The following is a 144,179-nucleotide window of genomic DNA, read 5'->3' as shown; positions in this document are numbered from 1 at the left end:
GTTCCAGGTACGCACTCCTCAAGTCGCCCAACCATGCGGAAGCCATGTTCTTGCTCGCCTCGTTGGTTTCCTCAGATGCTCCGCATTCACCTCCTCAACCATTCGCTTCGACTCAAGCCATCATGCTGGCATTTTCGACTCGTCTCGCTTTTCAGACGACATCATGGTGCTCCACTTACAGCTAACCAAAACCAATCAATTCGGTCCACCCACGCCCGTCTTCTTCTTCAAGGTCCAATCACCACTGAATCCCTTCGAAAACCTTGCGAACTTTCGCAATTCCGCAAATCTCAGTGCACAACATGACAGATCCCTTCTTCATTTCTGAGTCCGGCCAAGTGGCTACACGATTCTAGTCCCAAGTGGCTACACGATTCTAGTCCCACCATCACTTTTGCGTCATGCTCCCATTGTCTGGTATTTGGCCCGACAACTACTCCGGGCACTCCTTCAGAATCGGAGCGGCCACTTCGGCCTCCCGTAGTGGCATCCCAGAACACTTCATACGTCCCGTGGGCCGCCGGTCCTCCCAAACGTACAACCGCTACATCCGTTCAGATCTCAAAGATCTCAAATCCGTTCAATCTCTTCTTAAGTAATTGGAGGTTTTTGGGGGTCCGTCGCTGCCCGGGAGCGGCGGCGGATTCTCTACAAGAATCCCCACAACGCACTCGAACACTCAAGAACCAAGATCTTCGACACTTCATTCTCTTTGTCAATAATAATAAATCCTTAAACGCATCTCGTTGACGGTGTGGTCCTTGCTAGTGAATTGAAGCCTAATTGGCGGAGTTTCAGGAGCAGGTCCACACCTCAACAGCACCAACTTCTGCATTTCTATAAATAGCCACCTGACCCTCTCCTCCGCTTCGCTCTCGTATTCTGCGCCCCTCCCCCCACCCCATTTCTCTTCCCATTTCTTCTTTCTATCCTCTCCTTTGTAGGTCCACGAGGGGGTCCGTCGCTGCCCGGAGCGGCGGCGGATTCTCTACAAGAATCCCCACAACGCACTCAAACGCTCAAGAACCAACATCTTCGACACTTCATTCTCTTTGTCAATAATAATAAATCCTTAAACGCATCTCGTTGACGGTGTGGTCCTTGCTAGTGAAATCCCCATTTATTTGCCCAGTCCTCCACATTAACTAAAGCCTTTTGAATTTGTCTTAAAATAAACTCTGTATTTCTACCTCGTTTCCAAATAGCCCCATCATCTGCAAATAAAGACTGCCCCATCCCTCTTCCAATATTACTAAATTTTTAATTTATCATTATATTAAATAAGACTGGACTTATGACACTTCCTTGAGTGGTACTATTTTCTATTCTAACACATTTTGATCTACATCCACTCACTTGCACTTGATTTGTTCTATTCATTAAAAAATCTTTAATCCACAAACATTCTACCTCTAATTCCTAAATCATACATTTTTATCATTAGTCCTTCCTTCCATCATCAGCATAAGCTTTCTCAATATCTAAAAATAAACTTACCACTATTTCTTTAAATGCCTTCTTAATATCTTGGTCTAAAACCGCTACTGACTCCATTGTTGATCTTCCCTTTCTAAAACCATTTTGAAATTTATTAAATAATCCTTTACTTTCGAAAAAGTAAACTAATCTATTTGTTATCATTCTCTCCATAATTTTGCAAAGCACTGATGTTAATGTTATAGGCTGATATGAGCTTGGATCACTAGCATTTTTGCCTGGTTTCAAGATAGGAATTATAACTGCATGTTTCCATTCTAGTGGCAAACAACCCTCTTCCCACACAGTATTAATCAGAGCAAGAACTTCCTCAAGTACTAACTCATCCAGATGTTTAAATAATTCATATGATAAGCCATCTCTCCCAGGGGAAGTGTCTGCACCGGAATCAATGGCATCTCTCAATTCTTTCTTGGAAAAAAACAAACTAGTTGGATTTTCATTATCAAAATTCCTGTTCAGTTTCCACTGCTTACCTGACAACAGATTAGTCCTTTTCACACTGCTCTCAATTCCTAAATTACCAGAGCTATGCACCGCTTGAAAAACTTCAACAAGCATGTCTGCTTTGTTGCTGTTGGTTATTGCTTCCACCCCACCTTTCTATAAAACTGGTATTGATTTCTTCTTATTGTAGCAGTAGGTCACGAGGAAGCAGCAGAGAGCAGAGACCAATCAGAGGAGATAGGAACTGAGGAGAGGCTGATTAGTAGCAGGTGTGACTCCAGGAGTCACTAGGCGAATTCGACTTGATGACGCTGCCTGCAGCGCGCTACCTAACGTGATGTATTGTGGGTTTTAATGATTTTAATTGTGGGTCTATCATTTGTTTGTAGGACTGAAACCTTGACTGTTTTAAAATACAGAGGTATGCAAAAATATAATCATTTAAACCTCATACTATATGTCCTACAAACTAAATTAACAGTGCTTTCTTTTGCTTTTAGGCGCAGCACTGACTGCCGTTTATTTTATTTTGGTGTAGTATTTTATATTTTAGCCATATTGATTTTATTGTCTTTTATTATTTTAAATTTGAGTTTGCTTAGTTTTAGGATTTTAACATTCTGGGCCCTAGTTTCCTGGCGCAGCGCAGGGCTGCGCAGGGTGGCGGAGCCGGCGTAATGCAAGTTTCGACCTGCGCAACCTTGCACATGGTCAGTTTGGCAGTTTGGTGGATCGCCTGCGCCAAGATGGGTGTGGCGGCGCAGCAGGGGGAGGCGTCACAGATTCAGCTTGGCGTAGCGGAAGTTTCGTGGCAAAAAGCCTCGCCGAGCCTTCGCCGAAAGCCTGCCAGCTCCAACCTGGTCTACTCTCGGCGCAAGGCGCAAATAAAGTCCATTCATTCAAGGCGAATTACAGCTGGCGGAGTGGAAGTTTGGCTGATGGCGCGCAATGTGCACACGTCACCGAGACCTCACAGGCAGGTTTCCACAGTTCCAGGCACATTTAAATGCAATAAATAATCACAACAAACACTATTTAATGCAACTAATTGAATCAACACGTGAATTTATATCTATATAGATTGTCCTGTCACATCTGACGTCAGATCAAAGGCGGATGGCACGCGTAACGGAAACTCAGCCTATTGGACCAAAACATCTCCCTCTCTCTCTCCTGTTTTTTATAATATCGGCATTGTTATTATTATGATACGCACGCACAGCGGGTGATGCGCGTGGTGGGAGCTGCGGCGCTGCTTCTGTCATCGGATTAAAGGTGAGGAGAGGAGCTCATTTGATTTGTGAAGATCTGAATCGGCTGTATTAATCCCAGTCCACGCCTCGTCTCCTCCTCGTCTCCCACTCACGCCTTCTTCTCCTTCCTCTTTCCCACTTGCGCGGGTGGGCGAGACGGGAGGTGTGCCTGCGCGAGCCTGCGCGGTGCACAAAACTTGCAAAGTCCAGGCGGACACACCCCGTCGGCGTGGCGCAGGTGCGCTGAGTGCTGACTGTGCCTGGTCTACGAAACTAGAGCCCATCGTCTTCTTCTGTTTCTAGTGTTGCGGCTGGTGGGGTCATCCATTCACCGGTGTGGTTGAGATGCTGGGAGTTCACTTTAGATGGTGATATGGTTTGTGGTTGCACATTCAATTAGTGTGGTGTTTTTATTTGAAATGTGTTGGGTTTATATTTCTTTTGATATTTAGTTTACTCCCAGTGTCCTAGGCAGTGGGTGGTTGGTCCCCCAGCCGTGATATGACTGTCTGTCTTCTTGTCCTTCATTGACTGAAGAATAAATGGCATATGATTGACCCACACTGACCGTTGTGGCCTCCTTAATTGAAGCCCCTGTGTGCTAGATCAATCCTCAAGGTTACATTATAAACCCCTGACATTCTATGTACTGCTGAACATAAGTGTTTTACAGGAGTTTCAGGGCCCAGTGTTTCACAAAATCTTCAACTTTTTCTCTTTGCATTTTTAATTACTCTTCTTGCTACTGCCCTTAGTCTCTTATATTCTACTGCAAAACCCACCATAGGATATTTTCTTAATTTTCTATATGCTCGATTTCTATCCCTTACAGCTACATCGCACTCTTTACTCCACCAAGGAACCAACATATACGAGTTCTTGGTGTCTGCTTCTTAGGAATAGTACAAAAAGCTGCCTTATGAATTAATGAACTGAGGGATGCATTCCATACATCTACAGAGTCTTCACTGTCCACCATACCAACGAAATGTTTAGCTCTCTCCTGAAACTCATCCCATTTAGCATGAGCAAACCTATATTTTGGAACTATATCTCTTCCTCTTCTATAATCAAATTTCTCCCAAACCTACACAAGATTGGATAATGGTCACTGCCCATAGTATATCTATCCAAGACATCCCATTCTCTAATTCTGGCTAAGGTTGAGGAAGCAATTGATAAATCGATACAACTGTTACAGTTCCTAACAATGTGGAACCTTGTTGGTCTTCCATCATTTATCACAACCAGATCATACTTGTCCAGAAAGTCTTCTACGATCTCTCCATTATAATTCTTACTATCACTTCCCCATAACGAGGTTATGGGCATTAAAATCCCTCACCCATATAACAGGACCCCTCATACTCTCCATAATCTCATCAAATTCAGACAGTAGCAATTTTTTACAAGGATTATATAAATTAATAACAGTTATTGGAGTAGAATTACTCCAAACTTCCACTGCCAAAACCTCCAGACTGGAACTCATATCAAGCCTTCTATACTGAAGACCTGATTTAATAAAAGTTGCGCAACCTCCCCCTGGACCTATCCTTCCTCAAACAATCATACCCCTGAACAACGAAATCAAGACTAGACTTTAACCATGTCTCTTGAATGCATATCAGTTCAGGTTTCTATTTAAATGCATCTACAAAGCTCTTTAGTTCCTGTCCATTTGCAATAAGACTCCGGGCATTCCACTGAAGAACATAAAACATCAAACTATTAATCACCAACATCACTGTCCACAAACACTTCCTCCATACTTTCAAGTCCTGGTAACTGTGAAGTCCTCATGTTTTGTTTTCCTTTCATGTACTCATGTAATTGCTCAGCCTTTCTGTTCCCTGCTCCTTGTTCTCTGTTAACCCTGTTAACTGCCTCTGCATATGAGATCTTGTGCTGTTCTCTTACTGTCTGGACCCGTTGGGCCTGAACAAAATGTTCACACCCACGAAATTATGCTGTATGATCTCCTCCACAATTACAACACTTAGGAACCTCTGCTTTACACGCTTGATATTCATGATCCTCGCCACATTTCCCACATTTACTTTTAGCCCGACAAGTGAGACTGAGGCTTCCACCTGCCCTGAAGGTGCACCCCTCTTATCATTTGTTTTGGGAAGCCTTCTGTAAATAAACTTTGCTCTGCTCCTCTAAAGCGCCTATGCGTCTCTGCTTCCGGGTCCTCCCAGTCTCAAGCCGTAACAGATAGATTTGTGTTCAGGACATCTCAGACTACATACATACTGGATATGAAGCATTTTTACTATACCAATTAAGATAAATTACAAAGTAAATGTCCTACATTTTTACCAAATAGGTTGATTTATGAATGTTTGGGGTGCTATAAAAATACTTTTCTCAATAATTCCAGAATGACACTGATAGATTTGTGTTCAGGACCTCTCCGACTACTCACATACTGAAAATCAAGCATTTTTTCTGTACCAATTACAGTTTTTTACCGTTGCTACCAAGCGTTTGTCCAACCAGTTATAACATTTTCAAAACTCTAAACACAATTAGCACAGCATCGGTCTTTTGTGGCCGTACCATTCATGTCGTTTTCACACAATATGCAGTCAGTGAACACATTTCCACAATGCTTACATTTTCTTAACAGACAAGCTTTACCTCGCAATAAAATTATGGATTGTTTTTGTATTATTTATAAATGTTAACACACAACATCCCACAATAGCAAAAACGACATTCCAAACCTTAGAAACAGTATAAAAACCTCTGCTTCTGCAATGATATCAGTTCAAAAACAATATATCTCAGCTGATAATAAACTAAGAATTGAATAATTGACACACAGCTGATTTGAGTTGGGTAAATTGGGCCAACCACAGCTGATTCCAGTCTGGCTTAGACTCAGTGGCAGGAAACAGGCTCTTTGGAGGTTTCAATCAAGAGCTAAGCTTACATAGCTGTGAGACGCAGGAGAGAAGCTTTTTCAATGTTTCAAGCAGGAAACAGACGTTTTGGAGGATTCATGCAGGGAATAGGCTTTCTTAGCTGTTATACGCAGGAGAGTAACGTTTTCAATGTTTCAAGCAGGAAACAGGCTTTTTGGAGGTGTCAAGCAGGGAAAAGGCTTTCTTAGCTGTTATACGCAGTAAAGAAGCTTTACAATGTTTCAAGCAGGAAACAGGCTTTTTGGAGGTGTCAAGCAGGGAAAATGCTTTCTTAGCTGTTATACGCAGTAAATAACCTTTTTCAATGTTTCAAGCAGGAAACCGGCTTTTTGGAGGTTTCAAGCAAGAGATAAGCTTATATTACTGTTATACGCAGGAAAGAAGCTTTTTCAATGTTTCAAGCAGGAAACCAGCTTTTTTGGAGGTTTCAAGAAAGATATCATCTTATTTAGTTGTTATACGCAGGAGAGAAGCTTTTTCAATGATTTATGCAGGAAACAGGCTTTTTTGAGGTGTCAAGCATAGAATATCCTTTCTTAGCTGTTATACACAGAAAAGAAACTTTTTCAATGTTTCAAGCAGAAAACAGGCTTTTTGGAGGTGTCAAGCATGGAATATCCTTTCTTAGCTGTTATATGCAGGAAATAAGCTTTTTCAATGTTTCAAGCAGGAAACCAGCTTTTCGGAGGTTTCAATTTCAATTATGAGATTAGCTGAGTATAATAGCATAGCTGTTATGCTCAGGAGAGAAGCTTTTATACTCAGGGAGACGCTTTTTCAATGTTTCAAGCAAGAAACAGGCTTTTTGAAGGTTTCAAGCAAGAGATAAGCCTACATATTTGTTATACGCAGAAGAGAAGCTTTTTCAATGATTCAAGCATTAAACAGGTTTTTTGGAGGTATCAAGCAGGGAATAGGCTTTCTTAGCTAATTTACGCAGGAAAGAAGCTTTTTCAATGTTTCAAGCCGGAAACCGGCTTTTTGGAGGTTTCAAGCAAGAAACAATCTTACTTAGCTGTTTCATGCAGGAGAGAAGCTTTTTCAATGATTCAAGCATTAAACAGGTTTTTTGGAGGTTTCAAGCAAGAAACAATCTTACTTAGCTGTTTCATGCAAGAGAGAAGCTATGTCAATGATTCAAACAGGAAACAGGCGTCTTGGAGGTTTCATGCAGGGAATAGGCTTTCTTCGCTGTTATATGCAGGAGAGTAGCTTTTTCAATGTTTCAAGCAGGAAACAGGCTTTTTAGAGGTGTCAAGCAGGGAAAAGGCTTTCTTAGCTGTTATATTATATATTTATAATGAATCCAGATCAGACTTTAAAATCTAGTCCACGCATGTCAAATGAGATAATAATCAATATTTCAGAATAATTCAAACTCAGATATTTGTGGGATATCTAATTTTGTATAATTTTGTTCCAAATCTCACCATATCATACCTCCCAGCGATTATTTCCAAGATAAAATGAGTTACCACCAGGCTGGCTTCTTAAAACTTAATAAATATAAAAAATCAGTCAAATGAGCCAGTTTTTTGAACAGCTATTTGAAAGGAACGGCTCACCAAGATCCGGCTCCCCTCAAAGAGCCATAAATCCCATCTCTATCAACCACCCGCAGACAGATTTATTGAAGGATACGAAGGGTGCCCCCACTAGAGTTCTCAACGGGTGGGTCGGCCCGACAAACCCGACGGGACCTGCGGGTTCGGGCCAGGTTCGGGTCTAAAATATAAGCAAGTGACTCGGGTCGGGTCGGACCTCGGGCTTAATTTTTTCCGCTCAGTGGAAAAAAAAAAAAAAAGTATTAATCATCGCTGCTGTTCACCGTAAAGTCTGGCTGCTGCGTGTAACGTGCATCATGGAGAGCGGCAGGGGCAGACCTGACCCTGACACCGTCGCCGTCTTCTGGTCATGATAATACGTGTATGAGAAAAAAAAAAAAAAAGAAGGGGGGCGGCGGCGGGTTTGGGCAGATAATCCATGTTGATGTGTCGGGTTACATTGGCTTTAAAAGCCACGGGCCGGGTCGGGTCGGGTCGTAATTTTCAGGCCCGTTGAGAGCTCTAGCCCACACTCTAAAGCGAGAGCACCCACACGTTCCAGAGAGCTTACTCCCACAGAGTTCGCCTACGCCTTCTCACTTTACAGAGACGTTCTCTGTTCCAAATTCCCCATGCGACGCAACAAAATGGACGATTACTTGTCCACCATTCTTAATCTGGCCCTCCGCTTTGGCAGCATGGTGTCTATCAATACCACACATATTTCGCCTCCGAAGCTGCAGCCTGCCTCTCACAGTTTAACGAGGCCACCTACTGGGGTGCTCTCGACAATGAGATTTACTGCCGCATCTTCGCCGCCCATGCAGCCCTAACATTTTCCCTTTGCAGCGCCCCATGTCACCCAGCCTCTTCTCGCTAAAGAAGTTAAGGAAGGCTTCATGTCGTCCATCCTCCATTTCCTAACTTCCACGTCAGCCCCCTCAGTATCGCAACCTGGAAATACTCCAGCAAGAAATGCATCATTATCGATCTTTCAGCACCCGACGGCAGTACCATTCCCAGCACCAATAGCTTGATCCCGAGCGAATCCATCTGTACACTGACGCTTCTCCTTCAGTCGTTTTTGGGGGTTTCTACAACGGAAGATGGTACGCAGCAGTATGGACCCAAGAGCTTACAAACGAATGCCAGGTCGCTTTCCCTGTGCTCTTCGAGATCTACCCTATAATATAATACGCCGACACCTCCCCAAAGCCATTCCTCCATATCACCCTCAACCCTCTCTTCCTACTTGATAGCTTAGAAAAGCTTCCACCACGACCAATACAACCTTTACGTCGTTCGACACCTCAACAGCGCCAACTTCCGCATTTCTATAAATAACCACCTGACCCTCTCCTCTGCTTCGCTCTCGTATTCTGCGCCCCTCCCCCCACCCCATTTCTCTCTCCCCGTTTCTTCTTTCTATCCCCTCCTTTGTAGGTCCATGAGGGGGTCCGTCGCTGCCCGGGAGCGGTGGCGGATTCTCTACAAGAAACCCCACAAAGCACTCAAGAACCAAGATCTTTGACACTTCATTTTCTTCTGTCAATAATAATAAATCCTTAAATGCATCTCATTGACGGTGTGGAAATAGCTGTTATATGCAGGGGAGAAGCTTTTTCAATGATTCATGCATTAAACAGTTTTTTTTGGAGGTTTCAAGCAAGAAACAATCTTACCTTTTTCATGCAGGAGAGTAGCTTTTTCAATATTTCAAGCAGGAAACAGGCTTTTTGGAGGTGTCAAGCAGGGAAACGGCTTTCTTAGCTGTTATACACATGAAAGAAATGTTTTCAATGTTTCAAGTGGGAAACCGGCTTTTTGGAGGTTTCAAACAATAAATAAGCTTACATAGCTGTTATACGCAGGAGAGAAGCTATTTCAATGATTCAAACAGGAAACAGGCGTCTTGGAGGTTTCATGCAGGGAATAGGCTTTCTTAGCTGTTATACACATGAAAGAAATGTTTTCAATGTTTCAAGTGGGAAACCGGCTTTTTGGAGGTTTCAAGCAAGAGATCAGCTTACAGAGCTGTCATACGCAGGGGAGAAGCTTTTTCAATGATTCATGCATTATACAGGTTTTTTGGAGGTTTCAGCCAAGAAACAATCTTACTTAGCTGTTTCATGCAGGAGAGAAGCTACTTCAATGATTCAAACAGGAAACAGGCGTCTTGGAGGTTTCATGCAGGGAATACGCTTTCTTAGCTGTTATATGCAGGAGAGTAGCTTTTTGAACGTTTCAAGCAGGAAACAGGCTTTTTGGAGGTGTCAAGCAAGAAACAATCTTAATTAGCTGTTTTAAGCAGGAGAGAAGCTATTTCAATGATTGAAACAGGAAACAGGCTTCTTGGAGGTTTCATGCAGGGAATAGGCTTTCTTAGCTGTTATACGCAGGAGAGTAGCTTTTTCAGTGTTTCAAGCAGGAAACAGGCTTTTTGGAGGTGTCAAGCAGGGAAAAGGCTTTCTTAGCTGTTATAGACAGTTGTTTTCCAACAACCATAGCAACTTGTTTCAGCCGGGGCTCCTGGCACTGGGACGCCAGCGCCGCCCCGCCGCTTTCCAACAACAACAGCAGCCCATTCCCCCGGGGCTCCTGGCACCGGGATGCCAGCGCCCCCCCGCCATTTCTCCGACAACCACAGCAACTCGTTTCAGCCGGGGCTCCTGGCATCGGGATGCCAGTGCCAGGAGCCCCGGCGCGTCTTCCAACAACCACAGCAACTCGCTTCAGTCGGGGCTCCTGGCACCGGGCCGCCAGCGCCCCCCGCCGCTTTTCAATAACCACCGCAGCTCGCTTCAGCCCGGGCTCCTGGCACCGAGATGCTAGTGCCGGGATGCAGGGATCTACACGGTGGCGCCTCCTTTTGTTTGGTCACTTGATATCACCTTTCTCCCCTAGTCAACTTCCTTGACTTCAGTAATGTGGACGCTGGTGAAGGCTACAGGTCACAAACTACTTCTTCCTCCATTTATTGTTAAGCTGAGGGTAATAGTTTATGCCGTGAGACCTGGCTTGTATGGTCTGTATCTGTGAATAAATGTACAGTGCGGAAATCCCTCCACTTCGTCTCCGGCCTCACAACTTTATTTCGTGCTGGAGCTGAGCTATTCCAGAGTTCCAGAGAGCTTACTCCTACAGAGTTCGCTTGCGCCTTCTCCCTTTACAGAGACGCTCTCTGTTCCAAACTCCCCACGCAACGCAATGAACTGGACGATTACTTGTCCACCATTCTTAATCTGGCCCTCCACTTTGGCAGCATGGTTTCTACCAATACCACACACACTACGCCTCCAAAGCTGCAGCCCGCCTCTCACAGTTTAACGAGGCCACCTACTGGGGCGCTCTCGACAACGAGATTTACTGCCGCATCTTCGCCGCCCGTGCAGCCCTCACATGCTCCCATCGCAGTGCCCCATCTCACCCAGCCTCTTCTCGCTAAAGAAGTTAAGGAAGGCTCCATGTCTTCCATCCTCCATTTCCTAACTCCGCATCAGCCCCCTCAGTATCGCAACCAGGAAATACTCCGGCAAGAAACGTACCATTATCGATTACTTTCAGCACCCCATCGCAGTACCATTCCCAGCACCAATAGCTTGATCCCGAGCGAATCATTTTCTCTCCACTACGCCACCATCAACCTTGCCATCGCCCTTAATAAACCCGCTGGTAAAGGGTCGCGGTTCTCATAAACCAACATCACTACGCCACCATCAACCATGCCATCGCCCCTATTAAACTCGCCGGTAAAGGGTCGCTGCTCTCTCTCTCAAAAAAACAACAACAACATCACCAGCACCTTCAAAGTCCCCCTATCTACCCCGACTTCTAGCATTCTTCGGTGTCCGCTGACGTGGTGCATATTACTTTGCCGTCAGGCTCACCTTCGTCAGGTGCCGTCAGGCTCACCAAACTCTTCAACCACTTGTCTAAAGCCCTCTGTTCCTGTCCAACAACCGGGATTCCATACGTCGTCCATCCTACGGATGATCTTCCATCATCCCCCCCCGTCATCACCACCTGCCTCTGGCCTGGCCACTCCGACTTCAGTCTTCTCCGACCTCGGAGTTACATCATCCGCAGAGAAAACAGAGGGCCCCTCCTCGCCAAACACCGTATGTGGCTCAACCTTCTCACTAATCGTAATGGAATCACTTTCTTCTACGACGACCAACGGACTCACCCACATGACATCCATCTGTACATTGACGCTTCTCCTTCAGTTGTTGTTGGGGGCTTCTACAACGGAAGATGGTTCGAGGCAGTACGGCCCCGAGAGCTTGCAAACAAACGCCAGGTCGCTTCCCTGTGCTCTTGAGATCTACCCTATACTAGTCGCCGCCATCTTGCGGGGACACAAATGGTCCCGCAAGTCCATCCACATATACTCAGATAACCTTGTCGTAGACATAATTAACAAAGGACGCTCCAACTCCCCATCCATCATGCCATTCACACGGAGCCTCATCCGGTTACACATCAATATGTTCTCCGTGCAGCTCACGTTCCCGGTCAAGCGAACACCATCGCTGACTCTCTTTCCTGCTTCCCATTGCAGAAGTTCCGAAGCTTGGCACCTCACGCCGATACCTTCCCAAAGCCATTCCTCCATATCACCCTCAACCCCCTCGTCCTACTTGACAACTCGGAAAAGCTTCCACCTCTTCCACGACCAATACAACGCAACCTTTACGTCGTTTGATCTTATCACCTTGACTCTTTCATCACTTACGCCCATTCCATCAGGGCAATCCAAACACACACCATCAAAGCGTACCTTAGCGGTACCAGCTTCTTCTCCAAGCTTATAACCGGCAGTTCGGGCCTGGCCACCAGCCATCACCAGATCACTCCCCTCATTAAAGGACTCCCATGCCAAGAGCCAGCCACAAACCCTCGTCGTCTTCCTCTTACTGTCGACTTGCCGTCCACCTGCCTCAGCACGATCCATTCCAGGTACGGCACTCCTCAAGTCGCCCAACCTCGGAAGCCATGTTCTTGCTCGCCTTGTTGGTTTCCTCAGATGCTCCGCATTCACCTCCTCAACCATTCGCTTCGACTCAAGCCGTCATGCTGGCATTTTCGACTCTTCTCGCTTTTCAGACGACATCATGGTGCTCCACTTACAGCTAACCAAAACCAATCAATTCAGTCCTCCCACGCCTGTCTTCTTCTTCAAGGTCCAATCACCACTGATTCCCTTCGAAAACCTCGCAAACTCTCGCAATTTTGCAAATCTCAGAGCACATCATGACAGATCCCTTCTTCATTTCCGAGTCCGGCCAAGTGGCTACACGATTCTAGTCCCACCATCACTTTTCGCTTGTGCTCTGATTGTCTGGTATTTGGCCTGACAACTACTCCAGGCACTCCTTCAGAATCGGAGTGGCCACTTCGGCCTCCCGTAGTGGCATCCCAAAACACTTCATATGTCCCATGGGCTGCCGGTCCTCCCAAACGTACGACCGCTACATCCGTTCAGATCTCAAATCCACTCAATCTCTTCTTAAGTAATTGGAGGTTTTTGGGGGTCCGTTGCTGCCCGGGAGCGGTGGCAGATTCTCTACAAGAATCCCTACAACGCACTCGAACACTCAAGAACCAAGATCTTCGACACTTAATTTTCTTTTGTCAATAATAATAAATCCTTAAACACATCTCGTTGACGGTGTGGTCCTTGCTAGTGAAACAATATGGTGGACTGAACATTTAAATGTTGGAGGTCTCCAGCTAGAACTTTGTTGCAGAAGTGCACAAACCCTTGTGGTAACCTGTGATAGGTGTACTGTTGATTCTGATAGGTGAATGCAAACAAGTATTGTGACTCTGGATGAACTGAGGGGTATTCCATCAAACTCGCTAAGCGCAAAGCCGGGCTAATTTCGATAAGCCTCGCTACCTTTAGCGAGAGTTTTGTTCCATCAACGTGACTTGAGGCACTCTCCGCTAAGTAACCATGGGAATTTATCCGACCAAACTAGCCTGCCCCGGGGCAGGCTAACCATCAGGCTTACTTTAGCGGGGGTTTCAGAGAAGTCCGTCTGTCGGAAACAACTGTACCAGCAGAAGGTTCCGCCAAGCCTAGTCCTCGTGATTTCGTCACGTGAAAGACCAAAAATGACCAAAATTACATATATGAAGTACAAACAGACTATATTTTCATCAAGCGTCTAAAAATACATGCTTGCAATTAAAAAAATATGAATAAATCGTTTATTTTGTTTAAGACCGACTGGCCATATGATTATTTAAAGCCCCCAGTTGGGTGAGTGGTGATGCACCTGTCCTCGAATTTGGGCATCGCAGGTTCACATCCCGGCGAGGACATTTCATGTGTGTGTGTTTTTTTTTTTTTTGCCTGTCTTTAGATCAGAGAATTAGACCAACATTTTACCTTAACTATAAACCTTACCTATAAATATGTCATACAATTTCCCGAGAACCCAAATATAACTTGCAAAAACATGATAGGCATAAAGATGTTATTATTAATAGCATGTTATAGATCCCAATGACAAAGGCATTGCTGCATGCGATTTTCAGCCACATAAATTCCTTTCAGGTGAGTTCATTAATAGATTCATTGAATATGTGTTCATTGAATTGTTGAGATAAATGAGTTGGTCAATGTAGATGCATTTACTAGGCCTATCTAAAAAAAGACAGAAAGAGAGAGAGAGAGAGAGAGAGAGAGAGAGAGAGTTCTAGCCAAAGAAATAAGTTTCGTAAAGTTCTGTAGTCGGGAATTGAACCGTGGCTTGCCGCGTGCAAAGCCGGCATGTTACCTCTACACTATCCTCACGTTCAATAACTCTTTGTCAGTGTTATATTAGAGCATGTTACTCTTAACGGTACTTCCGTTTTTAATCGCTCTGCAATTCTTGCCCAAGCAGCCTCACGATTTTTATTTATCACTACAGTATTCCCTTTATTGGTTATGATGGGTTTGTACTCCTCGTACAGTTCCATCAATAATTTTTGCTCTGGTCTTTTCTGCCATTTTCTCGATGATTCGACATTCACGATTCTGGTCTGGCTTCATATCCCGTGAACGTGCGTAACACAAGACAACGTTAACCTGGCTTGAATTAGCCTCAACAAGGCGCGGCTGAAATGCGTTAATGGAATGGGTTTAGCCGCAAGTGGAAGTTGGCGTTAGTTCTAACCAGGCTTAACCAGGTAAGCGCCGCTTTAATTAGCAAGTTTGGTGGAATACCCCTCTGGTACACTAAAAATGCTGAACATAGATCTATCACCGTATACCATTTTGTTTCTGGAGGGATGTTGGACAATAAAGTATGTGGATCAGGCACAACTGGTGTTTCTTCTGTCACTATGGCATTTATAGCTCTTAGATCATGCACTAGCCTGTAGTCTTTGGAATTTATTTTCCTAATTGGAAAAATAGGTGTATTACATGGGCTATTAGTTTTCACTAGAACTCCTGTGTTACGGCTGAGACGGGTTGGACCCGGAAGCAGAGCGGTTTAGAGGAACAGAACAAAGTTTATTTACAGACGGTTTCTCAAAACAACTGATAAGAGGCCGGTACGGCCGTGGGGTAACTCCAGAGTGAATGTGCAAAAGTAACAGGCGCTGAGGCGAACAGCTCGAGGATCCCGGGTGACGAGGCAGCAGGAAAAGCGAACTGAAAAACACGAGAGAAGGTACGTATCAAAAACATGATCAAACAGTACGGAAACTGGACTGTGTGGGAACGTAAGTCAGCACTACCGACGAGACGGAATTATCTGGCACCGGAGCAGTGTGCGGACCAGAGGCTTTATGGAAGATGATGATGATGAGATGAGTGGACGTATGTCTGTTATCACCTGGAATCGCCTCATTGGTATTACTTGAGTTTTACTAGAGAAACCGACTGTCCGAATTTTTGATGAGAGGGGAAGTCCGAATCCTTCTTTTCCAATGCAGGAGTATGTTGCTGACGGTTCTGTATCGTTACTTCTATGGTGGGTTCAGTGCGTGGTTAGGATAGGTGTTATTACTTCCTTTCTCTAGGCATCCCTATTGCCATCGTGCTGCTGGTCCCATCCATGGACCAGCGTTTTGGCCTTCTGCCCTTCTGTTGCATTGGTGGGCCATAAGGAGATGGCTGAAGTTGATATGGCATTTGTCTCCATCTTCCCCTTTGAAATGGTCCTCCAAATTGATTCATTCTTCCTCTACCTTGTGGTGGGTAGCTGATATTTCCTCCTTGGTCGAGATACACATGTATTGGTGGGCCTTGTTGCATCGGTGTTGGGGCTGGTGCATATCCATGTTGTTGGATAGCTTGTGGCTGTTAAGGGGCCTGTGGCATAGCCATTGTTGTTGTAAACACTGGTGCTTGTGTTATTGTTGGTTCGATCTGTGCCTCAGATGTAGGCTCCGGCTTGCTCTCTGGAGCTGTTGTCATCACTGAAGCCTGGTGCTTGACCTTTTCTTGATCGTTCTTCATGTTTTTAATCAGCTCTCCAATCTGAAGCTGTGTCAGTTTTCCTGTCAGCATTTTGCATTGTTCTTCTTGGGTTGATTTCTCAGATCTGTAAGCATTCACATAATAACGTATGATGTGTTCTGAGAATACTGGCTAGTCCATTTTCATCAAACTAACCGCATTGTTTAGTTTATCTCGTACTTCTTTTGGTATGGCGTTCTTCACATACAGTTTGAAGAGGGCTTTGGACGCCTTGTTTGTGTTCCATTCACTTCCTGTTTCTTCTTTCCACTTTCTCTGGAACTCATGGAGAAATTGTGCTGGATTTTCTCCATCCTTTAGTGTTTCTCTCTCCAGTCTGGATGGGTCCATTTTAGATGGATATTTGGCCCGTAGTGCATCCCACACATTCGTACGACAAGGCCCAAATGCAGTGGCGTCATATTGATGATTGTTGTTTACTGCTTCACGCCTTGAGGATTTCAGCTGTTATGTATTGGCCAACTATCTTCATAAGTACTGCCTTGATGTCTTCAAAGTCTCTGATCCATTTATCTGCCCCTTCTTTTAGTGCAGGCAGGTGGTTTATTCACCCTATCATGTCCATAAAACTCCAAGGCACATATCTTTCTGCCTGATTCAGCCCTTTGGCCAGCAGGGGTCCCATCATTTCTCCTTCCTCTTCGCTCTCCTCTTTCGCCTCATCACATGACACTCTGTAGTCCTGTGTCTTCCTACTGGGCATTCTGTGATATCTCAGGAGGGTCCTCCCCTGCAGTTCCAAGTCCTCCTCCCCTTGCTCTTCGTCTATTCCTCCATTGATAGTTAGATCCGTGCTGTACGTCCGCCTCTGTGGTGACGTGGTTGCGTTTTTTTGTAGTTTCCTTGTTTCCTGTAGTTTCCATTTGGGTCATTCCGTGTCATTTCATCAAATTTCTGAAAATCTTCCCACCTGACCATCACAGAATTTCTTGAAAAAATTCTAGTACAAAGACACACTTGTTAATAGGAAAAATCCAAAATACTAGGTCTCTACTGTCAATAGTTTTCTCATGAAACATCATTGAATAAAGGGTCGTTTAGACAGTTTTTGGCATCATGCTCTGAAAAGCCATTTTTAAACAGCAATATCTGGAAAACTATCTAACCTGTGGAGTGTTACTAATAGCCTCCAGTGTAATGAGCTACACCCCTGATATTCCAGGGGTATATCAGGGGTGTAGCTCAATGATACCCTAGTATGGTAGGTACTTAAAATGAGGCCTGTCGAAATTAAGTAGCAAATTTGAAGAGTGGCTGAGCCCCCATTTTTGCAGAGAGAAGACTTCTATCACTTCTGCCTCTATCTCTGGTGTTAGCTTAAACATTCTACAAAATATTGTTTCTCTCAGATGATTAGTTTCACTGATATTAAGGCTCAAAAATGGAAGTTAACACATCTTTGCCCAACTTCAGAGTCATATTCCAAAAAACTGACAAGTATCGGGTCCAAACTTACTCTTTTTGAAAGATCAAATTCTTGTTAAAATCATATTAAAAAATCAGGAGGGTGTTTTGCCTCATTTTGTCGCAGTGATTTTTTAAAATCCTGATATTGGTGGGGGTTTTGTGGCCGTTTTTTGGTACTACATGTCCTAATAGCCTACTAGTAAACATCACAGCAGGGCAATTCAATAGTTTTTTTCCATTTACCAAAGACTTATTGTACATGTGACTAAATGCTACTGATACATTTAGCCTTACGAAAACATTAAAATGTAGCACAGTTGTAGTTACAGAGGCAATAAGTCCTTGAATGTGAGTTGAACATGCTGAAAGCAGCTTTTAATGTCTTAAACCATGAACAAACATAGCATATGGGGGGTTTAGCTCAGGAGGTAGAGCGGGTTGGCTGGCAACCACAAGATTGCTGGTTCGATCCCCGGCTCCTCCTAGCTGAGTGCCTGGTGTCCCTGAGCAAGACACCTCACCCCCATTGCTCCTGACGAGCTGGCTGTCGCCCTGCATGGTTGACCCCGCCGTCGGTGTGTGAATGTGTGCGTGAATGGGTGAATGTCAGTCATTCCTGTAAAGCGCTTTGGATAAAAGCGCTATATAAATGAGGACCATTTACCATTTTAATATTGAAGACTGTACATTTTGTCATACTTTAATACACAACCAAATCAAATAATAATCTTAATTTGAGCCTAAAGATTTTACATTACAGTGCAAAAGTCTCCAAAGTTTGATATTGAATAACAGTTTGTCTCTATGCTCACTGATGATGATGTTTCATGCGAAAACTATTGACAGTAGAGACCTAATATTTTGGATTTGTCCTATTACCAAGTGTGTCTTTGTACACTCATCTTGTTGCTTTAGCCTTGTCATCTCTTTTTCTATTATATCAAGGCTGCACAGGTGAGCTTCACTCCGTTTTTGAGAATGTTTTTTCCTTCTCGTCACTTTTGTTTTTTCTGTATTTGGGTAGGAATGTGCTATTTTGGGTGTCTAGTTTTCGGTTTCTGATTTGCCAGTCGTCATCTTGGGAGGAGTGGCTCTGCCCCTCCTTTCTTGCTCTCACTTCTTCATACCAGGTGTGTGTGTGTGTGTGTCCTCGACTGCTTCTCCCAGGCCTTCCTCTTCTGACCCCGACAACTCTTTGAGTTCTGCTTCATTCCATCTTTCTTGGATATTTTGTATCCCATTTCTCGATCTAGTGGTGCGTAGTGGTGTAGTGTATTGTATTTCTGTTGTTGTTCTCCGCTGTCTCTTATCTCCGGGAATTCCTCTTGGTCTAAGTCTGGTATATAATCGTTAGCCTCATTTGTGGGAATTGTCCAGCTCCCTCCACAGGCACATACGGTGGTGGTGTCTGCGTTTCCAGACTTGGAGCAGTAGGCTTTATCTCATTTCGCTCCATTTTTTGTTGCATTGCCATGTGTTTATGTGTTCCTTCTATTTTAAAATATTGCAGCACATCTCTCTGCTCCCCATAACTTATTCTCTTTTGTAGGTGTCGGTTATCATTCTTTTTGTCTTTTTCTTATAATTCCGATTCCACTCGGTCACAATGATTTAGATAAAATGTTCCCGTCATTGGCCATCTTGTGCCTCCTGATGTTATTCTATGCCACTTTGTCATTAATTTTTTAATTTGTCTTTTTTGGCTTGGGTGTTTCAACATTACCTATTCAACTGCTGTCAGTCCTTCCATCTGTGTAGTGTAATTTGTACCCATTTTTCTTTTACAGACTGGCTGGGTGTATGCAGCAGCCCGACTGTGTTATCTTTCTCCTGTGATAACACTTATTATTCTGCTCGCCTTCTCCTAATCTGGCCCTCCGGTTGTTGATTTATTCTTTAAATTACTTACTTTTATCTCTTACTTATTTTATTTCTCGACTTTTACTTTTTTACCTTTAACTAATTTTCTTTTGAATGCTACTTATTTTATTTTATTTGCATTGCACTGACTTTTCACCTTTAAATAACTACAGCTGGGATCGGCTCCAGCTCCCCCGCGACCAAGCGTACAGGATAGATACAGCCGATAGACGGACATTTAAATAACTTTCTTTTAATTCTTACTTCTTTTATTTCTCTATTTTTACCTTTTTCACCTTTAACAAATTTTATCTTAATTCTTTTATTTAAAACATTTATTATTATTATTTACTACTCTTGCTTTTACTCTCACTTTTACTCCTTTTTTATTTACACTGCACTCCTGCTCTCCTCTATTTCCCTTAGCATATCACATATTTTGTCACTTCGCGCCCTTTTATGTACATATTTTTACAAGGCCTTATGTTTTTTTTGTTTTTTTTTTACAGCTGTTTTCCCTACCTTTTTATGTAGCTACTCTTACAGGCTACAGCCCACTTTTAGGCACTGTCCCTGGTGTCCATAGGCTACAGTCCACTTTTTAGGAGCTGTCCCTTGTACACTAAATCCTCTATTTTCCCTCAGAACTCATAAGTCTAGATCACCCCAGAAAAGGTTCCAGCAATCTTCCAATTCAGACTTTTGAGTTCTCTTTACAACATAAATGACAGACATTAACATGTATGTATCCTCAGCTTTGCTTTATATTTCTCTACTCCCCCTTCCCAGTTCCATTTACTTGATTGAACAGTGAGTTAATATTATTTTCTTGTGATATATTATGCATTATTCTCATTATTACCATATATCTTGCAACACACCATATCATTCCACTAATTATACTAAAACACATGCAAATCCTTTAAAAAAAAATTGGTATGGTTTACACATAGATATTTCTTTCTTCAATCATTTTACACATTTTTATATTTCTTATATCATGATCGTAACGTTCATATGCATTCATAAATCACACAATCATAAATTATTTGGCTTGAAGACTGCTGTTATGCTTCCTTAAAATACCTTATTTCAGGTTAGATCATTTTTATTTTATTTTATTTCTAGGTTATTTTGGAAAGGTTTTTTAGACAATACCTGAGACTTGTAGGCTGGGAGGAGTGGACAGCATTACTCATGTAATAATAATAATTTTATCTGACCTTGACAGTGGATGTGGGGGCGCCTGAGCTCCACCGTCCCGTCCTTCCGTCCTTTGCCGCAGGCTGTGTGCAGGACCACTCCTCCTGGCTGGGCTTTCTTCAAATTATGATCTAATTTCCCCCCCAAAAAACATGACTGTCACACTTTCCCCGCCCACAATCTGATGCTTTTCCTTGCTAAGTAGGAGCTGCCACACCTGGCAGATCTTTTTTCAGGCTTCTGTGTCAGGCTGAGTTCTCTTCCCTCTCAGTAGTAATGGTGTATTCAGTTTTGTTTTGAACTTATGCACCCAGGCAGGGCTGCACGATATATCATTTGAGCATCGTCATCACAATGTACGTGTGAGCGATAGTCACATTGCAGAGCCTGCAATGTAGGAGGCGAATTAACTTATCTAATTTCAAGGGGAGCTGACTGACATACACTGCATGTAGACTCTGCGTGTGCTACGCGTTCTTTACTCAGTTGCCAAGCAGACTACCTTGCCAGTCGCCAATCAAAATTAGAGGAGGAAACCACGCCCCTGCACATGGAGTGAGTAACAACAACAATGTTTGCAAAACACCCGTCACCCCTACTGCTGCCAGTGTAGGGGTGACGGCTGCAGGTATGATGGCGGTGTGCGAATCCTGCCTTCCCACCCTCTCAAAACTGAGGGAGAGCGTCTCTGGCTTGAAGGCCGACATCAAGGAGAGGGACAAAATCCTCCTGGATCTCTCCACCGTCGCTACGACCCAGGCAAGGCTCGTCGCACAACTGAGGGCATCCGACCTTGGTGACCGGAGCATGACGGCCGCGGACAACACCACCCTGCCGTGGACCGGCTGCACCCAAACCAGGAGGGGTCAAGGCTTTTATCTGTCAACATTGCCCTGACTGTCCGGTCCTGCACCACAACCACCTCCTGACTCACTACACCCACACACAGGCCCCCAGCACCTCACTCACACTCACCTTCACCCGCCCCTCCCTCAGTGGCCCCAGTGGCACAGGACAATGTTCACACGATCAAAACAATGATTTCACACAGACATATGAAACCCAGGATGGTTTTTAGATCGAATTGTGTTTTTAACATCCCACTTATGAAACGTGATGAGCGCACATTCGGAGCAGACATTGAAATGGCTGTTCTGAATGTGCGCTCTCTTTTAAATAAATCTTTTATCATAAATTATATCATTTTAGACAATAACCTGGACAGTATTCTCCTTACAGAGACATGGCTTGGCACTGATGCATCTGTTATTCTCACTGAGGCCTCCCCACCAAATTTTAACTTTTTATTTTCAACTAGGGGATGCAGAAGAGGAAGCGGCACTGCTTCAATTACGAAGAACACTATGAACATTAGAAAAGTCTCTTTTAACAGTTACTCAGCATTTGAGTACCATGCCTTCGTTTTTAGCAGCCCACCTATTCTTGGTCTACAGACCACCCCAGTATTCCACTTCTTTTATTAATGAATTTTCTGAACTTTTATCAATCATTCATACCACTTTTAACAGAATTTTAATAACCGGTGATTTTAATCTACATGTGGACAGCTCCTCAGACTCAATGTCTAGAGACTTTTTAAACCTTTTACACTGCCTTGATTTTAAGCAACATGTCATGCAGCCGACCCACAGTAGAGGGCGAACTTTGGACCTGGTTATTTCCTATGGCCTGTCCATTAGTGCAACCTCTGTTGTGGACCTGGCTGTATCTGACCACTTTTGTGTGTTTTTTACAATCACCAGTTTTAATCAGCGGGAGGCCCCGGTGAGAACGGTGAAGAAACGCTACCTAACTTCTGAAGTGGTTGCAAATTTTATCCAGATTTTACAGAGCACTCCTGCCGAAATTTTACCAGCCCCCTGCGATTTTATCACTGACAACCTGAATAATAAAATAAAAACAACACTGGACTCAGTGGCTCCACTTTTTATTAAAACACGACCTACACCACCATGGAGAACCGAGGACATTGAAAAACTCAAAAGGGAATGCAGGAGTGCTGAAAGGAGATGGAGGAAATCTAAGTTAACCGTTCACTATGAAATTTTACGTCAAAACCTCAAAACTTACAATAACACAGTCAAACAAGCAAGAATCTTATGGAGGTAGATTTGTGTCTTTATTATTCAATCAAAATATATATTTTCAATCAAAAAAACCCTTTTCAATCAAAGAAAAAAAGTGTTTGAATGCAAACATATGGTTGAGACTCAAAAAAATGCATTTGAACACTGTTTTTTTTTTATTGAAAATGTTTTCTTTGATAGAAGTGAAGTTTTTTTTGTTTGAAGCAACTTTTTTGATTGAAGTAATGTTGTTTTGTGTCTGGGCCATATTATGGGTAGGACATTTGTGTCTTTATAATTCAATCAAAAAAGAAGTTGCTTTAAACAAAAAAATATATATTTTCAATAAAAAAGTCACTTCAATCAAAAAGAAACCCTTTTTCAATCATAGAAAAAAGGTTTTTGAATGCAAAAAAAGATTTGAGACTCAAAAAATTGCATTTGAACACTTTTTTTTTGATTGAAAATGTTTTCTTTGATTGAAGTAATCTTTTTTGTGTTTGGGCCATATTATGGTAGGACATTTTGTCTTAATTATTCAATCCCAAAAAAGTTGCTTCAATCAAAAAAAAGATTTTCAATCAAAGGAAAAACTCAAATGCAAAAAATCATTTGAAGTGTTGTTTTTTATTGAAAACATTTTTTTCGATTTGAAGTTATTTGAATGAAGTGAGAAAGTTTTGAAGTCGTTTTTTTTTTTTTGAATGAAGTGAAAAAAGTTTTGAAGTCGTTTTTTTTTTATTGAATCATTTTGACACAAACATCCCGCAGTGGGCGGGTGCTTCCCCATTGGTCAGACATGTTTGAGTGACAAGTGTCTACACCAACGACGTCTTTCTGACAAGTCACGGTCGCCAGCGAGCCAGGGAGCAGTGGTGGAGTTGTTGGTAAGTAGATAAAACAGTATTAAAATGATTGGTGTCATTAGCCTACTGTTTGACATTTCGATTAAACATAAAGCTTGCTAACTTAGTTTACGTTGACTAATTTGTGTGATGGTGCTGGATATCTAACGCCGTCATATTGTCAGGCAGGCTAGCAGGGTGCGCTAGCAGCTAACGGCTAGCTGATAACGTTAGCCGATGGCCCTGCACACTGAATGAATTGTTTATTTCTTAAGTACAGAGGCTTGCTATGTGCTAGTGCTATGGTATGTTATAATAAGTAACGTCATTAGTGGTCAAACAACAGTCCACATGCCAACTGTTGCCCGCAGCGCTGCCTGTTTAGCAGCAACAGGTCATGCAGAGCCTGAGTCTATCTTCTCACACAGCCCACAGGATTACAGCTATTTGACTATCCCTCTCTCTCTCTCGCTCACGGGTAGTGGTCTCCCCACCATCACACATACAGGCAGTCAATTGCTCACAGACACAGAGGCAGATGCTTTTATTTTGAGAGCGATACATACATATGCCGTCCCGTACGTATATTCTGTTGCTCGGTGTGCTAACTAGCTCTGTCAGGCATTATTTATCAGTAGCCTAACGCACACTGTATGTGACTTTACTGCTGCTATGCGCGCGTTCACACACAGAACTACAGCGTACAGTGAGGGACACACAGGTGGGCGTAACGGTGGTAAATAACGCGGTGCACTGTTGTTCGTTAAAGGGACGGATGCAGAGGGAACGATGAGAAGTTCACCGGCAGGAGGAATGCTGCTATGAGAGGCTTCATGTAAGAATGTGGTATTAAATGTTATAATTCTCATATGCAGGGCTCCGTTTAAGTTCTGCTGTTGCATATTTAGCTACTCAATGATATAAGGTTGAAAACCAGCGTATATAGATGGGAGATGTACTGCTCTCCTGAGATGTCTACCTGAAACCTTCTGTTGAACAGTTATTTTAGTCGGGCTGTAACACATTTCTACGTGCTGATCTTCATATAGGATGTTTCTTAAAGAACATGGGATGGAGGGAAGGTGGAGCCGGATGAACTAAGAAGTGGGAGAATATGAAGCAGAAATACAAGGTGAGTTGTAAGCAGTTTAAAGTATTGAACTCTATAATCTTGATGTGAAGCATTAAATAAACAAGATGAAGTTGTCTTTCTTATTAATAATCAGGCAAAGTCAGTGCTGGGTAATATCTATGATGTGTTAAAACATCAGAGTCCATTAAGTTGGTCCCATGTGGAACAGTATTACAGTACATATTATATGACTTGTGGTGAATAGTTGATCTAAACAATGATTATGAGAAGTGTTGTTTGTATGAACTGAAGGTGTGAGCACTGAGAGGAGAGGCCACTGCTGCACACTGGAAGTGTTTGTTGTCATGGATGAGGTGATGGAGCAAAGACCTGCTATTACCCCACTACAACCCATCTCCTCAGCCATGATGCCAAGCACTGCAGCAGGGTCTCTCCCCCAGAGCAGGAGGGAAATAGACCTGCAGGCCTAAAACATGAGTCAACAATGATATATATATTCAGAACCTAATGATCGTAAAACATTTAACAGGAAACATTTGTCTGTAAGAACTTCTACTGTGTGGTATAACTTATAAACTGCACTACTGATAAACAAAAATAAAACCTCAACAATAATCATGTTCCTGCAACACAGGGATCTGGACATTTGGAGTAGACACTGCAGCTACAAGCCTCTGAGAATGTCCCAGGACTGCTGGAGACTCTGAGGATGTACCAGGACTGCTGGAGTGGCTCGTTGGTTTCGTCGCTGTCATCCCCATCACCACCGTGGAACTATGGACATGGAACCCAACTATGTTCTGTTAGTAAGCAGTGGACGAGGTTCTCCATGGAACGCCTTGAAAAATGGAGGTCCTTCCTTAAATCCCGTTACCCAAAGTAGAGGCCCAGCGGGGGAACATGAGGATTGACCTGCAGAACGGCCCTCTGGCACCAACCTGTAACAGAAAACATCAGATATTACATTTATTCTGAACGTTTTCCTATTAATTTGTTGATAAACTACTTATTTCTTCTTATCATACACGTATTGCAAACTGTATACAGTATATAACATGGATTATTTGTCTAATAAATTATTCACTAATATCCCAGGGTGCACGGGCTGCACAGTGGTGTAGTGGGTAGCACTGTCGCCTCACAGCAAGAGGGTCCTGGGTTCAATACCCAGGTAGGCCCCGGGTTCCTTCTGTGTGGAGTTTGCATGTTCTCCCCGTGTAAGCGTGGGTTCTCTCCGGGTTCTCCGGCTTCCTCCCACAGTCCAAAGACATGCAGGATGGGGATAGGTTAATTGATGACTCTAAATTGCCCGTAGGTGAGCGTGAATACATACATGTTAGCCCTGTGATAGACTGGCGTCCTGTCCAGGGTGTACCCTGCCTTCGCCCAATGACAGCTGGGATCGGCTCCAGCCCCCTACGACCCTGAATACAGGATAAGTGGTAGATGTTGGGGTTGTAGCAGGAGCAGATTTGGTTATCAACAGTTAACTATCAATATCAATATGATTATCGGTATTAATAATTATATTTAATATATTATCATGATATAATCATGAATAAACGGGGCACCACCCTGGGATCAGGGAAAAGATAACCTAAAACTGTATTCAGTCTCAATATAAAGGTTTTATACTCACATGCCAATCATCGTGATCATTGGCATAGGAGTACAAAACCAATCGAACAATTAAAAAGGCGTGAAATTCAAGCACTAGCCTTCACAACCTGCTGTTATCCAGTGACATATACACAACAAGCATAAGAGACCGCTAGTTATAATATAATAAGATTTATTAAAATCAGCAATAACGATCACAATCAATAACACTGCAATTAACAAAGCCTTATTACCTAACTACCTAACACAAAGCTAAGCTTAAACAAAGGATGTGTGTGTGTGTGCGCGTGCGTGTGCATGTGCGTGTGTGTGTGTGCGTGCGTGTCGAGAGAGAGGGAGAGAGAGAGAGGGAGAGATGGCTATGGGCGGCCACCAGATGTAGCGAGAGAGAGAGAGAGGTGGAGCTATTCCTCGCAGCGTTCAGGGGCGGAGCCACTGAGGTCTGATGGAGTAGCGAGAGAGAGAGAGAGGTGGAGCTATTCCTCGCAGCGGTCAGGGGCGGAGCCACTGAGGTCTGACGGAGTAGCGAGAGAGAGAGAGAGATAGCCGTATGTAGCCACCAGATGTAGCTATGTCCCTAGCGCCCGCCGGGAACAGCTGGCTTAGGACACGTGTGTGCGGCGTGTATGTGTGTGTGTGTTAGCGGGACACGAACAAAGAGAGAGAGGATGCGCGAGCGATATTCGGAGGGACAGAAAGCGTGCCGTTATCACACGGGCTCGCGTGAATGAACTGGCGTTTATTCCGCGAGACCGGTCTTTTAACTGATAGTAGAGGCTTTCTGAGCTCGCGAATATGGCGGAGGTTAGTCGGAAACACTGTTACAGAAATCAACCCAGCTGCGTGGTACACATCAGTATTCAAATACAGCAGCACATGAACCAACGGACTCGGCGGTCCGCGATCAGAACTTAAAACACATTAACAAGAATTACAAGCATATCCTACACTATCACTTGAGTCTCTGCCCAGACTGATAGCCTCTTACTGGTATCGTTGCGTAAGACGATGACGGCGTTCCGTAACGGCGGTGGTTCGTGAGTCCCCGGCGTCTGCGGGGGACGTGATGAGTCGGCTTCGTCCAGACGAGAGCAGAGCGGGTTTCCTCTCGTTGATCAAACTCAAATAAAGAAAACATTCCGTGTTTCTTTCTTCCACGGACGGCGATATAATCGCGGCTTGGCGATTTAGTCAGCTTACTTCAGACAGCGTCTGGTAGCTGGACGGCAGGAACCGGCTTGGTTCCTCTTGTTGCAGCGGTGCGCTGCGGGAGGGGGTCGCCTCCCGTTGCAACGTGGTGTTGCGCCGGTTGTAGGAAGAGGCCAGAGTAGGAGTCGGAGTAAGAGTGAATAAGAGAGCGTTCTCCGGGCGGCTTCAGTTTATAAAGCTCAGGCCGCTCCAGGGGACCCCCCGGGGTTCCCTGAAGATGTCAGCCAATAGGGACTGGTTGTGAGGTGTCGCATCTCTCACCTGGGTGAGATGTGAAACTAAAATGGCGGTGTAGTTTTTATTCCCCTTTGTCCCTTTGTCCTGGCCACATGTGTAGGCTTCTGTAGGCCGCATTGTGTAGTCCGGTTAGGTCCCAACAGTCCCCCTTTTGGTCTGAAGGTTGAGGTGTGGGACGCAACCTTCGGAGCAACATAAGGGCCGAACCGTCCATGTATTCCTTGAAACATGGGGGAGTCCAAACAGTCTGTATATTCCATGGAAAAAGGTTAAACAGTCATTCAGGTTAAAGTCCATAACTTGATGGAGGCATTGTCTGGGCAGAGATTGAGGCAAGGTCTGGGCAGAGATTTCTACGGTCTGGGCAGAGATTTCTACGGTCTAACCTATATCAAACATCTGCTAAGACACAATTTTCACAAACATCAACATTGTCATTACACTCAGGTAGTTTCAAACAGGACACACCCCAACTATGAAAACGGAACGAAGGAGGAAAAGGAAAGTGAGGAAAAGGAGAAGGGGTTAGTGGTCGTTTGGTTTACTCCTGGAGAAGATTTAAGTTAGCCATATTTACTATGTTGTGGCTCAGGGCTGTAACGCTCCATGTAGCCAGAAACAGAGGAAATGTCAGAGGCGCTGTCATTATCTGAGTTGTCATGTTTGTACACTGCTGGTTCACGTGACTGGGACAGAATTTCGGAGTAGGGCTTCCTACTACTTCTGTGTGAATGCCCATCTCGACGCAGTTGGTGGGCATGTCGGTGATGCTCAGTATCCCCACGCCGTCTCTTACCAGGCTTCTGGGGGGAGTTTAGTGATGGTTGGGTCGAGTCACGCCATAGCGCTATCGTTTTTATCAGCTTCTCGATCGGGTCGCACAGATCCCTATCTTCGTCAGTTTGGGAGTTTGTCTGATTCCAGGGGCGTGCTGGCCGCTCACCCCCTTTCGCGCTGTTATGAGGGCTCTGCTTTAAGGCGGCGGATGTTTGGGAGTTAGTCTCGTTCCTGGGTTTTGTCTGATTCCTGGGGCGTGCTGGCCGCTCACCCCCTTTCGCGCTGTTATGAGGGCTATGCTTTAAGGCGGCAGACGTTTCGGACGCAGATGTGTCGAAGTTAGCGGGCTGGCTTTTAAGTTTGCGCGCTGAGTGGGTTTCCCAAGCCATCTGTGCGTAATTACGAATCTCTTGCATGGAGAGTCGATGTGTCCTGAAGTGTATGGTGGCATCGTAGCGCACACTTTCGTGTAGGTTATGCAGGAAGAGGGCCTTGAAGGCAGGCTCTTCCTCCACTCCTGGGGAGTTACGGCCCTGAGCATAGGCGGCCCTGAAGCGCCAGTAGTACTCCGTGGGTGATTCCTGCTCCTCATGTACGACGGCGAGGGCACTGATCGTAGCGGCGGCGGGATCCCAGTCCCGGCTATACTCCTTCCGGAGTGCTGCACAAAGTCTGGGGTATCGGTCCTGGGTTCTGGGTGCAAGTGTTCCTATGAAACTGCGGACATGTCTGGTTGTGGTCTTCCCGACTAGTCTGAGCTTCTCCCGTGAGGAGGCATGGGGGAGGTCAATCAGGAGTCTGTCTAACTCTCTCAAATATTCGTCAATATTATGGTTCGAGTTGTCGGGATCAAAATGTTGAATATCTTTAGCCATGCTCTCAAGCTCTTCAAAGCGGAAGCGCTGTGGCGTCCTTTCTGGTGAAGGCGAGACTAAGCTAGGTTGAGGAGGCGCGTCGCAAATTACGGGTTTGTTCCAAAGATAGGAAGATTTTGGAGGAGAACTTGTGTAAGTTCCACTGCTGGTTTCTTCGCTGTCTGTGTCGGAGCAATGGGAAGCTGCGTAGCCGTTACCGCTGTCTCTCAGTGGAGTTTGTCTTAAGGACTTTGTGTCCGCTGGTAACTGTTCCCATCTTCTGCATGGCGGGGGAGTCGTATTTTCACTACAAAAAGAGTGGGAGCCGGAGAAGCCTGAATCACACTGACTGGCCGAGTCGGCTGAGGGAGGACATTCTGGTTTAGACTTCGACCACCTGTTCTTGTAGGACAAAAACTGGGACTCTGTGGTGTGCAGGACATCTAAATAACGCATGGCTCTCATGTCTGCTGCTTGAGCGTCGTGGAGGTGACAAGCACTTTGCTCCTCTAGTGCTACCACTTTTTTCTCTAGGGCAGATTTACTCTGAACCAAGAGACAGGTTTGTTTGTAGAAAGTCAGTAGCAAGCATTTTAACAATGGACCCTTGGATGATGTTACTTCATCAGATCTGCTGTTCAGTAACACGTTGATCTCCTCTTGGCACTCACTGAGATTTAGTTTCTGCAAAAACTCAGAGTAGCCTGTCTGAAGGCTCTGTGCCACAGATGAGATGAACTGTTCACAAAAGTTCTCCATTGTGTCTGGAGAGAAAGGAGGGGGGTTATGCAAATCACCTGATAAGGTGACTGGCGATTCTCTTTTAGAGAGGTCAGCTTCACCCTCTAATGATTCTATACAGCAACTCAGACTTACTGTAGGCTGCTTACTTAATTCTTTGCCAAAGGCACGCTATCTGAAATGCACGGCAGGAACAGTTAGGGAATTATTTTGAAATTTTAACTCGAGCTAGAACCCGTGGTGGAAATAGCAAGGTACAATTTCAACGTTCACAGAGTCGGTGCACTCTGTGGCTCTATTCTCTGCTCTACTTCTAGTAAAGGGAGAATACGGTGGCTTTACTTGTTCGGTGCTAATCGCAAGAAAAAAAGAATGTATTTGTTGTTATACTGATGTGGGTGCACAGGTGAGCTGCGTCGACCTGTGACTTACAATGGAAATGTTAGTACTCTTCTACAGCCTGTGGACTGTCAATGAGGTGTCTCTAGCACCTCTGGTGAGTAATAACAGTGTTATAACGCGTCTTAGTATCCCTAACCCTGTGTTTGTTAGTATTGTTGTCAAACAATAAATGGCTAATCACAACATGCATATGCAACCCTCAACTGTATTTGCTTGGCAAATAGTAACAGGGAGCAAACAAATCGATCCTTGAACATCGATTTCTAAACAATGATATCAAAAACAACAATTCCTATTATTATTGTTATTATTACTATAATTCTCAGGTTATTGTGCATAAATCTCTGGATAAAGCTGGTTTAAGAAGCCCTCACATGGGGCACCATTTATGTTGGGGTTGTAGCAGGAGCAGATTTGGTTATCAACAGTTAACTATCAATATCAATATGATTATCGGTATTAATAATTATATTTAATATATTATCATGATATAATCATGAATAAACGGGGCACCACCCTGGGATCAGGGAAAAGATAACCTAAAACTGTATTCAGTCTCAATATAAAGGTTTTATACTCACATGCCAATCATCGTGATCATTGGCATAGGAGTACAAAACCAATCGAACAATTAAAAAGGCGTGAAATTCAAGCACTAGCCTTCACAACCTGCTGTTATCCAGTGACATATACACAACAAGCATAAGAGACCGCTAGTTATAATATAATAAGATTTATTAAAATCAGCAATAACGATCACAATCAATAACACTGCAATTAACAAAGCCTTATTACCTAACTACCTAACACACAAAGCTAAGCTTAAACAAAGGATGTGTGTGTGTGTGCGCGTGCGTGTGCATGTGCGTGTGTGTGTGTGCGTGCGTGTCGAGAGAGAGGGAGAGAGAGAGAGGGAGAGATGGCTATGGGCGGCCACCAGATGTAGCGAGAGAGAGAGAGAGGTGGAGCTATTCCTCGCAGCGTTCAGGGGCGGAGCCACTGAGGTCTGATGGAGTAGCGAGAGAGAGAGAGAGGTGGAGCTATTCCTCGCAGCGGTCAGGGGCGGAGCCACTGAGGTCTGACGGAGTAGCGAGAGAGAGAGAGAGATAGCCGTATGTAGCCACCAGATGTAGCTATGTCCCTAGCGCCCGCCGGGAACAGCTGGCTTAGGACACGTGTGTGCGGCGTGTATGTGTGTGTGTGTTAGCGGGACACGAACAAAGAGAGAGAGGATGCGCGAGCGATATTCGGAGGGACAGAAAGCGTGCCGTTATCACACGGGCTCGCGTGAATGAACTGGCGTTTATTCCGCGAGACCGGTCTTTTAACTGATAGTAGAGGCTTTCTGAGCTCGCGAATATGGCGGAGGTTAGTCGGAAACACTGTTACAGAAATCAACCCAGCTGCGTGGTACACATCAGTATTCAAATACAGCAGCACATGAACCAACGGACTCGGCGGTCCGCGATCAGAACTTAAAACACATTAACAAGAATTACAAGCATATCCTACACTATCACTTGAGTCTCTGCCCAGACTGATAGCCTCTTACTGGTATCGTTGCGTAAGACGATGACGGCGTTCCGTAACGGCGGTGGTTCGTGAGTCCCCGGCGTCTGCGGGGGACGTGATGAGTCGGCTTCGTCCAGACGAGAGCAGAGCGGGTTTCCTCTCGTTGATCAAACTCAAATAAAGAAAACATTCCGTGTTTCTTTCTTCCACGGACGGCGATATAATCGCGGCTTGGCGATTTAGTCAGCTTACTTCAGACAGCGTCTGGTAGCTGGACGGCAGGAACCGGCTTGGTTCCTCTTGTTGCAGCGGTGCGCTGCGGGAGGGGGTCGCCTCCCGTTGCAACGTGGTGTTGCGCCGGTTGTAGGAAGAGGCCAGAGTAGGAGTCGGAGTAAGAGTGAATAAGAGAGCGTTCTCCGGGCGGCTTCGGTTTATAAAGCTCAGGCCGCTCCAGGGGACCCCCCTGGGTTCCCTGAAGATGTCAGCCAATAGGGACTGGTTGTGAGGTGTGGCATCTCTCACCTGGGTGAGATGTGAAACTAAAATGGCGGTGTAGTTTTTATTCCCCTTTGTCCCTTTGTCCTGGCCACATGTGTAGGCTTCTGTAGGCCGCATTGTGTAGTCCTAACGGTTAGGTCCCAACATAGACAATGGATGGATGGACTAATATCCCAGTACTTGTTTAATTTTATCATACCAAACTCATACATGATATTATTAAACGACTTATATTAGCCTACATGTCTGTTGGTTTTGTTTATGCATGCATATGCACATCTATTGATAATCAAATAATAAAGGAACTTAGGGCTATTTAAACCAGATAACTTACTTAAGAGGGAAATCTCGTACATGTGAATAATGTAGCTCCTCCGACGGGCCGATTGCCCTGTCGTCTCTGCGGTGAAGGTGCTGGTGTTCCGTGGTCAGAGGTATAATACGATCTATGAACGATTAATGATCGATAAAAGCTGCTTAATAGTCGCGATCGATGGCAAGGCAAGGCAACTTTATTTGTATAGCACATTTCATACACAAGGCAGACTCAAAGTGCTTCACATCATAAAACAAAGTGAGAAGAAAAAAGAAAAGAAAAATAGAAGAATTAAAAGAAAATAATAAAAATTTTAAAAATGCATTACAGAAAGAAAATAGAATAAAAACATATTTGCAATAATTAAAAACAGTGCAGACATTAAAAGATTTAGCAGAAAACTATGGTGAACATAAAAGTTTTCAGTCTAGTTTTAAAAGTGGTCAGAGTTGGGGCAAGTCTTGCATCTTCAGGAAGTTTATTCCAGCCATTTGTTGCATAGTGACTAAATGATGCTCTCCCGTGATTGTTGTTTAGTGAAAGCAGCTACTCAGGTAAGAGGAAGAAAGAGGGAAAGCGTGGGAGCGCACTTATATAATAACTGTAGAAAACATTTGACAATTGTAATTTGACAAAATATTTATAAATATTTAATTAAGTGTAATAAGAATCATGCTTTATATTTTGATAATTATTTTCCATAAAACAGGATCTAGAACCGCAAACGTTATCGATTCAGTTACGTGAGAAGATGAGGACGAGATGTCAATAAAGTTAAAAAAACAAAAAAAATGTAGTATGAGATGTGTATACTTCCATGTGAACAGTCTGAGGGTAACAGCATACTCAAACGTATATTTAGTAGGCAGTATGCAGTACATACACGTTGAGTATGTAGTAGGCAGTACGTTAGTATGGCATTTCGAACAGCCCCTGGCTCGCTGGCGACTGTGACTTGTCAGAAAGACGTCGTTGGTGTAGACACTTGTCACTCAAACATGTCTGACCAATGGGGAAGCACCCGCCCACTGCGGGATGTTTGTGTCAAAATGATTCAATCAAAAAAAAAACGACTTCAAAACTTTTTTCACTTCATTAAAAAAAAAAAAAAACGACTTCAAAACTTTCTTCACTTCATTCAAATAACTTCAAATCGAAAAAAATATTTTCAATAAAAAACAACAACTTATTTTTTGCATTTGAGTTTTTCCTTTTATTGAAAATCTTTTTTTTGATTGAAGCAACTTTTTTGGGATTGAATAATTAAGACACAAATGTCCTACCATAATATGGCCCAAACACAAAAAAATGTTCAAATGCAATTTTTTGAGTCTCAAATCTTTTTTTGCATTCAAAAACTTTTTTTCTATGATTGAAAAAGGTTTTTTTTTTTATTGAAGTGACTTTTTTATTGAAAATAAAAACACAAAACAACATTACTTCACTCCTCCTTGAACCGACACCTTACCGTGGTGGAGGGGTTTGAGCACCTGAATGATCCTAGGAGCTATGTTATCCGGGGCTTAATGCCCCTGGTAGGGTCTCCCAAGGCAAACAGGTCCTAGGTGACAGGTCAGACTAAGAGCGGTTCCAAAGCCCTTAATGAAAGATACAAGATCGAGGAAGTTTACGTTGCCCGGATTGGCGTCACCGGGGCCACACCCTGGAGCCAGGCCCGGGGTTGGGGCTCGCAGGCGAGCGCCTGGTGGCCGGGTCTGTGCCCACGGGACCCGGCTGGGCACAGGCCGAAAGAGCGACGTGGGCCCGCCCTCCTGTAGGCCCACCACCCGCAGGAGGGTTCAGAAGGGGCCGGTGCGGTGGGATTTGGGTGGCTGTCCTGGGCGGGTGCCCCGGCGACCCAATCCCCGGACGGTGACTCTAGCCATGGGGACATGGAATGTCACCTCACTGGGGGGGAAAGAGCCTGAGCTAGTGCGGGAGGTAGAGCGCTACCGGCTACAGGTAGTCGGGTTCACCTCCACGCACAGTCTGGGCCCTGGAACCCAACTCCTTGAGAGAGGCTGGACTCTGTCCTACTCTGGAGTTGCCCGTGGTGAAAGGCGCCGAGCTGGTGTGGGCTTGCTTATAGCCCCCCAGCTCAGCCGCCATGTGTTGGAGTTTTCCCCGGTGAACGAGAGGGTCGTTTCCCTGTGCCTTCAGGTCGGGGATAGGTCTCTCACTGTTGTTTCGGCCTATGGGCCAAACGGCAGTGCAGAGTACCCGGCCTTCTTGGAGTCCTTGGGAGGGGTACTTGAGAGTGCTCCAACCGGGGACTCCATTGTTTTACTGGGGGACTTCAACGCTCACGTGGGCAACAACAGTGTTACCTGGAGGGGCGTGATTGGGAGGAACGGCCTCCCCGATCAGAACCCGACTGGGGTTCTGTTATTGGACTTCTGTGCTAGTCACGGTTTGTCCATAACGAACACCATGTTCAAGCATAAGGGTGTCCATCAGTGCACATGGCACCAGGACACCCTAGGCCGGAGGTCAATGATCGACTTCGTGGTTGTGTCATCTGACCTCCGGCCGTATGTCTTGGACACTCGGGTGAAGAGAGGGGCTGAGCTGTCAACTGATCACCACCTGGTGGTGAGTTGGATCCGCTGGCAGGGGAGGAAGCTGGACAGACTTGGCAGACCTAAACGTGTTGTGAGGGTCTGCTGGGAACGTCTGGTGGAACCCTCTGTCAGGGAGGTCTTCAACTCCCACTTCCGGGAGAGCTTTGACCAGATCCCGAGGGAGGCTGGGGACATTGAGTCCGAATGGACCTTGTTCTCTGCTTCCATTGTTGACGCGGCTGTTCGAAGCTGTGGCCGTAAGGTCTCCGGTGCCTGTCGTGGTGGCAATCCCCGAACCCGGTGGTGGACACCAGAAGTAAGGGATGCTGTCAAGCTGAAGAAGGAGTCCTACCGAACCTGGTTGGCTCGGGGGACTCCCGGGTACCGGCAGGCCAAGCGTGCTGCAGCGCGGGCGGTCGCTGAAGCAAAGGTTCGGGTCTGGGAAGAGTTCGGGGAGGCCATGGAGGAGGACTATCGGTCGGCCTCGAGGAAATTCTGGCAAACCATCCGGCGCCTTAGGAAGGGGAAGCAGCCCTCCACCAACACCGTTTACGGTTCGAGGTGGGGAGCTGCTGACTTCGACTGGGGATATCGACGGGCGGTGGAAGGAATACTTCGAGGATCTCCTCAATCCCACTGACACGTCTTCCATTGAGGAAGCAGTGGCTGGAGACTCGGAGGTTCATCCACCCATTACCCGGGCTGAAGTCACCGAGGTAGTTAAGAAGCTCCCCGGTGGCAAGGCACCGGGGGTGGATGAGATCCGCCCTGAGTACCTCAAGTCTCTGGATGCTGTGGGGCTGTCTTGGTTGACACGTCTCTGCAACATTGCGTGGCAGTCGGGGACAGTGCCTCTGGACTGGCAGACCGGGGTGGTGGTCCCTCTATTCAAAAAGGGGGACCGGAGGGTGTGTTCCAACTATCGGGGGATCACACTTCTCAGCCTCCCCAGGAAAGTCTATTCCAGGGTACTGGAGAGGAGAATTCGGCCGTTAGTCGAACCTCGGATTCAGGAGGAACAATGCGGTTTTCGTCCTGGCCGTGGAACACTGGAACAGCTCTATACCCTCCGCAGGGTGCTCGAGGGTTCATGGGAGTTTGCCCAACCAGTCCACATGTGTTTTGTGGACTTGGAGAAGGCATTCGACCGTGTCCCTCGTGGCATTCTGTGGGAGGTACTTCGGGAGTACGGGGTCGGGGGCCCTCTGCTAAGGGCTGTTCGGTCCCTGTATGACCGGGGCATGAGCTTGGTTCGCATTGCCGGCAGTAAGTCAGACCTGTTCCAGGTGCATGTTGGACTCCGGCAGGGCTGCCCTTTGTCACCGGTTCTGTTCATTATTTTTATGGACAGGATTTCTAGGCGCAGCCGTGGGCCGGAGGGGATCTGGTTCGGGAGCCACTGGATTTCATCCCTGATTTTTGCGGACGATGTTATCTTGTTGGCTCCTTCGAGCCAGGACCTCCAGCATGCCCTGGGGCGGTTTGCAGCCGAGTGTGAAGCAGCCGGGATGAGGATTAGCACCTCCAAATCTGAGGCCATGGTTCTCGACCGGAAAAAGGTGGCTAGCTCCCTCCAGGTCGGGGGGGAGTTCCTGCCTCAAGTGGAGGAGTTTAAGTATCTTGGGGTCTTGTTCACGAGTGAGGGAAGGATGGAACGTGAGATTGACAGGCGGATCGGTGCAGCGGCTGCAGTAATGCGGTCGTTGTATCAGTCCGTCGTGGTGAAGAGAGAGCTGAGCCGAAAGGCGAAGCTCTCAATTTACCGGTCAATCTACGTTCCTACCCTCACCTATGGTCATGAACTTTGGGTCATGACCGAGAGAATAAGATCCCGGATACAAGCGGCCGAAATGAGCTTCCTCCGCAGGGTGGCGGGGCGCTCCCTTAGAGATAGGGTGAGGAGCTCCGTCACACGGGAGGAGCTCGGAGTAGAGGCGCTGCTCCTCCACATCGAGAGGAGCCAGTTGAGGTGGCTCGGGCATCTGTATCGGATGCCCCCTGGACGCCTCCCTCGGGAGGTGTTCCAGGCATGCCCCACCGGGAGGAGACCCCGGGGAAGACCCAGGACACGCTGGAGTGACTATGTCACCCGGCTGGCCTGGGAACGCCTTGGGGTCCTCCCGGAGGAGCTGGGGGAAGTGTCCGGGGAGAGGGAAGTCTGGGCGTCCCTGCTCAGGCATCTGCCCCCGCGACCCGGTCCTGGATAAGCGGAAGAAAATGGATGGATGGATGGATGGAACATTACTTCAATCAAAAAAGTTGCTTCAAACAAAAAAACCTTCACTTCTATCAAAGAAAACATTTTCAATCAAAGAAAAACAGGGTTCAAATGCATTTTTTTGAGTCTCAACCATATGTTTGCATTTTTTCTTTGATTGAAAAGGGTTTTTTTAATTGAAAATATAAATTTTGATTGAAGCAACCTTTTTTTTGATTGAATAATAAAGACACAAATCTACCTCCATAGGTCTTGAGCCTCTTTTTAAAAACATCAACATTCTCTGCGGCCCTGAGGTTCACCGGCAGGCTGTTCCACAATCGGGGGCCATAGTAACTGAATGCCGCCCCCTCGTGTGTTTTAGTTCTCACCTGTGGTATGGTTAAAAGGCCAGCACTGGAGGACCTCAGGTTCCGTGAGGGTTGATAGGGTAAAAGGGTAGGAGATAAATAAGAAGGCCCATGACCATTAAGACATTTAAAAATTAGTAAAATAACCTTAAAATCGATCCTGAAGCGCACAGGGAGCCAATGCAGCGATTTTAAAACTGCTGTAATGTGCTCCCGCCATCTGGTCCTCGTCAGCATAACGTGCGGCTGAGTTCTGCAGTAGTTGTAAATTGTATATGTTATTTTTGGGAAGACCAGAGAGCAGGGCATTGCAATAATCTAGGCGACAGGAGATAAAAGCATGCATCAGCACCTCCATGCTGGCCTGAGAGAGAAACGGGCGGACTCTGGCTATATTCTTAAGATGGTAAAAACCTATCTTGGTTATGTTTTTGATGTGTGGAATAAAAGTGAGCTCAGAGTCAAAAATCACACCCAGATTTTTTACAGATTTTGAGGGATTAAAATCCTGTAACTTTGGTAAAAGTTTCTCTCTCTGGCCTTCAGGACCAATGACTAAAACCTCTGTTTTGTCCTGATTGAGCTGCAGGAAGTTTGCTGCCATCCATGACTTGATGTCTACAATGCAGTTAAAAAGGGCAGCAATTGGCCCTGTGTCATCAGGAGACACGGCCATGTACAGTTGCGTATCGTCAGCATAACTATGAAAGCTGATGCCGTGCCTCCTGATGACGTCCCCAAGGGAAAGCATGTAAAGATTAAAAAGAGTTGGACCTAAAATTGACCCTTGGGGAACCCCACACTTTATCTTATGGGTTCTTGAGGAACATGTATCCATACTTACAAAGAAACTTCGATCAGTAAGGTAGGACCTGAACCAGTTAAAAACAGTACCAGAGAGGCCGACCAGGTTCCTCAGTCTATTTAATAAAATGTCATGGTCTACTGTATCGAAGGCGGCGGTTAGATCCAGTAGTACCAAGACTGTGAGTTTATGATTATCTAAATTACACCTGATGTCGTTTAAAATCTTTAAAAGTGCGGTTTCTGTACTGTGGTTCCTCCTAAAACCAGACTGGTGGGTTTCTAAAATATGTTTTGAGTATAAGAAACTCATTTACTTGATTAAAAACAGGTTTTTCTAAAAATTTTACTTAAAAATGGTAAGTTGGATACAGGCCGGTAGTTATTTAAGACATTGGGGTCTAAATCACTCTTCTTCAGAAGGGGCTTCACCACCGTCGTTTTAAAGGAGGTGGGGAAGACACCCGTCTGAAGAGAGCAATTCACCAAATACAACAGCTGTTCCTCGAAGAGTCCATAGAGTGTTTTAAAAAACGGTGTGGGCATTGGATCTAAAAGGCAGGTTGTGGGCTTTACCTGGGAGAAGACTTGACCAAGTGTCCTAGCATCAACCAGGGCAAAACTCTCCAGTGTTTCCTCCGGTAAAAGCAATGATCCAGGTCTTTACTCGGTAAGACAGTAAGAATCTATTTTTAATGGATTAATATAGTTTGCAAAGTTATTGTAAATGGTAAAGGGTAGCAAACACTTTATCAGAATTAAAATGGATCCCCTGTAGTAGCTTTAAAATCCCAGCACCAATTCTCCTCCCATAGGCAGACGCATAGCACAGTTGGTCAGTTGCTCTCACTGACCAAAATACTTGGAAAACTTAAAGTGGATACAGAAGTGTAACCTCCTCTCTCTAAAAAGGCCCTTGGAGAACCTTCCTAACACCTTCCTTGGTTCCTTAAGAATCCAATTCTGATTTCAGACTGAACTATTTACAGGTAACCCACTGAGGAGCGAGGACTAGGCATATAAGAAAAATATTACCAGTATTGGGATCCACCTCATCTTTCCTTTTGCAACAGTCAGAGGCTAACATTGTGGATGTCTTTCTTATTTTATTATCTTTTACAGATGCAGTTGTTCAGCAACACCCAGGAGCGAAGATTCCAGACATATGGACGACCATAAACAAAAGGATCTGTGAGTTTAGACACCAGGAGAAGAAAAAGTCCAATGACAACTAAAGGACTGGCCAAGGCTGGCCAAACAGAGCCGGTCTTGACAAGTTAGCACATGAGATCCGTACCACTGCCCTAAAGGATTGTTGTCCTGTTTTTTCCGCTGTTTTTGTTGCACTGAGAACTGTTTTATTTCATTACAATGACAGTTGCCCTATTGGAAATGTTTCATTTATTTTTTAAAGTACTTTGGTTTATTTATTGTTGTGTTGCCATTTATTGCATTACATAAAAATCTAATATGTTTAAAAAATGATGATCATCTTCAGATGGAACCATGGTGACATGCATTTCATTGTGTTTGTTCTCAGGTCACTGTCCCTTCAGTTACTCTTTTTGAAATAAACCTAATTCAGTTACTGTAAACTATATTGATGTATTATTCAATATATTTATATTTTAAAATGTATACAAACATTGTACATAAGATAATTTCATATTTACTATGTATACAATATATGATGATTATATATAATTAAATATATCCAACCATCTATCCATTGTCTACAGCTTATCCTGTATTCAGGGTCGCAGGGGGTCTGGAGCCGATCCCAGCTGTCATTGGGCGAAGGCAGGGTACACCAGACAACCATTCACGCTCACAATCACACCTACGGGCAATTTAGAGTCATTAATTAACCTATCCCCTAATTATTCAATATATTATTTCGTATAAATCAATATATTTTTCAACATGTTTAAAATCTTGTATATGTTCCGATATAAAATTGATTATATTATCTTGCACATTGAGGTATATTATCTCATATCATTTTACATATATTTACAATGCCTCTCACAATATATATTCTCATATATAATGTGGATCAATATCAATATAAATCAATATTTGTTAACATCTTTAAAACCTTGTACATGTTTCCATATACAATTGATTAGATTATCTTGTTCATTGAGGTATATTATCTCATATAATTCTACATACACTTACAGTGCAAATTCCAATATATAATCTCGTATATAATGTGGAACATATTTCGATATATGATACAGTATATTTTCAAAACAATTCAATATCTGAAAACGGCAGTAATTGCAGTATTTTGTCATATACTGCAATATATTTCAATATATGAGTTGCATATATATATATATATATATTAATATGTAAATTTCACAATATATGGATACACAAAATATATTGTAAGTTTATATATTGAGAAATATATTTTCGTTGCGTAAGGGAGCATGTGTTCTTAAACAAAAGTAAAATTCCGCTAATTCTTTAGAACAGAGGCATTTTCATGAGTGTTTACATCTAATATCTCGAACAATAACTGCATATAACACTTACGGACGTTTCTACTCCAAGGATCCGACAGAAAGAAACCGCTTCGATGCACACATCTCTTTGAACACGTTAGAACTGAATGCCTGCATGCGATACCAGAATACACCAGTAGGTGTCCATCTTGGACAAGGATCAGAAGAGAGGAGCAAATACAGTAGATTAAGTCAGAACACTCCCCTGTCTGGTATGATTAATATTATACCTCTGCATTAATATAACATCTGGATCAATTATCTTCCTTGGGCAGTAGCAAAACAACATCATTAATGGGTCTCAGATATTGTTTTACAGTCTTGACCATGACCTTACGAACTCTGTTGTCACTGCTTGGTATGGCCTTTGTGACAAGTCTTACTGGTCACTCGTTGCGTTTCACCTGACAGTCCTGAAGATTCAGCCTGTTCTCTGTCCACTTCCTTCGATGTTGTAGAGTTGTTAAATATTCCTGCCTCCATCTTTTCCAGAAAGAGTTTGCCATGCTCTGGACCCGTCGCCGCTGACTTTTGTGCAGATGATCCATTTTGAAGTCACCTGGAGGAGCAGGGGCGATGCTTGCTTTCTGGGTCAGTAGCACTGCAGGTGAGAGGACTTGGGGGACCTCCGCGTCAGACAATATGGGGGTCAAAGGTCGAGAGTTCATGATGGCCATGACCTCGGCCATAAGTGTGGTCAACACTTTGTGTGTGAGTCTTGTGGTGCTGTTTGTCAACAAAAGTCCATCAAGAATGTGCCGTGCGACGCCAGTCATTCTGTTATTGAGGTCGGGCCCAGTGAGTAGTACATCGTTGAGTGAGATGTTGTGATACTGAGCACTTGAGTTGAACACCACTCTAATTTTTTTGCATGAACTCAAAGAAATGTTCTTTCATACCTGGCTTTTTCTGGAACGTGCGCTGTAACGAAGTCAGCCTCTGCACTGCCTGCTCCTTGTTGTTCGGCAGCCATGTTCTCGGTGAGCAGAATGGCAATGGCGCCACCCAGTCATTGTCTTCGTCGAGTTACACACCCTTGTCCATCACCTCCAGGGAGATGTTGTCTTTAATTGAGAGGGCAAGTTTTTCGTCATTTGCGTTTGTCATGAAAACGTTCTCTCCAAGGCGTCGATAAGGGGAGTGCATGAGAGAGAAGTGTCACGTGGTGAGTCAGGCAGGCACAGAAGAGAAAGAGGGGCCACTCGCTCTCTGACTTGGATGCTTTTAGTGCACGGTGTGAAGAATGAGGTTCTGCCATTAGAGAGTATGTTAATCTTGTAGACATTGACTTCAGCTGGCTGATGGGCCCTGTCAAGGCAGATCTCGAAGTGCTGTGCATACGGTGTGTTGTGAGGTCCATAGTACTGCTCACGTACCTTGTGCACAATCAAGACGTCTCTCCCCAGGAGAAGATTCTGAGCATCCGGATCTAGAGGTGGTATCTTGTCTCGCACCGGAGAGAGGTGAGCAAAGTGTTGTATGATGTCTGCTCTGGTTCACCTTTGGTCTCTTCAGATGACCAGGGGGCGGGGCCAGGATGTAGGGCAGACACATGCTTGTCCCTGCTACATTCTCTGCAATTCACAGTTTGCAGTCCTTTGCAACATGTTGAGTTGAAGCACAGCAACGATAACAAACAGAATTTTCCCTAAGATAAGCCTTGCGATCATCCAGGTGTCCTAAAAGCCCGACACTTGAAGAGGGGGTGGGGCTTGTTATGGATGGCAAAATGTGTGTCTGGCTCATTGTTTTGCTTGTCTGCTTGGCTACTGGGAAAGAAGAATTCCTGCTGACACCTCAGTTTTCTTAACAAAGATGGATGGTGTTAAAATAATTTGTCCGTAAACGAATAAATTCACCCAAGGAGGAGATCAGAGAGAAGTAAAGTCGACGTCTGACTTTAATCTTGTACAAGAGGAGCAGTTACAATGCAACGTGTGAGGATGCTACAGAGGAAGTGCTCAAATCACTGTTGTGACTTGAGGTTTTTAAAGGAACAGGAGACGATGCGTCATTGACAGTAAACCTTCGTGTAGACCAAGACATCATGTGCACAAGGTCCCTGACAACAGTTAGGCATACCTAAGACATGAGGTTATTCATACCTAAGACACAAGGTTATACAAAATTCTTAATAGTAGTCATCGTCACGTAGTCTGTGTAGTCATCACAAAATTCTTATAACAGATGGTTTGCTACTCATGTTGACTGCTCTGTCTGATTTCATTCTGTTTGAGCAGTTGGATGAGGAGAAGACAAAACTTGGGTCATTTAGAGCCTTTGCTTGATTGCAGATAAACCTTACGAAGAAACTGAAAGGTGGAAAGGATACCTTGAACTCTTCTTTGTATCTGGAGCCTTGTGTGACCCATTTTTCTTGAAGGCTGTATGGGAGTTTTTCAACTATGGGGTTCACACCCCTAGCTGTGTCGAGATATGCAAGCCCCGGTGTTAGGCCACTCCACTTTGCAGACTCCAGCTCTTGCAGCAGATCTCCAAGCTCTATCAGTTGGCGAGGGTCTTTGTTTGAGATGCAATGAAAATCTTCAAGCCGTTTCAGTAGAGCATGTTCGATTACCTCTGGGCATCTGTAGCAGTCCTCCGGACACTGCCATATGGTCTGCATGGCTTTATCCAGACTTGTGACATGGACTGACCTGATTCGCTTGGCCTGAGTGGCTGACTCCGGGCCGAGCCATTTGACGAGTAGGTCAAGTTTCTCTCTGTGTGTCAGGTTGAGATCCTGTGTACTGCTTTGAAAAGACGTTTTCCATGCCCATAGTTCTCTGGTCGGTCGTCGAATTGGGTCATTCCTGAGCTCACCATCTTTTTCCTTATCAAGTACGTGGCGAAATCAGGCATCGGAGGTGGCGTGTCAGTGTAGTTGTCCGATGTTGCATGAGAAGGGGGCACTAGGTACCTGCTCGGTGTTGGATTGTGGTGTGGGCTCATGTAGTTGGCTCTGCGAGGCAGTGGGAGGTTGGCTGTGTGAGAGGGGCGCACTGGGGGGTACCCGCTTGGCGTTGGCTCATTGTGTGGGCCCGCATAGTCAGCTCTGCTCGGCTGTGGGTGGCTGGTTGTATGAGGGCACAATCGGGCAGGCTGTTGCGGGTGAGGCGGATGCAGCTGAGCGGTTGCTTGCAGAGAACAACTTTCTTCGTGCACCTTCTGCTGGGATTCAAGAAATGACTGTGGAGCGTGTTGCACTGGAATGTTCTGCACATACGTAAATTCTGGAAGGTGGTAAAAACAAATAACTATACCAGTTCAGGTTAAATTCGATGATAGTTTTATTAGCGCTCAAACTGAGATCTGCTCTGGATTTAATAAACATTTTAATGCTGCTGGATATATTTTTAAAGAGGACACCTTTAGATCTTCTTCTCCTGTGAATAACCAGCTGCCTCTTGAGCAAATTTATGTGTCTACCTCCAATGCCATTCCTTAGTTTTCTTTTAATCCTGTGTCCACAAGTACGGTACTTGATGCTCTCTTAACCATTGACCCCAGCTTTTGTTGTAACTGACTCAGAGTATCGCTCTTCTGTCCCTCTGCTGGTGGGCACTAATGTCTTCCGTGCCTCCAGAAGCCACCTCCAGGCAACCTTTGGCCAGCAGTTTCTCCACCGGGTCAAGGAGAGCCATCCAGAGTGGTACACTTCTCTACTGGAGATTGGGAGCACTGAATCTCGTGATGTGGATGACATAGTGGGCCCAGCTGTCTACGTTGGACGTAAAGTACACATTCCTGGAGGAAAGGAGATGGATTTAATGTGCAGGATCAAGGCTGGTCCACAAAGAAAGACTTACACTGCAATGATTGAATGCCACTCCTCGTCACAGCTCCCCCAAGACCTCTTAGTTGCCAAAGTCCTCGCTGATGTAAAGAGTGGAAGTGCCCCTGTTAGAGTGATAAACCTGTCCCAGCATGCTATCACCATCAAGCCTCACACACATCTGGCTAACGTTTCCCTCGTGGACGGTGTTGTGAACTTTTCAGACAAAAAGCAGGGCAAATGTCGCAATAGTGGGGGCAAAGATACATGCCTGAGTCTGGACCAGGTTGTAGCAAGTTGTGGAGCGGACTTAAGCAGAGCAGCAGTCTAGAATGAGCACCAGCGCTCTCTCCTTAAAGATCTTGTGGAGAGGAATGTAGGTGTGTTCTCCCAGCATCCCATGGACTAAGGCCACACAAAGACAATACAGCACAAAATCCCTCTGGTTGATTCTAATCCCTTCAGGCTCCCTTATCGCAAGATTCCCCCATCACAGTGGCAAGATGTGAGAAAGTTGTTGATCGAGATGGAGGCTGCAGGAGTCATCAGGCCTAGTAAGAGTACATATGCTTCACCTGTAGTGGTTGTGACCAAGAAGGACGGCTCACTAAGGTTATGTATTGACTACCGAAAGCTGAACTCCTACAGTACAAGAGATGCCTTCCCCCTGCCCAGAATAGAGGAGGCCCTGGAAGCTCTGGGGCAGGCAAAGTTCTTCTCTACGCTTGACCTCACGTCAGGTTATTGGCAGGTGGAGGTGTCGGAGCATGACAAACACAAGACAGCATTCAGCACCCCAATGGGGCTGTTTGAGGCCAACCGGATGCCCTTTGGACTGCAGAATGCCCCCTCCACCTTTCAAAGACTCATGACCTGCTGCTTTGGAGATCTGAACTTCACTCACCTCTTGATTTATCTTGATGACCTCATCATGTTCTCTCAAACTTTTGATGAGAATCTGAAGAGACTGCAGCTGGTCTTTGATCGGCTCCAGGAGCACGGCTTGAAGTTGAAACCCTCCAAATGCCAGCTGATGAGACAGGAAGTGCAGTATCTGGGTCACTTGGTGTCTGCTGAGGGAGTCCGGACAGACCCGGAGAAGATCAGCAGGGTTAAGGACTGGGTGAGGCCCACAAACCACAAGGAGGTGCTGCAGTTCCTGGGGTTGGCTGGATATTACAGGCAGTATGTTAGTGGATACTCCGCCCTAGCTGCTCCCTTATACCGTCTCACTACTGGCGACCCCAGGAAGAAAAAGAGGGGCTGAAAGTGCTGTTGTGAAGGAGCTGTGTAAGTGTACTGGCATCACACAACCCCCTATCACCCCCAGGGCAACGGAACCACTGAAAGGTTTAACCGCACCCTCATGAACATGCTTGGGACACTGGAGCCTCATCTGAAGCACCGGTGGCATGAGTATGTGGATGAAATGACACACGCCTACAATTGCACACGCAACGATTCTATGGGATATACGCCATACTTCCTGATGTTTGGCAGGCACCCCACACTGCATGAAAAGTGGGATTTTCGTCAGTTAGCTGCCCTGTAAATTGCCGTGGAAGTTCAGGTTTACGACTGCAAACGGAAATTTGCAGGAAACACCGAAAACTGACGTAAATTGCCGGGAATTGACGTGGGCCTTGCTTGGCAGTTGTCCCCCCATGACCCCCCTCCCCGTTATCCTAGGGGAGGCTTTAACATGTAAATGAAAATGCTGTGAGCTATACAAATGCAAATCAGGGTAGCAGGGGGAGTTTTACCCCAGGTGACATTTTTCTGAAAGGTGTTAACTTCATTTTATCTTCATTCAAAGATATAACTTCATTTCATCTTCATTCAAAGATACACAAAACAATTTGCTTCAACAATTACTTTTAATCAGGCTTTGCCACAAAGGTAAAATGTACATTCATGCAAACAACATCACAGTCTCCTAGAGCTCAACCACTGTGCATAGTGGCATGACTACAGTGACCCTTTCTTTGGTCTTGCTTAAATGCACAGTGGATGTGTTAACCACACATCTCCCAGCAATGCGCTCAACAGGCAGAAATGATGCTGGGTATGACGTGTCTGTTCCCTGCAAGCTCCAAACTTCTATTGGCTTTCCATAAAAATGTCTGTCCGGATGGGGATGGCCAGGAAACTTGCGCAATAACATATTTAAATGCAGTACCTTTTGACACAACATTAACAACTATAAACTGCTTTATAATGGCTGGTCGTAGTTCTGCTATAGGTCAAGGATGGGTTCCTCAAAACTATTAGTGTTTCCACACCACTTAGCATATACATATGCTGACCTTTCTGCTCTAGACCCATCAATTGAGTAAGTTACATTCAGATATGTTACCCGTTTGCATGTCATGGCAAAACAGTCAACGTCAGTGACACAAGGGTACATTTGATGATACATTGTCAACATTGCATGTCTGTCAGGCTCATCCAAGATTGTCTGGTGGAATGGAGACAAAGGCACCACTGTACAGTTTTCTAAGAGAAGTCTTTCTGCTGACACCAACACACTGTGCTTCACATAAAGCATATCAGCTGTCTCATTGCATGACAAAGTCCCAACCATTTGTCTTCCTAAAATACTGGCAAATTCAGCACCATATTCACATGTCCATGGCATATGAAGCTGTTGGCTCTGCTGAAACTGCCTCATAATCTGGACTTCAATTGCCCTATTGTTGTTATTAAACTTTCCCAGTATTCCATTAAAACGCTCAAATGAAAAACACCAAAAAGAATAAACAGGTCCGTAATCCAACATGCACTCTTTCAAATGAAGATGCAGATGCATGTTGGGGGTGCAGTGCAATGGGCCAAACAGTTCGACAAATTTTGAGATAAATGTCTGCAGGTATCCATCTGCTAGTTCCAGTCTATTGATAGATATGACTCTGGAGCAGAGTATGATACAAGCCTGCACAAAGTCAAACCACATGTCATAGTGTCTGTTGTTGATAAGCCCCTTCAGACAAAACAGTGAGTAAATGGTTGTCCAGTTTTTCCACTGATCTGCTGTAAATCCAGATGAAATCCGTAAGGGAATTCTTCCAACCTCATAAGGTACTTTGATTTTTTCCACTCTAGCTTGAAGTTCATCAAGGCTTTTTGTTGTTAAAATTCCTAGTTCTGTCCACAGTCTGAATACATGTCTTGCCGTACCAAGGAGAAGGTTGTGCATTGGATCTATGACGACAAATCTGATGGCTTCATAGTAACTCAAGTGGAAAAGTTCTGACCATCTAGCTCCATATTTGCGTTCTATTCTTTTCTGTTCTGCCTTAGTCCTTGGCCGTTTGGATAGTCCAGCATAGTGTTTGTGATCCTTTGACGTGCGTGGCTCCCATGAAGACCGCTCAAAGCCTGAGTAGTCCATTTTTTCACCAAAGTCTTTCTTGCTGAACGTCTTCAAACACTTGTGGCATCCTGCAAATAAGTAAAATGCAATACGTTACACACACATATTTATATTTGAACATTCAATGAAACAGACCAACTGCTATCCATTAAAAAATGAACAATGTAAACATCTACATATTGGTTTTACTGATTCAATGATCAATTTCAATGTTTATTAATTATAGCAAAGAATGTTTGAATATTTCAATTACCCCTGTATGCTCCATGTCCAACAAAGCCTCCACATTTTCGAGTTGCTGGGATATCTGATGAAAGACAAAGCAGCGCTGCTCTGTAAACCTGATGTCCTAAGAAAGAGCTGTCTTCCAGAATCATGCCATGCCAAAGTTCTTGAAGCTCATCAACTAAGGGGTCTAAGAAAGCATTTATGTTTAGTGATGGCTCTTTTGGTCCAGGTATTAGTCCAACGAGAATCATATTTTCTTCCTTAAAACGGTCTTCACGAGGTAGATTCAAAATTACCAAGTAGATGGCTCCAACTGAATAAGGTGCATTTTTGAAAGTGTCTATCACAGAGCTTCATGGCCACACCGTGCCTGTTTATATCATAGATCTCGGCTGCGTTTCAAAAACAGTTTGAGTCGCCCTCGTTCACTTGCCCTAAGCACTTGCCCTCGGGGGAATCCCCGCCGCCATCATAAGGGCTGTTCCATTTCTCTGAACAGCTGAAGTGAACTCCGTGAGATCGACCCTTGAGGGCTGAGTGATCGAGTGAACAACGATGGTCACTTCAGAGCTGTATATCACCCACAATGCATTGCAGTGGTGCACGAAAAATATGTCCATGAACCTCAAACACCATTGTCTGCTGTCTATTCACCACCAAGGAAGAAGAAGAAAGAAGAAAGAAGAAAATGAATTAAATTGAATTCATTTTCTTAAATTGTGCAATTAGACTGTCTGTTGCAGAGTTATGGCAGAGCCCACCGTTTACAAGTGTAAGTATATGCCATCAAGCGCAGAATACGTCTTCGTCTCAATGAAATGAGTCTCCGCATATTTTGTGTAATTTGGAATAGGCAGTATAGCGCTACTCCAACAACGTGTGGTTGATCCATGATTGTCTGGGCTGTTAGTGAACGAGGGCAGGTGTGTTTCATTTACCTCTTTCACTCCCCCTTCGCCCACTTTCCCTCCGCCCTCCAAGTGGCCTCCGTGTGACGTCATAGCAAGGGCTGAGGGCAAGTGAGCGAGGGCGACTCAAACTGTTTTTGAAACGCAGCCCTCGTCTCGCGAGTTCTTCCGTGTAACAATGACCTCGCATGTGATTGGACGAGCACGCACGAGGTCACGGGGACCTCGTCCAATCACGTGCGAGGTCGGCATCTTGTCCAATCACGTGCGAGGTCATGGGCAAGACGGGCATGTTTTTATACCTGTACTCAGAACTTTCACTCCATTTTCTGTGTTTTAACTGCGTTGGTTTCGTGATCTATAATGGCTGGACGGCGTCTCGCATTCAGCTCCCCTTCAACCCCTCTGCATGGACGCGATCAACCACTTTCAGCCAGTCCGCAGACCGGCGAGAAGAAACTGCTGAATGCTATCAGTGGCCTGTCTCGTCAGCTCGCTGTGCTTGCTGCCGATGTGAATGAGCAGTTCGCCGCACTAAACTCCAGGTTGGCTGCTTTGGAGACGAAACAGTGTGTGGAAGAGACTAACGTTAACTCGAAGAAGAGAAGACAGGTGAACAATCCCAAGACTGCGGTAAGAATGTTCTTACCGCATATGTTCGGTGACTGCTAGCTAAGCTAAAATTAGCAAAGCAAGCCCAAGCTAAAAGTAGCTTAAAAGCTAATAGTCCAAGCCAAAAGTACCATAGTAGCCTTGTAAAAGAACAAGAGAGAGGAACCAGTGTAACGTTAAGTTGCTTTGTTAAGTGTATGTTGTTGGTCTTTTACAGGAAGCAGTACGCCGTCTTCACAACTCGGAGACGAATTGTAGGCGCTACGAACCGGAGCAAGGGTAAGATTTAAAGAATATGCTTTCATTCTGCTGTATAAGGAAATAGATGCGTTAACAGTAGATACCGATCTTAGCGGTTCATTTGGTTTTCACAGACGAACCTCGCCTCATAACGAAGCTGTGACCGCTTACTCGCTCGGAGCTTTGTCCGCAAGTCCGGATTTCTATGACGCTGATAGTGACGCCATTGTGTGTAAGTAACTTTTACTGTTTTCTTCTTCCTTGTTTTAATTTTACTGTGACTTAAGTTTTCTTATTCATACCACTCATTTAATTGTTTTCCAGCTGCCTGTAAGACGTACTATGAAACGGTACGCAGGAGCTTCAGACACACACAGCCTGATCTCGCATCGCAGGCGGAAGCTGTGAAGACGTCAGCTCGGAGTCGTTCCAGGAGAAAGAGGGTAAGACTTATTACATTTATTAGATCCGTTTTTGGTCAATGTGACCAAACCTACCTAAACCTATTTTTCAGGTGCATTAATAGATGTGTTGTGTCCATGCGCAGTGCATCGCGCAGTACTGATTGTCTTTATTGATTGTTTTACAGCTGCTGGAAGCGAGACGGAGTGTGCTTGCTGGCGATGAGGTGGACCGTTGGAAGTGCGCCACCACAGACATGATGTCTGATGAGGAGGACGGCGTCGTTGGCGGGGTGTCTGGATGGATTGTGCGACCTCCATCCTCTCGTAGCCAGGAGCTCACCGAGCTCTGTGCGACTCTACAGTCGCGATTAGAGAAGAATCCCAAGTACAGGGCCACGCACAGCAGGCGGCTGTAAAATTGACCAAATTCGGACAGAATGTCGACAGGTTAATTTGTTTGTTGTGTGGGCAAATTTGTACAGTTGTGTGTTGTGTTGTCAATAAAGCTCTTTCTTTGAATACTTCCTCCTGGCAATTTTTCCTTTCCTCAATAAATTCATTCATATTTATATTTATAAATATATAAATAAATAAAAATAAATATATGTGTGTGTATATATATGTATATATATATATATATATGTATATATATATACAGTGATAGATCTGCTAACCAATCTAGTGGTTTCATCCAATCCAGTGAGGATATTCAAGCCATCTCTGGCCAGGCGCGGTTTCGCTGCTATTCATATGCTAATTAGAGCCTTCGCTGTGGTTCGTTTTCGACAATTTTCGGCACAGACGAACGCGGCGTTCGCAGCCTGTAAATTGTCGTTAACTCCCGAAAATTAGGGAGATTTCCGGGCGTTTACAGGGACTACTTTTCATGCAGTGCCAAGCTCCCTGTTTGGGCTCCAGACCACTAATGAGCCATGTGAATATAGTGAGAATGTCCAGACTCTGCATGACTGTCTGTCACAGGCCTATGCCCAGGCTAATCAGACCTCTCACCAAGCTAAGGAGCAACAGAAAAAATACTACGATCAGGGAGCAAAGAGTCAAGTCTTCAAACCAGGTGACAGAGTTCTCGTTAAAGTGTGTCATGTGGAGGGGTGACAGAACCTGGCAGACAAGTGGGAGCCCCGGCCATATATTGTGGTGAAGAAACAGCCCAGCATACGTGTGTATGTGGTGCGATCAGAAAATGGTGACAAAGAGAGGGTGGTCCACCGAAACCTCCTTACACAGTGTATGTTTCTTCCAGTAGAACAGGGCCCTCATTTATAAAACTGTGCGTAGGATCCTTACTAAAAGTGTACGTACGGCAAAAAGCCAAAGTTTATAAAAAAAAATCTGATTTATAAAACTGTGCGCACGCAAGCTATACGCAATGTTTCCTTTATAAATCACAGGATCACCTACAAGTGTGCGTACCTGAATCCCGCCCTGTACACGCCCACATTTTACTATGTTAATGAGCCGGTGTTGTGCCAGTGTAGGTATCCCCGACAGAAATTGTTTCCCCTGGCTGCGGTAGCGCGCATTCATTCAGGCGGAAGCCTGAAGGCGGAGCAACAGCGTTATGATTTTATTCTTTTGTATGTCGTAACGTCGTACTAGTACTGAACGGCAAAACGAAGGTAATCATTTCCTCATGTGATTTGACATATAACACGCTGTAATTCAAGTCCTGGTATGGAATTTGTCAAACTAAATATACGTCAATATCCAAAATCAAGACCACTGTGATTGTTTTCTGGCTTCAATTACGTCTATTTAAGCTACTTCACTCGAAATGTACTATAGTAGACAGATGAAGTCTGAGCATCAAATGATTTATTTTGTGTGTTCTTTAGATACTACTCTATAACCTCTGTGATTATGAGCAAGTTTCTTCTCTTATACACAAAGTTATGGGGGAAACAGATTATTTCAGACGTTTACCTGTCTGCCAGAATTTGTATCCCCCCCTCAAAATAGACAGAGGAAGTAGCTCCCGCAGCCAGGGGAAACAATTTCTGTCGGGGATACCTACACTGGCACAACACCGGCATGCAATCGTTTCCGTGTGGTGAATCACGGCGACAGGCCAGAAAAAAGCGAAGAAACGTAACTTTTCAGAAACGGAGAACACTGCATGAAAAGTCGGATTTTCGTCCCTGTAAACGCCCGGAAATCTCCCTAATTTTCGGGAGTTAACGACAATTTACAGGCTGCGAACGCCGCGTTCGTCTGTGCCGAAAATTGTCGAAAACGAACCACAGCGAAGGCTCTAATTAGCATATGAATAGCAGCGAAACCGCTGCCAGAGATGGCTTGAATATCCTCACTCAGGATTGGATGAAACCACTAGTTTTAAACAAGTATAATCGCTCGTGATTGGTTGGCAGATCTGGTCATTATAAATGTAAAGCCAACCCACGTTTGCAGATCTGTCACTATTGGTCAACCTGATGAGTCATTATAAAAGTAAACTCCACCCCCGTTGGCAGATGTGTTACTATTGGTCACACTGGGTCTTTTAAACAAGAATAATCACTAGTGATTGGTTAGCAGATCTATCACTATATATATATACATATATATATATATATATATATATATATATATATATATACACACATATATATATATATATACATATATGTTTATATATATATATATATATGTATATTTATACATATATATACACACATATATTTATTTTTATTTATTTATATATTTATAAATATAAATATGAATGAATTCATTGAGGAAAGGAAAAATTGCCAGGAGGAAGTATTCAAAGAAAGAGCTTTATTGACAACACAACACACAACTGTACAAATTTGCCCACACAACAAACAAATGAACTGGCGACATTCTGTCCGAATTTGGTCAATTTTACAGCCGCCTGCGGTGCGTGGCCCTGTACTTGGGAGTCTTCTCTAATCGCGACTGTAGAGTCGCACAGAGCTCGGTGAGCTCCTGGCTATGAGAGGATGGAGGTCGCACAATCCATCCAGACACCCCGCCAACGACGCCGTCCTCCTCATCAGACATCATGTCTGTGGTGGCGGACTTCCAACGGTCCACCTCATCGCCAGCAAGCACACTCCGTCTCGCTTCCAGCAGCTGTAAAACAATCAATAAAGACAATCAGTACTGCGCGATGCACTGCGCATGGACACAACACATCTATTAATGCACCTGAAAAATAGGTTTAGGTAGGTTTGGTCACATTGACCAAAAACGGATCTAATAAATGTAATAAGTCTTACCCTCTTTCTCCTGGAACGACTCCGAGCTAACCTCTTCACAGCTTCCGCCTGCGATGCGAGATCAGGCTGTGTGCGTCTGAAGCTCCTGCGTACCGTTTCATAGTATGTCTTACAGGCAGCTGGAAAACAATTAAATGAGTGGTATGAGAAAGAAAACTTAAGTCACAGTAAAATTAAAACAAGGAAGAAGAAAACAGTAAAAGTTACTTACACACAATGGCGTCACTATCAGCGTCATAGAAATCCGGACTTGCGGACAAAGCTCCGAGCAATTAAGAGGTCACAGCTTCGTTATGAGGCGAGGTTCGTCTGTGAAAACAAAATGAACAGTTAAGATCGGTATCTACTGTTAACGCATCTATTTCCTTATACAGCAGAATGAAAGCATATTCTTTAAATCGTACCCTTGCTCCGGTTCGTAGCGCCTACAATTCGTCTCCGAGTTGTGAAGACGGCGTACTGCTTCCTGTAAAAGACCAACAACATACACTTAACAAAGCAACGTAACGTTACACTGGTTCCTCTCTCTTGTTCTTTTACAAGGCTACTATGCTCCTTTTAGCTTGGACTATTAGCTTTTAAGCTACTTTTAGCTTGGGCTTGCTTTGCTAATTTTAGCTTAGCTAGCAGTCACCGAACATATTCTTACCGCAATCATCCTGAGAGTCTCCAGCAGTCCTGGGACATCCTGAGAGTCTCCAGCAGTCCTGGATATAAGAATTATAACATTTAAACCACATTTTCTTAAGTGAAGCCTCTCAGAGCAGCATCCCTCCTGTCGGTGAACGTGAACGTCTCCGCATCGTTCCCCCCACTGAATGAGGCGCCCGGTGTCTGCATCCGTCCCTTTAACGGACAACGGTGCACGGCGTTATTAATCACCGTTAGTTAATATATAACCACGGTTTAACATAAGCACTATATTATTAGTTAACGTCGGTAAAAACGGCACATTTTCCGCTTCGCTTGCGCTCGCTAACCTCTATAGTAAATAGAGGCTAGCCGGCAGTAGGCTAGCCGGCTAGCAGGACCTTCGATTCGTAACGTTAACGTACAATGCCAACAACAATAAAGTAACGTTCATTATCAATACGATTTAAAAGTCAGCTGGAAACATAACAATCATGTTACAGTATACTTACATGTGTACGCGGTTTGTGTCGGGCTCCTCGCCAGAATCACCGCAGTCGTCCGCCATTATCCAAAACTTGTGAAGTCAGACGAGCCGCAATGCATTTTGGGAAGTTGAGTAGATTTAGCAAGGTCCGCTGTATACTCTGAAATTCTTGCCAATGCAATATACATCCGGGCATTTCTCGCGTACACAAATTCACATACTATTGTATGTGAACGCACTACGTACTCAAATTTACGTCACAATTAAGTACGAGTAGGACGTTAGTATGGCATTTCTAACACAGCCGAGATTTATGATCTATGAACCCATCCTTGACCCTCTAGCAGAACTACGACCAGCCATTATAAAGCAGTTTATAGTTGTAAATGTTGTGTCAAAAGGTACTGCATTTAAACATGTTATTGCGCAACTTTCCTGGCTTCATCCCCATCCGGACAGACATTTTTATGGAAAGCCAATAGAAGTTTGGAGCTTGCAGGGAACAGACACGTCATACCCAGCATCATTTCTGCCTGTTGAGCGCATTGCTGGGAGATGTGTGGTTAACACATCCACTGTGCATTTAAGCACAGAAAGGGTCACTGTAGTCATGCCACTATGCACAGTGGTTGAGCTCTAGGAGACTGTGATGTTGTTTGCATGAATGTACATTTTACCTTTGTGGCAAAGCCTGATTAAAAGTAATTGTTGAAGCAAATTGTTTTGTGTATCTTTGAATGAAGATGAAATGAAGTTATATCTTTGAATGAAGATGAAATGAAGTTAACACCTTTCAGAAAAATGTCGCCTGGGGGAAAACTCCCCCTGCTACCCTGATTTGCATTTGTATAGCTCACAGCATTTTCATTTACATGTTAAAGCCTCCCCTAGGATTACGGGGAGGGGGGTCATGGGGGGACAACTGCCAAGCAAGGCCCACGTCAATTCCCGGCAATTTACGTCAGTTTTCGGTGTTTCCTGCAAATTGCCGTTTGCAGTCGTAAACCTGAACTTCCACGGCAATTTACAGGGCCGCTAACTGACGAAAATCCCACTTTTCATGCAGTGGAAAGAGACACTTGTTTGGGAGGTGGAGGCCCGGAAAATAATTTAATTTAGTGGTCACAGCAGCGGGATCACGAATAAAAAGACGCAGTGCGAGTGGCAACACATTGCTGCTGCAGTCAACGGCGTCAGCTGGACCGAGCGGACGGTGATCTGAAGGTAAATGACATCTTTCCGCTCCTAACATGGATTTAATGTATTGCTAGAGTATTTGAGGAGGTTTGATTTTGATGTGACTTTGACGGGGATTGTGCCTGAAAAGGAGGGAGACACAGACACGACTGAGACCAGAGGTATAAGGGTGAATAGATTTTAAACTTTTATTGTATATAAAACAAAACGTTAAATAGTTTTTGTCCTTCCAGAGTCTGCAGCGTTGGGCGTAGAGGAGGGTGACGGTGAGGAGAGTGACGGTGAGGAGGGTGATGTCAGGAGGGTGACGGGCCCTCGGCACAGCGTCCGGGTCCTGCGCAAAGCAGCAGCGCACCCCGGACGAATGGCACATCAAGCGGTCGGGTGCTCACTGATGCCGTCCTGCAACTTCAGCGAGACACAATCACCGCCATCAACAATGTTGCAGATGAGCTATGGCAAACGCGCACTGTGATTAATAAAATAATACGTTTACAATGAACATTGATTGTTGTCTTCCTTATCTTACAAACGCAGCATGACATCCTCACGGATTCTTGCGCCCTGTTGATACCCCTCCAGTCACTGCGGTCAAGCCAGACGACACATCGTGAACGTCAGTCAAGCCAGCCGACCAAGTTTTTTGCTGTACGTGATTGTAGTATCTTTACGGTAATATCGTCTCAGAACTGGTTTCAAAATAAAAGCATTCGTCGGGTACATAGCGAAAGACTGTCAACGAAAGCAAATACTGACCAACGGAAACGTACGGACGTTGTGATATCTACTTTCAAAATAAAGGCTCAAATAATTGACAATTATAAGCTTAAGCCATTTTTTTATTGAAATTTCTAACAAGGCCATGTTTCCACATGCAAATTTCACTTCAGGGTAATAGTAGACGTACACCGCCTCATATTGCCACCCAGGAAGTTTCAAGTCTTTCCTGTGTCTTTCCTGTGTCTTTCAAACTAAGGTAAACTGAAGTGTTAAATATGAGACATATTACACATGATTTTGGATTCAATTTAAAAGGAAACGCCCTGTTATCACTGACTAATTCCACTTCAGGGTTATAGTATATGACCTGGTAGTGTGAACCAGTAAGAATCAAGACATTCTGATGTATAGTTTCAGAATAAAAGCCCGTCAAAATGTCAAATATGAGACAAATTACATTTGATTTTGGATTCAATTTAAAAGGAATCGCCCTGTTATCAAGGAATAATTCCACTTCAGAGTTATAGTATATGACCTGGTAGTGTGACCCAGTAAGTATCAAAACATTCTGATGTATAGTTTCAAAATAAAAGCCCATCAAAGTGTCAAATATGAGAATTATTACACATGATTTTGGGATCAATTTAAAAGGAAACGCCCTGTTATCACTGACTAATTCCACTTCAGGGTTATAGTATATGACCCTGTAGTGTGACCCAGTAAGTATCAAGACAATCTGATGTATAGTTTCAGAATAAAAGCCTGTCAAAATGTCAAATATGACACATATTACATATGATTTTGGATTCAATTTAAAAGGAATCGCCCTGTTATCAAGGAATAATTCCACTTCAGAGTTATAGTATATGACCTGGTAGTGTGACCCAGTAAGTATCAAAACATTCTGATGTATAGTTTCAAAATAAAAGCCCGTCAAAGTGTCAAATATGAGACAAACTACATTTGATTTTGGATTCAATTTAAAAGGAAACGCCCTGTTATCAAGGAATAATTCCATCCATCCATCCATCCATCCATCCATCCATCCATCCAGCCATCCATCCATCCATCCATTTTCCTCCGCTTATCCGGGACCGGGTCGCGGGGGCAGCTGCCTGAGCAGGGACGCCCAGACTTCCCTCTCCCCAGACACTTCCCCCAGCTCCTCCGGGAGGACCCCAAGGCGTTCCCAGGCCAGCCGGGTGACATAGTCACTCCAGCGTGTCCTGGGTCTTCCTCGGGGTCTTATTCTTTTGGTCATGACCCAAAGTTCATGACCACAGGTGAGGGTAGGAACGTAGATTGACCGGTAAACCGAGAGCTTCGCCTTTCGGCTCAGCTCTCTCTTTACCACGACGGACCGATACAGCGACCGCATTACTTCAGCCGCTGCACCGATCCGCCTGTCAATCTCACGCTCCATCCTTCCCTCACTCGTGAACAAGACCCCAAGATACTTCAACTCCTCCACTTGAGGTAGGAACTCCCCCCCGACCTGGAGGGAGCAAGCCACCTTTTTCCGGTCGAGAACCATGGCCTCAGAAATGGAGGTGCTAATCCTCATCCCGGCTGCTTCACACTCGGCTGCAAACCGCCCCAGGACATGCTGGAGGTCCTGGCTCGAAGGAGCCAACAAGACCACATCGTCCGCAAAAAGCAGGGATGAAATCCAGTGGCTCCCGAACCAGATCCCCTCCGGCCCACGGCTGCGCCTAGAAATCCTGTCCATAAAAATAATGAACAGGACCGGTGACAAAAGGCAGCCCTGCCGGAGTCCAACATGCACCTGGAACAGGTCTGACTTACTGCCGGCAATGCGAACCAAGCTCCAGCTCCAGTCATACAGGGACCGAACAGCCCTTAGCAGAGGGCCCCCGACCCCGTACTCCCGAAGTACCTCCCACAGAATGCCACGACGGACACGGTCGAATGCCTTCTCCAAGTCCACAAAACACATGTGGACTGGTTGGGCAAACTCATGAACCCTTGAGCACCCTGCGGAGGGTATAGAGATGGTCCAGTGTTCCACGGCCAGGACGAAAACCGCATTGTTCCTCCTGAATCCGAGGTTCGACTATCGGCCGAATTCTCCTCTCCAGCACCCTGGAATAGACTTTCCCGGGGAGGCTGAGAAGTGTGATCCCCCGATAGTTGGAACACACCCTCCGGTCCCCCTTTTTGAATAGAGGGACCACCACCCCGGTCTGCCAGTCCAGAGGCACTGTCCCCGACTGCCACGCGATGTTGCAGAGACGTGTCAACCAAGACAGCCCCACAACATCCAGAGACTTGAGGTACTCAGGGCGGATCTCTGGTCAAAGCTCTCCCGGAGGTGGGAGTTGAAGACCTCCCTGACAGAGGGTTCCACCAGACGTTCCCAGCAGACCCTCACAACGCGTTTAGGTCTGCCAAGTCTGTCCAGCTTCCTCCCCTGCCAGCGGATCCAACTCACCACCAGGTGGTGATCAGTTGACAGCTCAGCTCCTCTCTTCACCCGAGTGTCCAAAACATACGGCCGGAGGTCAGATGACACAACCACGAAGTCGATCATTGACCTCCGGCCTAGGGTGTCCTGGTGCCATGTGCACTGATGGACACCCTTATGTTTGAACATGGTGTTCGTTATGGACAAACCGTGACCAGCACAGAAGTCCAATAACAGAACCCCACTCGGGTTCTGATCGGGGAGACCGTTCCTCCCAATCACGCCCCTCCAGGTAACACTGTCGTTGCCCACGTGAACGTTGAAGTCCCCCAGTAAAACAATGGAGTCCCCGGTTGGAGCACTCTCAAGTACCCCTCCCAAGGACTCCAAGAAGGCCGGGTACTCTGCACTGCCATTTGGCCTGTAGGCCGAAACAACAGTGAGAGACCTATCCCTGACCCAAAGACGCAGGGAAACGACCCTCTCGTTCACCGGGGAAAACTCCAACACATGGCGGCCGAGCTGGGGGGCTATAAGCAAGCCCACACCAGCTCGGCGCCTTTCACCGCGGGCAACTCCAGAGTAGAAGAGAGTCCAGCCTCTCTCAAGGAGTTGGGTTCCAGAGCCTAGACTGTGCGTGGAGGTGAGCCCGACTACCTGTAGCCGGTAGCGCTCTACCTCCCGCACTAGCTCAGGCTCTTTCCCCCCCAGTGAGGTGACATTCCATGTCCCCATGGCTAGAGTCACCGTCCGGGGATTGGGTCGCCGGGGCACCCGCCCAGGACAGCCACCCAAATCCCACCGCACCGGCCCCTTCTGAACCCTCCTGCGGGTGGTGGGCCTACAGGAGGGCAGGCCCACGTCGCTCTTTCGGGCTGTGCCCGGCCGGGTCCCGTGGGCACAGACCCGGCCACCAGGCGCTCGCCTGCGAGCCCCAACCCCGGATAACAGGGCGTTTCCTTTTAAATTGAATCCAAAATCAAATCTAGTTTGTCTCATATTTGACACTTTGACAGGCTTTTATTCTGAAACTATACATCAGAATGTTTTGATACTTACTGGGTCACACTACCAGGTTATATACTATAACTCTGAAGTTGAATTATTCCTTGATAACAGGGCGTTTCCCTTTAAATTGAACCCAAAATCATGTGTAATAAGTCTCATATTTGACACTTTGATGGGCTTTTATTTTGAAACTATACATCAGAATGTTTTGATACTTACTGGGTCACACTACCAGGTCATATACTATAACTCTGAAGTGGAATTATTCCTTGATACCAGGGCGTTTCCTTTTAAATTGAATCCAAAATCAAATGTAGTTTGTCTCATATTTGACACTTTGACAGGCTTTTATTCTGAAACTATACATCAGAATGATTTGATACTTACTGGGTCACACTACCAGGTCATATACTATAACCCTGCAGTGGAATTATTCCTTGATAACAGGGCGTTTCCTTTTAAATTGAACCCAAAATCATGTGTAATATGTGTCATATTTGACACTTTGACAGGCTTTTATTCTATAACTATACATCAGAATGTCTTGATTCTTACTGGTTCACACTACCAGGTCATATACTATAACCTCAAAGTGGAATTATTCCTTGATAACAGGGCGATTCCTTTTAAATTGAATCCAAAATCAATTGTAATTTGTCTCATATTTGACAGGCTTTTACTCTGAAACTATACATAAGAATGTCTTGATACTTACTGGGTCACACTACGGGGTCATATACTATAACCCTGAAGTGGAATTAGTCTGTGATAACAAGGCGTTTCCTTTTAAATTGAACCCAAAATCATGTGTAATATGTCTCATATTTGACACTTTGATGGGCTTTTATTTTGAAACTATACATCAGAATGTTTTGATACTTACTGGGTCACACTACCAGGTCATATACTATGACCCTGAAGTGGAATTAGTCTGTGATAACAGGGCGTTTCCTTTTAAATTGAATCCAAAATCACATGTAATTTGTCTCATATTTAACACTTAAGTTTACCTTAGTTTGAAAGACACAGGAAAGACTTGAAACTTCCTGGGTGGCAATATGAGGCAGTGTACGTCTACTATTACCCTGAAGTGAAATTAGAATGTGGAAACATGGCCTTGTTAGAAATTCCAATAAAAAAACTATTGGCTTAAGATTACAATTGTCAATTATTTGAGCCTTTATTTTGAAAGTACATATCACAACGTCCGTCCATTTCCGTTGACAGTATTTGCTTTCGTTGGCAGTCTTTCGCTATGCACTCGACGAGTGCTTTTATTTTGAAACCAGTTCTGAGACATTATTACCGTAAATATACTATTATCACGTACAGCAAAAAAACTGGGTCGGCTGGCTTGACTGTCGTTCACGATGTGTCGGCTGGCTTGACCGCAGTCTCCAGTCGGGCACGGGGCCGTGGCTCGGGCTCATCATGCTGGGGTCTCTACCACCTTTGCCGGGTGGTAGATTCTGCCTCCTGAAGTTCGGTAAAGTTGCGCTCTCCCCGCTCCACGAATGAGCGCGCACGAGCGTGGCACTCATTATAGCGCATTTCCTCTGCGCTCTGGTGGTTTAAAAACGAGGATAAAGTGTAACAATTATACGATGGCTTAATGGCTGTATGTATGTGTGTTGATGATATGTGCACATAAATAAGGAGAATGTTTAGTTATTCCCGCTGTGTTCTACAGTGATCTAATGGAAGGTATTACTGTATTACATGCAATTGGGCCGTCTCCTCCTCCTGCGGTGACAGCGCTGATTCAATATTTCAAAAGGATTTTGATTTAAGAGTCAGATTTTAAAAGAAGGTGTTAATATGAAAAAAACTATCACTCATTAAAAGCGTCAAAAACATTGCTGGAGTTCATCATGATAACGCAGATCTAACGTATGATATGGAGTATAATTAAATGTGTGCGAGTCATCAAAAAAATATAGTTCTTCTCACGTTTACTGCTGATTCCCTTCCAGTCTCCAGAATGTGCGTACCGGTACGCATGCCTCAGCGTTTGCTTATGGGTACGCACACTTTCCCGTCAAGTTTGGTTTTTATAGATCACAACATTTGCGTGGAAAGTGGCGTACGCACGTTTCCAGCCCCGTTTTGTGCGTACGCAAGCTTTATAAATGAGGGCCCAGGTTGGTGAGGTGACAAGCGGGGAGCGTGAGCCAAACACGGAGGAGGACATGGAGGATACAGAGGACATGAGGGAGCAGGCCGGTTAAGTGATAACACAGGGAGATGAGTCAGACACAGTGGAGGGCTTGGAGGTGGACCACATGGAGGAAAATGTGGAGAAGTGTTTACCTGAGACAACAGATGAACAGTTTGAACGCACAGGAATGGAGGAAGTGGATGTGAATGCTGAACGAGTGAGTGAAGGAGGGGAGGAACATGTAACAGCCAGGGACACCATCCTGCCTCCCAGTGTTCCAAGGAGGAACTCACCTAGGAATCACATGATCATGAGTCACAAACCGTGGAATCAGAGGAGGATCGGCAGAAGGTAGAAAGAGGATGGAAGTTGTGGCAGAGGGCCAAAGTAAGCAGAGCAGCAGGACACATTTAGCTTTACATGTCAAGAGCATCCACCTTAATAGGGGGTACATGCAAACATTTTCATCATACATCATTACATGCCACACTGTCATTCATTGTTTTACATGTTTTCTTTGACTGTTCTCTTTGCTTGTGTTTGGTGGGTGGCCCTTGTTTTGTTTTGTTTCACTTGGTTTGATGACTGGGACGCCATCAATTAAAGAAGGGGTGAATGTAAGGCAGTTGCCTATTTTGGCCAATAGATGGAACTGTTGTATTATTTATGCCCTCAGGCGTTACGCGATTGTTGCTGTTTGTCCCTTACCGGACACGTTTTTTTGTTATTTTGCTCTGCGGGCTGCCATGTTGTTTCAGAGTTGGTTGTATGGTTTGCAAGGTGGAGCCGCAGCATCGACCCTCAATAAATGGCGCGGTCTAAGCCACGATCTTGACCATCCGTGTGTCCGACTCGTCCCTCACATTGCACCCAAATCAACCATTAACACAACGCAGAGTCTCCTGGTGTAGAGAGGCGCCATCTCACACGGGCTGGGTTACAGATACAAAATCAAAACTAAGAGGAAAACGTTTTCATTTCTGCGGTGCAGTGGGACGGACGAGCGCGCTCTCGGCACTCTACTACTAATGTCTACGGGGTGATATGAGGTGAGTAACACATTAATGTTGTTTCGCCTCACTATTTGAGCTAAACGAGTGCTGTTGTGTCTCATACGGACCCAACCTGTGTTGAATAGGTCTTGGAATTATTTTCTGAGTCCCAGAAAGGAAGATAAAACTTGCCCCTATGGGTTAGCATTGGAGTAGGTCTGGAAGGCTGCCAGCCAGGTACAGATCTTGGGCTCGGCAACGTCAATTTTTGTCGGGTTTTTTGCTTCTGAAAAGTCGGGATGACCCTGGGGACGACTATGGGGTCAAAAATTACCGGATTTCTCCTTTCAACAAAAGTAAAATTGCACTAATTCTTTAGAATTAGAATTGAGGCATTTTCATGAGTGTTTACTCTTTAATGCATACAACACTTATGGATGTATCTACTCCAAGGATTTGACAGAAAGAAACCGCTTCGATGCACACATCTCTTTGAACACGTTGGAACTGAATGCTCGCGGGCAAGGCAGAATAAAGGCACTTAGAGTGCGATACCAGAATACAACAGTAGGTGTCCTTCTTGGACAAGAAACAGAAGAGAGGAGCAAATACAGTAGATCATGTCAGAACAATGTGAGAGTGAAAATATACAGGTAAAAGCCAGTAAATTAGAATATTTTGAAAAACTTGATTTATTTCAGTAATTGCATTCAAAAGGTGTAACTTGTACATTATATTTATTCATTGCACACAGACTGATGCATTCAAATGTTTATTTCATTTAATTTTGATGATTTGAAGTGGCAACAAATGAAAATCCAAAATTCCGTGTGTCACAAAATTAGAATATTGTGTTAGGGTTAAATTTGGAAGATACCTGGTGCCACAAACTAATCAGCTGATTAACTCAAAACACCTGCAAAGGGCTTTAAATGGTCTCTCAGTCCAGTTCTGAAGCCTACACAAACATGGGGAAGACTTCAGATTTGACAGCTGTCCAAAAGGCGACCATCGACACATTGCACAAGGAGGGAAAGACACAAAAGGTTATTGCTGAAGAGGCTGGCTGTTCTCAGAGCTCTGTGTCCAAACACATTAATGGAGAGGCAAAGGGAAGGGAAAACTGTGGTCAGAAAAAGTGTACAAGCAATAGGGATCACCGCGCCCTGGTCAAGATTGTGAAAAAAAACCCATTCAAAAATGTGGGGGAGATTCACAAGGAGTGGACAGCTGCTGGAGTCAGTGCTTCAAGATCCACCACCAAGAGACGCTTGAAAGACATGGGTTTCAACTGCCGCATACCTCGTGTCAAGCCACTGTTGACCAAGAAACAGCGCGAAAAGCGTCTCACCTGGGCTAAGGAAAAAAAGAGCTGGACTGCTGCTGAGTGGTCCAAAGTCATGTTTTCTGACGAAAGCAAATTTTGCATTTCCTTTGGAAATCGAGGTCCCAGAGTCTGGAGGAGGACAGGAGAGGCACAGGATCCACGTTGCCTGAAGTCTAGTGTAAAGTTTCCACCATCAGTGATGGTTTGGGGTGCCATGTCATCTGCTGGTGTCGGTCCACTCTGTTTCCTGAGATCCAGGGTCAACGCAGCCGTATACCAGCAAGTTTTAGAGCACTTCATGCTTCCTGCTGCTGACCTGTTCTATGGAGATGGAGATTTCAAGTTCCAACAGGACTTGGCGCCTGCACACAGCGCAAAATCTACCCGTGCCTGGTTTACGGACCATGGTATTTCTGTTCTAAATTGGCCAGCCAACTCCCCTGACCTTAGCCCCATAGAAAATCTGTGGGGTATTGTGAAAAGGAAGATGCAGAATGCCAGACCCAAAAACGCAGAAGAGTTGAAGGCCACTATCAGAGCAACCTGGGCTCTCATAACACCTGAGCAGTGCCAGAAACTCATCGACTCCATGCCACGCCGCATTAACGCAGTAATTGAGGCAAAAGGAGCTCCAACCAAGTATTGAGTATTGTACATGCTCATATTTTTCATTTTCATACTTTTCAGTTGGCCAACATTTCTAAAAATCCCTTTTTTGTATTAGCCTTAAGTAATATTCTAATTTTGTGACACACGGAATTTTGGATTTTCATTTGTTGCCACTTCAAATCATCAAAATTAAATGAAATAAACATTTGAATGCATCAGTCTGTGTGCAATGAATAAATATAATGTACAAGTTACACCTTTTGAATGCAATTACTGAAATAAATCAAGTTTTTCAAAATATTCTAATTTACTGGCTTTTACCTGTATGTCTGTGAAAGGAAAATGTATATATGTGAAAGGGAAAATATATATCTGTGAGAGGAGAATGTCAGTATGTGACAGGGAAAATATATATCTGTGAGAGGTAACAGAATTAATAATGTCTTAATGCGGCCCCTCATACCCGACGTTGGTTTTGTTGTCTTTTTTTTTGGGGGGGGGGGGGGTTTAGACAACAGAACCAACATCGGGTTTAAACAAAAAAACGAAGTTGGTTTGGTTGTCTAAACCCGATTTTGGATTTGTTGTCTAGAGCTACCGGTTGGTTTTTTCACCTAACGCGGTGTTGCTTTTGATGTCTAAATAGTGTACCCGTGACATGAAAAAAAAAAGAGGAAAAATTCAATAGATTTAAATTTCATCCGTATTTCAATTGCCGTGAGACTGTGTTTAACCTAAAGTAAGTATTTGATGTCCAGTTCAGGACACATTTAGCTTAGCTTAGCAGCAGCAGTAAGAGGCTCTTTGGATCCAGTCCAGGCCTAGCTTTCCTCGGTCTTCAAAGTCATGTGACATCATCTTCTGTTTGTTTAGTAACAAATCAACTATTTTTTAATATTGTTAGCACCAACACAAATTTTATGTGAAGAAAATAACTTCAACCATTGAAGTCACATAAAAAACGCATTACAAGATTTAAAGGGGACATATTATGAAAAACAGATTTTCTCTGGTCTCTACACCTATAAACTGGTCGTCCCTGAGCCTGTCAACTCCCAGGATGAGGAAAACAAGCAATTCCTGCATGGTCTCTGCAGCCCACCGTGACATAACGATAAGGGTCTTTTGCATAAGCCGAACTCCTCTGCACGATGATAGGAGATATCCGAGAGGGGGCGTTTCGCAACACAGCGCTGACGCAGCCCAGCGAACAGCCGAGCGAGCTCAGGCGACCGACAGTGGAGAGCGAGCGGCAGCATAAAGCGAGCGCAGCCGACAGACAGCGGAGAGCGAGCGCAGGCGACCGAAAGTGGAGAGCTCCAGAGAGCGCGGAGAGTGCAGCCCGGGTGAAGCTGGAGACAATCCTCCCTGTCTCACACGCTCTGGTGCGTCTTCACTGCTGCCTCCGGTCGGGTCTCTTTTTAATTTTTAATGACAATGTGCCGGCTACGGTTCGTGTTAGCTTGTATGTGTGTGCTAACCACTTCACATCAGACTGCTTCAGTAATGAGGGTCAGTACAAAGCTGGCTTTGCGTCGACACTGACCTTCGTAAAAGGATCTGCCCCAACCATACGGGACCCAGCAACGTCACCTGAGCCACATAGGCGAGTCATAGCAATAAATCCACGTAAACATTGGCGCATGCTGCTGCGTAGCGTAAGCGTCGTCTCCGTAGCTCTCCAAGTAGGCGATGACAGACGGATTTAAAGGTGCAGGCACAGAAACAGCCTAATCTCAGGAGAGCTCATTTGAGCAACTTTTAGACAGCTGAAATTCAGGACCACGGATGGGTTTGGGGCAATGCATATCGAATACAGTGTTGTTGGACCTCTGACAGCTGTGTGGAATTGATGAAAAACAGTATAATATGTCCACTTTAATATCACATTTTCCTCTTTAATTTCCAATCAATACCTTGTCAGAAATACAAAATTATTCTTGTACATTAACTATGACTACACAGTTATATTACAATTAAGACGAAAAAACAGAAACTCTATTCAGTATTCAACATCATTTCTTTAGCTACTATTTCACAAGGCTCTTGCAGGAGACATTATGGGCCAGTTAGCACATTCTGTATTAGATTTCTAAAGATCTGTACTAGTAATTACAAAATGTTCATTTTATAAAGAGATGATAAGCTTTAAAAGTCTCTTCATGTCGAATGAATAATATTGTCCAATGAAAAATTGATTTGAAGGAGAAGGTATTTAACCCTAGGTTTCAGCGTTTGTTCAACACTAAGGAGCTGAAGATTATTAACAATTATGTTAAGGGGTAGTTAGTTGGTTCTCCCACCCTCACTTCAGATCCCTGCCCCTCCTGACAGCTAACAATGGGACAATAAACATTTACATACTAATTTACTTTCCTACGTTTCCCATTACTAACTCAAGCGTTGTCACTTTAGACTGAAGGTCTTTATACTCCAATTTAAAGGCCATTTTGTGCTGGTTATGGTTAAATCACATCAGTTAAAACCTTTTGCGTCCTATTGATTACTGTATTTCTTAACACTTCATCCTATTTCAGGGTTTGAGGCCTCCAAAGCACATGTACTTGACCTCCAGATATTCATCAATGCCATATTTCGAGCCTTCACGGCCCAAACCGGACTGTTTGACACCGCCGAATGTGGCTTCAGGAGTGGACAACAGGCCTTCGTTGACTCCAACCAAGCCCACCTCCAATGCCTCCGCCACCCGCCAGATCTGACTGACATCCTGAGAGTAGACGTAACCTGAGAACAGAAAGATAAGAGTGTGTTTTACAAGCAGCAGAGACAGAAGCCCATGGTTGAGTCCTTTTTAAGGTTTCACCTCCTTCAATGGAAACAGAGCAATAACACAGACATGATATGCATGAGAATCGTAAAAGGTTATTAATAAAATAAATAATAATAATAATAATTAATAAATCATTTAAAAATACAAAAACAAAACAAAACATTGTTGACCCAGCATGCCCTGACACTTGGGACTGGGGCTGGCATGCCGCTTCCTTTATTATTATTATTATTATTATTGCTCTTGATGATGTGGGAGGCCGTAGTAATGGCAGTGGTGTTGTTCTACACACATGCACACACACATACTCCAGATGAACAAAACACCTGACAAGTGATTCTCTCTTTTCACATGCTACATCGTTTTTTTAAAATACGTTTTAAAGTTCAACAAACAGTTCAAAATTTTCAACACTTGTTTAAAATGGAGGTCAGAAGGATGCACTCACCTGCCAGCCCAACATTAGATGCGTTAGCGATAGCCATAGCCTCTTCCTCTGTGTTAAACCTTAAAATCACAAACAAAGAATTCAGTAGACAGCAGCTTTCCTTGTTGGTTTTACTGCAGAAAGCCTTTGTTTTAAAGGTGGATATACAGAATAACAAACGTAGTACAAGGTCAGTTCTTAAAATACATACCGAAACCTTGTCACACACTCAAATATCTCCATTTTTATTTAAATGATGCGCATTAGTTTGAAGCTTCATCAACTGTGCATGCAATATTTATTTTGGGAGACATATGACAAAGAAATCACATACCAGTATGAGGACATTTGTGGTATGTGGTGTAGATTCCTCCACAATGAGGAAGTGTAAATGTACGGAGGCATGTCAATATAACTCTCGCTGCCAGCATGGCAAAACAAAGGTTGACCGCAGTAAATAGCTTGTTCTCACTGCAGGCCACAACCAACCAAACCAGAGCACTTGCTTTCCACTGAAATTTGAAATTGTTACCAAGCAGGAATCACCAGAGCTAAAAGATGAAGCCAACAAGGAAGTGCCAAAAACTGCAGTTCATTCCGCCCTGCTGCTCAGCAAACAAAGGAAAACGAGATTGATATATATGACCCGCCACGGCAAAACCAGCAACAAGTCGGGTGGGACGAATTCGCGAAAACGACTAAATACGTTTTTTTTTTCAAAATTAGTGATTTTAGTTTTTTTGCAGAATATGCAATTTAAGATCATGAAGAAGCCGCTCCATGTTTCAGATAACAGTATTGGTTGCCGTAAAAGTATACATTTTGTATTTGTAGTTTCGGAAAAAATCTGCCGTTGCCTGTGTCTTCGCTGGGGCTTGCATGGCGAAGCAGTTCATTTCCATACTGATCACCGTTGGCCATTCACGCGCTGTTGTTATTTTTTCGGCCAATCACGTTAGAAGCGAAACACATGGTTATTTATACAGCGCCTGTGTCCCGCAGCCGATCAGCTGGAGCGGAAGACATCAGACGCTATATCTTATGGGATAAAGACAGCGAAATGGAGGAAATCCGTAACTTTGACTGCAAATGCTACGGAAGAAGAAAGGAGAACTCTCTCCTTGGAAGACGTACAGTATACGGATGGATTATTTAGCTGCCGAAAGAGAGCAAACGGACATACAGTTGTTACGTCGGAGATGACTGCATCCACCAAAAAGCCGCAGACGAAAAGAAAGACGGCCCGGACCTCTCATTTCATCTGAGCCAACGAAGTCTGCAGGAATACTTTTTCAGGAATACTTTTCAGTTTCTTATGGGGTGAGTTTCCGTTAACATCCAAGTTATCTACTTTGCTTAGCTGGCTAAGTTAGCTCAGTACTGTCGTTTTAAAATCGAAACTAAGCTGTAATGGGAGGTTTTTGGCTCGTACTGTGGGCATCCGATTTAACAGTAATGTGCTAAGGGGCCTGTTGGCATTGCTTGAATTGATGTGATGCTAATAGTTTAGCAACTAGCCTACCTGAGGACAATAGGCTAGTTGCTAAATCATTAGCACTAGCTACTTAGACGGTGCCTGCAGGCTAACAGATAGCAGATATCACTGAGTGACATCTGTAGGGGGGAGGGCTTATCTGAATGAGATGCAAATGAGCACCATTGTGTTTCCTTGCACGCCAGGCGAGGTGAGGGGAGGTGAGATTTGCAAATCTTTCAGGCCAGTTTTCTCAGTGAAAGGTTTTCAGAGAAGCATAGATTCAAATGGCCACAACTTCGTCAAATATTATCATGTTATGTTAGACATCATTGGAAAGCTTAGAAACGACACTTTCAGAATCTGTGAATAACTCAAAATGCCCCGAGGCTGACTTGTTCCTGGTTTTGCCGTGGCTGGTCACATATGGGGAATTCGGAGGCCAAGTCAACACCTTGAACTTGTGTTCCTCAAACCATTCCTGAACCATTTTTGCTTTGTGGTGCGTTATCCTTCTGAAAGAGGCCACTGCCATCAAAAATACTGTTTCCATGAAAGGGTATACATGGTCTGCAACAATGGTACCTGTCAAAGCCACATGAATGGCAGGAACAAACGATTCCCAGCAGAACATTGCCCAAAGCATCACACTGCCTCCACCGGCTTGCCTTCTTCCCATAATGCATCCTGGTGCCATGTGTTCCCCAGGTAAGTGACGCACATGCTCCCGGCCATCCACGTGATGTAAAAGAAACGTGATTCATCAGACCAGGCCACCTTCTTCCATTGCGCTGTGGTCCAGTTCTGATGCTAATGTGCCCATTGTTGGGGCTTTTGGCAGTTGACAGGGGTCATCATGGGCACCCTGACTGGTCTGTGGACAGGGGTCAGCATGGGCACCCTGACAGGTCTGTGGACAGGGATCAGCATGGGCATGTTCTGACACCTTTCTATCAGAACCAGCATTCATTTTTTCAACAATTTGAGCTCCAGTAGCTCGTCTGTTGGGCCAGCCTTCAATCCCCACGTGCATCAATGACAGCTTTTGATAGGTACTGACCACTGCAGACCAGGAACCCCCCCCCCCCCCCAACAAGAGCTGCAGTTTTGGAGATGCTCTGACCCACTTGTCGAGCCATCACAATTTGTCCATTTTCAAAGTTGCTCAAATACTTATGCTTGCTCATTTTTCCTGCTTCTAACTAGTGGTCGACCAATTAATCGGTTGGCCGATTAATCGGGCTGATTAATGACATTTTGAGATGATGATTGGCCAATGCCTGCGCTCATGAGGCCAATAAACAAAAAATGTCTGCAGACACAAAAACGCCATCTCCTCGTTACCACCTCTAAACCCATGTCATGCTGATGATCTTGTAAACAACTTTAATTCAAAAATTGTGAATGTCATAGATATCATTGCACCTGTTATGGTTAAAACAATTTCTGGTAAGCAAAAGGGACCCTGGAGAAAAGCTGCTGTTGTAACAGCCCAGAGAAGAGAGTGCAGGAAGGCTGAACGAATCTGGCGGACTAAAACTTGTCATATTCGCCATGACATCTATAAAGGGTCATTCCATGCCAACTCAGCCCATGTACCCATGACACCTCTCAGATTTTGCTGAAAAATTGGGAAAATATGCCTTGTTACCAAACAAAGGAATCTGAAGTTTTAGGTCAATATCTCAAACAGTTTGCCCATGGCATCCATTTGAATTTCAAGTGCCACACCCCTTTTTGACACATTGGAATTTCGCATTTCATTTGTTGGCATTTTTGGAGGCCCATAACTTTTCTTCTAATAGTGATAGAAGGCTGACAATTGGTATGTTAGTTCACTGTAGTTTGTACTACACAATTCTGCAGGCAGAATCAACATTCCTTACTGTTTGGGTGAGAGGTGGGTCACCAAAGTCCTAAAAAAATTTGACGGCATGTGTGATTTTTCAGACTGCTGACTTGCTCGTGCTGCAAGTCGCTTGTCACAGGCACGTCTCTTTCATCGGGGATAAGGGCTTAATTTGTTTTTTTTTCAGGAAATTAATGGCCAGCAATCTAAATATTTTACCTTTATATATTTATATATAATATAATATGCTTTTGTCATCACCGAGTTACTGAAGTTATTTCCAATATTTACATGCTTCATCATCACTAAATTCTCCCTGATCTACATTCCAGACTTCTGGAAAAAAATGTCCAAAATGGTGCATTATGAAGAATAAAATTCATATTATGGAGCTTCATAATAAGGTTTTATTTCATTAAAAGAAAGAAAAAATATGCATCTTTATCTGGTATAAATCCCATTAGGATCATCAAGTGACCACATGGTCATTTGGGGGTCCACATATTTGGTTCCAAAAGAGTCACCTCTGCCCGAAAGGGTTTTTGGACCCCCATAAAACCCCCACCAGTGGTACCATACCGTTCAAATTAATTTTGGCAAGAGCAACGTTCCCAAATATAACAAATAATCCTGTTTAGAATAAATATGATCATTAATCGTGGTGCTAGGGCCACCCAAAAAATGAAAAATCACACATGGCGTCAACATTTTTTAGGACTTTGGTGACCCACCTCTCACCTAAACAGTAAGGAATGTTGATTCTGTAGTACAAACTACAATGAACTAACAGACCAATTTTCAGCCTTCTATCACTATTAGAAGAGAAGTTATGGGCCTCCAAAAATGTGTCTGTCTGTAGCGACTGCTAGCCTGTTTTTGGACTCTTTATAGAATAAATTACTAAAAGCTCTGTTAGGAGTTGTATTCTTATTTCTCATCAGGTAATTATAAACCGATTTCCACCACAGATGCCACGGGCAAACCATTTGAGATATTGACCTCAAACTTCAGATTCCCTCGTTTGGTAAGATAAGCCATATTTTCACCTCTTTTCAGCAAAATCTGAGATGTACCATGTACATGGTACCCCGATATTGGTTGTTTTCACATGGAATGACCCTAAAGAGAGCCTCCGGGCCTACAATTTAGTCTTAAAAAGTGCGAGAGAAACATTCTTCTCCAATATCATAAACACCACCACTAATAAGGCGAAAACCCTATTTGCAACTGTTGACAGACTGACCAACCCCCCCAACACAAATATCAGCTTTTTTAAGAAGGTTTTTGACAGCCTATCAATAGACGTATTGCAAATAGTTAATAACTGTTTAATCAGGCAATTTCAGGCATTAAACCTCTTCTAAAAAAGCAGAGCCTAGATGCCTCTATTATCAACAACTACAGACCAATTTCAAATCCCTTCATAAGTTAAATAATTGAGAAAGTTGTCCTCCAACAACTAAATCACATCCTGGCTTCAACTGGCTGCCACAACAACTTCCAGTCAGGATTTCGACCTTTTCATAGCACAGAGACGGCCATTATTAAAGTTGTAAATTACATCCGTCTCAACACAGACTCTGGCAAAACTTCAATATTAATGCTAGACCTCAGTGCTGCATTTGACACTGTCGACCACTCAATACTTTTGGACAGGTTGGAAAACTGGGTGGGGTTTTAAGGCACAGTCTTAAGGTGGTTCAAGTCATATATACAAGATAGGAACTATTTTGTTTCCATTGGTGACTTTGTATCAGAACCTACCAATGTAACGTGTGGAGTCCCCCCAAGGTTCAATCTTGGGGCCGACTTTATTCAACATCTACATAGGACTAGGACAGGGATGCCAGGGTTATAAGGGGAGAATTTTTTTTTTTATTATTATTTTATCTATTTAAAAAAAAAATACATATATACCGTAAACCCTCTAATACTGGCCTGTATTCTATTACCGGCCAGTCACATTGGCCGGGGCAAGTGTCGACAGGCAGCGTTATTTCCACCCTTCCCATTCATTCAGTCAGGTTCGTGTCGCGAAGATTTTGGCTGAGTTCTATATTAAAGGATTTACGGTATGCCCTGCAATGCATTCGACTCACGGCGAGTGTGGACAGACGGTGCGCCGCTGCCTCCCGCAAGCTCTCGAAAATCTTTTAAACTGAATGTTGTCCATGTAAAATCAAGACAGATTCAGCAACTGCATAGCTTATTTCTCGCTTAAAATGTTTTCAGAAACACGTTTCGGTGAACTATTGTCGTAAAATAAGAGAACGTTTTCAAACGAGCCGCCAAGTTTGTCGGTTTGAAATCCGGGAGCAGACAGGACAGCTGTGAAAGCGATCGTCCAATCAGGTGCAGCCATGTAGTGTGCACGTGATTGTATGAAGGAGAGCGCCTGTCAATCATCTTCCTTTGTAATGTATGTAATTTAGGCCTCATTGTGAGGCTATTTTTGGTGCCAATGCAATTTCTTTTTGATGTGTAGGCCTTCATGAATAATTTTAAATAGCCTACCTATCCATGTGTTGAGTCAATGTTTGGCCTTTTCATTCCGAAAGTGTAATCCGGCCCCTGAGGTCTCACTTGAAAAAAATCTTTCCCCCTGTCCAATTTCACCCTGGCATCCCTGCACTAGGACAACTCATGCAAAATAATAACATTGACCACCATTGCTATGCCGATGACACCCAAATCTATGTAGCGCTATCACTATCGTCCCATAAATCTTCTGTGCCAGTGCATTGAGCAAGTCAAAGACTGGATGTGCCAAAACTTCCTACAACTAAATGAGGACAAAACTGAGGAAATTGTTTTTGGTGCTAAAAAAGAAAGGATTAAAGTAATTCAACACCTTCACTCTCTGTCCCTGAAAACCTCAAATAAAGCCAGAAATCTTGGGGTTATTATGGATTCTGATTTACATTTCGACAGTCACATCAAATCAGTAACAAAATCGGCCTACTATCAGGCTAGACTACTGTAATGGTCTCCTCGCTGATTACGAAAAAAAAAAAAACTGTCAGGCAGCTACAGCTTGTTCAGAACGCTGCTGCTAGATTTCTAACAAATACCAAAAAATGTGAGTACATTACACCAATTCTTAAATCCTTACATTGGCTCCCTGTATGTCAGAGAATTGATTTCAAAATCCTCCTGCTCACATATAAATCGGTGTAGGGCCATAGTATATCACTGATATGCTCCCACTACATAAGCCCTCTAGACCACTAAGATCTTCTGAGAACCAATCTGTTAGTGATTCCCAGAGTAATCTCAAATCACAGGAGAGCATCACTTAGTCACTATGCAACAAATAGCTGGAATAAACTTCCTGAAGATGTAAAACTTGCCCCAACTCCGACCACATTTTAAACTAGACTGAAAACTTTTATGTTCACCTTAGCTTTCTGCTAAATCTTTTAACGTCTGCACTGTTGTCCATTGTATTGCAAATGTTTTTATTCTCTTTGTCTTGCTGCAATACATTTTAATTTTGCCTTCATTTTCTTTTAATTCTTCAATTTTTTTTACTTTTTTTATTGTATGACATATTATGATGTAAAGCACTTTGAGTCTGCCTTGTGTATGAAAAGTGCTATACAAATAAAGTTGCCTTGACTACCCCAGCGGAGAGCAGTCTGGGTGGCTCGCGGCGCAGGCATTTTTATTTAAAAAGGACTGGTTCAGTTCGAGTCTATAGTGAGGTCTCACCACTGATCTGTAATAGGTAGCATCTGTGGGTCCTGCCCCCTATAGCAATTTTTTGTCTCATTTGTTGTTATCATTAATTAAATTGTTGTATTTTATCAGATGCAAAAAAAACAAACAAGGTTCAAAGTTCTTTATTGATCACGTGCACAGAGATGCAGCGTAAAACATGATAACAACAAAAACAGCATTATAGATCGGCCATCAGCCGCCCTGCTCTCTCCCGATATCGGCATCGGCCATTGAAAAACCCATATCGGTCGAGCACTATCCATCCATCCATCCATTTTCTACCGCTTATCCTGTATTTAGGGTCACGGGGGGGCTGGAGCCGATCCCAGCTGTCATTGGGCGAAGGCAGGGTACACCCTGGACAGGACGCCAGTCTATCGCAGGGCCGACATGTAGAGACAGACAACCATTCACGCTCACATTCACACCTACGGGCAATTTAGAGTCACCAATTTACCTATCCCCATCTTGCATGTCTTTGGACTGTGGGAGGAAGCCGGAGAACCCGGAGAGAACCCACGCTTACACGGGGAGAACATGCAAACTCCACACAGAAGGAACCCGGGGCCGACCCGGGAATCGAACCCAGGACCCTCTTGCTGTGAGGCGAGAGTGCTACCCACCACCGTGCAGCCCGGTCGAGCACTACTTACACTCAAATTTGAGGACAAAAATAAACAAACAAATGTAGAAGGTCAAAGTTTAGTAGGCCATGAAAAAAATCATTAAACAACCATAGTATTATGCTGTAGAAAATCTTTTTAAACATGTATAATATTTGAGTCTACAGACCTGATGACGGGCAGCAATGGGCCGAAGGTTTCTTCTTTGGTGCAGATCATGTCTGTGGTTACGTCGGCCAGCAGAGTCGGCTGCATAAAGGACCCATCAAGACGATTCCCACCCTTCAGCACCTTCGCTCCCCTGGACACAGCATCTGATATCTGGTGGACCACCTATCACACAGAAGTGTTTTAACTTTGTAGTCTTGGGAATGGCAGTCTTAGTTCAATGGTAGAGTCTTAGTTAAACGGTAGAGTTCAGAAAATTATGAAAAAATGGTACAACACCGCCATCTATGTTTCAAGATTTCAATGTGGTAAGACTTTCCACGTGTGATAGGTGGTCCACTGTATATAATGGATAGATTTATGTATTTTTGTTTATTTGAATGCACAGAATGATAAGGTTGTCAATCTGACTGTTAATCCTGAGAGCAGAAATGTCCCCTCATCATTCCACTGTCATACTGTGTTGCATGTTTTGAATAAACCCCCCATAATCTACCTGCTCTTCGCCTGTGGTGTGTGGAAACAGCAGTAGTGTGGAGCTACATTTCATCCCATACACCTACATCTGTCACATTGGTGCCGTGACCCATCGGTTTGAGGTTGGCTCTTCAACCAGGCTCGGGACCACCATACTGGACAGATTCTGCATAGTGCAATCCGGTGGACAGTTCAATAGTCAGTGTATAGTAGGGATGGGAATCTCTTGGCACCTAATGATTGATTCCGCTTCCGATTCAGAGGTCAACGATTTGATTCTAAACCGATTATCGTTTTTTTTGTGTACATTTTTGCGTACAATCACTTCATTTTTCCAACATGTACTTTTTATTGTCTTGTCCATATTCTCCTTCCAAATGACTCATGAGTTATTTTACTAACTTTCGAAAAGTGCAGTGCATTTACCTTCTCTGCAGCTCTGGTGTTAATGAGTGGCCCTTGGGTGGTGCCAGGCTCTGAGCCATGACCCAGGCGGAGGTCAGCGTCCATTGCTTGGCCCAACTTTTCCAGAAAACGATGGTAGATGCTGCTCTGCACCAGGAAGCGGTTGGAACACACGCAGGTCTGCAGGAAGAAAAGAGGACTGTGATTTCTGATGTGTTTTACTGTAAGCTTCACTCAGACCCTCATGTTACCTGCCCAGAGTTCCTGAACTTGGAGCCCATTGCTCCGTCCACCGCCTTGTCTACATCAGCACTGTCGAACACAATGAAGGGGGCATGGCCTCCCAGCTCCATAGATGCCTTCTTTACAGTGTCAGCAGCTAGTTTCAGCAGTACCTGGGAGCAGATGTCAAGTTTTAACTTCAAGTTGTTAAACTATTATGTCAGTGACAAATATGAATCCTTAATTAAAGTGAACATAAACACCAACTTCTTATCACATTACCTTGAATCCATATATAAAGAACTGTTGGTTTTGAACATTTTTTTTTTATTATTATTTCTTGCAGATACACATACAGTTTTGGTCCATAAGAAAGCAAACAGCATACATCAAAGGAAATGATAGCGGTGACAATTCACATGAGTGGAACTCATTGACATTAATTCCTTAAAAAGGTCCAGAGGCCCTTCCCATGTTTTTCAAAAAACGATAAATTCTCCCACCCTTACAATACCACAGTCTCTCTAAGGTTATAACATCAGATATCAGAGATTTCCACATTTGGATATTAGGAGGATCATCACTAACCCACTTTGTCATTTTACTCTTTCTTGCCAACATCAGTAGACACTGGTCTATGTCTGTGCATCCACAGAGCGTCTGGCAGACTCCCCAGTTGGCACACCAGTGGATCAGGGAGCAGTTGCTGCCCTATAGCTGTACGTAATTCTGTGCATACTGCCTTCCAGAATAGTTGGATTTTACCACACTCACAGACAGTGCAGTCTGGTAGTAGTAAAAACCAACAGCTCATGCAGAATTAGTACTTGAGTACTAATTCTGTACTAATTCTGCATGAGCTGTTGGTTTTTACTTCACGCAGAACAGCAATTCATACGGTTAGGGTTTTACCCATAATGTTTTGGCAGTGCATTTGTTGTTGTTAGGTGTAGGATGCTGGTAGGCTTAGCCTGGATAGCCATGTTAATTAAGCTCAATGGACCATGAAACTGTGTGCCGACATCATTGATCTGAAGTTGGGTTCATTTGAGGATACACTTAAGACAATAAATTTAAGACAGTGTCACGTGAATCTATCGATTACCGAAACAAAACAAACAGACTGGAGGGCGAGTCCTCCTCACAGGCTTCAGGCTCCTCCCACTACAGATTCACACTGAGACAAAATGACTGCTGTCAGTGTTTATAGCAGCGTATATGCGACCACACTCCATCAGAGCCGATCAGAGTGCTCGAGCCGCTTCAATGTGCCTTCACATGCCTCATGTGTATTTGAGTGGGTCTGTTGTGTCTACATTGTGGCAACTGTTGAAGTAAGGATTATGGCCAATGAGCAACTGTTAATTGTTAATCATTTTCAAAATAAATGAAGAAAAAAATATATTTTCTGCATTTTCTTTGTTTTCCATACATAGTGAACTGTGACCAAGAAACTGAGGTACGTACTGAACTGTGAATTTTGTGTACCGTTACAGCCCCTAATTCAGTTTTCATTCGTTTTTATTTTGATCACAGCCGAGTTACCAGGAAATCATAAAGAGCAGAGAAGATGATGAATGTTTATCTTGTGACATTGAATCTTTCACCAGTCAGCATAAACAGGAAGTTAATTTATTAAAGCCCACCTTAGCAGGGTCTCACCTTGCCTGTGGCAGTGGAGCCAGTGAAGGAAATTTTGGCCACCAGTGGGTCGGTGCAGAGAACCTCCCCAACTGACGGAGTCTTCTCTCTGGAGCACGGGACCACGTTGAAGACCCCCGCCGGGATCCCAGCCTGCTCTGCCAGCTGCAGGAAAAATCAATCAGTTACAGAAAGTGCCAGAGGAGCATTTGACGTGATAGATAAAATTGATCAGGAAATAAATTTAGAGGAGTGTTAGACGTGATTGTTAAATGATTGTTGAGGAGTGTTAAGAGGAGGGTTAGAAGGAGTGTAAGAGGAGTGTTAGAAGTGTAAGAGGAATGTTAGAGGAGGAGGATTAAGAGGAGTGTTAGAGGATTGTTAGAGGAGGGGTAAGACGAGTGTTAGGCCCCGTACACACGAAGCAAAACAAACTTTTTTTCTCCGTTTTGCCTTGGCGTCGTTTCAAGAAAATCTGCGTCCAGACGAATCCACTGAAAACGACTCAGCGCGCTGTAGTACATATTCCAGGCCTATATGTGGCGCTGTTTCTGCTACAAACATGCAGAAGAAGAGACGGAGCGTGACCGGATGTTTGCCGTTGCTATGGCAACACGTGAGAGTTACGGCTAATCTCCGCCCGACCACCCGATCAATAAACACCCATAAGATGACAATTTGGCCCGTATAAATAAAACCAACAATAAGCATCAACAGCCGTCACCCTAAGGACCTTGACGAGGCGTTGTCACACGTTGGGATGGATTAATTAGACAAATAAATGCCTACATTCATGGGAAGTTAGCTAGCTGTTGTTTGTTAGCATCGTGATAAAGTAGCATATCTGTGACTTTTTTCCCGGAATATCGCCCCCCTCTCTCGTCTCCTTTTTTTTTTTCCATACAGTGGCCCTGATACGCCGTCGTACAGACGAGCATAATATCTGCTACGAGCACGGAGGCGCCGTTATTGTTGTTGTTACAAGACGTCGCGGGGCAAGAAGTCAGGCTCGAGGGTCGAGGAGCGGAAAACGCCCGATTCGTATGGACGGCAGGGCGAAATGCACAAGACTTCTGCGTTTACGCACTGAAAACGTTTTCGTGTGGACAGGCCCTTAGTGTTAGAGCAGTGTTAAAGTGTCAAGGAGTGATATTGTTAGGAGGGTTGCAAGTGAAAGAGGAATGTTAGAGGACGGTAAAGAGTGTTAGTTGAGTGTTAGAAGTGTAAGAGGAGTGTTAAAGGAATGTTAAGAGGAGTGTTAGAAGTGATAGAGGAGTGTTGAAGGAGTGTTAAGAGGAATGTTAGAAGTGTAAGAGGAGTGTTAAAGGAATGTTAAGAGGAGTGTTAGAAGTGATAGAGGAGTGTTGAAGGAGTGTTAAGAGGAATGTTAGAAGTGGAAGATGAATGTTAAAAGTGTAAGAGGCGTGTTAGAGGAGTGTCAGAGGTGTGTCAGAGGAGTGTTAGAGGCCGTCCATACGAAGAAGTTTTTTGTGGGTAATCGCACGCAAGTCTTGTGCGTTTCGCCCGGCCGTCCATACGGATCCGGCGTTTTCGCTGCCTGCAAACGCACTTTTTTGAAACCAGCTCTCAGGGTGAAAAAGAAAAAAAAAACGACACCCCTCCGTTTAGTGTTCGTTTTCATGTAGACAGCGAAAACAAATACGATGACGTCATCGGCCCGCCCCTCGACCCTCGAGCCTGACTTCTTCCCCCGCGACGTCTCGTAACAACAACAAAGCGGCAGCTGACGTGCTCGTAGCAGATATTCTGCTCGTCTGTACGACGGCGTATCGGGGCCACTGTATGAAAATAAACGGAGCCGAGAGAGGGGGGCAATATTCCGGGAAAAAAGTCGCAGATTTGCTACTTTATCACGATGCTAACAAACAACCGCTAGCTAACTTCCCATGAATGTAGGCATTTCGTTTTCTAATTAATCCATCACGTGTGACAACACCTCATCATGGTCCTTAGGGTGACGGCTGTTGATGCTTATTGTTTATATGGGCCAAATTGTCATCTTATGGGTGTTTATTGATTGGGTGGATATTAGCCGTAGCTTTCACGTGTTGCCATAGCAACCAAGGCAAAACGAAGAAAAAAAGTTTGTTTTGTTACGTGTTGACGGGGCCTTAGAGTCCTTAGAGAAAATCGCGCGCGGTCCGCTGCCCCCGTTCAGACCAGACGCGTATTTCTCCGCGACGGTCGACAAGCGCTTCTGCTCAGCCGTTGTTCATTCAGAGCTATTTTTTCATTATGGAGTAAATAACCCCATAAAATTAATACGACATGTTTCTGTAACCAAGAAGTTTGTACACTTATTTTATTTATCCGTTCTCCTGAGAGATAGAGAGAGAGAGAGACACACACACAGACAGAGAGAGTGTGTATGGTAGTAGACAATAGAAGTGCAGATATACCGTTGAAATACACATTTGTTTATCTACTCTTCACATTTATTAATTGTTTTCATCTCTCATTTGTCAATCGCGGTATTTTATTTTGAAATTGATTTTCTCTGTGTGATTTCCTGCCAGAATTGACGCGTTTGCTCACGGCACGCGCAAAAAATAGAGCAGACGCCGAAATGATCGCTTCACGGTGCGGGACGGCCGCGCCTATTCGCGGTGCTCCGCGTCTGGTGTGAACTACACTATCGATTAACAAGGGCGCCGAAAGGAAGCGGGCTCCACTACGCGCCTATTCGCAGCGCTTCCGCGACCGGTGTGAACCAGGCGTTACAAGTGTAAGAGGAGTGTTAGAAGTGTAAGGTGTGTTAGACTGTTAGAGGAGGGTTAGAAGAGGGTTAAGAGGAGTCTTAGATGAGTGTTAGGAGGGTTAAGAGGAGCGGTAGAATAGAGTTAGAGGAGTGTTAGGAGTATTAGAGGAGTGTTAAGAGGAAGGTTAGAAGTGTAAGAGGAGCCTTAGGAGGGTTAGAAGTGTTAGAAGATTGTTAGAGGAGCGTTGGATGTGCTACAGGAGCATAGAGGAGGTTTTGAAGTGTAAGGAGTGTTACAGAAGGGTTAGAAAAGTGTTAGAGGTGGGTTAAGACATGTAAGAGGAGTTTTGTATGTGTTAGAGGAGCATTAGAGGAGTGTTAGATGGATAAGAGGGTGTCATGTGGGGATAGATGTATTAGAAGATTGTTAGAGGAGCGTTACAGAAGTGGTAGAGGAGCGTGTTTAGAAGCGTTTGTCAGAAGGGTGTAAGAGGATATGTTCAGGGTTCTGACCTGAGCCAGAGCAAGTGCTGAGAGTGGCGTGTCCTCAGCTGGTTTCACCACCACTGTGCAGCCGGCTGCCAGAGCTGCTCCAACCTTCCTGGTGATCATTGCGCTAGGGAAGTTCCACTGTGGAGTCAGAAATCAATATCGTTTAAAAACTAAATTGCCTCAGCTCAATTAAGCTTTTAGCATCTTTAGATCCCAAACACAGCGAGTTAAAGGAGGCTGGAGAAGGATAACAGATCATTCTCTCCGCTGGGTTCATCACACAATCGTTTGTTCACTCGCTAGTCTTCCTCGTATAACAGGCGGCCGGTAAGATCCACAAAAACAACGGTTTGTTGTTTGACTTCTCAGACGGTAAGCGCCTTGTGTCATTTCTCTGTGACACTCACTGCAGGTTGTGTTTTCTCTCTACCCTAACTGTTGATTTAATGTAGTTTCCCTATTCAGCAGCTAACTATTGCTAAGTTTGGGGCGGCTGTGGCTCAGAGGTAGAGCGAGTCATCCACCAATCAGAAGATTGGCGGTTTGAATCCTGGCTCCTCCAGTCTGCATGCCAAAGTGTCCTTGGGCAAGATACTGAACCCCCAATTGCCCCCAATGCTGTGCTATCGGCATGCGAATATGTATAAAATGAGTTAGATCCCAATGTGCAGGCGGCTCCTCTGCCATTAGTCTATGAATGTGTGTGTGAACAGGTAAAAGTGACTGAATGTAGTTTAAAGCGAGTAGCTAGTTAGCTAGAAAAACACTATATATAAATGCAGCTCCATTTAAGCTTAAACACGTTATCCCGGCTTCAGCAGACACATCGCTCATTTTGTAAGTTGCCTTCTCACTAAATTTGCAGTTGTTTACATGCTATCTCTGTTAGCTACTTTAGCGCAACAGCTAGCCTAGCAGCTACGACGGCTTCTCTATTTCCCTCTCCTCCTGTTCTCTCCTGCCCAATGTGTCTAATGTTAAGCTACTTCTCCGCCTCCTTTACTGATGAGGGTACATGTAATAAATGTAATTCACTTTTTGCTTTGGAGGCGAGGATAAATTATTTGGAAGTGCTGCTCAGCACTGACGCTAGCTGTAGACCAGGGGTGCCCAAGTCTGGTCCTGGAGAGCTACTGTCCTGCATGTTTTAAGGCCCCCACACACCGCCCAGACGTCCAACTGGCTTATCCGATCATTCTCCGCCCACTCTGTTGCCTCTCGTCTGACCCGTTCGGCAGAAAAGTTGCGTTGTACACACCGCTTCGACGTGCTTCCGATGACACAGCAGCGTGTACGTTCTGCGCTTGCGCGAGATGCAATAAGCCTCCTTAACAGCGGGTGGCGCTAGTCTCGTGCCAGTACTCCAAAACAGGAAAACAGGAAATGACGGAACGGAGTGCAGATAAAAACAATGCACACACAGTCTTGGTTCAGTATTCGTTCGACTCGAGAAGACCTTTGTGGACTAAATACTTGGCATTTCTGGAAAGATGACTCTGGCTAGGGTGACACTCGCGTTGTGTGCTCTCGGGCTCATTATTTTACGAAGACGTCGTCTCAGTAGGGAACGAGTAATACGGAGTTTACCATCGTCACTTCCGCCCCGCCCACACACCGCCATTGGATACTCTGATTCGCTAGCACACCGCCAATCAGAGTATCCAATGGCTCAGACGTCCAACAGCCCACCTCCTCAGACTTCGCATGCTCAGTCTGATCAGACAACGTCCGCGCGGCTCCGAAAGCTTCCGACGCAGCTGTACACACCAAACATATGTGTTCCCGACCTCGTCCGAGCCTCTCCAAACGCTTCAGACGTCCAACGGTTGGGCCGGTGTGTTCCTGCCTTTAGGTTTCTCCCGGCTCACAGACCTGATCCTAATGATGTGCTCGTTATCAAGCAACTGAAGCTTGTCACAGGTTTGAAAATTGTTCGAATCAGGTGTGTTAGAGCGGGGAGAAACCTAAAACATGCAGGACAGTAGCTCTCCAGGACCGGACCTGGGCACCCCTGCCGTAGACGGTGTGGGCTGACATAGCGTAGCAGCTCCTAGCCGTCCCCTGGCAAACCCCTGGGTGAATGTCCGAAAGAGGCATAGTATTAAACCGAAGCCCACGGTTAACCACCATGTTCACGTGTCTAATCAATTTTCCCCACTCAGCGACACACCCGTTGAGAAGCCAACTCTGGTAATTGGTAGCTTTATTGTGAGACACGTGAAAATAGCGGCACAAGCAACTTTAGTCAAATGTGTCCCAGAGGCCAGAGCGGGCGACATTTCAATTGAAACTGCTGGCTAAGGATAAACGTAAATACAGTAAGATTGTTATTCGTGTCGGCGTTAATTACACCTGATTACGCCAATCGGAGGTCACTAAAATTAATGCTGGTCGGTGTGTGAATATGCAAAAACAATGTCGGACTAGTTTTTCTCTGGTCCCCTGCCAAACTTTACTAGTGATGACATGTATAGCCGCATGTCATCTTTCCACCCCTGGCTAGTGACGTTGTGTCCAGATGTGGGCTTTGTTTATAATTGGCAGCCTTTCTGGGGAAAACCTGGTCTGTTAAAGAGAGATGGCATCCACCCCAAATTGGATGGAGCTGCTCTCCTATCGAGAAACATTGCTGATTTCAATGGAAGTCCTAAAACATGACAAACCAGTGTTGAGACCAGGCTGAGTTGTCATGGAATGACCCATTATATCTCTCTCATCTAAAGCAGTATTAAGGCGGGTCCACACCGCACCGACTGCCCGACGTCGGTAAATGAAGTCGGGCTATTTAATATGGCCGACTCGAATGGCGGATTACACATTTGAATCGGCTGAAATGAATGCCGACGTGGGCCGATTCGAGCGACCACACCAAGGAGACTCATGTCACGGACGCCGACTCTCTCAAAGACGCCGATTTTCGGTCCGGTGTGGACCCGCCTTTAGACTTAGACTTGTCTTTATTGATCCCTTTGGAATGACTCCCTCAAGGAAATTGTAGCTTGCAGCTTACAGAAAAAAGAACATAGCTAAATAAATATAGAAAGTAAACAATAAACGGTAAACAATAAAACTCTTAGCTAAAAAAGAAGGAAAACAATAGACAGTAACCAATAAACTCAGCTATATATATATATATATATATATATATATATATATGTCCTCTATAGCCTATTTCCTCCTCCCCCCCAAGTGAGGAGTTGTAGAGTATAATGGCATGAGGGACAAAGGAGTTCTTGAGTCTACTGGTCCTACACTTTGGAAGGAGCAGCCTTCCACTGAACAGGCTCCTCTGGTTGCTAATGACGTGTGCAGGGGGTGGCTGGCATTGTCAATAATGTCCAGAAGTTTGTCCTCCTCTCTGCCACTGTCAACAATGAGTCCAGTTTCATGCCGACCACAGAGCCAGCCCGCCTGATCAGTTTATCCGGTCTGGAGGTGTCCTTCTTGGATATGCTGCCCCCCCAGCACACCACAGTGTAGAAGAGGACACTGGTGACCACAGACTGGTAAAACATCCACAGCAGTTTGCTGCAGAGGTTTAACGACCATAATCTCAGGAAGTACAACCTGCTTTGTGTCTTCCTGTACAGGTGGCTGGTGTGTGATGTCCAGTCCAGTTTATTATCAATCCACAGCCCGAGGTATTTGGATGATGCCACAGCCTCCACCTCAGCTCCCTCTAGCAGGACCAGTCGTGGTCTTGTTCTGGACCCCCTGAAGTCAATGGCCAGCTCCTTCGTCTTAGATGTATTGCGCTGTAGGTGGTTAGTGTGACACCAGAGAGCTAAGTCTCCCACCAGACTCCCGATACTCCTCCTCTCTGTCACCCCCGATACTCCTCCTCTCAATATTAGTCAATGATTTAATATCAAATAATCATATTGATTTATTCTGCCTGACTGAAACCTGGCTGCGTGATGAAGACTGTTTACTTAAACGAAGCTAGTCCTCCCAGCCATATTAATACTCATATCACGAGACAGCAGACGTCGAGGAGTTGCAGCCATTTTTGATTCAAGCCTATCAATCAATCCAAAACCAAAACTAAATTATAACTCATTTGACAGACTGATTCTCAGCCTTTCGCACCCAAACTGGAAAACAACACAGTTTGTTATAGTGTAACGTGCTCCTGGTCCATATTCTGAAGTCTTATCAGAATTTCTATCAAGTTTAGTCCTTAAATCAGATAAAGTAATTATTGTGGGGGATTTTAATGAGATTTTAATGACAGCCTTAGTGTAGCATTTACTTCATTAATTGATTCTATTTGCTTCAGTCAGAGTGTACATAGACCAACTCACTGTCATAGCCACACTCTCGAACGTCTTATCGTATGGCGTTGAAATTGAACAGTTAATAATCTTTCCTCAAAATTCTTCTTCATCTGACCATTACTTGATAACTTTTGAATTATTACTACTGGACTTTGCTCCTCTAGGAAAAAGCAACTACTCTCTGTGTCTATTGGATACAGCTGTAGTTAAGTTTAAGGAAATGATTCCACCAATCTTGAGTTCAATGCCATGTCTTAATGAAACGGAGGACTTCAATGTTAATTTTAGTCCCTCCCAGATCGATTCTCTTATTATAGATGAATCTAGAAGCCTACTGAGAACGACTCTCGACTCTGTTGCTCCTCTAAAACAGAAAACTCTAAAACAATGGAAGTTAGCTCCATGGTATAACTCCCAAACTCGTAAATTAAAACAAAAATTGCGTAATCTTGAAATCATCTGGTGCTCCACCAAACCGGAAGAATCCCACCTAGTCTGGCAAGACCAGGGCTCCAGACTAACTTTTTGCATTGGTTGCACTGGTGCGCCTAACTTTTTTTCTTAGGTGCACCAGCACAAAATTAAGGTGCACCCACATTTTTCATCGCGTCGCCTTTAACGCCAAAAGGTCACCTTTTTATCGCTCTCCTTTTACATAATGACACCCCCTTATGGCCTAGGTTAACTGCAGCACCATCAGCACCCAGAGGAACCGTTTTCTCCAGCCAATCTGCACACTGATGCCCAAGCGCAGTAAATGCTTGCTTTGTGGCAGCATAAATTCCTCAAGAATAAAAAGATCATACAGGTCACTAGTCTATAGATTGCAAATGGAAAACTGTTTATGTGATCTTAGCCTAGCCTAATTATATTTTTACTTAGGCTATTCATTTTTAATAATAATATTAGGAATAGGCTACTATACAATTTCCTATTCATGATCTCTCATGCTGTAATGTGGACCTTCAAACACTGTGCGTGTCCATGCTCCACCCGACATGTCCAATTAACATGTTGACCGGCCTCCCTTTATGCAAAATGCGGCAGTAGACAATAACGCACTCCTTCGTAGAGACGTCTGTGTCGCCGTCAGTCATGAATGACGTGTACGTGGCGTTTCCAACCTCTGCAGCTGTCTTGTTCTTTAGTGTGTCGGCATTTTTTTCATCAGAATAATTTCGGACTTAAATTTAGTGAACGGCAACTCCTCCTTTGCAATATTGTATGCGACGTTGAATTTTATAATCATTTCAGATTCCTCAGCGGACGTGATTGATACAGCCTGACGCTGAAATGCAGCTGGATGAGGGGCCACTTTATTAACACACTTATCACGGCATGTAGTATGCTTTTTGGACATATTGCGCTTTTTCAATGTCTCGATGCGAAATGTTGTTGACTCCTCCACAAACGCACTATTACCGGCCAAATGCTGACCGCACTCCCGACAATAAATGCAGTGCATTGAGTCCCTTTCTTCATCGTACATCAGCCAGGGAAATTGCTTCAACCAGTCCTGTCTGAAGGCATATTTTTGGGCTTTTTAATTAGTCTCGGGGCGAGGCTTTCTGACTCTCTTCACTTTCAAAGAAAATCGAAGCGCTCATTGTCGAAGCGCTCAGAGTACCTGCTCTGCTCGCTCGCATTTTCGAACTGACACAATTTACAGCAGTGTGAAAAGGACCACAGCCAATCAGAGGCAAGGACCCGCCCGAGCTCTGTCTCTTATTGGTTTAGACCACGATACCGTCAGGAGAACATAAAGAGATGCTGCGCTTCTGATTTTTTTTTTCACCCGAGCAGTGTTAGGTGCACCAGTGCGACCTACAATTTTTTTCAGTCGCACTCATAAAAATTTTGGTCGCACTCTGGAGCCCTGGGCAAGACAGTCTTAAAGATCCCATATTATACTGTTTTTCATCAATTCCACAGAGCTGTCAGTGGTCCAACAACATTGTTTTCGATATGCATTGCCCCAAACCCATCCATGGTCCTGAATTTCAGCTGTCTCCTGAGAACAGGCTGGTTCTGTGTCTACACTTTTAAATGCTAATGAGCTCTGTCTGTCATTGCCTACCCAATGTTTACGTGGATGTATCGCTATGGCTCGCCTATGTGGCTCAGGTAAAGTTGCTGGGTACTGTATGGGGCAGATCCTTTTACGAGGGTCAGTGTCGAGGCAAAACCAGCTTTCTACTGACCCTCATTACTGAAGCAATCCGATGTGAAGTGGTTAACGCACTCACGTCGTGCACGGTGCTCTGTCTGACATGTGCCCCCGGGTTCCGTCCGACTGGGGGCAGCAGTGAAGACTCACCAGAGCGCGTGCGACAAAGGGAGGATTGTCTCCAGCTTCACCTGCACTGGGATTTATTAGATTCCTGCTGTCGGGCTGCGCTCTCCCCACTGTGTTGCGAAACGCCCCCTCTCGGATTTCTCCTATCATCGTGCAGAGGAGTTCGGCCTATGCAAATGACTCCTTTCGTTATATAACAACAGGAGCTGAATCTGAACAGCCTGTAGGAGCACCGTTTTTTTTTACCAGTGGGTGGGCTGCAGAGACCATGCAGCAGTCGCTTGTTTTCCTCATCCTGGGAGTTGACAGGCTCAGCAAGGACCAGTTTATAGGTGTAAAGGCCAGAGAAAACCTGTTTTTCTTAATATGGGACCTTTAAAACGTATAAGAAAGCTCTCTGTAATGCTAGAGCAGCCTACTACTCATCTTTAATAGAGGAAAATAAAAACAACCCTAGATTTCTTTTCAGTACTGTAGCCAGGCTGACAGTCTCAGCTCTACTGAGCCATGTATTCCCAGAGATCTTAGTAGTAATGACTTTATGAACTTTTTTAATGATAACATTTTAGCTATCAGAGACAAAATTACTCACGTCTTGCCTTGAATTGGAACCACGTTACCCTCAAACTCAGGAATATTAGAAATAGAAATAGCATTAAGAACTGCTATATATTTGGACTGCTTTTCTCCAATCTACCTTAACCAACTAACGTCAATAATCTCTTGATCTAAACCTTCAACCTGTCTCCTGGACCCGATAACAACTAGGCTACTCAAAGAAGTCTTACCCTTAGTTAGCAAGTCCTTATTAGATATGATCAATTTGTCTTTATTAACAGACTATGTGCCACAGTCAATTAAAGTAGCTGTAATTAAACCTCTTCTTAAAGGGATAGTTCAGAATTTTGGACATAAGACCTATTTTCCAAGTGGGCCGGTGTGTTCCAGACGTCTGGAGACGTTTTCAAGAAATTTCATTCAGTTCTTCTAGTTGCCGAGTTCGCTTATGCTATGGCTAGCGCAGGTCAATGGTTCTTAGCTAGACAGGCATTAAAAACACTCATACCGACTCCACAGTGCACCCGAGGCAAATCAATTAAAACACTAGACTGTCGATGTACATATCTGTGTTGATAGAATAATATTTGAAACAAAACTAACCTCGCATCGCATGAATCATCCATTTTTTGAGGAACTAGTTTCTCTGCAGCAGCGGAATTTTACTTTGCTCCGTCGGACTCAAAACTCTAAGACGCGCCGCCCGAAATACTGCCCGTAAATAGGCAATCGAACCGGGCCAAACTATCGGCACTTATACCCCCAAGGCTGTCTGAAAAGCCCACGGCCACACGAAGCCACAATTACGCACCGCGAACCCCGGACCACTGCTCCGTCCGGAGAACCGTAAACCCTCGGACACGTTGCGGGGATTCCCTCCGGTAAATAGACACATGAACACCGACGAATAGTCGGGCCTCGTGCCCTCAGAGCTGGGTAAAAAGCCCTTGGACCGCAGACCAACACCGGGCAGCGGGCGGCTCCGCGAATCCACACATGTGGACTCTCCGTCGGACTCAAACTCTAAGACGTGCCGCCCGAAATACTTCCCTGTAAATAGGCAATCGAACCGGGAGGAATTGTCGGGACTCATGCCCTCAGACCTGGGTGAAAAGCGCTTGGACCTCACGCAAACACCGGGCAGCCCAGGGCCACGCGAACCAACAATTACGCACCGCGAACCCGGACCTCTGCTCCGTCCGTAAACCCTCGCAATTCTTCCTCTGTATATTCAGGCTCGTACAGGTACGGTTGGGTTTGGGTGGAAAAAAACTCTTCATCAGAGTCTTCAAACGTTTCAGTATATTCTCCAAAAGTGTCCATTTCTGTGAGATTGAAGAAACTAGCACTGCAGGCTACTCTGCGTCTGTAGCAATGACAGCAGGTAAACAAACTATTATAGAACCGGTAACTTATAAGTGCTAGGTGATATCACTCCGCCGCTGCCATAGTCTACTAGGAAGTATGATATGCTGCTGCTGCTGCTGCTGCTGAGACATAAATCCTTAAAAATGCAAGGTTGGTTTTATTTCAAACATTCTATCAACACATGTACATCGATAGTCTGCCGTTACAATGGACTTGCCTCGGGTGCACTTTGGAGTGGGCAAGACTGTTTTTAATGCCTGTCTAGCTAAGAACTGTTGACTTGCGCTAGCCATAGCATAAGCGAACTCGGCAACTAGAAGAACTGAATCAAATTTCTTGAAAACTCTCGGATCAAGTAGGACTTGGAAAATAGGTCTTATGTCCAAAATTCCGAACTATCCCTTTAAGAAGCCTCTCTAGATCCAGGGGTTTTAGCAAACTACAGACCAATATCAAATCTTCCTTTTCTCTCTAAGATCCTTGAGAAAGTAGTCACCTATCAGCTGTGTGACATTCTAAATAACAACAGTCTACTTGAGGACTTCTAGTCAGCATTCAGAGTACATCATTGTACAGACACAGCTCTTTACAAATTACAAATGACCTAATTGCTTCTGACAAAGGACTCGTTTCTGTACTTGTCTTGCTAGATCTTAGTGCTGCGTTCAACACCATTAAACATGAAATTCTAATATGACGACTGGAAAAATGAATTGCCATCAAAGGAACCGCATTAAGATGGTTTAAGTCATATTCATCCAATTGATCGCCATTTGTGCATGTCAATGAAACATCTTCCAGGCACACTGAAGTTAAATACGGTGTTTCTCAATCAATGTTATCTATCAATCAAGCCTGAAGAAACCAATCAGCTAGTTAAACTCCAGGCATGTGTTGTTGACCTAAAAACCTAAATGACCTACAATTTCCTGATGATAAACTCGGATAAAACGGAGGTTATTGTACTTGGGCCTAAACTGCTCCGAAGCTCACTGTCTAAAGATAGCTACTATTGATGGGATTTCCATTGACTCAAATAGTACCGTAAGAAACCTTGGAGTTATCTTTGATCCGGATCTGTCCTTTGAATCACATATTAAACAAACTACAAAGACAGCCTACCTTTCACCTGTGAAACATTACTAAAATGAGGCCAATGCTGTCTCAAAAAGATGCAGAAAAACTTGTCCATGCATTTGTTACCGCAAGGCTGGACTATTGTAATTCCTTATTATCAAATCAAACAAATCTCTAAAATCTCTCCAGCTGGTCCAGAATGCTGCAGTGCGTGTTCTGACTAAAACTAGAAGAAGGGATCACATTTCTCCTGTATTAGCTTCTCTGCACTGGCTCCCAGTAAAATCCAGAATAGAATTTAAAATCCTTCTCCTTACTTACAAGGCTCTTAATGGTCAGGCACCCTCATATCTTAAAGAGCTCATTAAACCCTACTGTCCTTCTAGAGCACTACACTCTCAGAATAAAGGCGTACTTGTAGTTCCTAAAGCATCCAAAATTAGAACAGGTGCCAGAGCTCTCAGCCATCAAGCTCCTCTTCTCTGGAACCATCTTCCGGTTCTGGTTTGGGAGGCAGATACTGTTCTCACATTTAAGAGTAGGCTTAAAACTGTTCTCTTTGACAACGCTTATAGTTAGGGCTGGCTCAGGTTTGCCTTGAACCAGCTCTTAGTTAAGATGCTATAGGCCTAGACTGCCGGGGGACTTAGTTATAGTGTCTCTCTCTCTCTCTCTCTCTCTCTCTCTATTTTTAAGGCGGATGACTATTGATTGGGAGGTGTTCCAGGCATGCCCCACCGGGGGGAGACCCCGAGGAAGACCCAGGACACGCTGGAGTGACTATGTCACCCGGCTGGCCTGGGAACGTCTTGGGGTCCTCCCGGAGGAGCTAGGGGAAGTGTCCGGGGAGAGAGAAGTCTGGGCGTCCCTGCTCAGGCAGCTGCCTCCGCGACCCGGCCCCGGATAAGCGGAAAACAATGGATGGATGGATGGATGACTATTGATTAAAAAAATTGACTAAAATCGGCATCTCTACTGTTACTAACTTGACTACTCCCGGGATTTCTCCTGGGAGTCTGGCTATGCTTTCTGGTCCAACAGAGTCCGCTGTTGTCCTGACAGATGCAGGCTGCTAACTGGCCTGATGCTGGAAACAGCATATTGTAGCTCCACCTGCTACTATGTGACTGCTCAACTACTACTGCTTTTTGGTCTACAGCGACATGGTTGGGATGGATCCATCTTGGCGTGGCTGTGCCTGCTGCCATGGACTACTACTTGGTTGGTTCTGTTAATACCACCAGTATTGTTAATGCTCCTACTACTATACTACTACCAACACCAAATGCAATTGGAACACAAGGGCCTGGGCTGCATAAGATTTCTGCCTAAAAGCCTATTAAAGGGATAGTTCGGACTTTTGGACATAAGACCTATTTTCCAACTCAGCCGGTGTGTTTGAGACATCTGGAGACGTTTTCAAGACATTTCATTCAGTTCTTCTAGTTGCCGAGTTCGCTTGTGCTATGGCTAGCGCAAGTCAATGGTTCTAGTTAGCATGGCATTAAAAACACTCATACCGACTCCACAGTGCACCTGAGGCAAATCAATTGTAACGGCAGACTATCGATGTACATATCTGTGTTGATAGAATGTTTGAAATAAAACCAACCTTGCATTTTTAAGGATTTATGTCTCAGCAGCAGCAGCAGCGTGTCATACTTCCTAGTAGGCTATGGCAGCGGCGGACTAATATTACCTAGCACTTATAAGTTACCAGTTCTATAATAGTTTGTTAACCTGCTGTCATTGCTACAGACACAGAGTAGCCTGCAGTCCTAGTTTCTTCAATCTCACAGAAATGGCCACTTTTGGAGAATATACTGAAACTTTTGAAGACTCTGATGAGTAGGGTTGGGCATCGTTTGGATTTTACCGATTCCGATCCCGATTCCGATCCTCTGTTTCGATTCCTGTTCTAAACGATTCTCGATTCCGATTCTTTGAGGTGCAGGTCAACAGGTCCAGTGTTGCCACAGTTACTTTGAAAAGTAGTACTCTTGACTTCACTTAACTTAAATAATTGTTTGCATATTGTAATGGCAGTAACATCATGAATGAACATTTTATGAATATTGAACCGGCATTAGAGCAGCAAGGATTGGTTTTATGAAACAAATGAGCACAGTCCTAAAGTATGAGCGGCGTGATGACGAAGGGAGGGGGCGGGGCCAGCAAGCAGCGAGACATTTCTCCACTAAACTCTCAAGAGAGACTCTGCTCGCATCTCAGCACAGACTGAGTTAGCAGGAGCTCCGTGAAATCGAGAACTCGTCTTGTTTATTCACACGCTGCGCCTTTTCACCGTCACCGGGCGGGACCGGCTCTTTTAATGTGGTTGTGCCATGCTGTGACTCTAAATGTTTTTTCAAGTTTGACGCTGTATTCTTGAAAGTAGACAACACTTTGTTGTTAACACAGAGTGTACAACGAACCTTTATGTTGCCATCTTTTGCTGAGATGAAGTCCAAATAATGCTTGTATTTCCAGCTGGAAAATGCGTATCTCTCCCCCTCCATTGTTTACGTTTCTGCCGGTATAGCAGACTACACGCGGCCGTCCGTGAAGGTGTCGGCTAACATACGTCACCCCCGAGACGCACGAAGAAAGCAGATCTTTTTTTTTTACTGACAAAAATAGTAACGTGCCGTGTATTTGGATAAGTAACTTTAATCTGACTACTGGTTTGGCAATAGTAGCGCGTAAAGGCAGGTCCACACCGGACCGAAAATCGGCGTCTTTGAGAGAGTCGGCGTCCGTGACATGAGTCTCCTTGGTGTGGTCGCTCGAATCGGCCCACGTCGGCGTTCATTTCAGCCGATTCAAATGTGTAATCCGCCATTCGAGTCGGCTATATTAAGTAGCCCGACTTCATTTACCAACGCAAGGCGGGCAGTCGGTGCGGTGTGGACCCGCCTTTAGACTACTCGTTACTGATCGTTCTATCGCGGAGTCTCCGCACGCCGGGCGGAGTAATACAAACAAACTAGTGCGAGCGGAGTAAAACAAACAAACTAGTGCGGACGTTTAATAACCGAAAAAAAAGGATCGCAATTCCAACAGCTTCTTAACGGTTCCGGAACCGGAGGTTAGGAACCGGTTCCTATTTGGAACCGGATCTCGATGCCCAACCCTACTGATGAGGAGTTTTTTTTCACCCACACCAACCGTACATGTACGAGCCTGAATATACAGAGGAAGAATTGCGCGAGAGGGATGCTCAAAGGGCAGAACGTGAACGAGCGTTCAACATGCTTCTGTTGTTATTTGCAATGTGATCCCAGGAACGAGCTTTGACCATAAAGGGCGAGATCATGTGTCCAAACGTATAGTTATAGGATTGCATTTATAACAGTTTAGTCATATAGATTTTGGACTGTAACTCGAACAGGTCCATCCTGGACACGCCCCATCAGTCAGCATAATAGCTGCGTGTTACAATTACACGTCACTTCTTGCCACCCGCACTGGCCACCCCGCCTTGCTCTTGTACTCTCTTGCCCTCTTCATTTTCTTCCTTTTCCTAGTTCCAAACGTTTACTACTTTTTATTAGTAGACTAGTTCCTTTCGTTGTTAGATTCTTCATTTTTGAATCTTTTACTTTTTACACGCAATCATTTTTGATAAACGCTAAATCAACCAACGGCCGCAAGATTTAGTATATTGACCGACGCTTCTAAACTAGTCACCCACGGCCGAGCTCAAGGAGAAGACAGCTCATTAACTAGGACAGATTTCGGCAAAGACGACGCCCGTTACAAAACTACCACAGACCTAACGGTTCCCTCGGGCCCCGGCACGGAAATTCCCTTTGTGTCTACATCACCGACGGAAGAGCGACCGCTTGGAGTTTCAGTGAGCTTAGAAGAATCGTCACCAAGTAAGACTGAATGCGCATTCAACAGTAATGACCGAGTTGCAGGGTGAAACTAAGTACTGTTAATACCTAATATCTGTGAGGCCATTTTATTCGATCATTCCAACTTACTAAGAAGTCCAAATTCTTAGGAAGAACACACTTGCCTTTATCGCCAAACGTGCTAAATGTGCTGGTAATCATTTTCCCAGTTAGAAATCTGCTATGTGGTATTGGTGCTTTTGTTACATCTGTTATTATTTTATTCACTTTGTTTAATCCTTAGTTAATCAATGAATTCCCCTAAAGCATTAAGTCATTGTCGGTTGATATTTCTCCTGTGCAGAATAGAAAGATTCCTATTTCAAGAGCTTATGATCTAAGGAAATAGAGACTGATTTATTAAATATTGATTAATTGTTAATTTATTAAGTGGTCATTAGTCATTAAAGTGAACTCTATAAAGTTTTGTCTAACCAACAGATGGTGCCCCTTTTACAAGAGCAGGTATTCAAATTACACTTAACGTTAACGCAAATTTCTAATCAGCCAATCACATGGCAGCAACTCAATGCATTTAGGCATGTAAACATGGTCAAGACGATCTGCTGCAGTTAAAACCGAGCATCAGAATGGGGAAGAAAGGTGATTTAAGTGACTTTGAACTTGGCATGGTTGTTGGTGCCAGACGGGCTGGTCTGAGTATTTCAGAAACTGCTGATCTACTGGGATTTTCACGCACAACCATCTCTAGGGTTTACAGAGAATGGTCCGAAAAAGAGAAAATATCCAGTGAGCGGCCGTTCTGTGGGCGCAAATGCCTTGTTGATGCCAGAGGTCAGAGGAGAATGGCCAGACTGGTTCGAGCTGATAGAAAGGCAACAGTAACTCAAATAACCACTCATTACAACCGAGGTATGCAGAAGAGCATCTCTGAACACACAACATGTCGAACCTTGAGGCAGATGGGCTACAGCAGCAGAAGACCACACCGGGTGCCACTCCTGTCAGCTAAGAACAGGAAACTGAGGCTACAATTTGCACAGGCTCACCAAAATTGGACAATAGAAGATTGGAAAAACATTGCCTGGTCTGATGAGTCTCAATTTCTGCTGCGACATTCGGATGGTAGGGTCAGAATTTGGCATCAACAACATGTAAGCATGGATCCATCCTGCCTTGTATCAACGGTTCAGGCTGGTGGTGGTGGTGTAATGGTGTGGGGGATATTTTCTTGGCACACTTTGGGCCCATTAGTACCAATTGAGCATCGTGTCAACGCCACAGCCTACCTGAGTATTGTTGCTGACCATGTCCATCCTTTTATGACCACAGTGTACTCATCTTCTGATGGCTACTTCCAGCAGGATAACGCGCCATGTCATAAAGCGCGAATCATCTCAGACTGGTTTCTTGAACATGACAATGAGTTCACTGTACTCAAATGGCCTCCACAGTCACCAGATATCAATCCAATAGAGCACCTTTGGGATGTGGTGGAACGGGAGATTCGCATCATGGATGTGCAGCCGACAAATCTGCAGCAACTGCGTGATGCTATCATGTCAATATGGACCAAACTCTCTGAGGAATGTTTCCAGTACCTTGTTGAATCTATGCCACGAAGGATTAAGGCAGTTCTGAAGGCAAAAGGGGGTCCAACCCGGTACGAGCAAGATGTACCTAATAATGTGGCCGGTGAGTATTAATACACATTGACATATTTTAATATCGTCCTTAGTTTCCTTACATACATAGTTTTCGTAGGTCGTTTACATACTTCGCTACAATATAGATATATTCACTTACCCATCCAAATAATTGAAATCAGGTGTTCCAATCACTTCCATGGCCACAGGTGTATAAAAGCAAGCACCTATGCATGCAGACTGTTTCTACAAACATTTGTGAAAGAATTGGTCGCTCACAGGAGGTCAGTGAATTCCAGCATGGTACTGTGATAGGATGCCACCTGTGCAACAAGTCCAGTTGTGAAATGTCCTCACTCCTAAATATTCCACAGTCAACTGTCAGTGGGACTTGGCAAGTGGAAGTGATTGGGAATGACAGGAGCTCAGCCACAAACTGGTAGGCCACGTAAAATGACAGAGTGGGGTCAGCGGATGCTAGTGTTGTCACGATACCAACATTTTGGTACCGGTACCGGTACCAACATGTGTTACGGTACTTTTCGATACTTTTCGATACTTTTTCAAATAAAAAGTGAACGCAAAAAATGTCATTACTGACTTTATTTTAATAGAAAATCTTAGAACAATAACATATTAATCAGCAAATAATATAAAATACCACAAAGACAAGCTTTTCTAATGCACACAATTTAAAAAATTTTAAAATATAAATACAATAATATAATATAAAATATAATAATATAAATAAATCAGCTCCTTTTTTTTTCTTCCAGAGCTACTTTTGTTAAGAGTGAAGGGCGGTGGCGCTTGCTTTTAGCACTGAATGTGGCTTTTTTTCCTGAGTAAATGACCTGTCGTTCCCTGAGCTCAGTCTGCAGGTCTGGGTGCTTGTCCTTTAAGTGTTTGGCTAAGTCGGAGGTGTTTCCGCCGTTAGCCATGCATGTTTTAAACATCGTTTACACAGTGGTGCATCGGCGTTAACTGCCTCGCCTTGCGCATTTGTTTTAAGCTAAAGTACGGCCATATCGCACTTCGCGGCGCTGGTTTGTCCGCAAGTTGCGGCGTTGCAGCCATTCTCCTCTCCGTGCTTTGCTCTCTCGCGTGCGCTCTCTCGCTCTCTCTCGCTCTCTCTCGCTCGCTCTCTCTCTCTCGCGCTCTCTCGCGCTCGCTCTCTCTCTCTCTCGCGCTCGCTCTCGCTCGCTCTCTCTCGCTCTCTCTCTCTCTCTCGCGCTCGCTCTCTCTCTCTCGCGCTCGCTCTCTCTCGCTCTCTCTCTCTCTCTCTCGCTCTCTCTCTCTCGCGCTCTCTCGCTCTCTCTCGCTCTCTCTCGCGCTCGCTCTCTCTCTCTCTCGCGCTCTCTCGCGCTCTCCAAGCTTTCGTCCTGCTCCGTTTGTTGCTCCAGTCCACGCTGCTCGCTAACTTGCTAGCGGTTTCCTCCGGCTTGCCTTTTATCTCCCCAAGCTGCGGCTCGCTCCTCGTCCTCTCAGCTGTAGTTACAACGCGGTGACGTCACGTGGCGAGTTCGCCGCGCTGTTGCGGGCGCTGCCGGCGGCGCTGCAAGTACCGGTCCCGTCCAAATGCAATATGGTACCGTTTTAAATGCCTCAGTACCGCGGTACCAAATTAGTACCGGTATACCGTGCAACCCTAGCGGATGCTGAGGCACATAGTGCACAGAGTTCGGCAACTTTCTGCAGTCAATCGCTACAGACCTCCACACTTCATGTGGCCTTCAGATTAGCTCAAGAAAAGTGTAGAGAGCTTCATGGAATGGGTTTCCATGGCCTAGCAGCTGCATCCAAGCCATACATCAACAAGTGCAATGCAAAGCGTCGGATGCAGTGGTGTAAAGCACGCCGTCACTGGACTCTAGAGCAGTGGAGAAGCGTTTTCTGGAGTGAAGAATCCTGCTTCTCCATCTGGCAATCTGATGGATGAGTCTGGGTTTCACTTACTCAAAATCCCTCTCAGGATTTACCTAACAGAAGTCAGGGTAGCATTGGCTATGACATCGAGGTCTGTGTGACCCTCCAAGTATAGGCCTCCCCAGAACATCATTGACCCATCACCGAACCGATCATGCTAGGTGATGTGAGAGGCAGCATAACGTTCACCAGTGTCTGCAGACTGTCACATGTCAGAGAACAGGGGGGGCAATGCTGCGATTCTGGTGTTCTCTTGCAAATGCCAAACGAGCTGCACAGGGCTGGGCTGTGAGACCAGGTCCCACTAGAGGACGTTGGGCCCTCATGCTACCCTCATGGAGTCTGTTACTGACAGTTTGACCAGATACCGGTCATGCTACCCTGACATCAGATGCAGTCTTGCTGGTGGATGCCCTCCTACGGTCCTGTCCAGCTCTCCTGGTCCAACAGCTGGGGCCTCATGTATCAATGTTGCGTACGCACAAAAACATGGCGTACGTAATTTTCCACACCAACGTTCAGATGTATCAAAAGTGAAATGAGCGTGGAAATGTGCGGTGTCCCACGGCAGCTTCATGGCTGGCGTACGCACGTTTCTACAGCTATTGTTCCTTTGGCGACACTCTGAGGTGATGCTGGGAAACTGTTAATTATGTGAAAACAATTAGTCCTCAGAGTAATGTGCACATCAGAGACACATTAATGGACAATTAACACACACGTGTTTGCAATCATATGGATGGATATAAAAGCATGCGCAAAGTGATGAAAAAATGGCATTAACAATGGCAGCCTTGGCCTTGTTAGAAGACATCGCAAACGGTAACATCAGACGTGAGAGGGTGTTTATAAAACGGGAGGATATGTTGGCAAATGACGACAACTGGCTCATGAGTCGTTTTAGGTTGCCGAGGCCAGTGTTACTGGAGCTGTGCGCAGAGCTGCGGCCGGCCCTAGAAAGAAACACAGCCAGGAGCTAGGGGTTGTCCGTGTCCACACAGGTGCTGACCACTCTGGGGTTTCTGGCAACAGGAGCCTTCCAGAGGGAACTGGCCGACCGGTCAGGAGTGTGCCAGTCCACTCTGAGCCGAGCCATGCCAGCTGTGTGGGACGGGATCAGAATGTCATCCAGGTACATCAAATTCCCATACAATGCTGTTGAACAGGCCAACATTAAAGCGCAATTTGCAGCAAGAGCCGGTTTCCCTAATGTAATCGGAGCTATTGACTGCACACATGTTGCTATAAAAGCGCCATCACAGGATGAATTTGTTTTTGTCAACAGGAAACATTTTCATTCAATAAATGTTCAAATAATATGTGATGCTGATGCACAAATGCAGCTCACCAACATCGTGGCAAGGTGGCCTGGTTCAACGCATGACTCGTTCATTCTTACTAATAGCATGGTTGGTAACAGGCTGGAGGCTGGCACGGTGCGCGATGGGTGGCTTCTCGGTGAGTAAATGTATCCGTTTAATTGCGCCCCGAATGTAAACCAGCACGATGCCCATTTGGGCACGTGCATTCAAATATGTGCATTTGTTTTTCCCTGGTGAAAATAGAGCGGCAGAGCTATCTAACAAGCCCTTTATTGTCTCCTTGTGTTCAGTATTTGTGTCGATAAACGCGTGCGTAAAGTTGGAAATGTCACACTGCAGTAGCCACGGCGCACTTCTGCAGTCATTAATATATATGATAATATAATATATAATATATTAATATCCTCCTGTCCCCCCGCCCGTTGCGGTCACGCTTCGGCGGTGGGCCGAAATCCTCCGCTTCACCTCCACTTTCACGTCGGACCATTTCTTTTTTATTTCAGGGAGTGTGCACTGCTCCGACCCCACAGCGTTCACTGCCTCACTCACACGCTCCCACTCACATTTCTTTTTTTTTGTGTTTATGCCTGATGAGAGGCTACCAAATAATACTGGTCTTCGAGTCTCGACTTCGTTTACGAGCGTTTCGAGCTCAGACTCGGTGAAGTTGCGCTTCTTCCCTTTACTCATTTTGTAGATCTGATGGTGCAGAGAGGGGAATCCCCGGTGCAGGCCCTATTTAAATTAATTTGCATATTTAAATGAAGGCGTGGACAGGGAGGAGTTTAGCACTTCCACATGTGCGCTTAATTCCACGTTGATTGGGATGTACAAAGGAAAAGTGCTTGGATCCATGCGTACGCACACTTTGATACATCTGATTTCTTTGTGCGTAGGACAGTTTCTGGATTCTAGCGTACGCCATGTTTCAGTAGGAAATCCACGCAATTCTTAGTACATGAGGCCCCTGGTCTCCTGGTTTCTCCTCCATGCTCTTGAGACTGTGCTGGGAGACGCAGCAAACTTGCAACCGCACGCATGTATGTGGATCATGTAGTTGCTGGACTACCTGTGAACATGATTGGGCTGCAGGTACCACCTCATGCTATCAGTAGTGTCACGGACACTAGCAGAAAAATCAGTCAGGAAGGAGAAGCAGAGAGCATTTGTCTGTGGCCACCACATGCAAATCCATTCCTTTTTCGGGGGATGTCTTGATTTTTCTTCCATTGCACCTGTTGTAATTTAATTTGCACCAAAGTAGGTGAAATTGATTCACAATCACTTCTGCTTCCTAAATGGACAGATTGACATCCATGAAGTTTAACTCACAAGGGTCTGCGGTGGAGAAACTACAATAATGGACTACAAAAAGTACATCATCCACTTCTCCCCATGTTGTTGGTTTTATAAGCAGCTTGTTCACTGACCGGCTTCAGTTCCAGCAGCTCCTCCTTCCTGTTTGACCGTTTGCTGTATTTACGTCCCATTTGTGGTTTTAGTTTAATTTGTTTCAAACATTTGTAACATGATCTATATAAATAAAACACCATTAAATTCTTATCACTGTCCACACACGTTTCAACACAATTCAAATTACTATATGTCTGAATGAAAGTATTCGTTTAATTTGCAAATAAGCACATTGTTTGTTTTCATGACCGACCGAGGTGTGCGTCACCTTAAATGTTGCTCGGGTAATCTCCTTTCCTTTGGTAAAGAAAGATCCGTTATATCCGATGCTAAAGGAGCTCTGAAAGGATCATTGGAGCTCCTTTACTTTGTATTTAGAGAATTCAAACGGACCTTGGTCCTAAGTTTGGAAATTATACCAGGGCTGACACCAAATAACACACACTTGTGACTGGCATACACCTGCCAGCACTTGAAGCTCAAAATGAGAGTGAATACCAAGAGAAGAATATTGCCCACACGGTTAGCTGTGTTGCTCATTCCATGAATGCAGGATCCCTAAAAGTTGTACCTCGTTGTAAAGTTGACTAATCAGGCTTTCCAACGATATGAAATACAATACCAATTGGTATTATTAAAGGGGAGGAATAATCTAACAAAATAATGTTTCCAAACTTCTTTTGAGGAGTTTATATATATACAGTATATATATATAAAAAACAATGCCTGTTTTCTCATTGTAGATTTTGATGAAGGATAAATGTCATTAAAGTGATGACAATATAAATAGATATGGATACAAACACAATAGAATAGAAATGCTGTAAAATATATGTTTAAAACCATGTAACTTGTTCTTTGATATATATATATATATATATATATATATATATATATATATATATATATATATATATATGTGTGTGTGTGTGTGTGTGTGTGTGTGTGTGTGTGTTCGTGTGTAATAATATTTTTATTGTTATTACAATAACTATTATTCATTAATTTCAAATAGCGTATATTCTGGTGGGTTTTGACTTTATATGGAGAAGAAACATGGTATCTAAATAAGTTTTGTTTTCTTAGCATGTCAGCTACTGATTAGTAACATAGATGCCAGTTGATCTCATCACTATCCATCCAATAACAGACATTTGTCAGTCCGGAGTCAACGGCTTCTGATTGGCTTCTCACCGGTGTGATGATGGAGGCCACACCCACAGGCTGTTTGAGGAGGAGAATCTTTCGGTCTTTGGCGGGTGATGGAACGACGTCCCCGTACACTCGCCGAGCCTCCTCCGAAAACCACTCCAGGAAGGAGGCGGAGTATGCCACCTCTCCAAGAGACTCCTGCATGGGTTTGCCCTGCAACACACACACACACACACACACACACACACACACACACACACACACACACACACACACACACACACACAGTCAGTTTACCCTGCAACACACACACACAGTCAGTTTACCCTGCAACACACACACACAGTTTACCCTGCAAAACACACACACAGTTTACCCTGCAAAACACACACACACACACACACACACACAGACACAGACACAGACACAGACACAGACACAGACACACACACACACACACACACACACACACACACACACACACACACACACACACACACACACACACACACACACACACACACACACACACACAGTTTACCCTGCAACACTCGCATGGTAAAAAAAAAAAACATTATGGAAATGATTATGGTTTGCCTTTTGACACTGCAATAACAACAAAGGTCCGTAGGTGGCAACAGTACTCCAACTCACTCCAACATGGTAGTAACACATGTAGCATTTAGGATACTTTTGATATCAAGGTTTGCTGCTAAGCTTTATCCTTGACAGGTTACAAGATGACCTACAAGGTGACATGTTATAAGGGAATGTGAAATTCACTCAGGAAGAATAAGATTTGATTCATAACCATTCAGTTGAGGGTATATGAAAAAGGACATCAATTCATTGAGGATGTCCCAGGACTGCTGGAGCCTCTGAGGATGTCCCAGGACTGCTGGAGTGGCTCGTTGGCTTCATCGCTGTCATCCCCATCACCACCGTGGAATTATGGACACAGAACCCATCTATGCTCCCCTAGTAAGCATTGGACGAGGTTCTCCTCTGGAACTATGGACATGGAACCCATCTATGCTCCCCTAGTAAGCAGTGGATGAGGTTCTCCATGGTATGCCTTGAAAGACAGATGTCCTTCCTTAAAGGTCCCATATTATGAAAAACATGTTTTCTCTGGTCTCTACTGAGCCTGTCAACTCCCAGAATGAGGAAAACAAGTGACTCCTGCATGGTCTCTGCAGCCCACCCACTGGTAAAACGGCACTCCTACAGGCTGTTCAGATTCAGCTCCTGTTACGTGATGAAAGGAGTCATTTGCATAGGCCGAACTCCTCTGCGCGATGATAGGAGATATCCGAGAGGGGGGCGTTTCACAACACAACGGTGAGAGCGCAGATCGACTTACTGGTTGTGGCGCTGGGTGATCCAGCTGGTGCTCCGTGAATATATCAGCAGAGGTCTGAGGCCCACTGCACGCAACATGGCAAACTACAGCTCTATGAAGTTGGAGTTTGACCATTTGAGCACCACTTGGTGCTCAAATGGTCTATGACTGAGAAATTCAGGGAGTAACACTGACAACAATCCCCTAAGCCACCTGTCCTCTGCCAAACTTGGTGCCACGGAGCAACGTTGGGCAGCCTAGCTCGCCTCTTTTGACTTCGAATTAAAGTACTGCTCCAGAAGGAGTAACCAGAATGCGGATGCTTTATCCCGTCAACATCCTCCTGGAGCACCGGACATGGAAGCCATGCTCTTGGGTACATCACTCCCCACACCTTTGCAGCAAGCGTTGCAGGCTTAACGGTATGAAGCCTCTCAGGCTACTGTCATAGCCTTTCCTCAGCATACGCCTTCTGATATCAATGCACTTCAGCAAGACGACCCTGTCATTCAGGATGTCTTGGTGTTCCGTGGTGTACAGTCTTGTATCGTCAGACCTTCCGCCAAGATGGTGCTGAGGCAGTGCTCCAAGTGCTTTTGCCTGCTGCTTTACAGGAAGAGGTTCTGACAGAGGTCCACCAGAGGCATGGCCACAAAGGCATGGAAAGGACCCTTGAGTTACTTAGGCAGCGGTGCTATTGGCCAGGTATGTCCTCTGCTGTGGCACATTGGTGCCAAATTTGTGAAAGGTGCCAGGTTGCCAAGGACACCAGCCTGGCTGATCGTAGCTTCATGGCATTTGCTGGCTTCTTGGCCTAATGAGATCTTTGCCGTGGACTATAAGTAGTTGGAACAGACCCACAATGGGTTGGAAAATGTCCTGGTTATGACTGATATCTTCAGTAAGTACACATTGTCCGTGGCTACTCGTGACCAACGAGCCTCCACTGTGACTCAAGTGTTGGTAACCGAATGGTTCTCAAGATTTGGCAACCCAGCCCATATACATTCGGATTAGGGTCGCAACTTTGAGAGCGCCTTGATTCGGCAGTTTTGTGCCCTTTATGGCATAGAGAAATCCCATACAACTCCATACCATCCAGCTGGCAATGGTCAGTGTGAACATTTTAATCGAACTCTGCACAACTTGCTGCGAACTCGGAAGCAAGACAGGAATTCTTGCCTGCCAAAACTCCTTTATTCCTTCAACACCATTCCCCATCAGACAACTGGCGAGTCCCCATTCTTCCTGATGTTCGGGCAGGAGCCGAGGCTCCCAGTTCACTTTCTATTGGGTAGAGTGGAGGAACCTGAGGGTGGTGAGGTACACAAGTGGGTCCTGGAGCACCAAACCCGATTGCAGATAGCCTTTAAAGGGGCTCGTGAGAGGTTGAGGGTGGCAGCAGAGCACAGAAAGAGAAATCATGATCAGCATGGCCGAGATGTGCTCTAAAGGAGGGCCAGTTGGTGCTGCTACGAGATTTTAGTGCAAGAGGGCGCCATAAGAAGCAGGACCGGTGGGGCCCTTTGTTGTATAGAGTCTTAACAGCACCAAAAGAGGGAGGCTCTTATACACCGTTGCACCTGCGGATGATCACTCGCACACCAAACGGGTCCATTGTACGCTGTTAAAGGCGGTGGTTGGCGCTGGCTCTCCCAGTTGTGCCCCTGCCTCTATTTCACCCCCTCCTGACCAGCCACCCTTGGAGGACAAACTGTTGTGTGATGATACAGTGCAGTGTACCTCCAGTGTGAGGGCGTCTGTACTGAGTGATTAGAAAGTGAACAGCAGCTTAGCACCAAGGTGGTGGTCCCTCTGCTGCTGCGGCCCAGAGAACTTTTCACACCTCAGCCTGCTACTTCCCCAAAAGCTGCTACAATCCGATTTTAGACAGGTTTTTATCCAAACTTGACGTCATTTGACGGCAGATCTCTAATCTGCAAAGTCTGTCCTTTAATTCGGCGTAACCTACTGGATCATCGGATATGTAGATTTAAAAATTTTTATCCTGTTAATCCGACCGGCACCACACCGCGTAACCACAGTAAGCACTGGGCTAACCTTCACGGAAGACCACCAACACAGCTTACCGGAGGCCGCTCCAACTCACCAGGCCCAGTTTATGGGCCTGCGCCGGTAAGTCTCGCTGACCAACTCTGACCTGGGTGTACACTGAACCTACTCCCCGCCGTGGGCTCCCTCTGTGGAGCCCTCGCGTGTAAGTCTCCTGCGCTACTGTCTCCCGGCCTACTACCACCACCACAACAACAACAACCAGACAACCCTTTACTTGTTCCGACTCCGTTACTGGCCACAGTTGTGTTTATTCCTCCCCAGTAAACCTTCACTGACCCCACCGTGACATGGCTCCACTTACCTCGCCTGGTTGTGACAGCTGCCACCGGCTTAGCCAGAGGATCGATGAGCTGGAAGGGAGGTTGTCCACGCTGTACCAGCTGAGGGAAGAGGAGCACATCATGGACTCAATGGTCGTCGCTCTGGGTCCCGCTGCCAACTCAACATCCACGGGAGAACTCGACTGCCCCACTCACGTCTCCGAACAATCCTGCCATAACTGTTGCAGCTCACTGGTCCCGGCTAGGAGCAAAGCGCAAGGCGCTGGTCAACTTCACTCCCGCTCCCGGATCCTGTCGGAAATCGTGGAATACTCTCCAGAAAAGCTCACTAGCACCTATGGTCCTCAATTTGTCCAATAGGTTTTCCATCCTGGATGAGGACAATTTTCCCCCACTTCAAAATGACCATTCCCCTCCACCATCAAAGCCAGCTTCCTCCACTCATTCGCCCCGTCAAAAGGTCGTGAAAGTGGCCGCGCCCAGCCGCCCTGGGATCCTCCCTCGCCCAGAGCCGTAGTCGGGGAATCCCTCTCATGTCCAGGCTGCCTTCCCCGCTGCAAACCCGGTCCGTCCTCACTCCACATCCTCCTCTCACAGCGCTGACCCAGTCTCCACTCTCCCGAGAAATGGGAACCAGCAGTCGTCACCCCCTCATCCACTTTTCTCCCCAACCACACTAATAGTTGGAGATTCAATAATCAGAAATGTCCGCTTTTTTAACGCTGCCACACACTTTTTCCCTGGGTCCACAGTTCCAGTCATTTTAAATAAACTCCCCGCGCTGCTGGGCTCTCTCCCGCCTTCCATAAAACGAGTGGTCGTTCATGTTGGGTCCAATGACACCTCTCGTAGACAGTCTGAACTGACAAAAAAACATTTTTTAGACCTTCTAAACTTCCTAAGCAGCTGCGGGAAGTCTGTTTTTATCTCCGGGCTGACTTCCACCGTGGCCCGCGGAGCGGAAGGTTTTAGCAGGATTCTCGGCCTCCACACCTGGTTACAGTCCACCTGCTCCACTCGCAATATCAAGTTCTTAGACAATTTTAATCTCTTCTGGAACCGCTCCCCCCTCTTCAAAGCTGATCGCCTCCACCCAAACAGGCATGGAAGCCGCATGCTGGCAGCTAATCTCCAACACGCTATCCACACTGCTACACGTGAACTTGATTGACTGTTTACCTGCCACACCCCCTCCACTCACACTTCTCCTCCCAAAGCTCCACTGGCACCACTATACTTGGTCCCGCCCTCTAGCTCCCCTCCTCGGCCACATCAGTCATTACAACTACAACCTGTTACTCATATGTATAGCTCCCCCTACCTGTGCAGTAGTCTCACTACACCTAGGTGCATCCCAGTAAGACTAACAAATAAACCATACCGATCACTTGCTCTGTTAATAAAGTGGCCCCTCATCCAGCTGCATTTCAGCGTCAGGCTGTATCAATCACGTCCGCTGAGGAATCTGAAATGATTATAAAATTCAACGTCGCATACAATATTGCAAAGGAGGAGTTGCCGTTCACTAAATTTAAGTCCGAAATTATTCTGATGAAAAAAATGCCGACACTAAAGAACAAGACAGCTGCGGAGGTTGGAAACGCCACGTACACGTCATTCATGATTGACGGCGTCACAGACGTCTCTACGAAGGAGTGCGTTATTGTCTACTGCAGCATTTTGCATAAAGGGAGTCCGGTCAACATGTTAATTGGACATGTCCGGTGGAGCATGGACACGCACAGTGTTTGAAGGCCCACATTACAGCATGAGACATCATGAATAGGAAATTGTATAGTAGCCTATTCCTAATATTATTATTAAAAATGAATAGCCTAAGTAAAAATATAATTAGACTAGGCTCAGATCACATAAACAGTTTTCCATTTGCAATCTATAGACTAGTGACCTGTATGATCTTTTTATTCTTGAGGAATTTATGCTGCCACAAAGCAAGCATTTACTGCGCTTGGGCATCAGTGTGCAGATTGGCTGGAGAAAACGGTTGCTCTGGGTGCTGATGGTGCTGCAGTTAACCTAGGCCATAAGGGGGGTGTCATTATGTAAAAGAAGAGCGATAAAAAGGTGACTTTTTGGCGTTAAAGGCGACGCGATGAAAAATGTGGGTGCACCTAAATTTTGTGCTGGTGCACCTAAAAAAAAAAGTTAGGCGCACCAGTGCTACCAATGCAAAAAGTTAGGCTGGAGCTCTGCTCTCATCCCTCTTTCTGGTTTTAAACAATTTCTCTCTTAAATATTAATCACCAATTGCACCTGTGACTCTTAGCTTCCAATTGTTTTGCACTTTTGGGGTCTCTTTTATTGTATCAATTATCATTATCTTCCCCTTTTCTGAGTCCGGAGTCAGTGATATGTGTACTGTTTTTTAACTACATTTTGTAATATTTTTTTTTTAAATTGAACTACGTCTCTAGCTGCATCTATATGCAAACCTGAGTGCCTTGGTAATTGCACTAATTGTTATTAATTCCTTGGGTGAAATTCCCAAGGTGGCGGTGTCTGGGAATGTAAAGTTGGTGGTAAGTTTCTCTCTCTCCAACCTGTAACTATTAATACCCTTGCTGTGCTCGTGCGGCCGCCACATATAGCTCATTGTAACAGTGTTAGGGATGCAAACAATTAATCGATTATCGCAGCACAAGTAGCGTCCAGGACACTGCCCTGTGACTGCAGGCACTCCACGACTGCATATGAGCGATGGATAAAGCAGTATTATTGCCCGAAATAAACAAATAAATAAATACAGATTCCTCACAGACATAATTAAACAATCAGTCAGTTTAAATCTTATATTAATTTCTCTTCATGGATTAACAGAAGTTGACTAAAAATCTTCACACAAATACATATGAAAAAAACCTCAGTTAATGATGAGGTCTTACTGTATCCTCTTCATGGATCACCATTTCAGAAATGACTAAACACAGTGCTCCTTGTCTTCTGTCACTTTCTTTTATGTGTAACAGATAAATGCTGAATTTCAGCGTATTACAACACATCCACTTCAGACGACCTTCATGGCAGAGTTGGACAGTCTTCAGCCCAGCTTAATGTCAATTTTCTGCAGATCTTAAAAGAGATAACTATGTTCATTAAATGTTGTTTAAAATTAGTCATATGTGTGCTTTGATATACTCTGTAAGTGTGTATGTGTAGTACAATATGAAACCCTGTTTTGTTTCAGTAACAGCCTGGATTGTTAGAAAGAAAAAATATTATACGTTATGGTAGCAATACTGGCACTGAGCAGGATTTTTGACATTGCTTAGCACAGCGGCCAGCATACCAGAGTAGATGTGCTTAGCACCTAACTCTAAAGAGGTCAGCATTGTGTCCCAAAATCAACATAAAGTAAAACAGTACTTTCATCCTACACATTCATACATTGAGTATTGTATAACTACACATCACCGTTATTTTGTAATCAAAGGAATAAGGTTATCTACAGTATAACTCTAGGTTGAAAATTCCACATATTTTTGTAATTATTCAAGTGTCATGAAATATTTTTAATCAGTCGAAACTCTTTACACAGGCTACAAGTGATGTCGATTTGAAAAGGGCAGCAGTCCTCAGGGCACTTTGCCTCTACCTCGGTGAGGATTGTATTTAGGACTCTAAAGTCATTTATCCTGTAGTTGTGACTTGCCACTGGGTCTCTTCCACATCAGATAGAGGTTTCTATTGTGTGAAAAAGAATACTTTACTGTTACAGTGCACTATAATAGATTATATGACAAATGATGATGTTTCTAGTGTTGCTTTACCTGTGTAAATGAGACTGGATGACTTGTTAAATACAGTATAGTCATGTGAACAAAGGCTTTTGGATTTTGCAACATATTTGGACAGGCAAACACTTGATCTTTTTGAAATAGTGCCAACTACAAAAGGTGATATACTACAAACTAATCTAACTCTAAAAAATGCAATTTTTTCAAAATGAAAATCGTGGTATAAAACAAGGATAAGTCACAAGGGCAATTTAAGCAGCTGTTAATCAAGAATGCCACCCTCATCTCAAGGAACTGTTTCAAAGAGGATAAAAAATGGACGTGTCCAAATACATCAAAAAGACAACAATTTCCATCAGACATACTTTTTCTACATGACTGTATGGAGCTCTGGGTTATTTGTCCTCAGTCAAAGTATGGAGTAACTCAACGACTAGTATTGAGGTTATGCTAATCCACAAAGTCAATATTTTGTTCCCGTCACTTATATGATAGATCCGAGCATAGAGTCGAAGCTCAAAAGCACACCTTGGATCACATAATGCCCATAAATCACTGGATGCACAAATGTAGCTTGTGTGGACAGTTGCCCTGATTGAAATCTGAAAATATCTGTTGTGCTAGGTGTACAATGTATTACTTAAAAATAGTGGTTATTTATGGAAAAGCACTCAAATGTTTTCTCTTTTCTCATATTTACTTTAAATATTCAGGACATCGAAGGAAATGACATCCAGACAGACATGCAAAGGTGCACCATGGGCATTTATGTCATCAGCAAGGAGAATGGAGAAACTGGACATTATGATGATATTGGAATTTTTGTTGAAGGCGTGATCATCCTGGACAACATTGGATCTGCAGCCCAGGCTTGCACAGTGATGCTTGGAGTGATTTATGCATTGAACCTGGCCTACCCCAAGGAACTGAGACACTATTATGAATTAATTCAAAAAGTGGAGACGAATGGATGGAGAAAAGCTTTCCCCCAAAGTCCTTGGCCTGAAGAACAAAATCGGTGTTGGACTATAGGAATTCATCAGCCACACTTATCCATCCATCCATCCATTGTCTACCGCTTATCCTGTATTAAGGGTCGCGGGGGGGCTGGAGCCGATCCCAGCTGTCATTGGGCGAAGGCAAGGTACACCCTGGACAGGTCGCCAGTCTATCACAGGGCCAACATGTAGAGACAGACAACCATTCACACTCACATTCACACCTACGGGCAATTTAGAGTCATCAATCAACCTATCCCCATCCTGCATGTCTTTGGACTGTGGGAGGAAGCCGGAGAGAACCCAAGCTTACACGGGGAGAACATGCAAACTCCACACAGAAGGAACCCAGGACCCTCTTGCTGTGAGGCGACAGTGCTACCCACTACACCACCGTGCAGCCACACTTAGCCACACACTAACGACTTCATGTGGTGCTAAAGATGATGAAGATGAGAAAATGCTTGTGTACAGAATAGAAGTATTCACACAGCCAGTGGGTTACAACTAAATTACTGCTAGTTATGTGTGTTATGGCAGTATGAAGAATCGGTACTGTTGTCTGTTCCAGGCCAACACCCAATAGAGTGATAGGATATTCACTAGAAATGTATCTTCCGACACTGAACAAAGCCTTGAGTCTTGAGTTCGGTATTTTGGCCATCGCCATCATGTATTTTAGCAACCATTTAAGGAAATACCCTTTTTGGACTGTGGAGGAACAACGGGAGGAACTAATGAACAACAACAACAAAAGCAACAGAGCAGCACCTCGAGCAGCAACCTTACTGGATCTGGATCTATCTGGATTCTGGAGTGAAGCTAGTTAGCTTCATAATTCAAGTTCAACTTTACGGTTCAGTGTTAGTAGCTAACTGCATTGGTAGTGTGATAGCCCCCTAGTATGTACTAAATGAACATCATGCTGGAAAACACAAATTCTATAGAAAAAACGATGGCTGCTCTGACTTGCATGGGCTGAGGCAGCTCTAATCAAAATCATCCCAAACTCGGTAACTTTAAAATATTTGGGCGCCAAATGCTTGGAAAACTAAAAAGGAAGTTTGTGGTAAGATAAAAGCTGGAAATGTGTTTGTTGCGACAATCCGACTGACTGCTCAACGGAATACTGGTAGGCTCTCTCTCCTCCGCGTCTGCACTGCAATTTTGACTCACAATCAGAGCGCCACCTAATGGTGACATGAAATGTCACGTTTTTACACTCATATATGTGCCCCAGTGTCATTGAACTTCGCACCCCAGTCGAGCACAACGACTTCAGTTGTCTGATACAATGATCGACACGACGATTCAGGCAAGGCACGATTCAGGCAAGGGACGGCCGGCAACGTGGCGGTGGCCGGGGACGACCCGTGCCGACCCGCGCCGTGGCAGTGGTCGGGGACGACCGGCACCGTGGCGGTGGCCGGGGACGACCGGCAACGTGGCGGTGGCCGGGGACGACCGGCAACGTGGCGGTGGCCGGGGACGACCCGCCCCGTGGCGGTGGCCAGGCCAGGCGGTCCGACACGTCAGGCGGTCGTAGCACTAACCGAGTTACGTGCCATGCGAGGGCCCGTTATCACTGCTCGCAGTTTTAATTTTCTTCTGTTGTTTAATCCTTGAAATTTTACTATTGTATTATATTACAACAATTTAAAAAAAAATAGCAGAGTCCCCCAATGTGGGGGGGTCGATGGCGGGATAAAAAAAAACAAAAAACATCATGCTGGATTTAAGAAGGCTTGGAACTAGAGATTGAAACCATAAACTCCTGTTTACTGAGATAATCATTTTCTCATAGACTTCTATACAATTAGATAGGAGTCACCCCCTGTTGGCCAGCAGAGAGAATTACTGTTTATGGCACAGAACTATGTTTGGAAAAAAAAACTTTGTTTTTTATATAAATTATCTGGTTTTCCATCATAAAACATGAAATAATCACGATCAGTAATGTTAAAATAAAGTGCAAACATCACTACCAACTTGCATTTTATCTCCGAGATACTCACACATTCAAAGGTGATCAGTCTTGCCAGGTCTGCTTTGTGCAGCGTCAGCAGGTCGAACCATTTCCTCAACAGGCTGCTTCTCTCCTGCAAGACAACCAATCAGATCACAGCAGATAACCTTCACATCATGTTTCATCACTCACTGTGTGACCGGAGGTTTGTTCAATCTGGTTCCTGCTCACTGAAACAAATCAAATTAATATTTCACAGAGTGGAAAATGTAAAAAACAAAGTTTGCCGGGTCCTTTAGGGACAAACTAGAGGTTCATCCTCACCAGTTATTATGTTCTTCTGTTCAGGGATTGTGTTGTCGAACACTTGAAATTCAATTAACTTTCATCTTAAAAATGTGATATTTCCTGACAATATCAATGTAAATGTTTGTTGTGTGTTGAGGAGACTTTTCTCTTGAGGCCTGTACTACACAGCAAGTTCAACATACCAGGGTATCTTTCTGTTATCCAGTTTAAGTAACCATAGCAACTGCAATCAATATAAGTGGTCACTCGAAGCTGGTTATCAACTCGTTAAGTCAACCAGGGTTTCCCAATCCAGCAATGAGCGCGTGGCATGTGCACATAAAAGAGGCGGGGTTTGCAGCATTTGACCAATCCCAAACATGGATCAGTCTACGGGCAGCAGAGCGGCATATTTCATGTACAAGGAGCAAACCACAATCTTAAAGAAATACGAAGAAGTTAAACGTATAATACAGGTAAAAAGCAACAGTTTAATCTGCCAAATGCAGGAAGGACAGCTGGCAAACAATCATTAATAGTCTTATAATATCACTGCCCCATCATTAGGGCACAAGTAAATCTGACTATGTGTGTATTTCATTAAATAAATGTGTTGCTTAGATGTATTCTTATAACGTGGTGTATGAAAATTGAAAATATCACCCTCATTCTTTCAGCTGCAATCCCAGCGGTGTAAAACGGACATGGGAGCAAATAAAAAAATGTATATAAAAACATAAGTCAAAGTGGTAAGTAGGCTTACTGTCATAACTTAGCCAGCACCTCTGTCAGAGTGCGTGCCAACTTATGAATTGCACTGCAGAGCGTGTACAGCATACATAAAAGTACCCATGGCAAGGTAACGCAGTGCAATGAGTAAACTTGGGCCAGTTTAAACATTTTCAAATCGGTCTCATACAAAGCCAAAGACCAGCCCGAACCGGTTATAACGACCTTTCCCACTAGCCATCGCACTTGCGATAGCAGACCCTCCTGAATGATAAATTAATTAATTTTTTTTTACACCGAAGATTGCGCCGTAATCACGATAAAGGAGAGTCAAAAATATGCCATGATCGTACAGTTTATAAATAACTTTGTTTTTTGGCGTAACGCTGCAACGGTGTCTCTTTTTATAAAACATCACAGCTTTGTGGAACCAGAGAGGCGGATATGGCGCCGCAGGCCGTGTGACATATTCAATGAGAGTCGGAATTAGGATTAGCCCGTGGCTTCAAAAAAACTATGAAAGTTGAACTTTTGCTCGTCTTGCATATTTACACGACTCTTCAACCGCAAGCGAAGTTGCTGTGCATCATATACATGTTGCTGATACAACGGCGGCCTCGTACGAACAAACTAGTGGCTGTTTATCTTCTTCGGATCAACATTCTCAGCTCATTAAATGCTTCGGTAGCTCGTCGTCTTCAAAACGTTGATGTAAACAAACACAAGGTACCGTGGGTGCATCTCCCCCCTCACACCTCGACTGAAATGTGATCTGTCATGCCAGCCTCGGCTCGCTCGGCAGCAGGGCGGCTGCATTTTGCACAACGGCCGACTGGACACTTGCCTATCCGTTTATAAATAATCACAATATTATTTTAATCACTTGTCATCATTGCTGCTTATTACTAATGAAAGACGCATTGAATTTAGTGCTGTGACACTGTCAGAACAGGTTGCTGATGTTTTTCATTTTCCAGAATATGTCATGGGACAAATGTCGGTTCAACTGGATTGTGCATAAATTAAATATGTATAGCCCCATACACAGAACTGAACCGTGGCCTGTACTACGAAGCAGGATTTTGGCTTAGCGAGGTAACTTAAGCGGGTTTTCCGTCCTACGACGCTGGTTCACTTCTTACCGGGATAGATCGCCATGGTAACTTACACTGCAGAGTTAACCTGCTCCGGAGCAGGTTATGTTACTGAAAAGAGATCAACTTGTAGAAAAACACCGCCTACTGACCAATCAGTTCTCTTGCTGCGCAGAAAAAAAAAGAAGAAGCTTGTTGGATCTTAGGAGAACTAGAGTGTTCAGAGACCGGCAAAACCCTTTTTCTTTCCCTGACGATGTTTTATATGAGAGATACAGATTCCCATCGGAGGGAATTACTTTTCTGAGTCAGCGTACAGCCTACTTACCACTTTGAATTATGTTTTATATTTATTTTATTTGCTCCCAAGTCCGTTTTACACCGCCGGGATTGCAGCTGAAAAAATTAGGCTGATATTGCCTTTGTTAGGGTTACTTAAAGCTATGGGCTACAATTTGAAAGATTTGTCAATTGAGCCAAAATTGTTCCAAACTTCTGCAGTAGTACACATAGGGTCTGTACTCACAAAACATCCCTACAAACTTTGAAAGTTTGTAAGTACACCAGGAGTTTATTTAAAAGAACATTTGCCTTGATAGCTTCTATCCTCTGCTGCTAACGCTACCGCTGCTTCAACGCCACTTCCGTGTGTACCCAGCTGTTTCCGTCACGCGTGTTTCACGCACGCGCGAGTATGAAAAAGTTTCGCTTAATTTTTATAAATGCTTGTATTATCAGGTCAACAAGTGTAAGTGTTTGGTAACATTCCATGCATTATTAGTGGGGTAATTTACGAGATATACAAGATGTACCATTCGCGCTAGTACTAAGCCATTCGGCTGACAGCCCTATCTTGACCAATGTTGACCATCGCTAAAAATGCTTCTGAGGGGGTATTTGGTTGGTTGTCATGGTGGGAATGACCCTAGGGTGCATTTTACTTTACATTTACATTTAGGGCATCTAGCAGACGCTTTTGTCCAAAGAGACTTACAACAAGTACATTTGTCAAAAGAAAGAAACCACAACATATAATTGCCTATAAAGCGAAAAAATAGAGTCTGAGTACATTTACATTTACTTCCAACCATCGCTTTAACTGATGGAGGACAGAAAACATTTGAGTGTTAAATTCTGTTTCTGAGTTTCCACCGAGGTTGCTGTTTTACGAGACTCTCTTCACGTTGATGCTTGTTTTTTTTTTCATGATGCGTTCAGGTGCTCCCTGTTCATGTATTTTCCAGCTAAAATGGGAAACAAGAATGACATCCAGCCAAATACCCCCTCGGAAGCATTTTTAGCGATGGTCAGCATTGATCAAGATAGGGCTATCAGCCAAATGGCTTAGTACTAGTGCGATGGTACATCTTGATAATCTCGTAAATTACCCCACTAATAATGCATGGAATGTTACCAAACTTCTGTAGTAGTGCACATAGGGTCTGTAATCACAAAACGAGGCATTTGTTGTAAGTACACCAGGAGTTTATTTAAAAGAACACTTGCCTGATAGCTTCTATCCTCGGCTACTAACGCTAACTAACGCTATCGCAGGGTAGACGCTACTTCCGTGTGTACCCAGCCGATGCCGTGACGCGAGTTTCACGCGAGAGTATGAAAAAGTTTCGCTGAATTTTTATAAATGCTTGTATTATCAGGTCAACACTTGTCAACACTTGTCAACACTTGTTAACCTGATAATACAAGCATTAATAAAAATGTGTTGACCTGATAATACAAGCATTTATAAAAATAGAGTCAAAGGAGTCAAAGTGTCGCCAACCAAACAAACATTGGACTTTGTGCTGTGAAGGATTCAAATAAAAATTAACCTGTGATGAGGTTTAATAACTGACTGACTGGAAACAATAACAGTGTTCAGTGAGTCCAACACAAACTGACAAGCTGATTATTTCACCTTCAACACCGACCACATCAACACAATAATTATATCACACTTTAAGTGCATATTAATGTGTTTGTACTTTATTTAAAAAGGACTTAACTGATTAAGTATTGCTACTTTTTTAATTAAAGATACTGCCATTAGATTTTTTAAGAACTATTGAAATCAGCCTCATTTGTTTGTGTTGACTAACAAAGCTAATATGTTGAATTAAAGATAATCTTTCAAGCTCCAAACACAAAAGACATTCTTATTGGACTAACATGATTTTATCGACTAATCGATTCATTATATTTCTGGAACTGGAGCCGATCCCAGCTAACATTGGCCAAAGTGGGAGGAAGCCGGAGAACCCAGAGAGAACGCACGCTTACACGGGGAGAATATTTAAACTCCACACAGAAGGGACACGAATCCGAATTGAACCCGGGACCCTCTTGCTGTGAGGCTTCAGTGCTACCCACTACACCACCATGCAGCTGTGAAATCAATATGAATCACAAATACTGAGCGGTTTCATTCATTATTCTACACACTTTCTTTTGACACACTGAAAATAATTCAAATCGGGTTTCCTCTACAAGAAACCCAGACAGTCGGTAAGCTCTGAGATCTCTTAGTACTCTTTAGTATTTTTTGCTCTAATCACTAAGCAGGCCTAGGACAGTTTGTGCTCTACATGTAAATATCAACACAAGCTTTCTTCACACTGGGGACTTGACAGCTGAAGGCAGCAGGTATGTGGTCATTCTGCAGTCTCTGGACTAGACTTTCACCAACTACAGCAGTGCAGCCCCATCACAGTCAGGTGAACATGGTCATGTATGTCAGGAATGTACCAAATTTTGTGTCCAGGCACACTTGGGGATGAGGTGGTACCAGAAAGAAGCCATTATTATTGGATGGTCAATGAAAGACTGAGGTCCAATCTCAAAGTCCTTTGCCTGATTCAATTACCCAGAGTTCATAGCGCTGTGTCGTGAAACCAGGTTACCTGTCCCATTATATTTCTACAATTTCAGACCTTCACAGCCTCTCACACTCAACCATCTACCAGGTGATGTCAGTTAAGTTCCTGAGAGTGCAGGGTTTAAGCCTTTAAGGGGGACACTAGGATTGGTCCTGACAACCATGGCTGATGACAATTTTGAAGCTCAACCATCTAGAGCACATGGTGCTGCTCATCACATCTACCTGCAGCTCTTCTAACTGAACTGAAAGACCGACGGAGTCAGAGTTACAAGTTAAAAATAATTCATACATGTTCATACCTATTGGTGAGTTAAGACGACAGTGCATAGAAGAATGACTATTAAGCATTGAGTCTTGATAGCATAGTCAAGCAGCTGCCTCTCATCTGGTGTGCACCATTTCACCAAAACATGGGAACCATTTAACTAAATTCAGGCCAAGGATTAAACCCTGCATGTGTAAATGTACCACCAAATATATGTACTTTTTCTCTCTGCCTTTGGCCACTCCCGGGCTCCGTAGACGAACGAATGCATTCAGCGGAACTAAATTCAAATATATCGCAGTTTAATGTGGTTAGGTGTATTTAATTGGCTAATATCGTGTTTTGTGAACGTAACTAGCACGTTTTCCTGAATCGTTGAGAGACTCGTCACTTAAACCTCTGTAATTCGTTCGTCATGTTTTTTGGTAAAGCTGATAGCTGATCATATTTGAAACGTGGGGTTTTATTTAAATAATTCTGATGAATAATGCGCGAGCCGAATTAACGTCTAGTTCATATGTGTTGAGGAAATACTACACCTTGCAAGGTTGTTGTGCCTTTTAGACGGGTGAGCTACATATTGATACTTTTTCGAATGGAGTACGGTTACTATGAGAGTTGCGAACATACCTTAGCACTGTACTGCTTCCATGAATAAAACGCCTTATACGCCGCGTCCACAGCCTGCTTGGCCTCAGCCGGACCGCAGTCTGACACCTGGGCTATCTCTTTCCCGGTGGCCGGGTCCAGTACGGGGAACACCGAGGCTGCGGGGACCCAGCGGCCGTCTATGTAGCCTTGCGTCCGCAGCAGCGGAGCGGAGACGTCCAGGCTGTAGTGTTTGTGCATGGCGGGCAGGCCGGGGAGGACCTGCCGGAGGAAGCAGCGAGTCCTCAGCACACAGATGGAGGACATACTGGACTGGACTGTGTGTGTGTGAAACTCTCACTGTGAGCTGGCTGAATGGAGTGTTTCTCCCTGCAGGTCAGCAGCAGAGGCTCCGGCAGCTTCCTGTCGGTTTCAACCGGTCCGGAGGAAGATGCGTTGTGAACCACGTGATACCGCACACACATACGCGGTCTTGCTCTGCTTCGATGCGTTCAATGTTCAACGTCTATTAATGCTACCAACGTAAAACACAAAGTCAAAATGATGACATGCTGACATTTTGTTATTTTTGCCTTATTTAGTCAAAAATGTGGGATTGCAAATCCCATATAAATCTGCCATTTTACCTATATAAATAAAAAAATGTTAAAGGAGCTATTGACAACATTGATATCATCCAGCCACTAAATGTCGCACTCGCACTGCCCCCTTCAATTGCATTCACATCACAACACAGCTGTTGCTCGAAGTACATGCGTCCACAATGGGTTGCCAGTTTGTTGCACAACCTTCGTTTTCATTGAGTGGAGTGACACTTTTACCCCTTTTCCACCAACGCAAACCTAGTTCAAGAACCTGGGTGGTGGTGCCCATGCTGGTGTAACAGTTGTCTGCGTTGTGTTGTTTAGTTGCAAGAAGGACCGACACTCTCGTAGCTTCAGGACCGAACTTTTATTGCCTGGACAATGATACAGAAATGACAGCTCACGGTCAAGCACAGCACTCGTTCGGCACAGCATGGGCTCAATCCTCGCATACTGGCCTTATTCGTGTACATCATTAATTCAAAATAAATATATAAACAAAAACACATGTAGCCTACCTGGACAATGATACAGAAATGACAGCTCACGGTCAAGCACAGCACTCGTTCGGCACAGCTTTATGGAGGAAAATTAGCAAGTTAGCTTAGCCTTCGACCTAAGGTCGCTAGTTATAAACATTAAACCCCCTGTAACACATTTAGTTACATGTAAAACTGTCGCCAGCTTCCTGAACATAATATCATGATAACTGCATTATCACATTACATTGTTTACACAGTATTAGTAGGCTATAACGCTGTGCTTCGTGTAACAAACCTACCATGGGCTCAATCCTCGCATACTGGCACCGTGTTTACGTCACAGCCCATATTTATGTGCTGAGGAGAGCGCTGCTAACCAGTGAGCGTCCGTGATACATGAATAAAGACAAATATGATTGGCTGTCACTGTGGAAGTGGAATCAACACCAAAACTCTGTTACACTGGTTTGCAGTGTGTTCAACTTGTGAACCTTCTGAGAACCTGTTTGCATTTCCACAGGCTAGAGCCCAGAGAGCCACGTCATTACGTCACTGTATACATCTGAGGTTTCCCCGCGGAATATGTATGAGTAGGATAGTGTTCTTTTTATTGTGCAGTAAGCCTAATATACAGTTACAGAGATTTGCACTACTTAATTCAAATAATACCAAATGTTCTAATATATATAATATATATATATATAGTTCAAATAATACCAGATGTTCTAATATATATATATATATTTTATTTTTTATTCTTCAATCAGTTAATATAAACATCTTTATAGAACTTAAAAAATAACGTCAGTTACTTACTGCTGAGTAACTAATTACTTTCACAATGTGCTAACTGAGTTACTAACTCAATTACTTTTTAGGAGAAGTAATTTGAAACTGTAACTAATTACTTTTTGAAAGTAAGATGACCAACACTGATGCTGCACCTTTAAATGCTAATGAATTCTCTCTCTTGTCTCTTCTGTTCTTCTGCAGCTGGTACAGAATATAAGCACTTATGTTGATTTGTACAACCAGCAACAGAGCAATTTGTGTGTCTAGCTCTGAGCGATGACATTGTGAAACACCGCTATCTCACTGCTATCTCACCGCAGGACACAGTTCGGCCTATGCAAATGACTCCTTTCATTACGTAACAGGAGCTGAATCTGAACAGCCTGTAACAGGGCGTACCCACCAAACGCGATGAAACTTCATCGCGCGACAAGATTACATGTAAAGTCAATGCAAAGACGCGATTAGACGCTTCATCGCGCCGGGCGACGCGATGGACGCGATAGCGCGGCGCGATGGACGCGATGGACGCGAAAAATCGCTTCATCGCTTCATCGCTTCATCGCTTCATCGCTTCATCGCTTCATCGCGCCATCGCGCCATCGCTCGAGTTGAAATAATTGAACTTTTGCGGCGAATTCGCGTGAAGACGCGCCGCGACAGCCTATCAGCGTTGAGATCGTCACCGACGTGCTGACGTACGGACGTCCTGGTGTTCCCTCGCTTTTTGCCGGCTTGCCGCTCCAGTGAAGAAGATGGAGGAGACACTGATAGCTCCGCAGCTGGAATGGAGCGCCGATAGTTGGTATCCAGGCGGGAGATCCTGGCACCAACCCTGGTTAGCAGGTCTTCAAACTGGGCAACAGTCAGCCTGAAGTACCGCTGGAACCAGCCGTCGTCCAGGCGCAGCTCCTGCAGGAGACGGTGGAACTCGCCGAGCTCACGCCGCCTCCGTAGGGTAGCATGCACCCAGAACCGACGTCGGCGCCTAGCCCGCAGACGAAGCTGGGAACTTCTCCAGAGTAGATACAGTGCAGCGATGGTGGTTATCTCAGCCATGATCGACGAGAGAATGAAATGGCGGAAGAAATGTTGTTGTTTGGGCGGGCTCGTCGCGCGACGCGATGCCGCGATGCCGCGATGCCGCGATGCCGCGATGAGGCGTTTTTTGGCATATTGGACCGGCGTCAAAACTGGAGCGTCTAGCGCGACGCGATTTCATTTGTCGCGCGATTAAATCGCGTTCATCGCGTTTGGTGGGTACGCCCTGTAAGAGAGCCGTTGTACCAGTGGGTGGGCTGCAGAGACCATGCAGGAGTCGCTTGTTTTCCTCATTGTGGGAGTTGGCAGGATCAGGGAGGCCAAGTGTATATGTTTAGAGACCAGAGAAAACATCCATCCTACCACTTATCCTGTATTCAGGGTCGCTGGGGGGCTGGAGCTGATCCCAGCTGACATTGGGCGAAGGCAGGGTACACGCAAGACAGGACGCCAGTCTATCACAGGGCTGACATGTAGAGACAGACCATTCACACTCACACCTACGGGCATCATCGGGAGTCATCAATTTAGCAGAGCCACATGATTATTTAATATGTCACTACCAGCAACAATGACATCGGTATCACTGGTTCCGCAAAGCCGGATGCTTTTGTAAAAGGAGACACCGTTGTGTCGTTACGCTGCAAAACAAAGTTAAAAACGTGCAATCGTGGCATATCAAGGGCTCTTTTCTCCGTGATTACAGTGGAATCTAGGTGTAAAACGATTAAAGTCTCTTAGAAGGTGCCCTGAAAAAGTTCACTGTGATGAGCTGGTGGAAACCACAGCATTACTCATAATTTCTGCAGACGAGAGACCATTTTCCTTTCCATTGACTCACCTGTTATTAAATCAGACTAGCCGCCTTTAAAAGGCCTTTTTACACCAGCGTAATTGCACAAAGGAGAGTCAAAAATATGATGAGATCACACCATTTAAATAGAACTTTGCTTTGCGGCGTAATGCAGCAACGGTGTCTCTTTTTACAACGCATCCTGGCTTTGCGGAACAAGAGAGGTTACATGGCTGATGAGAGTGGCGCTGCCTGCTGCCGCTCACATATTTACACAACTCTTCAACTGCAAGCAAAGTTGCATAAACATGCATTTGTGTACAATGGCGGCCTCGTACGAGCGACTACCGGCTTTCTTTGCAACGTGGCGTCATGACTTTGTCTTTCATCTGTACGCAATTCGAGCTATCCGCGTGTATGTGTACGTTCTGAGATCCTATTTGCTGAAGTTTGGTGCTGCGCTGAGCATTATTTGTGGCTATGATAGGCTTTTTGAGCTCGTGGAGAAATAGACTGCAGTGTTTTGCTATCGTGTGGTCTTTGCTGAAGTTGCTACAACTAGAGAAGCTAGTGGTTGGCAGACTTGATCCCTTGAGGAGGGGTCTTACTCGGTGTGACGGTGTGTTAGACCATGGGTTAAACGTACGCCGGAATATCCCTTAAATGTTCATGTTTTTAGTAGTGGGGGAAACCAGAGCTCCTGGAGGAAATCCACACAGGCACGGGGAGAATGTGCAGACTCCACATGGAAAGGTCCTGCCCCAGCCAGGATTCAAACCCAGGACCTGCTATGAGGAGTTGGGGAAAAAAATGTTTTGTTATCTAAACAATACCTGCTACTTGATCGTTGACGACGCCATTGCCGGAATGCGGTACTCTCAATGGCATAGATTTTTCAGGCCTGTTGCCTCTAGTACAAAGACCCTTCATGAGAGAAATGCATACTGCATGAGAGTAAAGACACAAAGGGAGAATTTAACAATAGTAAACACTGTTATACTGTCAATACTTTCAGACCATTGGCATTTATACAGTATGTAGTATTAAAATTAAATTAAAAAATATTTTTTTCACCAGTTGTCCCTTCTGACTCAACAATTTCATTGCCGAGTGTGTCGGTAAGGATGTAGTCGTCATCATCTCCCATGGCCACCTTCAGTTTCTCCAGCATGGCAGATACACTTGCCTCTGCTTCATTAAATCTCACTATAACCACCCTTGTTGATACAAGCGTCCCCTCCATTACTTCTGACACATGAATGGACCTGTAATACATGAACAACAGTGAAGCAAACCAAGCTACCACATAACAACATGCAGTCTACACTACAGTGATTCAGTTCTCCAAACAGACCAAAGTGTGAGCCCATGTAAAACTGAATGCACCACGCATGCTGACCTGAATATTAGTTCAACACACACTTGAGGCACATCACAATTGAACACACCTGCAGCATACTCAGATCATCTGTCACCAGGCGCGGCGCTACTATTGGGCCTGGTGGGCCTGGGCCCACCCATTTTAGGCCTGGGCCCGCCCATTTTGACTCATGCCTACTGATTAGTGAGTGATTTTCTTTCTAGCTGTTCATCCAATAAGCAGCCTGAGGAAAGCTTTGAGTGAAGGCTTCTCAGCCAATCTTCTACCCCGTGTGGACTACTAAGCCCGCCCACAGGCTGCATCGTCACCAGCAAGTGATCCAATAAAATGAATGACTTTGGCGCGCAAGCTTTGAGATGAGAAATGAAGGTGCGTGTCCACAGGGGCGATTTTAAACGCGTGTGGACGCGCCGCTTCCCAGTATCGCACGCTTGGTGGGCTGCCACTAGAGGATGATTGACAGGCGCTGTCCTTTAAACAACAGATTTTTGCGAGCGTTCGCGAGCGTTCCCGAGGAGGCGAGTCGAGCCCGGCGCCTCTGATTAGCATAAAGTAGATTCGATCTCAACTTTAGGCAAATGAGGAGCGGCCAACTCGCGCGCCGTCTCTCGACATTCGCCGCAACGCTACCAGAATGCATTGCACGGCTTTTCACATAGACAATGAATGGGACGCGGGGAAAAACCGCTGCCTGTGGACACGCACCTTCAGACAGAACAGACCCCGTTTTTTTTTTTTTTTTTTTGGCTTATTTTAATTGGCCCATCCACTTTTCTTGTGGCCCACCCACAATCAAAATCCTGGCGCCGCTAGTGTCTGTCACTACTCCACCTTCTCTCATAAATAGGGAGTTTTACATCCAATAGCTAGTGCTTATAGTTTTTGCCAAGTGCTTACACTCAAAAAGCGAATGCTTAGATCAAAGCTGCAAAACCAAAACTTCTATGTCACAATACCTCAAACACATAGTGACAATACCTTGTTATCATTGGAAAGACACATGTATTTAAAATGTAAAAACACATCTGGTAATTGGAAATACTTCTGCACACACCTGAAAACACTAACACAGAAAACTCAACACCAATCAGTCTGACCTGTAGCACGGCAAATAGAGCTCAGCCTGCTCAGGTAACACGTTTTTGCCAACTGGCTTCATGTTTTTGACAAACAGAGGCAGTGAGACCCAGAGGAAGAGGTAGTTGTGGAATATCATGTAGTTGTACAGGACAGACCTGAGCAGCCGGGGTTGTTGTCATATGGGATAATGTTACACTGTAGTTCACAATGGGCTGCTCAGGTTCACACACCATGACAATTTCACAGTGTTATACATAGTGTTACAGTATGCCTCCCCCTTACTCCCCATTTTTGAACCCAATTGAAGAATTCTTCTCAGCATGGTGCTGGAAGGTATATGATAGAATTATCTATCATATACCACAGAATTGTTTGGGAGAATAGCACTAAAAATAACAAAGACTGAAGTGTCTTGTGTAAAGTTCATCAGTGTGTTGCTGTTGATTTGAAAGTGAATCAAAATGGCACGTGTGTATCATTTTGTTGCTAGAATGACATTTTTACAAAGGATTGTAAGGTTTTGATTTCAGAGTTTCATCTTGACAGAGCTGTGAGGTGTTTTACAACAAGTGTTGTGTCTTATATTACTTGTGTGTATAGTTTTGACAAAGTGAGCCAAACTTTGCAAAAAGTGTGTAAGCAATTTGCAAAAACTGTAATATTGAACTCTATGACAGACTCTGAGTACCTCATCTGATTATTCTTGAGAATCTGAAGCTATGTGGATATTGATTGTACATTAGGTATTTCTTAACAACTTTAAAGCACAAGGCTCTGTACCTTGTGTTTTAGAAGTCGCTTACATCCAGTATGGAGGAGAGATTGTAAATTAGTAAACTTGAGCACTATTAACATTTTAATAAGCACATTAATTTATGACAACAATGCCTCCCTACCTTTGAAATGACCGAGGCGTGCTCACTGATCTCGACAGCATGCTCATGTTTGCAGTAGTCACAGGCTGAATACTGCGAAAGGCAAATTGCCGCGTTGGAGCTGGGGCTGGGGCTGTCTGGGTCCCTAGAGTGTCCTCAACTTCTCCATGAACTTCATAATGACCATGGTCACACAGGTCCAGGGAGCTGAAACACCCACTCTCAATTGGAAAAACTGCAACGTTGGCCGCATCAGTGATATACAGGCTAGCCATGCTGACCTAGAAGAAAATAATAAAAAAACGGTATAGGCAGAGAGTGGGTGCAGGACTCCAAACTGGAGAGCGAGATTGCTAGAGCAATTAATGAGGTAAGCAACAGCATTTTCCATTATATTTGTATGATTGATAACCGCAGTGTACATGCAGGTAGTGACCATTGGCGTTTTTACATGTAAAAAAAAATGGTGTGCACCACCAATTAATAGAAAGGCTGCATACCAGAAAAACGAGTGCTTTCTCTTGTTACTGATGTGTTCCTCACAGATCCATGTGTGGCCCATCGCCGCCGCGGCGTGCACTTGGCCCCGTCTAACTGTGAGCAACAGATCTAGAGAATCTATATAACACCGACAACGCCACCTTAGGACTTTCACCTAAAGAGTATACTCCTTTAACTTTAATATCTCAGAGAGGGTTTCCTGAAAACATCCCATACACAGGTCCGCACACAAATGAATACAGGCACGTATGAGGTATAAGTTAACAATCTTTATTTCTCGCAGTAAACAATTTTTATTATGTTAGCTCTAAAACATTTATATAGTTCTTTTCTTTAATGTCAGACAAAATATGGTGTTCCACTTACACCCATCCGTAGCGGTCCAGGTAAGAGGAAAGGGGGGGGGGGGGGGGGGCGATAAACAGCTAGCTCCAGCAGAAGTCACTGCTGCAATACTTTCCCTTTACCTCCCACTGACAACTCACGGTCTGATCTGAATGGACATGATTGAACTCCAGTAGCTTCACGACTAAACAGAGCAACGCTAATTAAACAAAGCGAGGCTAATAAAACAAGAGGCTAACTACACAGAGCAAGGCTAATAAAACAGAGGCTAAATACACAGAGCAAGGCTAATAAAGCAGAGGCCAGGCATTAGAGGCAAGAGTTTGGAGGCAAGGCAGGGCACACTGTAGAGTTAGGTAGTTCTCACTTTGTTAATAAGTATGGAGAGAGGTTTCCAGCATGTATTCTTGAAGCATGACTTTATTGAAGTACCCGTTTACAGCCCCCTACTCCTAACCACCAGGAGGCAACATCACAACCTGTGTCCTATAAATCCACTAACACTACATCCCCCTTTCTAAGATCAGTTGTACTGATATCTGACTAACAAAAGACACTAACACCTCTGTACTGTAACAGATGTTGAAAAGGTTAACTGTGCCCAGTCTCGAACATTCCTGTAAAATTATTAAACAGACTATGTTTCATGAACAATAAGCATATGAACATTGACTGGCAAAACTGAACTAAGAAGGTGGGGTGGACTGCCCAAACGTCCTACTGATACCCCTTTTCCACCAACGCGAACCTAGTTCAAGAGCCGGGCCGGTGCCGTGCTGGTTCGCAGTTGGTTCAACTTGCGAACCGTCCGAGAACCTGTTTGCGTTTCCACTGGCTAGAGAGCCCAGAGAACCACGTCATTACGTCACTGTATACGTCTGAGGTTTCCCCGCAGCGCTAATTTCAAGCATAGCAGACATGTCTCTTCAGAAAAAGTGTTTATTTTGGTAAATAATACAATAACAATAAAATACACAAAATACTAAAATCACAACATTTTTTAAAGTGTAGAACAGTGTGTGATCAATAGATAGATAGATAGTTTGATGTTTGTTCATCTGCAGGTTGGACCTCCGTTCAGTATCGCCGATGTCCGACAGCTCTACAAACACAAACCAGAGAACAGCGGTTTAATCACAAACGTGTCCACGACGCTGCAAACACAGATGTTAAGTCACGTTGGTAGTTGGTAACGTTTAGTTAACGGCAGTCAGAAAGTGGCATGCTAACGTTGTTGTTAGCAATATCACGCTAGCTGGCTAGCTAGCTAGCTAGCCGGTCAGCTTACATTACCCGAGGAAGCAAAGCCACTAGTTGCTGCTGTTACGAACGTAATCACTAGCTTGGTAAACTAAACAGAAATGTGTCGTCAGTTTGCAACGAGGTGAAACATTTTAAAAGTGAAACTTACCGGGAACAGTAACGTTAGTAAAACTCCGCAGCGGCGTATTTTCCCCCGTTGCCTCGAGCGTTAACCCCGCCCCCAGCCCCTTACGTAAGCCGGGCCCGGTTCCAGCCCAGCAAAGAGTTGGGGCCGCTCGGGAACCAGTTTTCCAGGCCGAGAGCCGGCTCTTTGTCTGTGGAAACAGGAAGAACTGGTTCGCGATTGGGCACCGGCTCCGAACCGGCCCTCAAAATGCCTCGGTGGAAAAGGGGTATGAGTGTGGGGGTTTATTCTGCCCCGTAGAAACCACCCAGTCTTACCAGGGGTACCTGCTATTTAACCACAAAGTCCTTCAGGTACCCTGGGGGTTTTCTCTCTCTTGCAGGGTAGCGTGCCGGATGCTCAGGACTGCCTGGCTGAACTGGGCCCTGTTCTGTTTGATCTGAACTCACTGGCTGACCAGTGGGTTGCTCCGGCTCTGGAAGGATGGTCTGCGCTGCTGGCGCCACTGGAGTAGTGACGAGGTGATTTTGATTGCGGCGCAGGATCCCTCTGGGAGTGTCTATGACGTATGACCTTGGTGCTTCCGCCTGTCTTATCACTGTCCCCTTCTCCTTCGTATCCTTTACCCAGACATGGTCGCCTCCTGTCAGACTTGTGAGATGTTGAGCTCTGTGTCTTTTGTTAAAGTTCCAACTCAATCTCTGTCGCTTCTTCTGCTCCTCCTTTCTGAGTTTGGTTATGTCAGTCCAGCCAGGGTTCAGTGATGACAGAGTGACCGGAACTGTTGTTCTGAGCTGCCGGCCCATTGACAGCTGTGCTGGACTGTATCCATTGGCGAGTGGGGTGGCTCTGTAAGCCATGAGGGCTAAATAAGGGTCTTTTTCTTTCTGGAGGAGGCCTTTTACTGTACGCACAGCGCGTTCCGCCTCTCCATTGCTCTGAGCGTATCTGGGGCTGAACGTTGTTGTGTGTGTGAACCCCCACTGTGTGGCGAACCTAGTGAAGTATTCAGACGCAAACTGGGGTCCATTGTCTGTCATGACCTCAGACGGTATGCCATGCCTGGCGAAGATGGACTTGCAATGTTCCACTACTGCTACTGAGGTTGTTGATGTCAGTTTAGCTACTTCAATGAAGCGGGAAAAATAATCTATCTCCAATAGGTACTGGTTATCATTCCACTGAAACAAATCAGCACCCACCTTTGCCCATGGTCTGTCAGGGAACTTTGTAGGAAGCAGTGGCTCTCTGGGGTTGACTCTTTCTTTTGCACATGTGTCGCAGCCCTCAACCACTTTCTGAAGCTGTGTACACAGTCCCGGCCACCAGACAGATTGTTTGGCTCTTTCACGACACTTTACTATGCCTCGGTGTCCTGCGTGCAGTTTCTGAAGTATGTCTGTCTGTAGTGGCTTGGGAATAACTAGCCTACTTCCTTTTAGTAGTAAGCCGTTCTCCACTGATAGTTCTTCCTGGACCTGTGTGTATGGTAGGTAAGCTTTGTCTATTGTGGATTTGTCTGGCCAGCCCTCATTACAGTACCTTTTCACTTGGCTCAGTATTTCATCACGTTCTTGGTGTTCCCTTATTTCTTGTAGCCTCTTTTCTGTAGCTGGGAGGGTTGATATGACCATGTTGACATACAGGTTGACTTCCTCCTCCTGCTCCGGCTGCCCTCTGTCTCTCAACGGCGCCCTTGATAGCACATCTGCTGTGGCCAACTTCTTGAGTCTTTGAATGCGTGGGGGGAGCTCATCCAGGCTCTTTGAATCTAGTAATGGAACCAGAGGCTTGTGGTCCATTTCCACGTGGAACCTGATGCCCTCCAGAAAGTCTGAGAAATGCTCGCACGCCCATGTGATTGCTAAGGCCTCTTTCTCAATCTGAGCGTACCTTTTCTCGGTGTCTGTGAGTGCTCTGGAGCTATATGCGACTGGCTTGAGGTGGCCCTCCTCCTGTCTCTGGAGTAGCACAGCTCCTAGTCCAAACGATGACGCGTCAGGGTTAGGCCCCCACTGAAACATGTTTTGCTTCTTCAACAGGCTCCGGAGTGGCTGTGTCTTTTTCCGCTAGATGGGTAAGTACTTTCCCAGGTGATTCACCATTCCAAGGAATCGTCTCACTCCGCTCACGTCGTCCGGCTCCTCCATGTCTGTCACTGCTCTCACTTTGTTAGGATCTGCTTTTACCCGGCTGCGTCAATGATCTGTCCGAGAAATTTAACTTGGCTCTTTGAGAATTCACATTTCTCACCTCTCAGTGTGATGCCTGACAGCCTCCCCAACACCGCCAGCAGTCGTGTGTCGTGCTGGGCCTGTGTGTCTCCGTACACAAGCACGTCGTCCATTTGGCACAGGACGCCATCAAGTCCCTCCAGTATCTGGGACATTCTTTTCTGATAGTGTTCCGGTGCAGAAGATATTCCAAAGCAGAGGCGGTTAAAGCAAAACCTCCCAAAGGGAGTGAGGAATGTTGTGAGGAGGGCGGACTCCTTGGAAAGGGGAATTTGCCAAAACCCTGAGTTAGCATCGATTTTTGAAAATTCTTTGGCGCCCTCTAGCTGTCCAAGTGTGTGTTCGACTGACGGGAGCATGTGTCTCTCCCTCTTGACTGACTCATTCAATTTCGTCAGATCAACGCAGATGCGCACCTCATCCTTGCCTGGCTTCGGCAATAATAATAATAATAATAATAATACATTTTATTTAGAAGCGCCTTTCAGGTCACTCAAGGACACTTTACAATTTAAAACAAGAGCAAACAAATAACAAAACCATTAAAAGTGCAAGTAAAAACATCATGAAAACTACAATGAGAATGCTGTCCTGAAAAGGTGGGTTTTGAGAGAGGATTTGCACTGAGGGAGGGAGTCAATATTTCGGATGTCCGATGGGAGTGAGTTCCAGAGTTTGGGAGCAGAGCGGCTGAAAGCTCTGCTCCCCATGGTGATGAGCCGGGCAGAGGGGACAGTGAGTTGGATGGAAGAGGAGGATCTGAGGGAGCGGGTGGAGGTGGCCGTGTGAAGGAGGTCAGACAGATAGGGAGGGGCGAGGTTGTGAATGGCTTTAAAGGTATGAAGGAGAATTTTGAAGTTAATACAGAAGATAATTGGAAGCCAGTGGAGTTGCTGTAGGATGGGGGTGATGTGGTGAAAAGAGGGGGTTTGGGAGATGATACGGGCAGCTGAGTTCTGGACCAGTTGGAGCTTATGGAGGGATTTCTGGGGGAGACCAAAGAGGAGAGAGTTACAATAATCGATACGGGAGGTGACAAGGCTATGTACAAGAATAGAGGTGGTGTGGGGGGTGAGGGAGGGACGGAGGGACGGAGGCGATTTATATTACGAAGATGGAAGTAGGCAGTGCGGGTGGTGATGTTGATATGGGATTTGAAGGAGAGTGAGCCATCGAGGATGACACCCAGACTCTTCACCTGGGGGGAGGGGGAAACTATGGAACTGTCAATTGAGAGGGAAAAACTGTCAACTTTGGATAGAGTGGATTTAGTACCAACAAGAAAGATTTCTGTTTTATCACTGTTAAGTTTGAGGAAGTTTGAGGTGAACCATGTTTGAATTTCCGAAAGGCAATCTGTCAGGGAGGAGGGAGGGAGGATGGAGTTGGGTTTGGTGGAGAGGTAGAGCTGGGTGTCATCCGCGAAGCAGTGAAAAAGAATATTAAATTTACGGAAAATAAGGCCAAGGGGAAGGAGGTAAGTAATGAAAAGGAGGGGACCCAGGACAGAGCCCTGGGGAACACCAGAGGAGACAGGGGAGGGTTGGGAACAGAAGGATTTGAGTTGGATGAACTCAGTGCGGTCTGAGAGATAGGAGTGGAACCAATCGAGGGGGATGCCAGTGATGCCGATGGATTGGGGAGACAGCAGCAGTTTTGAAGGGTGAGGGAACAGAACCAGTAGTGAGAGAGGAGTGGATGATAGCAGCAATGAGAGGGAGCAGTGAGGGGAGGCAGGATATGACCAGGGCAGTAGGGAGGGGATCTAACTGGCATGTGGATGGTTTGGATTTACAGATGAGATCAGAGATAGCAGAGGGATCAGGGAGATGGAAAGAGGAAAATGGCAGACTGTAGGGGAGAGGTTCAAAGGAGGGGGGAGGTGAGGGAGTGGGGCTCAGGTGCTGGTGGATTTTTTCGATTTTCTGATTAAAAAACAGAAGGAGGGAGTCACACGTTTCCGAAGAGTACAGGTGGGGGGGTAGGAGATCTGGGGGTTGAAGGATTTTGTTGAGGAGTGAAAAGAGTGCCTTGGAGTTGCCATGGTTGGAACAGATGAGACCGGAATAATAAGTGGATTTGGCTGAAGCGATAGAGACCTTATACTGTAAGAGATGATTTTTGTACATGTCATGGTGGACAGTAAGACCAGTCTTTTTATGGAGACGCTCAAGTTGACGTCCTTTGGACTTGATGGAGCGGAGTTCAGGGGTGAACCAAGGGGCAGAATGGGAAAATGAGACAGACCAAGTTTTAAGAGGAGCGAGGGAGTTGAGAATGGTAGTGAGCGAGTTATTGTAATGGAGAACCAGTTCATCAGGGGAGGAAGAGTAGTCCGGGTCCGGTATAGATGCGATGGTGGAGGAGAGGGTGTGAGGATTTATGACCTTGATATTACGGAATGAGATGAGACGTGGTGGCTTGGTCATGGAGAGGCGGAGTGTGACATTAAATGAAAGGAGGAAGTGGTCAGTGATGGGGAGTTGATCAGCTGTGCAGTTGGAGGGAGTGAGACCAGAGCAACATACTAAGTCCAGTGTATGTCCTTTAATATGGGTAGGGAAGTCAGTGAAGATGTGGTAACCGGAGCTCTCAAGGCAGGATGAGAAGTCACAAGTGAGGGGGAGAGAAGTGTTGTCCAGGTGGATATTGAAATCGCCCAGCAGAATCACATTAGGGGAAAGAGTGGAGAGATGGGCGAGTAGAGCAGAAATATCATTTAAAAACTCAGAGTGGGGCCTAGGTGGACGGTAAACAGTGGCCACAATGGTGGGAGTAGGACCAGATAGTTTACAGGCAATGCACTCAAAAGAGCTGGATGCGGGGACAGAGACGGGAATCACTTTCCACTTTGCGCGGTGAATTATCGCGAGACCTCCGCCGCGACCTGAGCCACGGGGTTGCGAGATGTAAACAAACCCAGGAGGGGTAGCGTCGTTAAGTTGTGAAAAGTCATTAGGCTGCTGCCACGTCTCTGTCAAACTAAAAAGTCGAACTTGCGGTCGGTGAGGTAATCCTGGACGAGATGGCCTTTGCTCGTGAGTGAGCGGATGTTCAGAAGCCCGAAGTTGACGGTGGAGTTGTCGTTCTAGACAGTAGCGCTAGCCGACCTGGGTAGGCTGGCTAGCAAGCTGGGGTTAACCCGGCGACGGCCGGTGTTTCTCGGTGGACGACAGGTGGAGGACCAGAAGGATTTTATTGGTTGTATTGGAGTTGTCAATATGGAAGTTCCGGCGGGAGCCTCGGTGGATGTAACTTCGGCGGGGCAGGAGAGTGTCATCCCGAGGGCGCAACAATGCAAGTGGAGGCTCAAACAGGTGGGAACGTAGCCGGAGGAGCTCGGCAGCCAAGTACTGGAGAAGACCAGCCACTAGTCGGTGGAATATCGACAATGTAATCCAGGCAAGTGCTGACCAAAAGAGAAACTTGGCGGACAACATTTTTAAACGAGGAGGCAGGTGAGCTTACTAAACACAATAAAACAATAAAAACAGCCAGGGAGTAGGGGCAGCAAGACGCGCCAGCGTGCACTCAGGAACCAGCGGAGCTGCATGATCTTTACGCTCTATAGCTCTGGAAACTGCCCCTTCTGAAATTCATCTTCAGATAACACTGTCACATCAGCCCCCGTATCTATTTTGAATACTGCTGTGTGCTCATTCACATTAAGGTTGATTAGCCAGGGTTCACCATCTGAGCTGACTGTGCCTAGGAAAGCGATTCCCTCCTCATCTGACTCAGCTGTGTTAACTTTGTTGAGAACCCCTGACCTGCACACTTTTGCATAGTGACCCTTTTTCTGGCACTGGTTACATGCTACATCTCTAGCTGGGCACTGGTTTTTGCTGTGTGCTGGCGTTCTACCACACCACATGCACCGTGTCTGGTTACCTGGCTGTGTGTGATAACTGCCTTTGTCATTTGTTCTAACCTGCATTTTCTGCTGTCTTCCTCTGCCTATGTCGAACTTGTGTTTTGTTTGAACAACGTCCACGTCTGTGGTCTCTGCCTTGAAGTTACTCTTCAACAGGTCCTGTTGCTTTTTCACTCGTTCGCTCTGACGCGCGCGCGTCACCGCTCTCTCCAGCGTCAGCTCCGAGTCCAACTGAAGTTGCTCCGACAGCTTTTTATCGCGCAAGCCTACAACCAGTCTGTCCCGAACCATTTCGTCATGCAGCTGCCCAGAGCCGCAGTGCTCTGACAAGCAGTGGAGTGAAGTGATAAAACTGTCCACCGTCTCCCCTTGTTCCTGCTGTCTCTGGTTGAATTTGGCACGGTCAAAAATAACATTTCTCCTCACCACGAAATGTCCCTCTAGCTTCTGCTTGACAGTGATGTACTCGCTTGCTTCCTCCTCCATCATACGAAGTGAAGTGACAATATCTTCCGCTTCATCCCCCATCGAATAGATCAGAGTGTTCACCTGGTTCTCCTCTGACTGTAGCTCTAGACCCGATGCAATCCGAAATCTCTCAAAGCTCCGAATCCACTTGGGCCACTCTTCTGGCTTCTGGCCAACCTACAACAAAGGATTGTCAGCGCAGCATCTTATTACCTCGTCACGTCATGAGACTGCGCTACATACCTGCGGAACACTGCACAGACGCCGGGATACGATGGCTCGGCGGAGCTGCCAACACAGCAGAAGAGAGAGAGAGACTAAATAACTGGGGGGTATATAAACCACCCCGCATTAGCGGCCGAGGCCACGGCGGCACTACAGGTGCCGGAAAGGGGCGTGTCACACCTGCCGCGATCGCCATACCTGTCGCAAAACAGACTAACGAGGACACCAAAGAACCGAAATGAATAGATACCATATATCATCCGGTTACACATGCACTGTAGCAATCACACAAGCCTAAATGAAGAATGCATTATTCCACGTCATAAGCTGACAAAACCAAGCTCAGTGCAAATGAGAGAACAGAGAGGGAGCAGCAGAGAGCTCAATAATACTGAAGGCCACAACGAGCACACAGAATCAGAGTCAATCAGAACATTTCCTCCACGGTTACCTCAGAAAATTTCCTTTCACCTTTGACCTGGTCAGTTTCACATGACCTGAACATTGTTACTCAGCTTTCTGAAGGAGACTTTCCTTATTTAAACCTCAGACATTTAGTTTTGTTTGCTGTGCTCCTGACTGTTGAAGTGAGAGTGAACACCACGGTTAGATGGAGAGAGCTGTCTGAGGCCTTCAGAAAAAAGACTGCAGCATTCTAGGGGGCCGATGACTTTGCCCCATTGCCATCTAAAACTTATATTTGTTACACCGTGCCACAGGAAAGTTCTAAATCACACTTTTATCACTTTAGAGTACACTCTATCTATCATATTTCGAGGTTTAGGGTTGTTCTGTTGGGAGCTCCGTTCTAGGCGGTCATGTTCCTCAGCATGCTCATGTGACTCCTCGAGAAATGTGCCTTAAATGCTTGCAATAATCTTTGGATAGAAATCTGTCCAAAAGAAGATAATGTGTGTATTATAATTGGTTTGTAATAGGAATACAAAAAAGGAATGCATGTTCATCTTCAATTTCAGACTGGACCATCATATGGAAGAAGAATGATGACTGGCTACCTGTCCTCAAAAGGAATCAGAGCATCAGAGGGGCACGTTAGTAGTGTCCTCAGACATATTAACCAGCCATATCATGCAGATCGTCATCAGGTAGGTGTTATGAAACGCTAATAGGATTCTTGTAGTGTAGGTCATTGTGAAAATGCCCTAACTTTTTTTTCTTATTTGTTTTTTTTTGCCTAATTACTCAGATCAAGGAACTTAAATCCAGTGCCATACAGTGCCGAGTAGGCTACATGGGTCACAAACTGCACATAGATCAGAACGAAAAACTGGTGATGTTTGGGGTGACCCATGTCCTTTTTGTTGATGGTTTCTCCAGTAAAATTGTCAGCCATTCCACTATGCCTGTGAAAAACAACCTGACAATATATCAAGAGGTGTACAGGTAACTTTCTGTGCTCTATGTTCCATAATGTAGTTGCAAACAGTAGATATTGTTTAACTGTTAGGCATTTTTTAAAGCCCCAACAACAATTTTCATGCGTGCACACAAGTGCCGCTGCTGCGTGCTGTAAAACATATTTTTCTTGTTAAATGTTGGACTGCATTCAATGCAGCAGCTTCCCACAGGGCTGTGCGAAGGTTTAGATTTGTTTATTTATGCTTAAGAGCATGAAATCATCGGAAAATAGTTATGACATTGTATCTCTCTGACTCTGATTCCATGCATATCCGTGTTCAGTTCAATCTCTGTTGCATTACCATTACAACACTCTCTCAGAGGCATTACCAGTTCTGCTCTCTCTATATAGAAATAACCAGTCTTTTCACGGATGCTCTCGTTTGCTGCTGCAGGTCATATAGAAGCATCAGTATTAAACAGAAACTGGTTCATAACCAGTTAAAAGTTCCTTGGTGTTGCTTTAAGTAAAACACATTGGCTTATCATAGCTGTGGTTTTACCACTCCTTATCTGGGAAGAAACAAACTGATATTTTTTTTTAAAATGGTGACAGTTACACAATGCTGTCAGTAACTAAGTAATTGATTAACCAAATCACTACATTAACCAAGAGTGAAAATTGGCTTCAACAATGCTTATGTAAACACAAATATGAAATAGTGTTGATAACTGTAACACTTTTGTATTGCTGTTTTGCAGAAGTGCTGTCCTACAGCACGGAATGTGGGACCAAATACGAGTGGACCACGGAAGAGAGTTTTTCTTGACTCTTTTCATGCAGGAGAAATTGGCAGGCTACAGAAATAACACAGCAAGGGAGCCATACCTGCAAACATCATCCACACATGTCAGTTGGCTTATTGTCCTCTTTCCCTTAATTACTCAGCTGCTAGCTGATAATATTGATTTCTCTGTCAGCACTATGGTATGGTCAGACCCCAGTAAGAATAGCTTCATTGCTGCAGCTAATAGGGATCTGAATAAACTCAAGTAAACTGTTCTTCTCTGGAAGACTGCTGGCTATTTCCTCACCAGTCAAAGACATGCATTATTTGTCAAGCTGATGCCACAATAGATGTAAAAATACAAAGCCAAATTTCAGGAAGAAAATGTCTCATTTGTAATGGTTAATGGTTATTAGGGGCCAGGCAGCATAAGCAATAGGGTCCCGGCCTTATTGTTATCTCCAGTTTTCTTCTTCTTCTTCTTCTGCTTCTGTGGAAATCCTACTTCCCATGCATGAAAAATCACCAAACTAATTGGGTTCTTGATCTTTGTTGTCATATAAAATTTATTTTTATTCAGTGATTACGATTAGGTGCAGATAGTAATTGTCATTATTGAAATTAAATTGAACATTTTGTTTTTACTCTTTTGACATGACAGAATAATATCGTTGAAAGGATGTGGCCAGAGGTTAATAACAGGGTAAACTACCCACTGAAAAGGGCTCTTATCCACCTTGTAGACCAGGAGGAACTCAACATGGAGGACAACTTGACACGGTATTGTGTGTCCACGCTTACCTGTCAGGTGGCTCAGATTGGACTTGACCGGATGGTGCAGTCCTGGAATGCACACAGGATCCAAGGTTACCATACCACTTTTTAAATTTCCCTTTAAGCCCGCTATGTACCTTTATAGGCATTGTATGTTTGTCATTGTGAATAGGCTATATTCTGTTGCTAATTTTATCCCCCTTTTTTAACACAGGGTTGATTCAAATGTTCAAATGTGGTATGCCCAAATGCCTCCAGATTATTGTGTGAATTTACAAGGCTGGGGTGCATATCATCATATTGCAGTTGATATGAGACCTTGCTGCTCTCAGGTTCCGGGCAAGACGAGGACTCGAAAAAAGGGAGGTGAGGAAACAAATGCAGCTCAAAGAAAGATTTTATTTAAATAATAAGGCCGGGCATGAGGGCGACCCAGCGGGCGGGGCCGCCCAAGAGGCCGGGCATGAGGGCGACCTAGCGGGCGGGGCCGCTCAGGAGGCCGGGCATGAGGGCGACCTAGCGGGCGGGGCCGCTCAGGAGGCCGGGCATGAGGGCGAGCAAGCCGAAAAGGGCCGCTCAGGAAGGCTGCGTGGAGCAGGCGTAGACGGCCCCCCGTCGGGACAGGAACTGGCGACGAGCAGACCTCCTGAAGGCTGCGTGGAGCAGGAGTAGGACGGTCCCCCGTCGGGACAGGAACTGGCACCGAGCGGACCTCCTGAAGGCTGCGTGGAGCAGGCGTAGGACGGTCCCCCGTCAGAACAGGAAAGGGTGACGAGCGGACCTCCCGAAGGCTGCGTGGAGCAGGCATAGGACGGTCCCCCGTTGGGACAGGAACTGGCGACGAGAGGACCTCCTGAAGGCTGCGTAGGGCAGGCGTTGGACGGTCCCCCGTCGGAACAGGAACGGGCGACAGGCGATCCTCCGCCTGGACTGGACTGGTGTCGACTGGGCCGCCGACTGAAGACGACTGGCAGGTGTCGACCGGGCCGCTGACTGAAGACCACTGGCAGGTGTCGACCGGGCCGCTGACTGAAGACCACTGGCAGGTGTCGACCGGATCGCCGACTGAAGACCTCTGGCTGAGACATGGGCTAGTGGCTCGGCTGTGACCGAGGCATGAGCTTGTAGCTTGGCTGGAACTGTGGCATGGGCTGGTAGCATGGCTGTGGCTGAGGCCTGGGCTGGTAGCATGGCTGTGGCTGCGGCCTGGACTGGTCGCTTGGACGGGCGGGCCTCCGCTGGAACTGGTGACAGACGGGCCTCCGACTGGACTGGTGACGAACGGACCTCCGACTGGACTGGTGACGGACGGACCCCCGTCAGAACCGGTATTGTAAGTCGCTTTGGACAAAAGCGTCTGCTAAATGACCTAAATGTAAATGTAAATGTATGGGTTGGGCACTCGTGAGCAGCATCGGGGAGGCTCGCTTCCTCGTGCCGCACCTCCTCCTCGAGGCCGGCAACCGACGACGAGTACCCCAAAACGGGTTCGGGCAGGAGCTGGGAAGCTGTGCTGTGGCTGAGGCATGGTCTGGTGGCATGGCTGTGACTGCGGCATGAGCTGCTAGCATGGCTGTGGCTGAGACATGGGCTGGTGGCTTAGCTGCGGCTAAGGCTTCAAAAAAAAGTTTTCTAGCAGCAATTTGGCGAGTCCTGCTAGCAGGATTGGTCAAGAAGTCCTGAACCCAGCGTATGATTTTATCGCCATTGACTGCTGGGTCCTCTTTTGGTCGGTTCATTCTGTCAGGTTCCGGGCAAGACGAGGACTCGAAAAAAGGGAGGTGAGGACCCAAATGCAGCTCAAAGAAAGATTTTATTTAAATAATAAACGAGATACAAAACAAAACTAAAACTAAAACAAAGAATCAAACTAAGAAGACCTCAAGGGCAAAAACGACAGTCAAAGAAACACTTACGAAAAAAGAACCAAAACACGAAGGGACAAGGGAGGCAGGACGAGGTACAAAAATCCAGAGAAAAGACGTGGTACAAAAATCCAGAGACAAGACGTGGTGCAGCATGCAGGGGAAGACAACGACAGCGACAACACAACACAATGAACCGACAAGAGACAGGGGAAACACACAGACTATACACACAGGGAGGCAGGGAGCTGACGAGGAACAGGTGAAACACATTAGGGCAGGCAGGGTAATCAACACGAGAGGGTGGGGGAGTCAAGACAGCGGAAACAACAAGGACCAGGAAGTACAAGACAGGAAATCACACCGAGGACAAAATTACAAAATAAAACAGAAAATCAAAACCAAGAAAACACAGATCATAACAAAAACACAGATCATGACAGCTGCGCTGTCATGCTTCACATAGGGTAACTGTTCTGGCAGAGCTTGCAATGTATCACAGGGACTACGGATGAGAATGAGCTCAGCAGCTAACTCTGGCACATTTATATTGATGTAAAACCTGAAATGTTGATTAATGTGCGCTGTCTCTGATAGATGGTTGGTTATCATGTTTGCCATCCCTAGGCCTTATTTATCAATGCCTTGCCTTGCCATCTATCTATTAATTCAAGGAATGTTTGTGTGTGTGTGTGTGCGTGTGAATGTGTGTGTGTGTCTCTGTCAGTCTGCCTGTCTGTCTGTGTGGTGGAACGTATATCTCTCAATCTGTTCGTCAGACCAACTTGGAACATCTTGCTATGTGCCTTTTTAAGGTTTGGGTTTAAGTTTAAGTTGTTTGGACCAAAAATGCAAAAGTTATTGTAAAACAATGCCTCATAGGCTTCTGCCCATTCTACTGCTGTTCAGCCATCAACCTGTCATACAGCGCATGCACGATTGCCCCTCACACACAACGGAGCTGCCAGAGCTAGGCTGCCAGAGGGGGAGAATTTTGTATGGGGCGGGGAGTGGATTTTTTGTTTTAAGGTGGAGCAGTGCCTTCTCTCCTGCTCCATATCATCCCTAGTAAAAATATGCACTGTAATCAATATAAACATACCAGATACAATTAGGTGTACAGATTATACAGGTAGTGTGTCTGTAACTACTATATGGGCAATTGCCTATGTACACCTTTTCGTGTGTCCTAATTTCAAAGACTGCCTGCATTTGGACATGTCTAAGATAACTAGGCTACAGGTTTTCTACAGGAATACTTTCTTTCTATGGGCAATGCAAGAAGAGCAGACAGACCTAATATTTGGTAAAGATGTGAAGTCTGATTTAGTCTATGTTGTCCACAAGATGCTATGTAAAACATGATGGAGTACTACCTCCCAGAAGCAAATGTCTGAAAAATAATGTATAGACTACTCTATAAAAAGACTAAGCACAACTACAAGCCAAGTATACTTAATCTTTTGATTTAAATATTTTGATCCATATATTTTAAAAGGATTAAGTTATTTCTTTGTACTGAACATTGAAGCCAAATACTTTTCTGTATAACCAAGTAATCTATGAGAACATGAAAGTAAACTGAATACTTTTATCTTTTTACTAACAGCTGTTACCCCGATTCTTATATTGGAAGCCCAAGAAAGTACCAGAGAAGTCTTCAGTTAAAAAGTAGTAGAATTTACTCAGGTCACAGATAAAGTACATCAGTGCTGGGCTCGGAGTGACAGAGCTCTCGTAGGATCTTTATCAGGAGTGAGCCCTGATTTCAGTAGATGGTTCACATTTACCTTCTTGGGCTGGGCCTGCCCCGTGCAGAGGTTGGACTTTCGCTTGACAGAATATAATTGGCCAGTTACCCATGACGTGGACAGGCCAACCACTATCCACGCATGTTCTCAGAATGTGATAAGCAACATGTGTGTGTGTGTGTGTGTGTGTGTGTGTTGTTGATCAGGCGTGTATCTAATGCAACAAACCTAACTGACAGATTAAGAGGATTCAGCAGTTACATCTTGTTCTTGTTTATCAGGCTAGAGTCACACTATCTGGCTTCATGTTCACACACATCAGGTTATGTGCGTTCAAGTTCTAAAACAGAATACATGATATCTCAAAACATACATCAAGTCATTCAAGTATAGAAACGGAGTACATAATATCCCAGAACATAGTCATTTGTAACATTCCCCCTTTTGACATGATTTTATCATGTCTATCAAATCGAGGTAGAAACGTTATCCCTGTATTGTATCACATCTGCTGGCGGTAACTGTCCCAGCACGCCCCCAAACTGCAGGTGACCACCTACCTCAAGATGCAACACAACAAGGCAGGTCACAAATAAAGTACATCAGCGCTGGGCTCACTCCTGACAGAGATCCTACGAGAGCTCTGTCACTCCGAGCCCAGCGCTGATGTACTTTATCTGTGACCTGAGTAAATTCTACTACTTTTTAACTGAAGACTTCTCTGGTACTTTTTTGGGCTTCCAATATAAGAATCGGGATAACATAGCTCACTTGAATAAACTTTTTTCAAGGGCTTCCAAGGGTTACACACTGAGGTGGATTGATATGCATGATGGTGATATGTAATTACCCAAACCTAAGCCCCTGATGATTTGTGTTTTGATTTGCTTATTTTAGGCAAGGGCATCCCAGATCAACTGGCTCTGGGTGGATGCCCAAAGAAAGCGCCAGCAGATTGTCTGCCAGAGGCTGCAGGAGCTGCACACGCTTACCTGCAAGAAGTGGGGTCCTCTTTGACACAAGTGTCAATGTTTGGGAGAAACCCATTCTCCACAGCTGAAAGTCAGACAACAGCTGAACATGAATTTGCACAGCAGTACGGCGACATTTCTGAACTCTTTGACAATACTGTCAACTATGAACCAACCCGGTTCCAAAATGGAATTAAGGATCTCATTGACATTGTGAGAAGACATGTGTAGCCTGATCTGTCGGATCGCAGAAGCTAAGCAGGGTCTGGCCTGGAGCTTCCTGTATGGTAGTTGAGAAGTTTGTTTGACATGACATGACATGAAATGAAATTTGACATGTTTTTATGATGTTATAATGTTGCCTTGTCAATGTGTTGTTTTGACAGCTTAGTATCACTTTGTAAAGTACCTGTAGATGTTAGACAGGAGTGTTATGGAGACGCTGCATTAGGTCTCAAGTGACGAACCCAGTTCAGAATGTGAAAGTAAAAGTGTGCTACTGCTGCAAAATCTCTCTTTGCTTTTTTTACCGTAAGACTTGAAGAATCTCCTCTGTGTAACTATTCATGTAGTCAGTCAATGATCAAACTAGTAGCATGAATATGAATTACAGTCCAAGCGGGTTAGGCAAGGCAAGGCAAGGCAATTTTATTTGTATAGCCTGTTTTTACAAACAGTTTGTCTCAAAGGGCTTTACATAGCATGAGCATCATAACAACATCCTCTTTCCTTAAACCCTCATATCCACTGAGGAAAAACTCCCAGGAAAACCCTTTTAACTGGGGAAAAATTGGAGAAACATCGGGGTG

General features: G+C 44.9%; 1 protein-coding gene and 1 pseudogene across 2 annotated transcripts; one reads left to right on the top strand and one right to left on the bottom strand.

Moving 5' to 3' along the window:
• Positions 1-67,481: 67,481 nt before the first annotated feature.
• aldh5a1 (aldehyde dehydrogenase 5 family, member A1 (succinate-semialdehyde dehydrogenase)) lies at positions 67,482-120,199 on the bottom strand. The gene is made up of 10 exons (XM_084026553.1): positions 119,822-120,199; positions 113,987-114,070; positions 103,562-103,732; positions 82,646-82,762; positions 79,435-79,578; positions 77,802-77,945; positions 77,572-77,730; positions 76,670-76,833; positions 68,856-68,914; positions 67,482-68,361 (listed from the first exon to the last, which is right to left on the bottom strand). Exons 1-10 carry the CDS (start codon positions 120,104-120,106, stop codon positions 68,150-68,152), a joined length of 1,539 nt encoding a protein of 512 aa, XP_083882679.1. The 5' UTR covers positions 120,107-120,199; the 3' UTR covers positions 67,482-68,149.
• A 6,074-nt stretch (positions 120,200-126,273) lies between these two features.
• LOC311024832 lies at positions 126,274-143,789 on the top strand (annotated as a pseudogene). Its single transcript, XR_014599316.1, has 7 exons — positions 126,274-126,286; positions 127,140-127,198; positions 136,840-136,972; positions 137,070-137,266; positions 137,984-138,131; positions 138,671-138,875; positions 143,297-143,789. The product of XR_014599316.1 is annotated as an uncharacterized misc_RNA (transcript).
• The last annotated feature ends 390 nt before the right edge of the window (positions 143,790-144,179 follow it).

The sequence above is a fragment of the Eutrigla gurnardus genome (assembly GCF_963514095.1).
Source record: "Eutrigla gurnardus genome assembly, chromosome: 14".
Classification (NCBI taxonomy): domain Eukaryota; kingdom Metazoa; phylum Chordata; class Actinopteri; order Perciformes; family Triglidae; genus Eutrigla; species Eutrigla gurnardus.
The sequence above is the reverse complement of the archived record's forward strand: the minus strand, read 5'-3'. Positions and strand labels throughout refer to the sequence as shown.

Coding starts and splice junctions, on each gene's coding strand:
- aldh5a1 (XM_084026553.1), bottom strand. CDS start 120,106: ATGTCCTCCATCTGTGTGCTGAGGACTCGCTGCTTCCTCCGGCAGGTC. Junction 82,763..103,561: donor TGGCCTCCATCATCACACCG/GTGAGAAGCCAA, acceptor CTGACTCCACAG/TGGAACTTCCCTAGCGCAAT. Junction 77,946..79,434: donor GCTCCACTGCCACAGGCAAG/GTGAGACCCTGC, acceptor ATCTGCTCCCAG/GTACTGCTGAAACTAGCTGC.